Source organism: Lepisma saccharinum, chromosome 2, assembly GCF_977018435.1.
Source record: "Lepisma saccharinum chromosome 2, izLepSacc3.1, whole genome shotgun sequence".
Lineage (NCBI taxonomy): Eukaryota > Metazoa > Arthropoda > Insecta > Zygentoma > Lepismatidae > Lepisma > Lepisma saccharinum.
In genome coordinates, this window is record NC_139230.1 from 135,425,290 (window position 1) to 135,569,468 (window position 144,179).

Below are 144,179 nucleotides of genomic sequence, written 5' to 3' on the forward strand. Positions count from 1 at the left end.
AACTACTGTGTATCTCCACTGAGTATCGAACCCAGGATCCCTTGATTACAAGACAACGACGCTTCCACTGCACCATCGGGGAAACCTTTAAAAAAATTGTTTTAATAAAGATGTATTAATGGAAGCAGTGAAGAAGCCACTAATTTTATTTTATAGCCTTTTAGAACATATTTTAACCTGTAGACCACCGAGCAAGTTTTCGAAAGTACCCTCTCTCTGGCCGCCGCCTTTGAACATTTATTTAAGAAAAACGTAATATCTCTGAGACTATTCGAGCAATCTACTTCGGGTAACTTTTGCTTTTCAGCTAGAACATCAGGGCATGCAACCGTGCAGGAATAAAAACGCCAAATCCAATAAGAGGGGTTAAGTGGGCCGCGGTCCCCAACTTTCAATGAAAAAAATCATAAAAATGGGGAGTTTGTTTCACATATTCGATAATGTAATTCACCCATGAAATGGAACATCAAATGACTTTCATTCGGTTGAGAAAGGACCATTCTTTGAAAATAAGGCTAAAGTGTACCTCTCCTTCCCAAAATAGCGGGGAAAGAGGGGCAAATTCCCATTTGTATGATTTTTTTATTGAAAGTTGGGAGCCGCGGCCCACCTAACCCTTTTTATTGGCTTTGGCGTTTTGATTCCTGCACGATTGCATACCCTGGGGTTTAGCTGTAAAACAAAAGTTACCCGAAGTAGATTGGTCAAATAGTCTACGAGTTATAACATTTTTTTTCGGTTTCACCGTAGCCTTTTGGCGCGAATTTTAAATTCATACACTTATTTGACACAAAATGTTATAATTCGTAGACTATTTGACCAATCTACTTCGGGTAACTTTTGTTTTGCAGCTAGAACAACAGGTCATGCAACCGTGCGGAAATCAAAACACGAAAGCCAATAAGAGTGGTTTGGTGGGCCGCGGCCCCCAACTTTCAATGAAAAAATCATAACATTGGGGAGTTTTTTCAAATATTCTATAATGTAATGCACCCAGGAACATGAATCGGGAAGATGGGGCAAACTCCCCATTTTTTATGATTTTTTTTCATTGAAAGTTGGAGGCCGCGGCCCATTCAACCCCTCTTATTGCCTTTGGCGTTTTGATTCCTGCACGGTTACATGACCTGATGTTTTAGCTGAAACACAAATTGGTCAAATAGTCTACGAGTTATAACATTTTTTGTCAAATAAGTGTACAAATTTAAAATTTGCGCCAGCTTTCATACGTAACTTTGGAGTCGGGTGGGGGGGAGGTCCTGGGTGGGGGGGTTTTCTTCCACATAACATTTCAAAGTTTTATTTGAACATCTGTCGGCGTTTAAAACCTCACATACAAGTATGAAGGTGCTAAAAGCACATGAACTTTTTAATTAGCACGATGGGTCACCAGTGACCCATCGACCGACTACGCCTATATTTTCTATGGGTCACATGTGACCCATTGGCCGAGTAAAGGTTAAGCTTCAATTTGATGAAAATTGGCATGATAACTGGTTTGCCTTTTAGTAATAATGCAATTTTAGTAACGTCAGAAGTTGACCCAAGAAAACAACATTACTTAGAATACAAGATTTTTTTCTGACAGTCAGTGCAAAGGAATCTAGATGAGAACTTTTTAAATGCAATATACATCTATCTATGAAATTTTGAAGAATTAAAATCAATGTGATATATCTATTTGACTCTGACATATAACGTAAGGCTGCCACCGTGGCTTCTGCAATGAGCGGTCCATGCAAAATTCTGAAACTTTGGCCTCCTGATTCTCAGTAGCTATGAGGTCTACAAAAGAAAATTTTTGCACGTGTTCATACTTTGATAGGCCTAGTATTAGCAAATACACCAAGTTTATTTAAAATCTGAATCGGTGGGTGTCATAGCCTGGGTGATTTGACGTGGAATTAGTCCTTTGTAAGTTAGAGCTGGTTTTAACTAGGGATGGACGATATCGGAAATTTGATATCGCGATATATGTTGTCAAGAAAATATCCTCACAGACGATACGATACTTTTTTCCATATGGTGATATCGGCGATATTTTGTCTCCACGAGATATATCCCCAAATATCGTGACGATATATCGTCTAGTTGAAATCGCCTGGACCATATTTTTCAAAATATCGCCCAACACTAGTCTTAACCAACATTTTCCAGGGTTATGGATTGGTGCCGGCTGTCTGATTGAATTGCCACCCTTTTCAACCTACGTTACCACACTTGGATTCTTTCTTTGGAGCTTCACCAAAGACAAGATAAAGGTAACGTCAATCATGAGCACTCGAACATGCATTGGCGAAGCCATTCAACAGGTAGCACGTCTGACTTCTTGCAGTGTACATGATAGAAGTAGATTTTCGTCTAGATCTCATCAATGCAACCAATGGAATGCACATGAGATCTACTGGTCATGCTACATAAAGCGTCCATAGCTGGTATGTATTAATTTCTTGTTTCTATATTTCAGTGTTTACCAGAGAGTGAGTCAGATGTCCCTTAACACCCTCTATAAAATATAAAGTAGTTATACTAGGTAGGATTGGTCATGATAGAAACAGGATAGGCCCAAGGAGAACCATAATTGTGTGTCAAGATAATGTCGGGATATTCCGAAGATTAACATCTGGTGTGGCATAATGATTGACAGAGAGGCGAGACCATACTTCTTTGAAGAAGGGACCGTTACGGGAATGGCATATCTAAAAATCCCCCCCCCACACACACACATCTACTGATCTTTGTAAGTTAGAGCTGGTATAAATCTACATTTTCCAGGACCTTGGATCGGTGGCGATTGAATTACCACCTTGTTACTAAAAAAATCAATGGGAAGTAGGTGATGTGATTTATTAATATCTGACAGGCTAGAATTTCACGAGAAATGCAGTGGTTAAGATTTTCTTCAACGTATCATTAACCAGTGAAATGTTAAATGCATATTTTCCACTTATTGCATATTTCCCACTTGTTACAATTGCGCAATATGTTTTCAGTGTTCCTTTATGAACTTGTAAACGTATCTTTCACTCACGCAGAACATTTTGCAATCTAACAGCTGGGACAATATCGCAAGTAACAACTATGTATTCTCTCAGATGATCAGTATCACGGATTTTTAGTGCAAATACTATTACTGTCAAATGTTCCAAAGTCCAAAGATATTAGATGTGAGGAACAGTTCAACAGGTCCGTGGCTGTAAATCCATCTACTAGGAATTTTAGCTTGAAGAAACTGTATTACAACATTTCCATAGTGTGGTGGCGCTCCGTCCTGTTGAAAAAACTCTGGAAAGAGAGATGTATACCCAATTCCGTAATATGGATGAAAAAGCAAACTGTTCACTTAACAAATCCAAGTAGCCCTCAGCATTAATGACAAATGGACCAATCAATGGCGTTCCCCACACCGCACCCACTTACCAGCACTAACCATTCCGCTGCCATATGTGTAGTGTGGAGTATCAGGTCACAAGTATCACATATTGTGCTTATTAACTTCACCATGAACACTGAATTGTGACGATGTAAATATTTTTGCAAATGAAGCGTCGCATTACAGTGTGTTTCAAAGAGAATAACCCTATTTTATAACTGTATATCTGTTCAACCACGCACAGCCAGTAAATGAAACTTGCACTACTTGAACCGCAGTAGCTTATAGGAAATTGTGTTGAAGAAGACACGCTTAGAAGATTCTGGAACGAATTCATCTGTCATCTTGATGTTATCCTTGCAGCAGGTGGAGAGCACATAAGGCATTTATAATACGGTGACTGAAACTCGAGAACTTTCTTTGTAATTTGTTGAGTACAAGTAACACATTTTCATTATTAAATATAATTATTTAAAGTTGGGTTATTGTTTCTTAAACACACATGTTCGAGACATTGACAATATTCAACTCTTCCGGGATGTCGTTCATTAAAATCATGCGCAATAGCAAGTGAATCTCTCTCCCTAGACGTTGATTGATTGATTGACTTGGTGTTTAAGTCCACTTTATTCACAGTAAGGCTAATCGGAACTGGACCTACAGTACCTCCACCGTCTCCCTAGATATGATTGACTTATTTAGTTTATCTCTCTCTCTAGACGTGAGTATGATATCGACGCGTTACTAACGACAGGCCCGTACCCAGGAATATTTTGAGGAGGAGGGGGAGGGGTCAGATTCGATGTGGAACAAAGATAAGATCCGAAATTCTGTTGTAATGATTGAGTTAGGTTATTTTACGTCGAATTTCTGCCACTTTTAGCTAATCACGACGATGAGGCTAAGTGATGATGTGATGAAACTGACGAAGGAGTATAGTTGGAAATAGTCGGCTAAACCCGACATTGAAAAAAAAGAGTTTTGTCCGTGTCTTTTTTGGTTGGGCTCTTATCGGCTTTTCCCCGAAAGTGCTTCAAATCAATAAAAATACATTACTTTGATGCATTTTTCTTGTTCCACATCTTTCATTTATCTCTCTACTGTAAAAAAACACTTGATGATATACGTGACGTGAATGAAATATAATGTGCATCAACAGAACTTTAAGACTTGTTCAATTTTAATAACCTATTTCACAAATAAATTGTGGATTACTTTTACCTTTGTACTGAGTAATGAATATTATATTTTCCCTTTGTCGATTATTTCTGTCAAAAACAGGAAGATCTTTATGATTATTGCGATATAGTTAACGAACTACTATAAAAAAAATGTGTACTTTTGTTCCAGCATTCAAGGTTTTGGAAATGTAGAACGAAAATCTGTAGACAAGTTGCCAAAATGAAAATTTACTATAAAAAGAATAACGATTCGTACATTTGCACAGCCAGTCATTGTTATTTCATGTAACCTATTTGCTTTATTTACATTTATGCTCCGTGGGGAAGTAGGACAGCGAGATATTATCTCAATCTGTTCTAAATGTCACAAGTACAAGGCGAAAATATAATTATCAACTTATATGCCCCGATCTGATCCATCTATGTTGACTTTCTTAGATCTTTCACGTCCTTTCTCCTTTACTTCCTCCGGCGCTTCTTCAGTTTTCTTGAAATTCTTAGCTACCTTCAATTTCTTACGCTTTGATTTTTCATTTTATTCTGCAAAACCTTATCTAAGTCTTGTTCTATTTTTCATCCTCTTACTGATCATAATCATTTCCTGAAATGTTCTGTCTGAAGTTCCACATTCTTTCAAATTGGAGCACAGATCATCATTTTTCTCACTCGGTTCTTTATCAATACTTTCGTCTTCCTTATTTATCAGCTCATTTCATTGCGTCCTAATCCGTAATTTATCCTGAACTTTATGCAATATTGTTTCTAATACACTCACTTGTTTATGTTGATCTTCACTGGACTTTCTAAAGCCTCCTTTTGGAATCTTAAACTCGTATTTGGTTCATCATGTCTAGCCTGAGCATAATGTTTCTGGTCTTGAAAACTACATGCACTTACTAACAACAAAAATTTGCTTTCTAACTTCTCAATTTCATCTTTCAACTGGTCACCAAATGCTTGCATAGTTCGTTGACTTTCCTCCATCAGTTCCATTCCATCCCGTTCCTTAATATGATACAAGATATCAAATCTATCATTCTGCTTTTGTCTATATTCCTCTCTAAATTTAATCTGTTCTTGCCTACTCTGCTTCATAAACAAAATGAGTGTTCTAATGTCAATATTCTCTATATTTGTCAGTTAATTTTGGGACACTGTGTACTTTCATCTATGTTTCTTTCCTTGATCTTTCGCTTTTCAGACAGTTTGCCACTTTTTTTTCAAGAAAAAATCCTCAATATACAGTTGAAATTTCTTAAATTCTTCCTTTCTCACTCATTCCTGCACAAGTGTAAAATGGTACCACTTTTGACAGCTACATTCTATCGCACCATCATAACACAGTTCATTTCGGTAACATTTTAGTATTTCATTCCTGTTAACGTCCAAACCATAGTGTCGAATCTCTCCGTCTTGAGACGCAAATATAAGCGACGTTCCAACAATGTTTGTACCACTGACCTACTTATCTTTAACTCGCTAATCCCTTAATCCCTTACAGCTGCAACCAAAAGCTTGCTCACCCGATCAAAAATACAGGTTTTTCTTTGCCCCTTTCTTACGTAGAACACAAACATCTTGCACACTTATAATATCTGTTCTCACCTTAGTATTAGCAAAATTTCTTAAGATTAATAGTTTATCTAAACAAATAACCACAAGACTTCCCAGATTCCAGCACCATGTGAACGTAAAAAGATAAAATTTGATGATTGCTATCCCTGGTTTATGGGACCATGTAAACAAAACAGGAGATTTATTTATTTATGTTTCTTATTGAATTGAATTGAATTGACTTTATTGCTAGGCGAGGTTCAGCTGTTGCTGGTATATCACATAACCAGTCAGCTGTATATGGATGGACTTTTAATTTATAATGTTGTGCTCAGTAGACAAACAGTGAAACTTAGTATTGTTAATAAAATAATAAGACCCTGACATCAAAGTTATAAGCGCACTCGCAATACGCCAATTTCAGGTTCACATTTCTTGATATACAGGGTGGCTCAAAAAGTCACTTAACACCCCTGGTACAAGGCCACTGCAGCGCGCAACATGAAAATGGTGATGACCAATCGTTATCAGGCCAAGGGGGAAGCACATTGACGCCACCCGCGCGGTCGGCGGCCATCTTGATGTCCGTCATCTTGAATTCAACTTCAGAATTTTAAATAGGAAGGGGGTGATATGATATATCAAATCAGGCTAGAATTTCACGAGAAGTGCGATGATGAAGGTTTTTTTTACATATCTTTAACCAGTAAAAAGTTATGACTGAATTCTTGTACCAATTTGCTCCTTTTCGGGGTGTTTGAAAAATGCCTTAAAATTTGTTTAGCGCATCGGTAATGAATCGAGATCAAAGCGATGTCTAGGGAGAGAAGTTCGCATGCCATTGCACACGATCTTAGTCGGATACATCCACGAAGAGCTGCGCATTATGAATTGTTGTCGCAAACATTTTACAGTGTGACGCTTCCATTGAATTAATAGTCCTTCACAGTGACAAGGCTAATGTTTATGTTTATAAGGAAGTTCATAAACTGAATATGCGACCCTTGTCATCTGATAACTAACTTTGGACAGAAACTGCTTCACAACGTTCCCATAGTGTTTTGGTGTTCCTCCCTATTGAAAAAAAAACTCTGTAAAAAGTACCTTCTTCCATAAGCAAGGATGTAAAAGCTTGTTTATTTAACAAATCCAAGTAGCCCTCAGCATTTAAGGTTCCGTTGATGGAAAATTGACTAACCAAACGTGTTCCACACGGCACGTCACACCATTAACTTAAAAGCACTAACCATTCAGCTTTGATCTGTCGAAAATAACATTTTGTAACAATTCACTGTACCTTACACAATTTGTAGTAATCGATTGTGCCTACAACACTTGGCATGAAACTACATAGCCTTGCAATATCTTTAATATACAGGGTGTCGCAAAACTCTTTCAACAACGCTTGGGAGCTGGTAGATATCATAAAAACAAGTAACTTTTCCCTATAAAATTTACCTCGAAAGCGCTTAGTTTCTGTGCTATAAGCGCTTAAAGTCTATCCTGTACGTATGCAACCCAATACAGCAAACGCTTGCTCTGACATAACTAGCAGGGGCGCGTGTCAGGGTTGCCAATAGCGTTCCTCGTTAAGAGAGACGACTTAAAAACAACAACTTGGGAGTCTTGCCTGAGCAAAATCGAAAACATTAATGATACTTGCGATGTTGTAAGAAGTATTCACAGTATTTATAAACTGACCAAAACAAATAATGGGCAGACTGAAATTCAAGATTACTCATTCTAAAATATCTCCATAATTGATTGATTGATTTGGTTTATTTTAATTCAATTTTCTGCCACCTTTGGCTAATCGCGAAGATGAGGATGATATGAAATAACAAATGACATCAATGTCTAGACCAGGATTTAAACCCGAGACACCTGGCGCCGTAGCGAGCTGTGATAACCACATCACCACGGAGTGTTTCGTACATCATGCAATATCAACAATTGCAAGGGACACGTGATATAGGGGAAATCCACGAAATAACAAATGTAAGCATGATGTGTTTGCTGCCTCGTTTCGAACACGCAGACTGAAATGTAGAAATTTTCAGCGAAAAATGCAGGCTCGACCAGGACTCGAACCCGGGTTATTACAATTTATTTGAAAATTATTCCTATCTGTAATAGCGTTATTGTTAATCGTATTTGTCTCATAAGGAAATAATTGCGAGGCTCTTTTAATTTAATGATTGATTGATTCATTGCTTGATTGATTTGCTTTATTCTACTTAGCTGTTTGGGCCACTTTTGGCTAATATACGAAGATGGTGATGATGATATGATTAAATTGATGAATATACACTCACAAACATACATGCCCAAGCCGGGATTCAAACCCAAGACCCCTAGCTTATTTTAGAAAACAGTGGCAACCTATAAATTTTACCGACAACTGATATGCATGTAAGAAAAATTATGTGTTTCAAAAATTGGTATCAAGAAAATTACAAGGATTATTTGCAATACTAGGAACATGCAAATTAAAAACTTTCTCCCCCCCCCTCTCTCTCTCTCTCTCTCTCTCTCTCTTTCTCTCTCTCTTTCTCTCTATTTCTCTCTTTCTCTCCACTCAAACTGGTTAATCTTGAATGCTCTATTAAAGAAGTTGTAGAAAGAAATTAATATTTCACTGAAAGGAATTACATTGAGTTCGGTGCATACTTACTGCCTGTACTAGTTTCTTCTGCACTTCACGATATCGTTTGATATTGGTACATCAAGAGAAATCCTCGTAATTTACACTCTTTTCATGTGTGCGAATTAGTTTTCTCATTTTGTGTCTTTGCTTGGGATTCTTATCATGGAACGTGAAAAAAAAATAATCAAAAGGAAACCATTGAGTACATGTCATAAATTGTACATAGTTATCATTCATTGTAGCAACTTGACATCAACATTGAAATGTAAGAGTAATATTTTCGGAAGGCACCAAAATGTCAACTTTTAGTTCACCCTGGAAACAACGTTTTGTAGCAAACGAGCGAGATTCTGACATCTATATGAATTTCCGGAATAATTCGTGTGAATTTATATTAGTCTCATTGTACGTAATTTTCCTACACTTTCGGGCAAATAGTAAATACGAGGACATAAGATTCAGTGACATTTTTGTCCAGGTCGAAACTCGTGTCCGGAACATTCGGTAGAGAGGGATCATGTGTTGATCACTAAACGTACTCAGTCACCGAAATGGCTCAAGAATATTCATCTGCCGGTGATTTTTGTTTCTTTTCAGCCTGCTTTTTATAACGAACTCGATTTGCAATAGCGCTAGTTCACTTTATTTCTAATAAATAAATTGTAATTACATTACAGTCTGCGTGTTCGAAACGAGGCAGCAAACACATCATGCTTACATTTGTTCGTTCGTGGATTTCCCCTATATCACGTGTCCCTTGCAATTATTGATATTGCATGATATACGAAACACTCCGTGGTGATGTGGTTATCACAGCTCGCTACGGCGCCAGGTGTCTCGGGTTTAAATCCTGGTCTAGACATTGATGTCATTTGTTATTTCATCATATCATCATCTTCGCGATTAGCCAAAGGTCGCAGAAAAGGGAATTAAAATAAACCAAATCAATCAATCAATTATGGAGATATTTTAGAATGAGTAATCTTGAATTTCAGTCTGCCCATTATTTGTTTTGGTCAGTTTATAAATACTGTGAATACTTCTTACAACATCGCAAGTATCATTAATGTTTTCGATTTTGCTCAGGCAAGACTCCCAAGTTGTTGTTTTTAAGTCGTCTCTCTTAACGAGGAACGCTATTGGCAACCCTGACACGCGCCCCTGCTAGTTATGTCAGAGCAAGCGTTTGCTGTATTGGGTTGCATACGTACAGGATAGACTTTAAGCGCTTATAGCACAGAAACTAAGCGCTTTCGAGGTAAACTTTATAGGGAAAAGTTACTTGTTTTTATTATATCTACCAGCTATCAAGCGTTGTTGAAAGAGTTTTGCGACACCCTGTATATTAATAATTGTACCACACTGGCGCTAACTTCCTTGGCGTGACTGTAAATTCACTTAACACTAAATACACAAAAGCACTAAACACACTGAAGCACTAAACACTTTAAGGAAGTTTGAAGGGAGGGGGGGCGAGGGATAAATCTTGATGATGCCTAAAATCCAGCGTAACATCTTCAATCTTCCTTCAGTTCTTTATATCCATAGAGATATTTTAAATATTCTGGCAGGAATTATATAATGACTAAAAGTTTTACTGATCGCGGGAAGAGAATTTTCATTTTACGAACGGACACGTAGTAATGCAGAGTGTTTCAAAAGTCGCGAAACCCAAATTTGAAAATTTATATCACGAACGAAAACCGTTAAGAGATGTTTACACAGGGTTTTATACACTATAAAGCCTCATCCATTAAGATATTCCTCAATGCTAAAAAGTATAAGTTTACTCTATACAGAACATTATATAAATTAAAAACTGGCGGAAGGCATCGTTAATTTTTTTCCAGAAATGCACTTTTGAGTAAAAATAAATTATAAGAAATTATCATGCAAGGGACACGTGCACGTAGATGTCCGATGACTGATGTTATGTCATGTCATTTGCGACCAATATTGATCATGTGCAGCATTTGATGGATTTATGACTGCGATTATTTGGGTAAAATGAAAAAGTGTCATTTTAGAGACATATCTAAAACAACACTAGCAGGTCGACATTTTCTCAACAGACGCAGGCAACATGTTTTCTATATTGGCCATATATTTAGGTGAAAAATCATAAATCATGATTACCCTGAATTTTTCTTCCCCACTCTCCGCCGTTACTGTGACAAGTTATTTAATTGATTCAGTAAGGGGTATTCATTTGAGCAGTGCGTGTGCATGGTTGACGAGTAAGTTACTACTCATTCTTACATGCATGTGCACCGGCTTATGCAGGGAGAGGCTGATGGGGCTACAGCCCTCTCCAAAATTTTGAAAAATCAATAGTTTCAAATAAAAGCAGTAAAGAATTCGGGTGAACCAGAGAGATAAATTGTAACCTCCCCCTGATTGCAATTTTTGAGAGTGGGAAGTTCTAAAAATACGACATCATATTGTGCATGCCGCCCTCCATAGAAAGAAGCTATGTACTACCCACCTGTACAATTCCAGTCATAAATCCTGTATACGCCAGTGAACATGTGCAGGAGGTTTACAAGAAAAATACCGTGCTTGTGCTATTCTGCACAAATCAACTGTTTTACGACTAGTGAGTCGATTTCGAGAAACCGGAAGCGTAGGTGACAAAACACGAATCAATAGTTTCGTCTGCAATACATAACATTCTGTAAAAAATTGTTCTTTTATTCATGTTTGTTTTCACTTACTTCGTACAAAATCTTTCTCGTGCCCCTCTACTTTTTTTCCGGATAATGAACGTTCATGTAGCGTATGATTTTCTTGTGTAATGTTAATCAAGGGGACCCGGCTTCGATACCTGGTGGAGGCACCCGCACATAGTGGTTCGGATTCTACTTTAAACTGTAGGTCCAGTTCCGATTAGTCTTACTGTGTATAAAGTGGACTTAAATCACCAAATTAATCAATCAATCTTGTATAATGTATAACGGTCAAATATTGAGTGACAAGTAATTAATCTAATTGCCCGTTAGTAGGAATTAATTGCAATTGGTATTATTAATATCCGTCGCGAATACAGGTGTCTAGCGAACTGCCTTAGCCAACACTAGATTGCTCAACCACCGTTTTTCGCCTGAATTCGGATTTACATGCATTCTTATGGGAATAACAAGAAAAATGCAACTTCTAAACCAATGGACCGAATTGGATGAGATTTTAACCAGCGGAAGAACACATCATGAAAGTACTGATTCCAAGATTTGAGCCTAATCAGAACAGAACTACGGGAGTTATGAATTATTAAAGATTCATCGCTGAATTGAAAGGGAGAAGCTACCCTACTGAGATGCCTTTGCTTTTCGTGACTGACTACAATGGAGGAAGAGTTAGCCTAATCTCTGCGCGAGGGGCTGCTACCAAAGGTTAAGGACCGGAGTGAGCATTGACCAGGATAGGAGGACAACGGTCAAAGCACCAGAAACAATAAACAAGCACCTGATCATAGAGGGTAGCGCGTCACTACGTTCAAATCTGGAATAAAAGGGATGATTTGAAACAGTTTTACACAGTTTTGCCTACAATCGCCACCGGAGTGTGAGCTACGCGCGACCGAGCTGCGAGTTGCAAGCAGACTCGAGGTCTGGATTTGTTTTTCCTCGAGTGAGTGTTTCAGAGCCATGGAGTAGAGCAGAATAGAACCAGGGGGTCGTTACTCCCCCTTGCCGTCAACGCATCCGTGCACATACGTGTGGTTATGTGAGAATAACGCCAGACACGTCCACCCGTGTCAATCGTCCGAAACAACGTCCAAAGTAGTGAAAGTTAATAACATTTGATATCCATGTGAAACCGCGAATGGCTCATCGCGTATGTTCGTCTCATCGCCCAAGTCACGTATCTGTACTTACGAGTGACCGCGAAGAACTGACCTATTATGGCGCAAGTTGTCGTATGGAGTCGACAGTGAACGAGTGAAGCCAGGATCCGATGAGGCCAGATGGAGCTGCCGACTGATCCACTTTCGCCAACCAGGATAACCGCGAGGTGCAACGATGGAGTGTGGGGAGGCCTTTCAAAACTGTAGGACCACTTTCACCCAACCCAGGTCAGAGGGAATGCAGCGAAGGTAAGATCCAACCATGTGCGTGTGTGAGAGAGATGACGACAATCTACCGCGAATCTGCGTAAATCAAATCATTGCTTAACTTAAATCAGTGCTATGGCATCCCTAGACATCTGTTTTCCGGAGGAGTAATCAAATGTTAAAGATGAGAGTTTATGTTAGCCGCAAACGATAGTTCATGAAATATATTTATACCTTCAGAAAAGATAGAAGGGGTTCGCACAAGGAACAATTATTCACTTTATGCTTAAAATCCTAAACGATAAATTGTAAAAGGCAAGGTAGCCAGACATAACAAGAGTATGGTCAAAGTAGTAATTAATCTAACCTTTGTAATTGTCATATTGTCGCCATATGCCATGGAATGAGAGTATGAATGTGAGATCGAGTGAAAGAGGGCAAGATGTACTGTGTTTTTATCTGTGCTTTAATATATGTGTATATTCAGAAACACCGTAGTATTATGTAACGTCATTTCAGGTATTTAAAATCAAATCCTCCTAGGTTTATTCTCGGTAACACCGACTGTTAGGCACTTATCCTGACCGTATTATAATTCATGTGATGTTTAATTCGCCCAGCAGGTGAGGCGAGAGATTCTTCGTTGTTGCGTTGCTAAGCTCAGCTCAGTTGAGTTAGTTGAGTTAATTAGTTATTTATTAAATTAGCAGCCCGTGACAAAATATGGCGCCCGAACATTCGACGAGTAGGCAAAAAAGTAGGCAAGTAAAAATGTTGCCCGAACATTCGACGAGTAGGCGAATAAATATGTAGGCATATAAAAGTTGCCCGAACAAACGACGAGTAGGCAAATAAAATAAGTAGGCAAGTAAAAAAGTACGCCGAATAATCGACGAGTATGTGAATAGACAAGTAGGGGTGTAAAGAGTAGGCCCGAATAATCGACGAATAGGCAAATAGAAGAGTAGGCAAATAGGAAGCAAATAGGAATTAGGCTCGTAGAACGATGTTACAGGCAGGCTAGTAAGGAACCTGGAGGTCACGAGTATTCTAATTAGTTGCTTATCTACTCAATGTGAATTTTTATGAAGTTTGATTGTAATGGTTAACAATCAGTTATGTCTATTACCAAAGGGAATTTAATACTTGTTGTTAAAGAGAGTTTTCAGCCTACGAATGTCTACGACAGGGTACCAGAATTTAACGCTAAGGGGGAACTAAGATTTTTTTTTGGTAAATTAAATAATTGCAACCTGTAACTGAAAATCCTGATAAGAATCTATAAAGACGTTTTCATTTAAAGTAATAATGTGTAAGTTGTACGGTGATTTTAATTAACTGAATATACAATCGATGTGTAGCTAGAACCATTTTGTGTGTTTTATGGTGTAATAGTGAAATACTTTGTCGCGACTATAGCATTTTTCCATAGCAGAATTATTAGAGGATCTTTTTATTTTATTAACAATGGGCGTTATTAACTTCGGACGATAAAGGACAAAAGGACACGCGTTATGACACACGGAAGCAGGTGAGGGGTGCGATCCCCGGGATCTGAAACCAGAAACCAGGAAAATAATTTTGATATCTTTTTCCTTCGGCGATAGCCAGCCACGAGAAGAAGAAGAAGAAGAAGATTGGCATGCAAAGGACCACTCGTCTCCGCCAGAGATTAACGAACAATACCATGGACCGCCCAGGGGCTGAGAATTCTACAGATGCAGGCGTTTCGACAGCCGGCAACGTTGATAAGGATCTAGGGAAAGATCAGTCGGTAACAGGGTTGCCAGTTCCAGAGAAGATGGACGTGCAGGCCATGTTCTCTCAGCTAATCAGCTATATCCAAGCCAGAGATGAAGAAAGAGAACAGAAGAGGAAGAGAGAAGAAGAAGAAAGGCGGAAGATAGAGGCTGCCGAAAGGAGAGAGCAGGAAGAAAGGAAGGAAGAACGCCGAAAACAGAAGGAAGAAATGGAAGAAAGAAGAAGAAAAGAGTGGGAAGAAAGATGGGACCGCCGTTTCCAAGTACTGCTATCCGAAAATGACCGAATGAAGGAGAAAGTACTTCAGTCGGAGAAGGAATGCGAAAGGAGACATGAAGAGACAAACATTAATGTAGTCACAATGGAGAAAGATCTGCGTGTAGAGTTACGTCAGGTTCAAGAAACTATTGGAACGCTGGACGCAAGAACGACCGAGAATCAGACGGGCATAACCAGCCGATTAGAACGACTGGAAGCGGAGACACGTGAATTGAAGGATTTCCGAATCACGCAACGGAGAAGAAAGGAGGACGAAGAGATTCGCCGATTGGAGGCAACGTCCAGGGATGCGAACCCAACTCCTTTGCTCGTCGCAGCAGACGTGACCAACCAGCTGACCTGTCAATCAGCACCAACTTCCTTGGATCGCCAAGCAGCGCGTGATGTCATCGGCCGGAGCGGGAGCTCGCCGAGCTTGAACGCTTTCGCCCAGCAGGAGACACGCAGTGTGTCCAACCCGGAGTCGAATACTCGCGGAATCTTCTCAAAAGTCGGCATGGATAATTTTCAAACGTACGACCCCGATCACGACGAGGCTTTACCGTCAATGTTCATACGGGACTTCAAGGAAGATTGTTTGTTGTACGGAGTCGATAGCCCAGACTACTTGAGGCTAATGCGAAAATTACTCAAAGGGAGTGCAAGGATCTGGCTAGAGCAGCGGAATCCACTATTTAATAGCTTTGAAGAGTTTGAACAAGCATTTCTGCAACAATTTCAAGGTCGCCAGCTAGTAGAACGCAAAATCACTTTGCTTAGAAATCGCAGGTTTGATGAGAGCCAGAAAATCACCTATAAACAATTCTTTTGGCAGCGAGTGAGTGATTTCCACGCCCTGAAGCCCGGAATTGAGCCAGTTGAAATGTTAGCCGCAATACGTGCGATGTTTCCGCATTATGTGCAACGTCAGCTAACCGGAGATGCACTTTCCAACCTGGACACGATGTCGATGATTCTTTGCGATTTGGACGCGCTGGAGCAAGAGAAACGAGCATCCTGGGAAAACAAGAATCAGAGAAGAAAGTTTGGAGATTTTGATGAAGGAAGGCAAGGGGGATTCCCGAAAGTAAACTTGGCCACGAACAATAGTCGGAGACAGAACTCTGGGAGGAACCATAGAGAACCTTATCCCCAGCGAGGCCAGTACAGCAATCACCGCCCACAACAACAACACTTCAGAGACGATAGGGATGGAGAAAACGCGAGATGGCAACACTGCAGGGGTCAAAACAACCCGAGTCAAGTTGAGAGGAATCGTGCTGTGAATGCGGTTAGAACAGTCGTGTCCCCACAGACTACTGCTAATTTACCCGACTGGAATAGACCGTCTACTAGCCGTAACTTGGACTCACTCTCCCCGGATTACCAACCCGGACGAAGTAGACTGAGGCAAGAACAGCGATGTCTGGAGCAGACAACCGATATTCAAGGCCCAACGGAAGACTAGAAGACTCCTTTGTCAGTCCGGCTCATGTCAAAGGAGACACTGAAGAAAATATTGCACTAGAGCCACCCCGATTGTAAAGTAAACAATAGGAAAATTAGAGATTATTTTTTTTATATTAAAAGGCAAAAAATGTAGACCTTTCTTATAATTAATGCAAGAAGTATGCAAACATATGTGTGAGAGGGAACAAATTGCAAATCAAATATTTTCTTATATCTTATTTAGCTTATTATTCAGTATTCACATTAATATGTATAAAACTACAGGGTGTATCCAAAGTTAGTATGTATGTAGTAATACGTTGGGATTTCGATGTCAAAATGTACTTTATATTGTATTCTTGTATACTTTATCATATTTGTTTATATTTTCATAATTATAGTACAATTACAGAAATTATAACCTCATTCTAATGTGGAGTTAAAAGTTATACGATCCAGGGTTCGAGTCCCTATTCAGACGCCTGTGTGTGCGATCACTAATAAATATCATTAATATGTGGTATGAATTTTTTCCTGTCACTCGCAAGTTCGCTCTGAAAAAAATTCATAATTAAAAGGAGGGGAATGTTATAACGGTCAAATATTGAGTGACAAGTAATTAATCTAATTGCCCGTTAGTAGGAATTAATTGCAATTGGTATTATTAATATCCGTCGCGAATACAGGTGTCTAGCGAACTGCCTTAGCCAACACTAGATTGCTCAACCACCGTTTTTCGCCTGAATTCGGATTTACATGCATTCTTATGGGAATAACAAGAAAAATGCAACTTCTAAACCAATGGACCGAATTGGATGAGATTTTAACCAGCGGAAGAACACATCATGAAAGTACTGATTCCAAGATTTGAGCCTAATCAGAACAGAACTACGGGAGTTATGAATTATTAAAGATTCATCGCTGAATTGAAAGGGAGAAGCTACCCTACTGAGATGCCTTTGCTTTTCGTGACTGACTACAATGGAGGAAGAGTTAGCCTAATCTCTGCGCGAGGGGCTGCTACCAAAGGTTAAGGACCGGAGTGAGCATTGACCAGGATAGGAGGACAACGGTCAAAGCACCAGAAACAATAAACAAGCACCTGATCATAGAGGGTAGCGCGTCACTACGTTCAAATCTGGAATAAAAGGGATGATTTGAAACAGTTTTACACAGTTTTGCCTACAATCGCCACCGGAGTGTGAGCTACGCGCGACCGAGCTGCGAGTTGCAAGCAGACTCGAGGTCTGGATTTGTTTTTCCTCGAGTGAGTGTTTCAGAGCCATGGAGTAGAGCAGAATAGAACCAGGGGGTCGTTACTCCCCCTTGCCGTCAACGCATCCGTGCACATACGTGTGGTTATGTGAGAATAACGCCAGACACGTCCACCCGTGTCAATCGTCCGAAACAACGTCCAAAGTAGTGAAAGTTAATAACATTTGATATCCATGTGAAACCGCGAATGGCTCATCGCGTATGTTCGTCTCATCGCCCAAGTCACGTATCTGTACTTACGAGTGACCGCGAAGAACTGACCTATTATGGCGCAAGTTGTCGTATGGAGTCGACAGTGAACGAGTGAAGCCAGGATCCGATGAGGCCAGATGGAGCTGCCGACTGATCCACTTTCGCCAACCAGGATAACCGCGAGGTGCAACGATGGAGTGTGGGGAGGCCTTTCAAAACTGTAGGACCACTTTCACCCAACCCAGGTCAGAGGGAATGCAGCGAAGGTAAGATCCAACCATGTGCGTGTGTGAGAGAGATGACGACAATCTACCGCGAATCTGCGTAAATCAAATCATTGCTTAACTTAAATCAGTGCTATGGCATCCCTAGACATCTGTTTTCCGGCGGAGTAATCAAATGTTAAAGATGAGAGTTTATGTTAGCCGCAAACGATAGTTCATGAAATATATTTATACCTTCAGAAAAGATAGAAGGGGTTCGCACAAGGAACAATTATTCACTTTATGCTTAAAATCCTAAACGATAAATTGTAAAAGGCAAGGTAGCCAGACATAACAAGAGTATGGTCAAAGTAGTAATTAATCTAACCTTTGTAATTGTCATATTGTCGCCATATGCCATGGAATGAGAGTATGAATGTGAGATCGAGTGAAAGAGGGCAAGATGTACTGTGTTTTTATCTGTGCTTTAATATATGTGTATATTCAGAAACACCGTAGTATTATGTAACGTCATTTCAGGTATTTAAAATCAAATCCTCCTAGGTTTATTCTCGGTAACACCGACTGTTAGGCACTTATCCTGACCGTATTATAATTCATGTGATGTTTAATTCGCCCAGCAGGTGAGGCGAGAGATTCTTCGTTGTTGCGTTGCTAAGCTCAGCTCAGTTGAGTTAGTTGAGTTAATTAGTTATTTATTAAATTAGCAGCCCGTGACAAATGTTTCAAAAATATTTTCATAGACAAAGTTAAGACCCAGTGTAAGTGTCATGTCTCTCTCGTATTTTGGACGTCCTGTATCTACAGTTTATTATGATATGCATGGTGTTATATTCCCCGTTGGAAATGAAAAAAATAACTTCCTTTTTAAAAAAAACTTATAATAAAAAATATAATGAAAAATCATTTTCAGATAACAATTATTAAGAAACTGATAATTGAGGCTTTCCAAAGTGGTTGAATTTACTTTTTCCCTAACACGAAGTAAAACCGTATGTCTGTGAATGTAAACAGAGTCTCTAGATTTTGACGTCGATAGTACATAGGTTTCCGAAGCGTGCGTTCCCATTTTCCAGCGCTTCTACAATACTTAGGTTAGATCCGAGCTACGTGAGACCGCAAGTTCTTACCGATAATTCTGCTGCCGAATATATGACGTAATTCCACCATTAATGAATCAACTGGATGACCATTTTCTGAATGTTGTTGAAAATACAGTAAAAAACGTCCTGCATAGTTAAAGATTGGGTCAAGGACTACAATTTTATTCTCGTAGAAAATAATTTGATACTCATTAACTGCCACAAGACACAAAGCTTTTCACTTTTTGAGGCTGTTTGTTATCCGAAATTTGTTCTTTATTTTACTGAACCGTAATAGCTGTTATTGTATGAACATAAGTATCCATGCAAATAAAACCAGGCTTCGTCTTTAGAAAATGTTATTTTTGGATTGGTATATTCTGAATTGATCGTCTGCAAGATCCTGCTTCAAAAATTTAGTCTGAAAATATGGTTGTGGCTTCAACTACTGCATTACTGAAATGTACTAGGGATTTAGTTTTAGTAACTTTGTTGCTGGTCTAAAAAAATACTTTAAATACTCAGTTTCTTTTTGCTAACATAGTCTAATTTTCTTTGTAAGAACATAGAGTCTTAAATGTCTTTTTTCAGTTCTTTTGTAAACCCATTCCTTTGATATTTTTTCTTTACTACAGTTCCTTATTGTATTGGTCTTTCATTGGACCACCTTTTCGCACCACACCAACTTGGCATCACATTTAATCTGGAGGGTGGAGATAAGATCGTCTGCCGATATATGCCTGCACAAGTGCCGGAAAAGGGGAGAATGGAAACCTGTCTAGGCCGTGCAGTTGTGCGACACCCTTCACTCTCGCGAACCTCTCTGTATTTTAAGAATACGGTGAAGAGCAGAAACAATTGTGTCGATCCAGGTTCATAAGAGTTCTTATAGGTCTCTAAAAATATTGAAGAGCATTACTGAAGCGAACAATAAAAATAATACTATGTTCAATGTGGCCGCGGTGGCTCAGTCGGTAACGCGTCTGGTTCGATCCCCGGCCGGTTCAAATCTGGAAACTTTTCTAACGTTGGAAGCGGCCCCGGCGCCCACCCAGCGTCGAATAACATGGGTACCTGGGGGAAACCCTGGGGGGTAAAGGCGGTCAGGGGCGTGATGCTGATCACATCACCCCCACTCACGACCGGATCAAGAAAGTGTGGGGCGTTACCCCCACACCCCTATACGCCTTCATGGCGTGGTGCTAAGCACAGGGGAACACTTTACCTTTTACTTTTACCTTTATGTTCAAGAAAAAAATACGTATTAAATATACAAATTTGTTTCAAAATGTTAAAACAACTTTTTCATTGAACTGAGTGAAATCTTGGTGATAAATATACCAAACAAAGTAAGGTGTGAAATAAATCACATCATTCAACGTCACTCATGACATCAGTCACAAACCAAACAATCTAAATTAAATATTACAACATTCTAAAACAAATTATGCTTGAAACACAGCAAATTTCAATGTTATGTGTTAAAAATAAAATGGACAGATTCTAGATCTTTAATGACGTAAACTGACACTCGCACCGACACTAATCGATTACTCGATTATACCCATTTAAAGGATATATGTAGGTTATGGCACAAGAAACCACATGTCCATGTACCGATCACATATTCGCTGCAGATTGCGATCTTTTAGAAGGGTTTGGGGAGGGGAGGATGGTACGGTATTCTGAAAGTTATTGTAAATTACATTTCGATTAAACTATTAGTAAATATTCCCCTCTGTGTTCGTCAACGTGAACAACTACCTAGTGCACTGTTTTAAACCACACAAAAATCCATCTACTTTCAATTTGAACATGTAGAATCGTGAATATTCTCTAACATCATATTGTTTGCTTATTTTAATGTTGGTGACATCATGTTATGCGCACCCCAAGTCCTGAACGTATCACCAGTTCGGCATCTTTGACAGAACCCCAGAGGAAGCCGACCGGACTCGTATCTGGTTTCGAGTCACCTCCTGTTTTTCGGCAAAGCGCTGTTGTCACTTTTGCCTGCAGTGTTTAGACATCCTTTCATTCACTGTGACGTTTTACTCCCAAGGTCTTTATATTGTATAAATAAGTAGCACAATACGATAACACAACCTAGCAAAGATAGAGAACCGCAACCTCGCGTTTAGAAATCTCTAAAGAAACTGAATTAGCAACATCTCATTTAGTCCACGTGGACTTGATGAGAGCTGTCATTTCTTGGATGGACGCTATTGGTTGGAAAGGTTTCAGGGGAAGATTTATTGCACTGCACGTGGACCTGACATGTGGTTGTTAGGGGGAAAACTGATCTTTCGGAACTTTCTTTGAAGTAAAGTGAGGTTTCGTTGGGGACGAGCGCTATAACGTAGAGCAGTTGGTTAGGCACTGCTATCCAAGACTAGTAGAGTAGAAGGCTGGGACCATACCTGATCACGTGGTCCTTGACGTCAGGCGTGACGTCACGCACGGACAGATCGCTCTACGCTCCGGTTTCGCAGCCGAATCAAAGCAGTAATTATGAACAAAAAAAAAAGAGCCGTAATTATGCCCAGAAGCTAATTGGGAGTGAATACACAGACTTACTTAGGATCCGACATAACGTATGTCCTTACAGTTGGATTACACAGCCATTTACGCACACATTTTATCGGTAGTTTATAAGTCGTCACATTCCTCTGTGAAACATTAGTTTCATGTAAAATTGCTGTTAATACACCTAGTAATGCATTTTGTTAGGGCAGAAAGAAAAATTTATATGTTGAATGCTTAAAAGAATTTTGTTAAATAAAGAAAGGCAGAAAGCCAAAATTATGGATAAGTTGAATATGTAAAAGAAAACAATCTCGTTTATTGCTCTCTTTTAGGAGTGAGAGAGGAGCTGTTTTCACTTAACTTCTTCAAATTTGGTAACTTTGCTTCAACTATTGGTATTTATTTCTTAATTAATTTTCCTTATTCAGATTACAATTCTGAGTCTTATGAATCTTTGAACTACACAGGCAGGAATGTGAGGAAGTTTCGTGTGTATTATGTAACACACACTTTAAAAAACTTTTCACTGAACGAAAACTTGAGACATAGAACTGAAGAAAGTCGAGGGTCACTTTATATACTTATACGTATATATAATCAGTGGAATGTCGAACAGGGGTGCCCACAGGCGGGTATGTGAAAGCTGGTAGAGTCCACTTAACTTTGGGGGGGGGGGGGATTGTGATGAAAATTTGACTGAATAAATAATAGTACAATGGAGGACGGAAGTTGAACTACGTTGTCATTTAAGCATCACTCGTATATAAATAGCAAGTTGTGTATTTTGAAGTGTATGGTAGCCTGATGTTGTGTAATGAGACTACTGGTATTGCAATCCACTAACAAGTCTCGTTAGATGCGATGTGTTCAGTTATATATTGTCACCCGCTGTTTTTATTTTTTTCATCGGAGATCACGACACGTCGCAACACCTCACTGAAGGCATTGTGAACTGCAACACCTCACAACCCACCAGGGTGCGAAATCATTGAAAACTGGTGAGGGGGAGAAAGTTCGTAACCTACAACCCTCCTCCCCACAAACATATGTGTGAATTATACGATGTACATATTTGTAATGTTATTAAAAGCAAAAATAAATTACTCAATTAAAATAATTATTGTGATTATTAATTAGAAATTAATTTGTTACTTTCATACATATCAGATAGTGTAAAGCAGCTAACTAATTCCTTTACTAACCGGTTAAAGATGTTAATAAATTATGGCAGTTGAAGTGGTTTTATTATGTGTAAGTTTTTGTTTAATTTGTGCACTATGTTAATATAAATCAATTAGATTTCATAGTTATTATTGTTTTGCATTCTTGTTTTACTTTTACTGTGCGTATTGATGTAGATTTGTTAATGATCTCTTGAGACAGAAAGCATTCAACACACACAACTACACTAATTTGTGCGTGTTTTCAATATTATTCTTAGTAAAGTATATTTGAAATTTAAGGTAATTGCTTACCTTTTCATTGTTATAACAAAAAATCTTTCCCCCGGGAAATTTTTGGTGTTTTTTTTTTTTTTTGTGGGGGAAATCCCTCTCGTCCCCTCCAGGATTTCGCACCCTGAACCCAACAATCGAGAAATACAAGAAAAAAGGAGCGAAAAGAACAAAACAGATCAGCCTTTCCACGTTTCTTTCCGTATGGGGTAAACACTCAGCTGGGTTTTGTCCCCCCAATGACGTCACACCCGCGGCAGTCGCGAAAAGAGGCGTGTCTGACCCCAGCCTTTCCTTCTAGTAGTCTTGACTGCTATCCTTATCCTTTCATCAAGCGTGAAAGGTTGCGGGTTCAAATCCCACCCTCTCCTCTTCCTTATTGAAAATTGTTTCGCCCAATAAAAAATGTATTATTGTTTATAAATTTTAAGCATTATAGTCCTTACCACAGAAATTCAAAACATTTAATTGTAAACTTATTATACTACATTGTGCTTGCTACTAGTTAGTTCATTGACCTAAGTTCTTGGAAACCTCTTTAACGAGATGAAAATTGTTTAAAATGTGTGTGGAACGATGGAATCAGATTGACTCTCAGACAATTACGCTGCAGACGATAGCTGCTTTGCGTAAGGGGGGGGGGGGTGTACACATTTCTAAAGCAGTGGTCGCGTCGATTCGAAGATAAGATACAAATCTTCATCAGAAGAGTATATGACTGACCCCATTTTCTTTTGAATATTTATAATGGAATTTTCCCAAACGAAATACTTACACGAACGAGACGAGACACGACGGACCAACTGGAGGGGGGGTTACAATGCACTCCTGTACCTCACCCATATTTTTCATAAATTTGTAAGATGGTGTTGGTAAAACTATACTTAAACCTGTATATTAAGATATATTTTTTTAAAAAGAAATAGAGTGCCGATTAGCCTATCTGAGAATGAGGTAAATTTGGAATAAGTTTTCATAACTTCAGAGTGGAAACCGAAAGAAAAATAAGCACAAACAAGAACGAGAAGGATCTCACCACAAAGGATACAAGATGAGGCTGTGACAATTCTCGACTCATCGCATCGCGATACCATTCCTAGGTGAAATGAAATCTTTCCTAGACATTTAACAGGGTGCAATTTGCGATTTTATCAGAGGGGGGGACTATTTTTTACCTATGTATTAGGTATACTTATAATTGGACATAAATTGCTTAAAATCTAATTGTGATATCGAATGCAACACAAACACAACGCCATTTTATGTTAAACTCTAAAGTCATATTGTAAGAAAATCACATTAGTCAGATGAATGCACGAGATAAATGAGACTCACTGCAGGTTCTATTGGTAGATTTTGGATTGGATTTACAAGGTCTCTGGGAGTAAGATGGGAATATTTGATTGATTGATTTGGTTTATTTTACTTCGCATTTCTGCCACTTTTGGCTAATCGCGAAGATGAGGATGAGTGATGATGATATGATGAAATTGATGGACACTCAGAAATAACACCCATGGGCAGGCCAGGATTCGAACCTGGGACCTCAGGCGTCATAGCGCGCTATGCTAACCCCTCTTTTTTTTTTAAAAAAAAAAGAAGGAAATACCCCCTACACGGAGGTATCCCCCACCATTCACTCTTTTTCTCACTTTTACACTTTTCAATTCTTACATTTTTCTTTGCTTCTTATCAACTGGACGAACACAAATACCCATGCCTTACCCGGGACTCGAACCCAGAACCCCTGGCGTTGTAGCGCGCTCTGCTAACCACTTCGCCACGGAGGCCGACATCCCCCCGCCACGGAGTACGGCGAGGTGGGAATGTGTTTTGGAGTTTCTTTGTAGATGCGAAAATCTTTAACTGTGACGCGCACATGCTTCTGCTTACATTAAAGTTTACATTTTCACATAAACGAGAAATTGACATGTCGTCCTAAAACACACGCATGTATCTGCATTTAATACCACTACATACGAAAATAAACCTTGGCCGGCTCTTCACATTGTCCACCAAAAATTGCAAAGAAAGAATAAACTTTTGAGGGTATGGCTTTCCTTGCTACTTCTGAGAACTGAAGGATTTCGGTTTTGTAAATGAACCGAATGATATTACTTGCAGTACTTGAAGAGCGTCATTAGGTACAGCTAATTATATTACAAATAAATGATTTGTCATATTTTTCACAAAAATTTCAAAGTTAAACTTCTTACGAGTTGATTGAGAACCATCTGAACTCATTTTTTTCTTTTTTAATACAACACCCTATAGATGTCTGAGAAAATACCAAATACATGGCTTCTAAAAGGCATTGGATATGGTACACACCTGCCATAAATTGTTTAAAGATATTTTTATGCGTAGCTATGGGACTTTTAAAATTAAAAAGAACGGAACTGAAGTGAAACTCTATATAATGTAGTTTCTATATCCAGTGGGTGGGAGATGATTATTCCTGGTTGGGGTGTCTCAAGATCCCCCTCACTCCTGATTTTCTGTTCCGTGAAATCCAAATAAGCCCAGAATGAGGTCCAGAGCTTAGCCTTATATGTTTCAGAATTGTTATCTGATTTTAAAATCTGTTTTTTTTTAAACTTAAATTCTAACAAAAACAATGAAAAATATTTATGCATATTTTGCATTAAATAACAGGACATTCGTGTGTGCTGTTCTAAAAGAGAATATTTCTCATGGCTTCACATTATACCTAGGTATCAAGGACGTTTTAGTGGAGGTCCAGGGGTTCCGGACCCCTTCCCCCCAAAAGACTTACCAAGTAGTAAAAGTAATTTATCAAAATATAATTGTTTAGCATTTGTTATACTCAATTTTCATCAATGCCAATACCATGCTTAACAGCGTAACAATTAAAAAGAAATATCTCCCGGATTTCATTTGTGAATAACAAAGCAACTATAGATGTTACGCAAAACTTTATTGCACAGTTGGAAAGAACAAGGTTTACCATTTTATTGCACATTTGCAAAGAACAAAATGTTCCAATTATTTTTTACAAAATTGCCACAAGTCACCATTTTGGGTGACATAGTTGACTTTGTTTTAAAATGATATCGTCCAAATGCCGATCTGCACGGTGTACGCATTTCTGAAGTCTCGCCCTGAAGTTCTGCATTACCCTCCTAGTCATGTCTGGTCTGTATTGCCGCTCTTTCCTGTCTGATAACATCTTTCAGATCATTGGCTGTCCTTGGCCTTCCTTGGTAAACTTTAGCCTGCAGGTACTCCCGCAGAAAGAAGTCGCAGGGTGCGAGCTCGGGATAACGAGCTCGGGATAACGAGTTGGCCATGGAAGGTGACTTAAAAGTGAGATCAGACGCCCTGGAAACATTTCACGTAGCACGTTCATCGATACGCGTGCTGTGGCACCATCCTGTTGGAACCACACAGCCAATTTGTCACGTTCGTTCGATTGCGGCTGCAGGAAGTTGCGTAACATCCATACATAACGGTCAGACGTTACATTAACTGCGTGCAGTATTCCTCAAAAAAGTAGGGGCGTTCATGGAGTTGTCTCGGTCGATATGGGAAACAAAATGGTAATCATTGTTCTTTCCAACTGTGAAATAAAATTTTGCATAACATCTATCGTTGCTTTGTTATTCACGAATGAAATCCGGGAGTTATTTCTGCTGCACCCTGTATACTCGATGGTTTTATCCGCTGAACTTATTGGAAGGCAAGGAATTTGGCTCATACGGCTTTGAAGGCTTCCAAAGATTTATGCACACTACTAATGATAATATCCATAAAATATTAATCAGGAACTTTACTTTTCGTTAATTGGATCTAACTCCTTTTTTGTTATTCAATAAATATTCAATTATTTTTCTATCTGACATTAAATTCCTTGCCAGGGCAGTTGTTTTTGTGCAAATCTTGGCGATCTTAACTACACGTAAGCTAGATAATGAATACTTGCTGTTATATTTCTATTCTTTTACTATCTTTTACCTATTCATGTAATAATAACAATGCAATATTAATTAATGTACATATTTAATTAATTAATATATTAATTTAATTAAATATAATTATCCTAATTATTATTATTGCGACACTTGATTGGACATATATATATATATATATATATATATATATATATATATATATATATATATATATATATATATATATATATGGGAGGCTGAATTTTGTACCCTCCAAATGAAAAACGTTCCTGCGCCACTGTGCCCATAACTCAAGGCCGCCCCTAAAATCGTTCATCATAGTCTCCCCAAAATAGTTTTGATAAATATGTAATAATTGATGTCTATTTGAATGGAAAACCATGTTAAACTGTCCATATCTTTTAATTGGTCGATTAATTTATATGTAAAATTTTCCTGTGACAAGGAGTTAGAAATGCGGATTCGATATAACAGGTGTCCCAGAAGTCTTCCCTGATTACAAACTTTATTCATATCCGCTATATGCAAGGTAGAGATGTGAAAGTGGTGACAAAATGTTGGAAAACTAACAAAGTTTTTATGTTGCAGGTTTGAGTAACGTGGCTGTAGTGTAGCAGTGTCGGTGTCCAGAAAACCGGAAATGTTCACAAATCAGGAAAAAGCTCAGCATGTCCTCTGGTATCACGAGACCCGGTCACCAATAACAGTGCAGAGGAACTTTCAAATGTACAGAATTCTTTCGTCTAGAATATTTGCCATCAATAAGTTGGGATTTAAAAAATGGAATTTATCTTCATTCCCAAATCCTGTCAAGTTCAAGAAACATTGTATGGAAAGATGCCACCCGATGTCAAGAGCATTAATTCCGGATTCCTAGGCACTGACACTGCTACACTACAGCCACATTACTGAAACCCACCAAAATTTCCATGCCGATTTTAGAGTTAGTGTTACTGTTACCTAGAGTTGGATACTGTCCCCCTCCCTTCGATAATACACTTAAACACTTTATTTTGTTCATATAATGTATTAAATATGATGCATTTAAGGTGTAAAATATTTACATATATTTTGGATAATATATAAATGTTGAATTTTGTATTATTTGAAGGGAAAAATCCCTACAAAAAATTTCAATCGCGCAACTTGCGGCATAAACACCCCCACCCCCCTTAGGCACCCTTGCTGTAACTACTAAATTATTAAAAAGTGTTAAAATTCCCGTCAAGTTCATTTTACGTACAGAGATCAAACGGAACGGCAAGTACCTATTCAAGACCAGGTAAATAAAGAAAATTGTATTTTTAAATACAGTAGAGCGTCGATTATCCGAAGTAATTGGGGGACTTGGGTGTTCGGAAAACTGGTTTGTTCGGATAATCGAACTGTACATGTTTATTTGCCAAAAAGAAGTACTGTACAGTAAATTTATTCATAAAAACAGGCATCTCTTTAAGTATGTATTACAAAGTAACGTACAAAGGCAACTTTAGTAGGAATATATAGTATGTGGTACAGTTTATCAAACAAAAATATGTACATATTACATACGCATTTTGCATGAACAATACACACAGTACACAAAATTAACGTTTAAAAAAATCCTTTATTTTGGTCTGTCTAAGCAAGCCTACACGCTTACGAGCAGCTAAGTCACGTACTTTTTTCATTACAGATATCTGAAAGTGAGCGAGTACACAGTTCGGTTAAGCGGTCGTTCGGTTGACCGACGATCGGATAATCGACGCTCTACTGTATATGCCCAAAACTAGGGGGGGCAAGCTGTCAAAACTGGAAAGCAAGGACAGTTTACTTACGCTGGGTATATAAAGCTTAGCATTGTACGGGAGCAAAAGTGGCAAAAAGTGAAAGGGGCGGCTGCCTCTCGCCCCCTATTCGCCGACACTGTAGGTATACATCCGAAAATATCACATGTAGCTACATTAAACACTCACGTATCATGAAACTTCGTGAATCTCATTCAGGAATATTAAGATAATTTATATGTTTAAAATATGTGGGCGAACTCATTATAAACTATCCCCCCGCCGAAATTAAAGGAAGGCAAACTGATGATACGAAGTAGGGTAATGAATATATGCAAGACAAGTTACTTCATTATATTCTGAAATATACATATGATATTCCTAGAGGATATAGTCAACAAAGAAATGATAATCGTTAAATAATAATTATCGAAAATAATAGCTCTCACAAATTTCTTAACGACGCCACCGACTATTCGATTTCTCTCTCGCATATGAAATTTAAAAGACGAAGAAGAAAAACACCAGATCTTGCATAGATTCAGGTTTTCAGCACTGCCCCTGCATTGTCAGAACAACGCTCGCAGAAACTAACCTAGAAAGCCAGAAAAGTACTTTACTACTTATCAAAGAACAAAAATCGCCTGAGAGGTCTTGGCTGCCAAAGCTCTGAAACCCAACGAAGATTATATAGTCTAAATTTGTATGATGTGTCTGAACATTAACACTTCCTTAAATAGTTTCCTATTTAATGATTCTCTTAAAACAACCAAAATATATATCAGATATCCTGGAAAAACACTTGTGTTCTATGCGGTATGTACACACCCACACGTAAACAATTTTAAAGCAATACTTAAAAATGCAGAACCTACCTGAATTCAGTCTCCCCATCGTTGCGTTTTTCCTGGGCATGAAGTCGCATATCTCTTCCACAACTTTCAATTTTGGAAGACACCGACGACCACAGCAATTATCCTACGAAGAATTTGCTAATACATTTATGCACACATTCACACTCGAACTAGATAAAGATTAAATGCAATCTACTTTGAAACTATGACTTCACGCAAGTCAGACTGCAAAGGATTAGTTGCGCGCTCAAATCGTGCCGGGAACCTCATGCGCACTAAGCTGCATAGCAACTGCCGCAAAGGAAAGTTAACGTCCAGCTCCCTGCCTGAGACGGCCCCACCATAACAACCACCGCGGTCGAGAATTCTGTCACGTCATCGCGGAAGCACTTGTTTTCCTTCGGCAGTTCTTTTTACATGGAAGCCCATTGGAGACACGAATGTTTTCAATTAGTACACAGACATATGTGTATGCAATTGTTGTTGGAGTTTTTGTATACAACGTCATATTTAAAGGGAGGGCCCGCGGGGGGGGGGGGGGGTGATCAGGCTCCCCAGGAAAAGTTGCCAAGTACTAAAATTAAATAACCAAAGTACGTAATTGCAGTATGCAAGGTTTAAAGTGAACCAGAAAGCTCCGGAACTCAGTTCCTGCTGCGACATAATAACATGAAAGTTTCTTAATTATTTTTTTTGGTACACCTTGTAAAAAATAAATAAAGAGGAAAGAGAAAGTTCTTGAACTTAATTTGTCTCTTGTCGGTGGGTGGTCTGAAAATTTAGGTAAATAATACCTTTCGGTCAGTGCTATTTCTTTAAGTTTTTATTGAAAACCTAATTTCCTGAAATGACAGACGTGATACAGATGGGGGACAAAATAATACGAACACTTGTGAAAAAGTATGCCGCATTTCACACTGGCAGTACAGCAGCACCACCTGGCACTGAAGTCCGCCACCTAGTGGCTGTGAAGGGGAAGGTATTAGTTTGCCAACAGCAGTCATTGGTGGTGCATTCGTCTATCATACGCTCTCAAGAGACACTGCAATGTCAGACCTGACAGAGTTCCAAAGAGGCATGATTGTTGGAGCACGTTCAGCTGGAGCCACGGTGACTGAAACCTCAAAGCTTGTTGGGTGTGCAAGAAGCACAGTATCAGCCGTTATGACAGCGTACACAACACAAGGTAAGATGGCGTCTTCAAAGCACAACAGTGGACGAAAGACAAAGCTTGCTGCTCGGGATAGGAGGGTGTTGAAGCGCATAGTGGCCCGAAAGCACAAGCAATCGTCATCCGAGATAACATCTGAAATGAACAGGCATCTCCAGGACCCCATTTCAATCAAAACTGTCAAAAGGGAACTCCATGCTGCAAACATTCATGGCCGAGTGGCAATTCGTAAGCCATTGGTGACATCACATAATGCTGTCAAGTGACGCCAATGGTGCAGAGCTCACAGAAGTTGGTCCCCACAGCAGTGGCAACAAGTCATCTGGTCTGATGAATCAACATTCACGTTATTTCAGACCATGGGGCACGTTTATGTGTGGAGAACGCCTCGAGATGCATTTCATCCTGACTGCCTCTTGCCGACTGTGAAGCATGGAGGTGGGTCCATTATGGTATGGGGCGCGATATCTTGGCATGGTGTGGGACCACTTGTTTTTCTGCATGGGAAGATCAATGCCAGTCACTATCGCAGCATTCTGGGGGATCATCTCCATCCTTTTGTCCAGACTTTATTTCCTAGGGACCGACCGCTTTTTCAAGACGACAACGCTCCTATCCACACTGCTGGGTCTGACGAAACATGGTTTGAAGAACATGACGATGAAGTAGGACATCTTGAATGGCCACCACAGTCTCCTGACCTGAACATTATAGAACATTTGTGGGGATATTTGGAGTCCAAACTTCGTGCTCGAAGTCCGCCTCCAGTCACACTTTCGGAATTGGAGACTGCTCTGGAGGAAGAATGGCTCCATATTCCCTTAAACATTGTGCATGACCTCTATGCGTCCATCCCACGTCGCATACAAAGTGTACTTCAGTCACAGGGTGGTCCAACCCCCTATTAATAAAGATTTTCTCTACATTCACAGGTGTTCGTATTATTTTGTCCCCCATCTGTAGATCTTGTATAGGATTTTTACTTTGGATGCAATAATAATAATAATAATATAATCACTCCATTTTTCTCTTGAACGATCATTTATGAATGATGAATTGTTTTAATTTAATTAGCGTTTTTTCCACTATTGACAAATTGTGAAGACGGGGGAAAATGTTGGTAAGATATATATATATAGATGAGGGACAATCACAAATACATATTGACAGCACACAACTCAAGCCCCATAGAGGAATATACTGGCCATAGATGCAGACGCCCCTAAATAATGTAGTCCAGTGAGGTTGACATTTGGGTGTCTTGAGAAGGGGTCACTCCCCACACCATCATTTATGAACATACCACAATATTTAGAGTAGTTTTTATGATGAACATAACAAATAAAAATATTAACAAAGGAACCTAAAGAGTACCGAAACCTTTCTTCCCAGAAAAAAATCGCTAATGATGATATTAATAATAATAATATAATAACTAAAATGACGTTGTTTTAATACGCTTTTATTATTATTATTATTATTATTAGTAGTAGTAGTAGTAGTAGTAGTAGTAGTAATAATATTAGTAGAAGTAGTAGTAGTTCCCATGAGCCGGCCCCCGTGGCGGAGTGGTTAGTACATCGCGCTACGACGCCAGGGGTCCCGTGGGTGATTGTGAGAGTCGATTCATCAATTTCATCATATCATCATCACTCGTGCCCATCTTAGAAATTAGTCAAAAGTGACAGAAAAGCGAAGTAAAATAAAACAAATCAAATCAAAGTACGTAGTTCCCATGTCTATTCATTTCTGATTGGCATTGAATGAATTAGTTTTGTATTTACAGTGTCTGCGGAAATAGTGGATGGTGTGATGATGATAAAACGTTACATTTTGATCATATAGAACAAGGCCGGAAAAGTCGGACCTTAGATCACCCACATCGGGAATCGAACTCGGGTCTCGTAGCAGTCAGACGACCTACCGACTAATCACCGCGGCTAGCTTCCTCTATTCACATAATAATAATCCATAATTATTACAAGTATTACTTATTCTGTATATATTTCTTTCTACTTCGTTATTTTTTCGAATTTCTGCCCCTTGGCTAATCGCGACAATGAGTGATAATTGGATGAAATTGATGAAGAACGCCCAGGCCGGGATTCTGACCCGGGAACTTTGTTGGCGATATCAAAAGTCAACCACTTTATGCGCTCGGCCAAAAAGCCTTCTAGTCTTTTTCTTATAATATAGTATTATTAGCAGATATTGTAATATCAAGGCAAGTTTGGTATTATTATTACATGTGATACAATTGAACCCTTCCCAAAATGTATTTCTAGAAAAGTGCATACGTCCATGCCATGCACGAGAAATGAAGTGAATTACGTAATGAATCAAATATTTTGTTGTAACTATTGAAAAATATTGACACCTTGTCTTTGTTTTCAAACGACTATGTCAAAGCAGAGGGAAAGTTTGCTTCCGCGTTGACGTGACAAGTTTACGATCCCTGCCCCTCGCGGAAAAGGGGCTGTTATGTTCAGACCTCTTCAAGCGGGGTAGGGGAAACTCTTCACGGACCTTGGTTAACGTCACGTGAGATCATGTGATTCACGTGTCGCACAATTTCTGGTCCCAAATAATGTGAGGCTATCCTGTGAATTTGATCATCTTCAAAGTTTACTCTTGTTTGAAATTCCGAAGGCAAATCTGACATTTTATTTTGTTTGCACGTTTACGTACATTCATGATCCACCTTAGAGATTTCAGCGCGATACAAAAACATTGCGTATAAAAGCGACTACAAGGAAAAAACCTTGGGACGAAAAGTTCCCGCGCAGCTTTCCCTTCTTCCTTTCAACTCGGACCATAAGGAAGCATGGTTCACTCTTCCCCTCCCCTCCAGGCGTGAGTATGGTGCACAGGAGTCGCGGGTCTGCGCAGGTTTTTCTTGCTTGTGGTTCCACTCAGGATTCCTTCAGCATTTTGTGAGAAATCGAATCTAGCAGTGGCGAAGCGTGATATTAGTGGAAGGGTATGCTGAGACTTGGGAACGAAAAAGTTGGTGTGTTTTTAATGGTTACGATTTATGTTAGAAACAAGCAATGTTTTATGTACGTTAAAATATGAAAAGAAATCTAAAAGCTAAAACAGCCACAATATTGTCTCGGCTTATAAAATTACTAGACACATTAACACATTTAAATTATGTACGAAACGTTAGCAATTTAAATTGTTTGTGTTGCACCCCAAATAAACTTCTAAGCATAAAAATATTTAAATTAAAAATGTACAAAGTATTCTAAAATTGGTTGCTTTGATTTTATTTTTGATAGTTAACTTCGCCTTTCTGCAACGATGAGAATGATTGATGATATGATGAAATTGATGAAGGGACATTCACAAAGAATACTCATCCCCAGGTCGGATTCGAACCGGAGACCCCTGGCTTCGTAACTCGCTGTACTAGCCTTGTTAGAGGGAACCTAACTTCCTCCTAAGCGGAAGTTTCCTCGTGTCATGTTCTTATTCATCTTTCATCTCTTTCGTATTCTTCATTCGCTACTTTTTCTTTCAGGGCAGACGAACAAAAATTAAATGTCTTACCCTGATTCGACCCCGGACCCCTGACGTCGGAGAGCGCTGTGCTGACTATTTTTTTTCTCTAATAAATTACGTTTGAGACGGGGAATCGACATACACATATGATATTTAAATAGATGGCTGGTGTCTATGAAATGATCTCTACGGTGTGTAACATTAGCCATTTTTTCAAGTACGTTTTCCATTATGTTCAGAAATTTTAGCCGACAACTGGCCTTTCGTACACAGAGAAAAATGTTTGTTTGGATTAACCAAAAAAATGGTAGTGGTGAACAAATCGTTTGTTTAAATAGGCATCAACCAAACAATTGTTCACCATAACCAAAATATTTGGTCAAGTTCTATTGGTTTGTCATAAACAATTTTTTGGTTACTAAAACCAAATATTATTTTGGTAAATCTAACAAAATGTAGCCCATTTGTTTAGGAAAACCAAATAATTTAGTCAGAATTAGCAAACGATTTGTTAAATAATTTATTCATAATTACTTATGTTGTAATGCGGATTATTTTAGCTAGGGTGGATAGTTTGTAGAAACTAACTGATCTCAAAATACAGATTCAGAATAGAAAGTTCACGTGAACTAACCGATTTTGGAGGGCGTTTGTTTTTTCTGTGGCACACTTACCTTCTACTTATATAGTCCAGAATCAAAAGGTTGCTCATGGGAGATTCATTTTTATTCACTGCAGTACATTTTCTTCTTTAATTTGTAGCTTTGATGTTCACATATCTTTCGAAGAGTGTTAAAGCACAATTTTTCACTATGATTACACCCAAACATACCATTATTTGTTATATAAAAACTTATGTTTCTTGTACACATTTTGACAGAACCATCTAGCGGCCGATGTAGGAAACTCAGTATAAAGTAAGTATATTCTGAGGGTTTTTTTTTCAGAATATTAGGTTACACAGCAACATAAAGACTCGCTTCGAGTAATTATCTATATACATGAGTTTCAATTTTCGACAAAAGATGTTCATACTACACTCGACGAAACTGGACAATTGTTATTTCAAATTCGAAAGCACGCTCACGCACATATAATAAATTTAACCAAACGTTTTGTTTCTCTTTACATACATATGTATCATTTTGTTTACGAGTACCATATTTTGTCTGACCAAATTTTTTGGTATTCTTGAACAAAATTATTTAGTAATTACAAGCAACATTTGGTTATCGGAAACAAAAAGCATAACCAAACTTTTTTGGTAATTCCAAACAAACCAGTTTTTTCTGTGTAGATTTGTTTTTCTGTACCCTCTGCGTTGATTCAGTAAAGATTTTCTTTGGTTTGGTTTAGTTTGAGTTGCTGTTTTAAGTCCACTTTATGCACAGTAAGGCTAATCGGGACTGGACCTACAATTTAAAGTGGGATCCGAACCACTTGTGCCTCCACAGGATATCGAACCCTTTATATTGATGGTTCACTGGTAATGCTGTCACCTTGTTATCAAGGGTCCTGAATTCATGTCCGGTGGAGGTATAAACTTGGATTCCGTATAAACCCGATTAGTTTTGTACGGCATCTCTTCATTAACGGGACTTAAAACCACTCTTTAATTATTTACATCAGTATTCAGGAAACGTCACCCACCATTCACTTACTCTGTACGTATGTATGTGCGGAATTAATTTCCAATTTCAAGTCTTCCTTTAGTGCGCCCACAGCGCGCTATGACGCAACGAGTTCTTACTTCGATTCACGACCTGGGAATTGGGGTTCTTTGTGAGAGTCCCTTTTTCAGTTTCATCACTCATTCTTATCTTCCCGATTAGCCAGAAGTAGCCGAAAAGAGAAGTAAAATAAACCCAATCAAACAGTGAATCAAATTTTTGAAATGCCTTTAATCAGGTAGTTCTCATCATTTTTCAGTCCGGGACCCACCTTGAAGGATACTACACTTTAGAATTATTTGTGGGGATATGTACCCAGTTAATAATCGGATATTTTGCTAACACCGAGTAATTTCAGAAGCCCTCTTTTACTCTTGCTTAAACAAATTTCACATATTTCATTCTAGAAAAGTACCATACATATATAATTTAAAAGGCTTTAAAAAATGGAAGAGAGCGAGTAACAGAAATGTAGAGTTTAGACTGCGTACAACACGGGTTGATTTAAAAATACTGAAACAATATATCTTAGTAACTTAAATGTAATAGTTTTTTGAGACAGTAAATCAATTCTGGAGCCCGACTTCGCGACCCACCAAACATCTCATCGGGACCCAGCTGTGAGTCGCGCCCCATAGGTTGAGAAGCGATGCGATCCAATGCCTAGCATTTGAGCGTCGGACAGAAACAAGTTTTGGAAGAATGCTTCTGTACGCTGTCTCAGTGTATGGCACCTCGAAGTCTGGAGAAGGGTCAGCGAAGAGCAGGAATCAAGGAAGCAAAAGAAAACGTTTACTTCCACAAAATAAGCTTGCAATCAGGTACATATCCAGAAATTTCTTTCGGGGGGGGGGGGGCTGAACAACATATTTTTAAGGGGTATAGATAGAACCTCACAAGTGTATGTTTAGGGCTAGTGGTGGTCTTTTGGCAACTTTTGGTGCCAAACGGGGAGGGGGGGACAAGGAAAGTAGTTTACTTTCTCTTAGTAGACATTAAGAGGCCATAGTGGGGGGGCAAAAAAATGGGGAGCAACTGTCCCCTAAATCGAAGCCACCGTTGAACGCTGCCATTTTTATAACAATGTGTTTTTCAGTTTCTTCCCATCAGACATCAAAATATTTATGGCGTCTGAGTGTTTTTACGAAGCTGTTACACATGCACGGGATGGACAATTCACACAAACTGTGGGCTGCGAAATAGACGCAGATAGCTCTCGAATTTTTCTCTCTCATTCAAATTTGAATACCACTGCTGTGTCTTGTCCTCCCGTCTTTGCAGCTCTTATCAAAGCCGAAACCCACCAAATCGTTCACATTCTGGCATAAGCACTTGCAAGTGTTCAAAATTGTCTCTGTCACAGCTTCAGCAGTCATATATCGACACAAAACAAAGGAAGTCTTCTCGAACACAGCTGGATCGCCAAAAAAATAATGGACAGTGAAAACCCTTCCGCTCACAACATATCTACAGTTTCGTCTCCAAATATGATTCATTCATCTCCAGTGGCGTGCTCAAGGGACGTGGGTGGGGGTCATAACCCCCCTTTGGCCCAGTATTCCTAAAAAAAAAAAGGAACGTCAAAGGCAGAAAAATACTGCAAAATGAGGACTGACTACCGAAGAAAGTATGCGTCCCCCTCCCCCTTTCGAAAATTCTGGGTATGCCAGTAGAGCAATGGCACGATATGGCTGCGATCCTGGTTTGGTTCCTGGCAGAGCCTGAAATTTCAGCTAAAATGTCTACATGTGCAACATCTTCTCGACATTCATAAAATTTTCGGCTGTCCCTTTGTGGTAGTTAAGTGTTTGACTGTGTGTCGATCCCAGTTGGATTAAATAAAAGTTCTTTTTAACCCATGAAAGTCTCGAACTACATACACGAAATTTGGCCCAGGCACAAATAAATCATCACTCAAAACTTTGATTTACAGTTGATCTGTGCAGCTTATTTTTTTTTTTTTTTTAATAAACTGCTCCAATATCCGGTACTGCTGAAATATTTACTTTAGAGACCTTCGATCTCTTTGGTTCATGTCCCGAACTAGCACTACACTGAGGCTTTGAGAGTTCCAGAGTCGTCAATGTCTTTACCTTTGGACCCGAACTGGAGTTAGAAGTAGACTTAGGTACTTTACGGGAAATTGTCTCTCTAGTTTTCTTCATTTTCGAATTAGTAACCGATTCTGTTGTACTGATCAACCGGGAAATTGAAGCCGGGTATTTATATCTTCATTATATTCTAGAATGTTCTGCAGATAAAACTTTACGTAAATATTACCAGTAGTTCGACTCCACGTCCTATTCAAGAACGTTCCCTCCCGCGCTTTCCAAAGAATAAATAATACAACGAACCGTCCTACTCCTGGCACTAACTTTATTGTGCAGCTTCCAAATGATGACAAATCTTTACACAATGATCGTGCTCACTGCTACAACAACAACGAAATAGCAAGAAAAGTTTACGTGCAATATTATTAATAAAATGTTTATAGAGCATTCTCCGCCTTGACTCGATAATTACTCTCCTCAAATTATTGTCGCATTATTCAAGAAGCCAAAAAACTAATTTATCCAAATTGAAAGATTTCCTGCGTGGGGCTCAATCCCCTGATCCCCACCTTGGATACGTGATATTATCAATGGTTATGGAACATTCTCCATCTTGCCTCGATAATTATTTCTCTCCTTAAATTATCGTATCGTCGAATTATTCAAGAAACAAAACAAAATTAATTTATCTAGTATGAACTGAAAGATTTCCCTGGAGTGGGGGGGGGGGGCTCGACCCGCCTGATCCCCACCTTGGATAGGTGCTATTATCAATAACAGGGTTATAGAACATTCTCCCTCTTGCCTCTATAATTATTTCTCTCAAGAAGGCAAAAACAAATGTTTTTTCTAGTGTAAACTGAAATATTCCCCTGGGGTAGGGGGGGCCGACACATCTGATCCTCATCGTGGATACGTGCTATTATCAGTAACAGAGTTATGGAACATTCTCCATCTTGCCTCGATAATTATTTCTCTCCATCGTCACATTATTCAAGAAGCCAAAAAGCTAATTTTATCTAGTGTAAACTGAAAGATTTTCCGGGAGGGCTGACCCCCTGATCTCCACATTAGATACGTGCTATTATTGATAATAGGGTTATATAACATTCTCCCCCTTGCCTCGATAATTTTTTCTCTCCTTAAATAATCGTCACATCAGGGGGTTCGACCCCCCTTTGGATACGTGCTATTATAAATAACAGGGTTTTAGAACATTCTCTCTCTTGCCTATATATTTTTTCTCTCTTTAACTTGTCGTCGCATAATTCAAAAAGCAAAAAATCTAATTTATCTAGTATAAACTGAAACATTTCGTGGGGGGGCTCGACCCTCCTGATCCTCACCTTGGATACGTGCTTGTATCAATAACAGGGTTATAGAACAATCTATCTTGCCTGGATAATTATTTCTCTCCTTAAATTTAATTTTTGTCACATTATTTTTTCACACACACACCACACACACAAGAAACCAAAAAGCCTCATTTTATCTAGCGTAAACAGAAAACTTTCGGGGGCTCGAGCCCCCCTGACCCCCCGGATATGTGCCTGCTTGCAATAGTGTACTTTTACTTGCATTATCTTATTTTGAGTTTGCAGCTGCAGCAGCAGGCAAGTTGTCCTTCACTATGTTTATTACTATGCGATATAAAAAAAAAGGTAAAGTGTTCCCCTGTGCATAGCACCACGCCATGAAGGCGTATAGGGGGTGTGGGGGTAACGCCCCACACTTTCTTGATCCGGTCGTGAGTGGGGGTGATGTGATCAGCATCACGCCCCTGACCGCCTTTACCCCCCAGGGTTTCCCCCAGGTACCCATGTTATTCGACGCTGGGTAGGCGCCGGGGCCGCTTCCACCGTTAGAAAAGTTCCCGGATTTGAACCGGCCGGGGATCGAACCCGGGACCTTGAGCATGGTAGTCAGACGCGTTACCGACTAAGCCACCGCGGCCACTATGCAATATGCAATACAAAATTTGAGGATCGAAAGAAAAGCACGAAGCAGACCGAGGACAAAGAGCTGAATAGAAAATAGTACGGCGTACTTTGGTGACAACAGAAAGTGGAGAAGGTAGTATAATGCGTACACTCCCCAGGTCTACTACAACCTCTCACCTCCCAGGAAACAAGTTCAACCGAAGTACAACCAATAAAGGATAATTCAAACAAATATATTTTATCATCGTTTGGTTTTTATGGGTATGTTTTTGTCCCTAAAATACAGACCCTCCTGTCTCCCCACTTTTCCTGCGTATTATCTGATAGAATGGAAATATATGTGGACGGTTTCCTTAACTTCATATTTACGACGCACCCTGCAGTACGTGCTCAAGACACTCGATCCAAACAATCTTTGCGATTAACCGAAAGTAAGCGAATTAAATATATCTAATCAAACCGATCATTATAAGTAATTTTATTGGCATACGTACATTCACGCAAGTTCCAACCAGCCACGTTGATACCATAACAAAACTTCCCTTGCAACCACCCACGGTTAAGTGGTGAGGTTAACAGCCTGCAGAGCCAGAGGGAAGCGAGTTCAACGCTGGTTAGACAGAGACGATTCATTGTGTTTGTGCGAGTATTATGCCATTACTTCATCATTCTACGGTGAAGAGAAACGTAAAATAACCAAAATGAGACACAGAGATAGAATAAACTCTCTCCATTAAGCGCAAAATAGCTTATGCAATGTACATTTATCATGGGCGGATTAACTGGGAAATCGAATACTTTCACCTGTGCCGAAACGTCTCAATTTTTAAAAAATATATTGGGTGGACGAGTGAAATTGAGAAAGTATCAGCCCCGGTGCCTCTTTCCGAGCACAGGTCGGTGATCCTGTACTATGACGAGGGAACAGCATTCTTCTTCATAGTTCACTTGCTCGTAGAAAAGTTGATTGAGACTGCATTCCCAGAGGGACAGGACCACCATTTCTTGTTTATCAAATTTTCAACTGTGAATATTTGCTTAAAAATAAAATTAATTACATTGTTCTTTGTGGATGATTCCTACCAATGTTTCTGAATTACTTTTGTTCATAAAATGATAAAAGTTACGGGAATGGAAGGTTAATTCCCGTATTAGGCCTATCAGTAATGGACAATTCTTGCAGTAATAATAAAATATTACTAATTGTCAGAGCTTAACCGTGATCGATTCGTTCACGGTAAAATTCACGCAATGTGGAGACAGATGGGGACAAGTAATACAATTCGATAAGACGTGAATTTTGACGTGAACTAAGTTTCAGCACCGCTCGACGTGAAAGCTTCACGAGTTATTTTTAATGAACACTGTTTCAAAGTGTGCGAGCTATATTTCCGCATTTCTATTCATAATGTCACTGATTGGGAATGACCTTCAAGAGCGTAGATTTTCATGAATGACTAGTATGTCAGTGAATGTGTGAAGAAACACGTCTCGTCTGACTAAAAGCGCAAAGTTAGGGTAGAGACGCTTGGTAGCAGCATGCCAAATAATTTTTGGTGGTAGAAGGGGAGGGTTGCACGTAATTGTTCATTTATCCCATAAGAAACTTCAAGTCCGTGCTTCTTATGTATATGCATACAAAATATTGAGGACAGAGTGCTGAAAACAACTTCCCCTCTATTTCTTTATTGTTACTACATGTTTAATTACAAAGGTTTAATTTTCTAGAGTTATAATTGCGGCAGCCAGTTACCAAAGCAACACCCTTAATCCACGATCCTGGAATTATCATTTCTTTTATTTTATCGGATATCCCAACGTTAGCATTTTTCACATATCCCTGCACATTAACACTATGTTATTGATGCAAATCTATAAGTTGTACGGCAGAAACACAACATACTATTCACCTTGAAACCACGAAATCAAGTTCAGGTATTGTAACTGATATGGTTGAATGCTCTGCGCAGACTTCAAGGCGCCAATGCAACAGTCTCTTTTTATCTTCCCCGTTGTATCGTGTAAGTGTCGGGAATCACTCGCCCAATTACAAAGTATTTCAGTTCGGCTCTGTGGCTGAAATATTAGCATGACGCGCTACAAAACTTGGTGTCCTAGATTCGTATCCTGGATAGAACCTAGACATGAAGTTGTGTTTGTTCCAACAGTCTGTTTCATCGTTCATTCTAACCTTCATATTATATGCGAGACTTGCCAGAGGAATCCTCAATGTGAGAAAGGCACAGCCATTTGCTGCTGTTTTATACTGTCGCGGTAACTCGGTCGTTAGGGCGTCTGACTACCAGGCGAGGGAGAACCGGGATTTTTTCCACCTGTTCAAGCGGCCTTGGCACCCAGCGTCGTACAAAGTGGGTATCTGGAGTAGGGATGGCCACATCCGGATCCTAAAACTTTTCGGTTCCGGATCCGCGGATCCGGAATTTTCAGATCCGGTACTTTCGGATCCGGATCCGGTACTTTCAGATCCGGATCCGGTACTTTCAGATCCGGATCCAGAGTTTTCGGATCCGGATCCAGAGTTTTCGGATCCGGATCCAGAACTTTCGGATCCGGATCCCGAATTTTCGGATCCGGATCCGTTTTGCCATCCCACATGCGCTTCTTTGGAAAGTAAGAATGTGTGTATACCATATTGTTACAAGCTAATATAAATATATATATAATATACATACATACACACATATATATAGTGTGTGCGCGCGCGTGCGCGATTTGTAATTAATTAATACACTTACAAGGGAGGTCTAAGTCTCCCCCTCCGATTTCCATGAAACGTGGCAGGTGTATAGAGCCCCCCCTCAAATGTCAAGATGAGGAGAAATTGAAGTGGGGATCTGAACCCGAAACCACGTAAATATGGCATAGGAACAAACAGGGAGCATAGGGTCTCTCTATACACCTGTCAAATTTCATGGGAATTGGAGGAGACACAGGGGTCAGATTGTTACCACGTCAATTTGTCCTCATCTTGACATTTGAGGCGGGTTTTGCCCCCTAAAACAGTTTTTTAGCCGAAACAAAAAAAAACACGTATATCTTCCTTTGGGCCCCTCTATACACCTGCGAAGTTTCATGAAAATCGGAGGGAGACACAGGGGTCAGATCCTTACTTCAATTTGTCCTCATCTTGACATTTGAGGGGATTTTGCCCCCTAAAACCGTTTTTAGCTGAAACACAAAAAACACGTATTTATTCCTTTGGGCCCCTCTATATACCTGACACGTTTCATGGAAATCGGAGGGGAACACAGGGGTTAGATCCTCACTTCAATTTGTCCTCATCTTGACATTTGAGGGGAGTTTGCCCTGTAAAACCGTGTTTTACCTGAAACAAAAAAAAAACACGTATTTCTTCCTTTGGGCCCCACTTTACACCTGCCAAGTATCATGGAAATCGGAGGGGCACACAGGGGGTCACATCCTCACTTCAATTTGTCCTCATCTAGACATTTGAGGGGGTTTTGCCCCCTAAAACAGTTTTTTAGCTGAAACAAAGAGAAACACGTATTTCTTCTTTTGGGCCCGTTTATACACACACCTGCAAAGTATCATGGAAATAGAAGGGGGACACAGGGGTCAGATCCTCACTTCAATTTGTCCTCATCTTGACATTTGAGGGGGTTTTGCCCCCTAAAACAGTTGTTTAGCTGAAACAAAAAAAAACACGTATTTCTTCCTTTGGGCCCACTATACGCCTGCCAAGTTTCATGGAAATCGGAGGGGGACACTTAGATAACCTCGCTTGTTAGTCTTACAGTTTGTAATTATATAACACTGCATATATTATAATGTTCTATTTTAATTTGCAAAACTGTAACTGTAGAACAATTGTTTAATTTTTGTATAACATTTCTATCTTGTTATATGTGTTAAAGGTTTCATCCTGGAATGGAATGTCTCACATTTATGTGTGCTTTCATTTCCAATACATTCGAATGAATACATATTTGTTTCAATGGCATTTACAAAATCACCTCTGACATTTTGTGTTAAACAAGTAAGATTATTTTTGTGCACGAGTGTGTTAGACGATGCGTAGCAAAGTATTTTAGGAACAACATTTGAAAAAAAACTTGTAGGACTAAGTAATGAAAATTTTCTTTGTAATCGAAGATCATAATACCTTTTAAGTTGTGGTAATATTATAATGGGATTGAGATACGAAACTCTCGGATCCGAATCCGCATTTTCGGATCCGGATCTAGATCCGAAACTTTCGGACCCGAATCCAGATCCGAAACTTTCAGACCCGGATCCGGATCCGTTTGGCCATCCCTAGTCTGGAGGAAACTCTGGGGGCGGCCAGGGCTTCGGCTGTGATCAAGAAAGTGTGGGGCCCAACTCCACACCCGGTATATGCTCTCATAGTGTGGTACTAAGCACAGGGGAGAATTTTAATTTTTTTTCTACTGATTGATTTGATTTATTTTACTTCTCCCTTCTGTCTCTTTTACCCAATCGCGAAAATTAGGATGTAATTGATGCGCGGGCAATAACAAATACGCAATACAGACTGACTGTGAGTCTAGAAACCAAGGTCCCTTTTGTCTGCCTCTAGTCCAGGCAGATTGGGATTTATGAAATTTGGGCCCCTGGACTATCCCTTGTTTTAGACACTGTCGATATTATCATTGTTGTTATTATTATTATTATTATTATTATTATTAAATTATTATTATTAACCTTTTTGTTATCATGGTACTTCACTTCCACTAATTGCGTGCTTTGTATTAATAACACTTGTAAACTTTAAAATATAGACACGTCTGATTATAAATTATTCAGTAAATTTCAGTTTATTTTAAAATTGCCACTTTCAATATGCATTTCACCATACCACACTAATACTGCACACGCACTAAAGGAACAGAAACCAACACTACATTACGGTAGCCACACTGGACTCGAATTAACCAAGAAACAAGGATGTTGATTTGGACCGTTAGTTGCCCTCCACTTCACTTGACTTTTAATTATTGGCATTTAAAATGTTTACATTCGTTTTTACGAGGAACAATTGTTTATATAAATAAAATTGTACATATTGTTTATATGACGTGACCTTTGAAAATAGGATCATCATATAAGAACTTATTTAACCGCTAAAAACTCCTTCCTTCTACCTTCATTCATGAAATAAGCAGGTAAAAGTGATCTGGCATGTTCTAATTTGCTATTATCACAGCATTAAGAAAATGTAATAGTCGATGGTCTTTTTTACTTCTGCCCCTTCAGGGTCTCATTTTTGTGCGACCCTAGGTTATAGCATAAGACAGCTTAGTGGCAACCCCTCTTTCCTGAGTACAGGGTGTAATACGTGGAGAGGGGTTGGCATTTTGGTGCTTACAGGAAAATCATCCCTTACACCCCGCTTCTGTTATCGCTATAAAAAAACGAGGTACGCTTTTAGAAGGAACATGAGTTCAGCCAATACGCAGCCAGTGCTGTCGCGCTGCTGCCAAACCAACTGCTAGCGGAAAGGAAACGCAGAGATTTCGCCGTGTCCAATATTCAGCTTTTTATACAAAATGCATGCACGTGATATTTGAGAACAATTAAATATGTAGTGAAGAATTCTACGCAGTATTATATCATATCACTGCAGCATATAACAGAAACTCGTACCTGAAAGAAGTTTGAAGGTATTTATTATAGAGGAACTGCAAGGCCATCATCATCGCTCTCGTTTCTGTTTTCTGGCATGTTTCCCAGAAGATTTGAATAGGGGTTCACCGATTTCTGTGGTAGATACGTTACCCTGTTTTATAATACGCAACACAGTATGCACACACACCCCACACGCTTTAGCTGTAAGTTCCCGACTCGGAGAAAACACCGTTTCAGCACGCACTTCTTCCGACGCTTCCGACGCCAATTCCTTGAAGCAAGAATACACTAGATTTCTGTCTTGCGAACGTAAACTAATATTTTACTCTTGGTGCCTGTACTACTTGTAATAGGTTTCAAGATCGACATTATTAATTTGATTTGATTTACTTTATTTTATATAACTTTTCTGTGACTTTTGGCTAATTGCAAAGATGGGAATGAGTGATAATATGATGTAATTGATGGATGGACATTCACAAAATCCATGTTCAGGCCGGGATTTGAACCCGGGATCCCTGGCGTCGTAGCGTGATATGCTAACCACTCCACCATGGGGGCGGGCGCGAAATTATTAAGTAACACTCGCGGAACATACACTATTGCATAACTATCGAACATAAGGGCTGGACTTTACAGCGCGCTACGACGCCAGGGGTCCCGAGTTCGAATCCCGGCTCGGGCATAAGTGTTTGTAAGTGTCCCTTCATCAATTTCATCATATCATCATCCATCCTCAATTTTTCGATTAGCCAAAAATAGCAGAAAAGCGAAGGAAAAAAACAACAAAATTTAATCAATCAATAAGGGCCATATTGAATCGTCTCACAACTGTTCTTCGTGGCGTATGGGTACAATTATCTTACACCGCCCTTGTTACGAAAACGCTGAACTGAAAGTGACTTTGACTCACAATGTTCGTAAACGCCCACGACAATGAAGGGCCATTGTTCATATTCAGCCGAATTTGACACCCATAGATTCACCAAGACACAACTCAGCGGGGTTAACAAGCTTGCAAATAAAAAAAAAAAGACTGAACACTGAAGGAAAACGAAGGGTCATTGTGTGTGTGTAGAGACGCGCTGTTTCCCTTGTTTCTTCGAGAAACAATATCTCCGGCTGTAGGCGACGGAAATGCATGGGACTTGGACAGTCAGGTTCATAATGTCGTGTCCCATGCAATGATGAACCTTAAAGTGGCGAGTTTTATAAAGAACTTATTGCGCGCAAACCTAACTGTACAACGTTGCATTCCTGCTATTGGCTGGTCGCCAAGGACACGCTCTCTGTAACTGCGCCCGATATCGCTTCTAAATCCGTGCGTCGTTATAATAAGGAACCCTCTCCACTTGTGGGTTGTATTCACCAGCTTTCAGTGGCCTGCACATAAATGTAGTAAACGAATGTGAGCATAAGGGAGTTATGAGTTATTTTTACCACTCCTAGATCCTGCCATCTTTTCCTATATTTTACGTGTTTTGAAAGGAAAGTTGATCAAAAATAAGACTACGTCCCTCTAAAACTACTTCTAGATACGCCACTGTTACATAACTTCGCAGCTTGCACATCATAATACTGGTCTATCACCCAGTAACAGAATTCAACCCCGTTTAGCGTGAACACAATACAAGCTGATGTAGTGGTTAGTATAACAGCCTGTTTTGTTAATATTTTCCCGCTCAATTTATATATTAATTATCTCCGTAACAGTTACGATGAACTAACTCCGTGGCAAAAGGTTCCTTCAATAACAACGGTCCGTTAATAGACTTCCTCATTGGTTGACACGTGGTCAGTACATCGAATCGCATTGCGGCTGTTATCTGGTTTTCTTCGTAGCTCCCCAATTACCTTCAAGAAACCGAAATGTTCTGTGATTGCGCTAACTTGAGTTCTAAATATACTTTATGCAAAGATAGGCTAATCAGGATTGACCTACAGTTAAATATGGTATCCGAACCACTCTCCCGTGTATCGAACCCGGATCGACTTGATTACAGGCCGACGACGTGTATACTACTACTAAATCGGGGAGGCTCTATATGTTAGGCCCTTACCATTCGACTGTTTCGAAGCTCCGATCATGACATGACGGAAATAAAAATGATAAAGTAAACACAACCACAGTAATCTTTGCAGTAAAGAATCAATCACCAGTAAATACTTTGAACAGGCCAAATAAAAGTTTCTCAAAGATACTTTGTAAACTCGTCTTTGAGCTCTAAAAGATGGGCCAAACATTCACTTTGTAACATTTTACTGCCTATTCCGTCCTCAGTCAACTTCCGAGAACAGGTCTTGTAATGTGTTTGACATGGTTAACTGAATGGATTTGGGTGAAGAGAACAATGGACGTAATTCTTATTGCTTTCTTACAGAGAGGGGGAGGGACGAACGGACACGTTTTTAATGCTCTTAGCTTCTCACACAAGGCGTGCTTTTCCTGCATTTATTTGAAAGGCGAAAACGTATCAGCAGCGAAGGAAGCGAATAACTCGTATATTCGCCCAAGTTTGATTTGATTTCGAAATCCACCCAAGAAAAGTAGAGATGATGATTTTGATGTTACAGCTTGACCAAGATAAGAAAAATCCACTGGCGCTGTTGCATAATTTTCAACAGTAAGGGAGCAATCAGCTGTTTACCATGCAATCCTGCTCCTGCGTTGCCAAAATATTCAGCACGGTCATCATCTTTATTCAGTGCTGAGCATTTAAATCATCATGAACCTCACACATCGAAAGTAGAGATGTAATAATTATCGTTGTTAAACTTTTTGACAATGAAGCACTGAAGGAAACTGGCAATACTGCAGTACTCGGGTGAAAGGGAAAAAATAAATAACTGTCAGTGAAGGATCTACGTATTTTGGACATATCGCAAAACATTACTTAAGGCCCCTTCAATGTAAAATACACACGCGTGAAAGGAAATGTTAAACCTTTTTCTGCTATTCAGTTTCTTCAATGTATGCATGTTGGTTGTATGTTCGCGGCCTTGGAAAGATTTGATTTTGTTATTTAGCGTCGCTTTCCTACCATTTTTGGCTAATCGTGACGACGAGGATGAGTGATGACAGGATGAAATTACGACATTGATGCAAGCACACTCACAAAGAACACCCATGCCGTTACCACTGGCGTCGTAAACTATGTGCTAACCATTCCGTACGGAGGTCGGTATATCTATGGAGTTTTTTAATGGAAGAAGAGGAACGACTGAAGATTACTGCAGCAGGGAACACCCACTTGTGCAAGCGGCAGAAGCGCTTTGGAAATATCGAATTGGACCATCTGTACAGTCACTGACACTCTGGGTTGTACCTAGGTATTAACTCACCTGATTCGTCTAAGCTATTAGGCACAAAACATTAACAAACATAGGACAATTCTATTATTCGGAAAATTCTCGTAACTCCTTATCGCTCTTAAATTTTACAATGATTTTACACTTCTTTTTTACAATCCTGTAATATTGTATTTTACCCATTGTCGAAATTTTCAATACATATGTTAATAGTGCACTAGGAACGCTGACACTTTGTAATGAAGGAGTCCCGGATTGATGTCTGGTGGACGCACATACTGGGTAGGATCACATCCAGTCCCGATTAGTCTACCTGTTCACAAAGTGGACTCTTTATCTCTTTACTTGAATGCCCAGGAACAGTAACTTGTCGATTTTCTACAATTCACTAATTCTACACATGTTTATGTAGTTTAATTATTCGTATTAACGTCGTTAGAATTAAATGCAAATTTACTTTAAAGTTTTCTTTCAAATTGCTTTGAAATCAAAGCTTTATTCTTCAATAGCATTTGAACTTCGGTAGAAACAAACCTGGTAAGAACGCTGTGATCTGTTCCGTTTAATGGCGCCTCGAAGTCTGGACAAGAGACAGCGAAAATTAGGTATCAACAAGGGAAAAGAACAATTATGCCAATACAAAATTAGATTACAGCAGTATACATTTAATTGCATTTTGTTACTTCCAGTTTGCAAATGCAGCAGTAGGCAAGTTGTCATTCATTGTGCATATTGTGCACGTTGTTGTATGCAATAAAAATCGAGGATTGCAGGAAAAGCTCTAAGAAAACCGAGGACAATATCAGAATGTCAAGGAATACGGCACACAGTAGTGAAAAGTGAGGGGAGAAGGTTGTGTAATGTGACGTGTACACGTAGCGAAAACTGGCTGCTAAGGCCTAAGAGCCTTAAATCTTCCCCTCCTAACCTAACAACGTAGGCATTATTAGAATTGTAATTGTGACAATAATACATGCTATACTCTGTCCCAGCTAACTGTAGAGCAGGCAAACGAAATCAAGTCTCTGCGCAAGTAGTGATGCGAGACGGCTCCACCAACGAACACGTGAGAGGAACGGAATTGGGTGGGGGTGGGGGGGAAAGCTACTGCCTTCCCAGCAACGTGCACTGCTTTGTTCTGGCCACTCGATTTCTCTCGCTTCTCTGACGCTATGTACAGCCTTGCTTCACAGTTAGCTGGGACAGGGTATAATTTGTTAGGAGGGTTGAGTTTGGTGCTTTCAGCATATTATTATCTTCACTTGATCGAGAGCGGCTGGCAGCCTCTTGATATACGTATTACAGTTCCCGAGATACAGTTTTTTACTTTGTGTAATTTTTTAAGGTGTGTAGTCAACCTGTCTTCCACGTAGTAGAGCCTCGACTGCATTTTGCAGAAAAACTATTTTCTAGCGCTTGGATTCACAGTCAGTAGGCTATAATCCTCTGTGGGGTTTGTGTTATACTGCGAAAACATGTTTATGATTGTCCCTTCATCCATTTCTAACATTCATTTGCATCCTTGCGATTAGATAGAAATTGTTGAAATGTGACGTTAAATAAACTAAATGAACTAACAATAAGTATAAAAACAACTGCATAAAACATATACCATCGAAAGATGGTATTTTGAATTTAGTAATCCCCTCTCAATGCTTTGGATTGCCTCGAAAGTGAATATTCTATATGTTGCTAATATAACATATTTTCCCTAGGATAGTGAAATGGTCCACATTAATGAAGCGACAGAAGAATTCAACATATATTTACCTTAATTATAATCGTTTTTCTATGCCGTAGGTTAATCGTTAATGAGCATTAATGGTGGAAACAGAATGGACACAATGACACATCCATGCCGTGCCCAGGATTCTAAATTAGGGCTCTTCTGGCTTCGTGGCCACTCCTTCATAAAGGCCGGAAGGTAAACAAATGAACAAAATACAGTTCATTTGATTAGATTAATATTTTTAGCGTCGTTTTTCTTCATTTTTAGCTAATCGATAAGATGAGGATGGATAATGTAATGGTGGCATTAATGAAGGTCACCAATGAAGGAACATCCATGAGCACGTCGGAATTTTGAGCCTGGAACCACGTAGCGTCGTAACGCGCTGTGCTAAACCTTTCCGCCAGGAATATCAGCTGCAATAGAGTCGAATCTACTAAATATATTCGTTTTAGGGAGACATGGAACTACTTAGCTTTTTTATACTTCTCATTTATAATGCGTCACAAGAGAATGGTGTCGATCATGTCTCCTTCAGTACGGTCGAGATCGAGAATGTGTGAAGCCATATGCTTGAATGGTAGCTCGGTGAAATGCGCAGGGGAGAACTTTACCTTTTGAAGCACTCTCCCACATATATTTTGATTACATATCTTTGCTGTCCCTTCAAGTACATTTGATTCACTAACTTTGTGAATATTGTTTTAAAAAGGCCACACTAAGGGAAAAAATACGCTACCTCTCACTAAACCTGAATACTGTGTAACATTTTACTTCATTATATTATTAATTATAAAATGAAATCAAATACACGGCTATAAATTATAAGGTTTAGAAACGGGAAGAGTATTCATGTCGTTCATATTTTACTTTGCCATTTTAAAAGTAATGTTCACTACATTGGAATTAATATATTTAGCGGTGCCCGCAGAGGCGAGAGAGAAAACTTTGCTTCCCTTGTCAGTGTTGCCAAACACGACGGTTAAAAAAGAACTACGTTGGATTCTGATCAAGGATCAGAAGGATAAACACTTGTCTTGACTAAGAACCCTGTGTTCGAATCCCGTACGAGATTAGAAAGTGCCCAGCCGGAAGCGAGAATAGACACGTATCACTTGGAAACAAAAACTCAATAATGAATACAAACTTTCGAACCTTTCGAAGCGACATGACAAGGTGCACTTCTCCCTTCAAGTCTTTGTGTCTGGTGGCGTCTGCTGGTAGCGCAGTTGCAGTAAATGCTTGCTTACATTTTTAAGCTGCACGGTTTGCTTGCTGGTTACTTCGGTGTAAAACACCTCGTTTCTCGTCGCTTCGGGCTGAAAGCTCCCAATGGAACTTTCGTCTAAGTGAAATAAAAATTTTAATCCAGTGGCAATACCGTGGTAATGCTATACTGTATACATAGACACATCTTCTTTTAAGATGAAAAGACACGGTTGGCGCGAGTTCTTACTGGAAATTTTCTCCCCGCTGACATGTGGTAGTGGTATGGCCTTCTAGTGAAAGGGTTATGGCTTCCATCTCCGGCGGAGGCACAATGCACACCAGCTGGATCCCACATAAAACTATATTCCTAGTTCCAAAATAAACAAAGACAACTCTTCTGGTGGTTATTTTGTGATAACCCCTTATTTTTTACTTCAGCTGCCTCTACGGATTCGATCGAAGTTTTCGCCTGAATATCTGATACCTCTAAAAACTTCTAATCGCGTATCATTACAGGTCTCCGATGCCCTTGACTAATGTTTTTTTTCTTCCACCCCTTTCCAATTATTAATTATATGCAAGATAATCACAAGAAAAACACATTTGAATGCATTGCATAACTGTGAAGAAAGTGGTGAGATAATCAACTGTCTAATTCTGTAGCTTTTTTTACAACTGTAGAACTGTCATAACAAAATGTATCTTATTCACCTCGATATTGTAGTGATCGTTATGGTTACTGTTTATTAATTATAACAAATATAAAAAAGTTATTTTACACTATTTCACACCTTATTGTTGTTTGAAGATGACAGTTAGACTATATTAAAATTGTGAGAAAATGACACATAAAATTATCCATGTCTTTGCCTCCCCGATGGAGGCACATTGTAGTAAGGATCTAGCTTTATACTGTACGTTCAGTCCCGATTAGCTTATCTGTGCATAAAATAGACTTAAAAACTCATTATCTATGTCTTTCCCGGTATTTCAATATACACATAATTAATGAGGTTGAAAATGAAAAGATGTTGTATTTGTTTCGTTGCAGATTATTTTAATTCTACTCATGCCTGGATTTATATATGTGAAGTCCTGGTTGGGACATAGTGAGGCTCACTATCAGTTTCTCTTATAACTTTTATGCCAAGTTGCTAGAATGTTAGTTATATTTTTTTTAATATGTTTTGCAACATTGCATATCGTATTTTTTCATTGCGTGACCTTTTCAAAGTGTTTCCCCCAGTGGAGGCCCCTTTGCAGATGAAGGTCCAGAGCTACAGTCCCCTCCTTATACCGAACCTGATTGTACCCGTATAATTTTGCGCCTCGCATAAAATAGGCGCCTTCGTTACAATTTACTAAGCTTGTTGTTTGCTTCAATCACAATTCTTTATTAGATCGCAACTTTTGTTTCGGGATCGTTCATTCATTTTCGCTTTCGAATAAGAGTTAAGGAAATTGGTTCAGTGGTTCGCCATACTGATTAGCCAAGGTCGCAAAAGTTCCGACAAACACCCAGAAACATTAATGTGATGTTTCGTCTTGCGCACGTCTACGAGGTCGTTCTCCTTTGTCACAATGCCGAAGGGAGTCACCGTGAACAGTGAGTATTACAGTAACTTTCTGGAGAATCACCTTCGTCCAGCAATTCGACCATTATTTATGATGTTTGTACAGTGTGGTATTTAAGGGTCTGTAACACGTGTTTGGTAGATTATATGTTGCTAATTCGAAAATATGTATCGAGCGTTAAAAATTGTTATTTTTTTCCCCCTGCTAGGCAAGCTAGGTACCTGTTAGAGGGTTACGCCCTCTGTAAGGGAAGTGATATTTAGCGATTTTGTGTTTGAAAATACGATTGTTGATCTATGTGTATTTTGAATAATACTAGGTTGAGTGAAAAAATAAATAAAACTATGCATCGTACGTTAATTTTTAATTTTATATATTTGAGTCAGGAAAAATATCAAACCTGTCAGGTTTGAAGACAGGGTCGTATGGAATATTAGGCGAGTGTGGGGTATATATGTGGAAGAGGTACATCAACATTATATATCTCGAAGCGTTCTCTATCAGGATGATTTGGAGGTAAGGTATTAATATAAAGCGTGAGGAGCAGTGAAAACGGAGTATGGTAATAACGGGGTGGAGTGTCGTGAAGAGCATCATAATAGGTCGTATACTGCAGTAGTGGATGTTCCTGTGCGACCCGTGAGGTTATGTAGCGGATGCGAAGTGTTTCTAGATGGAACAGGATGTGTGGAAAAGTCATCCTGGCATACAATAATCTGGTGGGGCTGGGTAAGGATATCCTATAGGCAGTGCGAAGAGCATGTCTTTCTAGTATTTGAAGTTTTTCGTAGAAGGATGGTGCTGCAGATGTCCAGGCTGTGAAACCATAGGTAAGAATTGGACGGAGCATAGCTTTGTATGTCATGATAACCAGTTCAGCCTTCAAGCCCCAGGTTGTCTCACACACTCGTTTCATTAGGTTTACTCTTATTTTGGCTTTACTGGTTAAAATGTCAAGGTGAGCTTTCCAAGTGAGGTGTTGATCGAAAACAACACCGAGGTACGTCAATGTTTTGGAAGATCTTATTATGGAGTTTTGAACCTTGATAGCTAGCAAATCTGGATTTCTATGGACCCGTGAACGACAACCCTTTGGCATAAATACTATTGCTTTTGTCTTGCTACAATTTATTGGGAGTCTCCAAAGGCGGCACCATGAAACAAAGACATCTACTGTTCTTTGTAGGTGCTGATTCAATTGATGGATTGTTCGCCCTAACGCCAGAAAGGCTGTATCGTCAGCATATTGGAATGTATGAACATCAGGTGGGGGACAAGGTAAATCTGCCACATACAGTAAATATAACAACGGTGAGAGTACTGAACCTTGTGGGACTCCCGAGTGCAGAAATATTGGGTGTGATAAGCTAAGATAGATACATAGGATATTCGATTTGATATGAAGTTATAAATCAAACTAATATAACAGGAAGGTAACTGAAATTTGGTTAGTGTATAGATGAGGGCTGGATGTCACACCTTATCAAATGCCTTTTCTAGGTCGAATAACAATAAGCAGGATGGTTTTAAGGCATTGTATTGATTGGTAATCATAGTAGTAAGCCGAAGGAGTTGATTGCTTGATTGATTTAGTTTATTTTACTTCGCGTTTTGTGCCTCTTGGCTAATTTGCAAAGATGGGGATGAGTGATGAAATGATGAAATTGATGAATGGACATTCACAAACAACCAAGCCCGATTGGGATTCGAACCCGGGACCCTTGGCGTCGCAGCGCGATTTGCTAACCACTCGGCCACAGGGTCGGGCCCGAAGGAGTTGATCGTTAACACAAAAGTAAGGTATATATCTTGCTTGTTGGAGAGGAAGTAAGTTTTTTTGTAGTCAAGTGTGCATGGAATCACTTTACCAGAATCTTTTCGAGAATTTTACTGAACACAGAGGTAAGTTGTATTGGTCGATAGGAATTTATCGATTGTGGGGATTTGTTGGGTTTGAGAAACATCAAGGTTTTTGATGCTTTCCATGCTATAGGAAAAAAACACAGTGCGAAGGATGAATGTGTATATCCCTGCCAAGATGGTAAGGACAGCAATGGGACATTCTTTAATAAGTCGGTAAGAAAGAGAATCGAATCCAGGGGCAGTATTTTGTCTGTGTTGTAGCGTCAGTTGTACAGTATATCTCCGGAGCTGATGGGGTTAGTTAATATATTATCGTCTGTTAGAGTGTGAGTATTTGCAGGTTTTAAATCATCATCATTGAAATTAAAGGAATCCACCGGGTGACGGTGTATTGGTAGTTCTGTAGAAATCGGAGTTAATATGTCTTGCAGATTGCCAGCGAATGCGTCAGTCTTTCTTCATCAGTTTGCAGAGGTGTTTCTTGAAGAAATACAGGGTATGAGGTGGATGATTTTTGTCGAGTTAGACCTTTGAGTCGATACCAGAATTGGGTTGTATTTGAAGATCTATTCAGCTGGTTGCAAGCATGAGTCCAGTTTAACCTTTTGTAAGCAACGATGTAATTGTATACAGTTCGCTGTAATTGACCATGATGTCGCAGAGAATCAAAGTTACCGTTTCGAATATGTCTCTGTACAGCTGACGGGAACGAGTTATCATAGTTAAATATCGAGGAGGAAGATTTGGTTTGTAGGGAAGAACTTTAGATCGGGCCACGTGCAGAGAAGTTGCGGTTTGAATTTCTTGGGTAATCCAATCGACCACAGTAGTAAGGTCTTCATCTGTGGTAGGAATTATTAAATCCGATGTCGCTTCTTGGATATGATCTCTGTAGGCTGGCCAATTCGCTTTATCGTAATGGAGAACATATCGAGAGCGTGATGGACCAGTGGTTACATTGTTTCTGCAGCGAAGTGTAAGTTTTATTGGCAGTTGGTCACTACCTAGTGTACCAAGAAATTTAATAGTGCATTTCTGTGCGAGATTTACAGAAGTGATAACAATATCTGGGGTCGACTGAGAGATGGGTCTTGTATGCTCTGGAATATGATGTTTTATTCCAGTTGTTTGAGTGGTAATGAACTGAGAGAATTGCGTTCGTTCTAGGAGAGGTCGACTATGTATATTGATGTCGGCAATTATGACATAATTCCGAATTTTTTGTGATACATGCTGCATAATGTCGTAAGGAATTGGATGTTTTGGTCGCACGTAAATTGTGATCAAGGTTATAGTCATACTTTTTAGATACAATGTAGTTACATTATGTTCTGGTATATTCTTAAGTGGAATTTGGTGATGTCGAAAGGGGATTCTTGGGGAGAAACCTATTGCTGTATCTCCACTTGCCCTCAGTCCTGGTTGTGGATTATCACATCGATGTAGCGTATAATATGGTATACGACAGGGTGTCCATGGTGTGAGGAAGGTTTCATTCAAGAGAAACGCTGTTATCCCTTCCTCTACTAATAGTTGTTCAAATAGAATTTTATGGAATGGAAGTGAACGGATATTAAAAAATAAAACCTTCAAATCCATTATCAATGTATTATAAACAGCTTCAAACTGTAGTTTCATGTTGGTTCGAGTAAAAGTGCACATACGGACCAGAATAGGTAGCGGCATAGGTGATTTGTTGTAATATATGGGGTCTTATAAATGGGTGGATATTTTGAAGAGTCACCGTCACAAAGTTGAGCATTTTTCCTAGTGTAACTGGTGTGTTGAGAAGGTCTTCCGTGCTTGATTCTGGAATTCGAATTGGAACCGTCAGCTCTGGGTGATCTTCAGGTTTCGGCCTGGATTTGCAGCGGTAGCTGTACGTTGGGTGTTAGTCGTTACAAGAGTTGGGTTGGTGTTTTAAGTCCACTTTATGCACAATAAGCCTAATCGGGACTGGACCTACGGTTTAAAGTGGGATCCGAACCACTGTGCCATGTGCCTCCACCGGGTATCGAACCCGGGACCACTTGACTACAAGGCGACGACGCTACCACTGCGCCATCGGGGAGGCCCTGTTGGTCGTTACACGTAGCGCATTTTGGTGGTTGTTGTAAGTTTCTACATTCTTTGGTGCTATGGTCAGCTGCACAGTAGCCGCACTTGGGTTGTTTGTGACTTTGGTTGGTGTGGTGAGTATTATATTCTTGCCAATTTTCACAGCGGATTGGAAGTGGTGCTTGTGAGTTGGATGGTTCCACTCGATATTTTCCTTTATATATATAAGCTCCACTTTGAAGAAGATTATCTATGGTGTGTTGATCCGGTTTTAAAACCCGGATAATATATGTAGGACCATGGTCACTGTGGATTCGCAGGCAGCGAGCTATGGTGTGTCCTTCAAGTTTCAGTCCTTCAGTTACTTCTTCATCGGTAAGGGATGGATTGACTCCTCGAATGACTACCGACAACATTGGTAGCACCCGGTAGCACCCTCACACATGGATCCCTTACCCTGATGTACCCCGGTGGATTTGGATCTGCCATTATCGCATCCGTTTCAGAGAAAATAGTGTGTCCTGGGACTTTTGAATCACCCTGTATTTACCTTTTTCGTCAGCAGTAAAGGTAACGAACTGCATGTTGTCAGTTTCACAGTATTTGTACATACTGTGAATGTTTGTACAGAAGGAGAAATCCCATTGATAATGTAAGGAAATCTGACACTTCCCCGCTGAAAATTCTATCTATCTACTGTTTTCAGTAGATCAATAGCTGTGTTACGGTGTGTAAGGGGTGACCTTCCACGTAGTACACCCAAATGTCAACCTCACTTCCACGTCAGTACACCCTGGACTGAAGACTAACGAGGCTCTGGCGACTGGCCCCATGGCCAGTATAATTTTGTTTGTATTGTCCTGTTCTTTTGTCCTTATGTGTGCTGAGTGCCCCTTTACAGCCTCAGCTTTTAACAGAAGTCAGAACATTTTAAGATTTTTAGTTACGCAACGTTAGAGTTGTTATTTGTAATGGTAAGGGGCTGGCCCCCGTATAATGTGACGGGAACAAAATAGCCTAAGTGCTGACGCTCCCAAAATTTTAAATTCAAATTCAAAAATAGCTGTGTTGCACCTACCATTTTCAGTTGACGAATTGTACTGTTAATGTTTTCTACTGTTTTTCGTAGCCCAACTGTGTTTACTGTTTTCATAGCTGTATTGTATTGCTCATTCTTTCTATTGTTTTTGATATCCCAGCTGTGTCTACTGTTTTCTATTATTTCTCAGTAGATCAATGCGTGTTAAGAAACACCTACTGTTTTCAATAGCTGAACTGTACTGCTATAGTTGTCAGTAATATAATTGTTATTGTTTACAGCATATGAAAATGGTACTATTGTCAGTAAAGAAAAATGTAATGGAGAAATCAAATAAAACAACTAAAATAAATGTCTGGTAAAGCATGTAAAACTTGCTGCTTATGAATACTTTCGTCCAAACAAATAATCAAATATAGTGTATGTATCTTAAGTATGGGGATTCATTTCTACACACTTGTAGAAAACTGAGAAACATACAGTCTTAGTCATAAATTCGTAGCGTTCCAACATGAACGCGGGGATCTTAAATAGGGATGTAACTTGCCCCTCCCGATTATTACTATTGATGGTAGAGACAGCCTGAACGGGCCTGGTACAAATATCTGACTTAACATTAATATAGATTCATGATTAGGTTTTATACTGAACTGAGCAATGCGAATGGCAAATAAAGGGTGTAGGATAGCTTACCCTGATCGGTTTAGAAAATAGACCAATAGCTCCTGCTTCTCCGACGATTACCTGCAAAAGGACCCCTCATGCGCACCTATTTAAACCCTCGCTTGGCTTGTCGTCACCTCTAGCCAAAGGCCAGTGTTCTTACCATTTCCTGTAAAAGTAATTATGCTCCACATTCTAAGCAGGCTCTGGCAAGGTCTGCCAGGGTCAATATTTCTTAAACCGAGCGAATATGCTACAAATTGACATAAATTCCTATATTCATGCAGAAACAGTATAAAATTAAGTTAAACAAAAAAACCTGACCTTCAACTTATATTGGCTCATAGGACCCGAGCCCACCCAATAATTTGTTGTGTTATTATTATTATATCGCACTACGACGCCAGGGGTCCCGGGTTCAAATCCCGGCCTGGGTATGGAAGTTTGTGAGTGTCCATTCATCAATTTCATCACGTCATCAATCATCCCCATCTTTGTAAATTAGCCAAAAGTGGCGCAAAAAGCTAAGTAAAATAAAGCAAATCAATCAATATTATTATTATATTTGTAACACTATTAAGCCTTATTTTCATGTTTAATAAAACACTCGAAATGCTGACCAAGACAGAATTTATTGTAAAATAACACACTATAAAGTTAATACACTATAAAGGTAATGTTTAATTAGATTTTATTGTGAATCTTTTGTCTGAAGAAGACCTTTAGATGGTGGAAATGTAATGTTTATAGTGTGTTATTTTACAATATATTCTGCCTTGGTCAGCATTTTGAGCGTTTTAATTATATTTGTTATAATGATTCGTGATGGAGGGCTTATTGAAATCAGTATATAATATATTTTTAAGATAACTGGTAACAAATAATAAGTAACAATGGTTTGTTGGCGTGTATTAATATCATGATATGTGGAAGAGAGCATTTAAGAGAATTTTTTAAACTTATAACTTACGTATTGTAGATTAGGATCACACGCTGAAAATTTCTACGTAGTACATCTCCTGTGTGAGCCTTACTTACTTAATTCATGTTGTTCCCTGTGGAACATAGGGCATCAAGAAACATCTCCACCTGGTCCTACTGACGGTAATTCTCTTCACTGCATTCCAGCTCTTTCCTTCCTCCAAGGCCTCAGCGTGAACAGATCTTCGCCACGTCTGTCTAGGCCTCCCTCATTTCCTTCTTCCTTGCGGGATCCAGTCTAATGCCTCTCTCTCGACAGCCTCATTTTCCTTCCTCAACGTATACCCTATCCAATTCCATTTTCGCCGCTTTATTTGTATGGACACCTCGGTTTCTCCAGATGTTCTTGGTTTTGAATCACTTCTGGCCAAAAGATATTCAAACTTTTTCTCAGGCAGCGATTGATGAAGGTCTGTAGTTTAGAGGTAATCGTTTTTGTTACCTTCCATGTCTCAGACCCATATAACAATACAAACTTAACATTACTTCGAAAAAGGTACCATTTGCTTTTGTATATGTTGAGAAACATCTTGTGCAGCCCCTCCGTCTTTTGCCACCACACTACCCAGGTAAGTAAAGCTATCCACATTTTCAATAATCTCTTCACCAATATTAAACGGGTCTGTTTTTGTGGAGTTAATCCTCAAGGCCTTAGTCATCTTGGAGTTAATCACAAGTCCTACTTTTCTTGCACTTTCTATCATATCTGATAGTTTTGTTTGCATATCGGCATGTTCTTCAGACAAGAAGCACAATTCGTCTGCAAAATCAAGGTCTTCTAGTCTGTTATTCAATCCCCATTGGATACCACGTCTTTTCCCTCCTATTACATTTCGCATCACTGCATCGATCACAATGAGGAACATTGTAGGTCATAATATACAACCTTGCCTCACTCCACACTGCACATCTATTGGCTCAGATACACGGCCTTCATGTATAACTCTAGATGTATAATCACGATAAGTTTCTCGGATTAGATCATGAATTTTTGTGGGCACTCCATATCGTTTCTCTTCCTTCCACATTGCATTTCTGTTGACCGAGTCAAATGCTTTCTCGAAGTCAACGAAAACTGTATAGAGACGAGATTACCATTCTATACATTGCTCCAAAATTATCCGCAAGGTGTTAATTTGATCAATACAAGAGCGATTTGGTTGAAACCCTGCCTATTCTCTTCTGAGTCTCAAGTTAACATATCCCTTAATTCTGTTTAGGATAACTCTAGTGAATATCTTACTCGGAATGGAGAGAAGTGCTATTACCTCTCCAGTTGTCACACTTTGATGTATCCCCCTTTTTCGGTAGCTTCACCAACATGCCACTACTCCAGTCCTTAGGCATCACTCCCTCTATCCATATCTTCTCAAATATAGGCAAAATGTATAATTTATTTAGATGTTGAAGAAATATCTTCTGATGTAATTTCGGTGAGAATATCGCTTGAACCTATCAATTTCTTAAACACTGCATGACTTTTTTACTTCCAAACGAAGTTGATAATTCTTTGTAAATATAAAATCAGAATAGGATGTTATATTTTAAGTTAGGCATAATCCTAATAACTACTGTTTTGAGATCATTACTATAGCATAAAATATACGTAGCTTAATATAGATTATATCTGATATCATTAAATCAGTATTGCATAAAATGCTCTATTTTCATTCCAGTAAGTTAATTTCCAAACCCAGAAAACTCGTGCTATTCACATGTACAACATCGGAATTTTATTACAAGTCAGTAGTTTGTTTAAATGTTTTTTACTTTGCCCATGTTTGAAACGAGTACTTTCTGTCCTGTTTTCTGCAAAAGTTTTTCCATTTTTATTTTTGAAGCAGCTCGCAAATATTCATATGTATTAAGTAGGTCAGGGGAAGTTAGGTTTGATTCGAATAGATGTAATGTGAGATCCCTGAATGTTTGCAAGTTTCGGACACAGTTCTGTTATCTTCCTTTACAGAAACGTCAGAAAACCGGTTCTGTAAACTGTATGAAGCTCTTCTGTTTTCTTGTCCTTTTATAATTTAGGACGGTTCATAATGAGAGTGCATTTCGTCCAATACCTTGATGCTGTATATATTTGAAGTGTAAAAGTACACCCTAACAGTTATGAGACTAAAGTCTTACCGTCTATCGAACACAAGTCTGTATGTTTACTGAGAATTTACAAATGAGTACTGGTATAGATTAATGAAGATACTAGTTCCCATACTTGCAAGTACAAGGGCAATAATTTAATTGTGGATGACACAGAGCTTCATAGAAATCATAATTTGTCCTGATTATACTACGTATATTTGGTTCAATATCATATTGAATTTAAGTAGCCGTTTGTACTAAATAGTTTAATTTAAATACCAGTGAGTATGAAGCTTGACTAGTTTTTCTCTCAGACCTATGACTGATTGATTTTGCATGGATGTCTGATATTATCATTCCATACAGTTAAATGTTTTAAAAATGCTTTTTTTGCATCTTGGATGGTCCACTATGTAAGACTCTCGTGTATACAAATTTAACCTGATTAACGTTACCCCACAAGACTACTTCTGACATCGATATACTGACCTAAAAATATCACCAAACAGTTTGTCTCGTCCATACCTTTCATTTGATATATTACATGAACATACTTGGATGAGTTTGAAATTTGACCTTGTATGGTCAGAATATGACCTTGAAGTGACCTATAAGGTCGAAATTTTTGTTGGCATCTACTCTAGTTTTTTTTGTCAGACCCATGACTGATTGATTTAGCATAGATGCCTATTATTAACATTCCATGCAGGTAAAAGTTTTTTAAAGCTTTTTTGATTCTTGGCTGGTCTACTATAATAATTCAAATAAAAATATAGTTGGAACTGAATTTCCATTTCATAATGTATTTCTGTTATTTTACCTCCAACTTCTGCTCCTTGGGACAATGAGGATGAATAATGATTTGATAAAATGGATGATTGGAACAAAGATAATTATATAAATAAATACATACAATGAAACCAGGATTCGAACCTGGAGGAACCTCACATTAATATAGCGTTGCAATCATCACTCTACTATGAAAATATTTCTAAAAATTATTTTGCAAAATTCTGTTTTAGGCTCATCATATTTAACATTCATTATAAAGTTAGATCACTGAAGTGAGCTCATATCGTGAACCAAACAGCCCTTTAATAACAGGACGATATCGTTAAGCATTATAGTGCCGATTAGATACATTATTTTCAAATCCATTTACACAACATCTGTAAGTTCCATTACTAACTCAACTCGTCTAAGGTTGTAACAATGTAATATCAATATTTTTAAAACATGTATTGTAAGTTCATAGTCTCATATACGATGTTAACACGATTTTTATTTGTTCCTTTTGCAGATGAGCATTTGAGAATCTAATCGAAGCGTCTTCTACCAATAGTAAAGAGCAAGCACTCTTGAAATTTGTACAAAAGGGCAATAGGTTTGACCGACAATGGCAGTTGGTGTATAAGCTTCTGCGGAATATAAATCAACAAAGTGGACTGTTTGAACTTTACATGGAAGAGTACATACATTTTTGCTTGCTAGCGTAGACACTTGATTGAATGGTGATGATTTACTAGAAATCAAGAGTCCAAAATATGCTCAAGAAATGATAATATCTGATAGCAAGTGATCATCAATTGCAAATTGCATATTAGGGGAAACAGGAGGGAAAAAAGAACAATGCGAGGGGTGTGACTTACTTGTCTTGTCTGTCAAGCATTGGCACGCATTCATTGATATTTTTGCAAGTTGAAATTTTGAAGAGGTATTTTCCCAAAATCTTAGAACATTCATTGCTTCCTGAATGCGATGATGATTTCCAAAAAGCATATCTCTCAGACAGTGGCGGTAATTAGGCGGAGGGGAAGATGGTCCCCACTTTTGCCCCAATACTATACAAAACCTCATCTACCAAGAGAAATTAAAGTGTCCTTGTCCCCTCCCAGTTTTGGATCCCAATCGCCAACACTGTTCTCAGAGAACGCAATAATGTTTTGCAGGGTATGATAAAGAAAAGTAATAAATATGCATTGAAACAACAATGTAAATCTGAATTTTTATATCCAAGAAATCTAGTTTTAGTAGTCCCTGTAAACAATGATTTGTAAGCTAATGGTATTTATTATTGTATTGAATCTTCCCTTGAAATACGTTTTTTAAGTCTACTTTATACACAGAAAGGCTAATTGGGACTGTGTGTGTAGAGTGTATGTAGAGTCAGCGGCAGTGAAAATGGGACACCTATATCCTGAAATATCCACATCCCTGCAATGCGTTATGTGTGCTGCCTAACTCAACTGGATTGACAGAACTTGCCATAGAAAAATTTCCTATTAAAATTCACTCATTGCCGTAGAATTAGACAACACAAGACGCATTGCAGAGAAGGGAGACTTTCAGGATCTAGTTGTCCCATTTTTATTGAGGATCACTGTACACCCATCGTCTATCGAACCTGGGACTCCTGTATTACAAGGCGATTACGTTGCCACTTTGCCAAGGGGGAGGCTCAACTTTCCTCGCAATTTGTACCAATATGTTGCTGAACTCGATGATATATCAGCAGTGTTTGAATAGTTACTCTTTAAAATTAACTCCGAGTTAATCACTTGAGAAAGTAATTCTCTTATATAATTACTGTTATTACTGTTCTTTAGAAAGTACTTAACATAGTTATTGTTACAGTTACTTTACTCTAGATTTGTTTCATCTCGTAAGACGTTGTCGGAACATGAGTTGCAAGCGCGATGTCCTTTTCACCACCGATGACCACTAAATGCTTAGCATTAAGTTTCATGAAATTATAACTTATTTCTTACATTTCATGTACAAACATTGAATCAATAAAATTCACAGTAAACTTCTGTTACAAAGCAATGACGATTAACATTTCATTTTATTTTGTTGAGCAAACCAAATATTTTTTTAGAATTATTGTTGAACTATAAAATTACTGTGTGTCTATGAGGATTGTTGGAGATTATGTATGTAGTCTTATATGGAAAGTGTTCTAATACAAATAAACTTGGGATACATCCTGGCTCTTGACGAAAAAAATACAAAAATGTTCTCATGATCTCAAGATTTTAATAATCATCAATTGATTGATTTGCTTTATTTTACTTCGCTTTTGTGCCACTTTTGGCTAATTTACGAAGATGGGGATGAGTGATGATGTGATGAAATTTATGAATGAACACTGACAAACATCCATGCCCAGGCCTGCATTCGAACCTGGGACCCCTGGCGTCGCAGCGCGAGTGCTAACCATTCCGCCACGGGAGCTGGCTTTAATAATCGACAATTTACCCATTCTATGAGGAGAACATTTGGTTCAAGATATTATTTCTTTCCATGCAGTAAAGTAATTGTACAACTTACTACTTAGGTGGAAAAATAACTGAGTTACAATTACTAATTCCATAACGTAAGTAGTTTACAGTTACTGTTACTTGAAAATGTTACTGATACTTCCAAAGATTTAACTGTTATAAAAATAACAAATATGTCTTCTATTGTCTATCCAGGATTCATCTGACATTTTTCTTTCAAAATCACGATATTAAAACTCAGTAACAAATAAGGGTGCAGAATTCCATGTTTATTCACTTCAAAGATAAAGGATTGAGGATCGTTAGAGAGCGCTAATATTTATAAATATTTACAAAATGTTCACTGAAATTCAGCAAATTTATGAAGAAAATCTGGTAACGTCACGATAAAAGATATAAATGTGTTCAAGTACTGTCATATAAAGTAAATTCTACAGTCAACGCAGCATTCGCTTCAAACGTAATTGCAAAATGTTTTCAATTATTTCAAATACTCTCCTCACTTTATGCATTTTGTGTTTGAATTATCTACAGTTATCTTTGTATGCTCTCTTCTGCTTTCGAAATATTAAAAGAAATACATAATACAATACAAGGGATTTTATATTACTATTACGACTATTATTATCTTCCATTGCTGATAATTTATTTTTCAATAAGAACATTCAACTAAAATATCATGATAAATAATTACGTTGCTCCACATCCACTTAGATTTTTCAATAAAATCTGCTAACCAACGTGACGTCATATCCCATCAAGGAGTACCCTAATCGACCAAACTGTATGTATCTACCTTGATTACGCAGAGATCTGGCAACATGGCCCTCGGTGCTGCCATCTGTTATCGAAAAATTACCAGAATATTGCCTTTAGTACAGCCTTAACAATTTTGGATATGCTGGCCTCCTTGGCGGAGTGGTTAACCCAGCGCGCAACAATGCCCGGCATCCTGGGTTCGAATGCCGGCTTGGACATGAGTTTTCTTTGTGAGTTTCCCTTAATCAATTTCATCATATCATCACTCAGCCTTGTCTTCACAATTAGCCAAAAATGGTTAAAAACCGAAGTAAAATAAACCAAATCAATCAATCAATTTGGGATACTTTGATATATCATTAATATGTTTTAATCAAGCAGTGCCTTTTTATCTGAGAGTACGCAAAGCCTACTACCGGCACCATTTCTCATGGATAGGCTAAAAATTAATAAGAGTTTGTGTTAAATAACGAAACATAAATAATCAAGTACAAACGTAAAATTATCAATATGAATTTAACGTTAAATGTTATCATTTTTATCGTCAAATTTATCGAAAGTATCAGCACCTTTCTACCAAACAAAAATAAATTGGATTGTTGTTTTAAGTCCACTTTATGCACAGTAAGACTAACCGGGACTGGACCTACAGTTTAAAGTGGGATCCGAACCACTATGTGCCTCCACCGGGAATCGAACCCGGGATCCCTTGATCACAAGGCGACGACGCTACCACTGCGCCATCGGGGAGGCCAAACAAACAAACAAAAATAAAGAAACACTACTTGCAAGTACGATTAAACACACCAACTCGATCCATTTGTATTAAAAGTCACAGATAAAGGTGAAATATGAACTTACCTGAGAGGAAATGTTCACTCCACAGTCTGTAATGTTCGCTTTGTTCATTAATGATGGCACAATTTATTTTTGCCTATCTTCTGATCAACAATTATCGAGTTCCGTGACGTGAAGTGCACCTTCTGTTCTTTCTCAGAAAATTGGAGGATAAACGTGAGTTTCTGTTAAACAACTGAATACTGCACAGTACTATCGTAAAGAAGGGTCAAATATCCCGCCCGCACACTTGAATTCCGTATGCTTACAAGAACCGGCCTCAAACATGAGTAGTGTAATTGATGATACAACAAGCTCGATAAATGATGAGCCCCCCTCTGGCAGAATTGGCCACACTTAAAACAAGCTCAACATGCCCATATGAGCTTTTTGCTCAAGTGTGGAACCCTGTCTAATCCAAGGTTTTTGTAAAAATGCCCTCAGGAATTTCCTGTGAAATGATGAGCCTCCTCAGATTGATTTGTCTACACTTACAAAAGGCACTTCTGTGAGATTGTTGTCCATAAGCTTGTTAAAAATATGGCTCTCTTGATATTTTTTTTGGCTACATGTAAAACTAAGCCAAGATACACACACACATACACACACACACACACACACACAAAACACACTGCTGAACCCAACTGATATTTTTTATTAAGTATAGAGTTTTGATTTGAACCCCAAGAAATTTTATATAAATACCAAAGCCAAAAATATTCACACACATACACACACACACACACACACACACACACACTAAATATACAAAACACACTGCTGAACCCAACTGATATTTTTTTATTAAGCATAGAATTTTGATTTGAACCCCAAGAAATTTTATATAATAAACCAACAACAAAAATGCCAAATCAAAAATATTGTAATCAATGCAATAAAAATATATCCATCCCCAATTGGGTTAAGCACCAAATGAATTGTAATCCAGATAAAAGCAGAATTCTCACAAAAATATGCCCAAAATGCCATAAAGAATATAGCATAAAATATTTCACTTATGCTTGTTCTGCACAGTCATCAACATTTCCAAATAAAATTGAATGGAAATATTTGTGTGATTGCCCTGTATAATTTAGATTGCAAGGCCATATTTTGTAATTTTCTAGATCAGGAGCTAGACCCTATGCACCAGAAATAGGCCATAAAATGCCTCTCCACAAATTATGTGAGCATCATGGAGCACACAATACACTTTACAATTTTGAGAATCTCAATTTAAATTCAGGAACAAGAGATTTGGATTTGATGTATCTGGAAATATCAAAAATTATTTCTTTCTTCACAAACAAATCTCATCTAACAATTCCATAACAGTTCCATGCTCAGCTCTGTGTCTGTGTGAGGCAAGCACAGCTCTGTTAGAGATAGGGATATTATATAAATTTAAAAATTATTTTATTCTTCACAAACAAATCTCATCTAACAATTCCATAACAGTTCCATGCTCAGCTCTGTGTCTGTGTGAGGCAAGCACAGCTCTGTTAGAGATAGGGATATTGAGTATTGAAACATCTAGAAATTATTTCATTCTTCTCAAGCTCAGCTCTGTGTCTGTGTGGGGATTTGTACCTAATAACATCAAAACAACACAGCTCTGTTAGAGACAGAATATTCAATTCCATATCTATAACATCTCTGTGTAATTCCATAACAGTTCCATGCTCAGCTCTGTGTCTATGTAGAGCAAAACAGCACAGCTCTGTTAGAGATAGGTATATTATATAAATTTAAAAATTATTTCATTCTTCACAAACAAATCTCATCTAACAATTCCATACCAGTTCCATGCTCAGCTCTGTGTCTGTGTGAGGCAAGCACAGCTCTGTTAGAGATAGGGATATTATATAAATTTAAAAATTATTTCATTCTTCACAAACAAATCTCATCTAACAATTCCAAAACAGTTCCATGCTCAGCTCTGTGTCTGTGTGGGATTTGTACAGCAACATAGCTTTGTTAGAGATTCATTCAATTCTTCACCTCCATATTCATAACAGCTCTGTGTTTATAATAGATAGGAATATTGAGTGCATCTAACAATTCCTGCCCATAACAGTTCCATGTTGTAGAAATATCAGCAAGGCTCTGTGTCTGTGAGATTTGAAACCTTGTTCCCAATCAGTTCCAAGCTGTACAGCTCTGTGTCCGTGAGATTTGAAACCTGTTCCTGTACAGCTCTGTGAGAATTTTCATAGTGCCTAATAATATCAACACAGCTCAGTTAGGATCGCATCTAACAAATATCAAGGATTTGTACCTAATTACACTAGCACAGGGATAGGGATAATAAGTATAGACTATTGATATAGAAATTATTTTATTCTTCAATCTTATTCATAACAGTTCTATGCTCCTATGTGTCTGAGCAACATCAGTACAGCACAGCTCTGTTAATTAATATCTATTGAAACATGTGTCTGTGCGGGGATTTGTACCTAAGTATAGCTATTATTGAGTATAGATTATATCTAGATCCATTTTCTGTGTCTGTGCAGGGATTTGCACTTAATAACATCAGTACAGCATTGCTCTGTTAGAGTATAGATTTATATTATTATTGAAACATCTCTTCACAAACAATCTCATCTAACAATTCTATAACAGTTCTGCTCAGCTCTGTGTCTGTGCGGGGATAAACATCAGTACAGCACAGCTCTGTTGCTCATCTTTTCAACTCTGTGTCTGTGCAGGGATTTGTACCTAATAACATCAGTACAGCACAGCTCTATTAGAGTATAGATTTAATTATATTATTATTGAAACATCTAGAAATTATTCTTCAAACAAATATCATCTAACAATTCCATAACAATTCCATGCTCAGCTCTGTTGCTCATTTTTTCAGCTCTGTGTCTGTGCAGGGATTTGTACCTAATAACATCAGTACAGCACAGCTCTGTTAGAGTATAGATTTAATTATTGAAACATCTAGAAATTATTCTTCCTAACAATTCCTTAACAATTCCATGCTCAGCTCTGTGTCTGTGCGGGGATTTGTACCTAATAACTTCAGTACAGCACAGCTCTGTTAGAGATAGGGATATTGAGTATTGAAACATCTAGAAATTATTCTTCAAACAAATATCATCTAACAATTCCATAACAATTCCATGCTCAGCTCTGTGTCTGTGCGGTGATTTGTACCTAATAACATCAAAACAACACAGCTCTGTTAGAGATAGGTATATTATATAAATTTAAAAATTATTTCATTCTTCACAAACAAATCTCATCTAACTATTCCATGCTCAGCTCTGTGTCTGTGTGGGGATTTGTACCTAATAACATCAAAACAACACAGCTCTGTTAGAGATAGGTATATTATATAAATTTAAAAATTATTTCATTTTTCACAAACAAATCTCATCTAACAATTCCATGCTCAGCTCTGTGTCTGTGCGAGGATTTGTACCTAATAACATCAGTACAGCATAGCTCTGTTAGAGACATTTAATTCTTCACATTTATATCCATAACAGCTCTGTGTCTGTGTGAGGCAAGCACAGCTCTGTTAGAGATAGGGATATTGAGTATTGAAACATCTAGAAATTATTTCATTCTTCACAAACAAATCTCATCTAACAATTCCATGCTCAGCTCTGTGTCTGTGTGGGGATTTGTACCTAATAACATCAAAACAACACAGCTCTGTTAGAGATAGGTATATTATATAAATTTAAAAATTATTTCATTCTTCACAAACAAATCTCATCTAACAATTCCATGCTCAGCTCTGTGTCTGTGCGAGGATTTGTACCTAATAACATCAGTACAGCATAGCTCTGTTAGAGACATTTAATTCTTCACATTTATATCCATAACAGCTCTGTGTCTGTGTGAGGCAAGCACAGCTCTGTTAGAGATAGGGATATTAAGTATAAATTTAAAAATTATTTCATTCTTCACAAACAAATCTCATCTAACAATTCCATAACAGTTCCATGCTCAGCTCTGTGTCTGTGTGAGGCAAGCACAGCTCTGTTAAAGATCTTCACAAACAAATCTCATCTAACAATTCCATAACAGTTCCATGCTCAGCTCTGTGTCTGTGTGGGGATTTGTACCTAATAACATCAAAACAACACAGCTCTGTTAGAGACAGAATATTCAGTTCTTCACATCCATATCCATAACATCTCTGTGTAATTCCATAACAGTTCCATGCTCAGCTCTGTGTCTGTGTGGGGATTTGTACCTAATAACATCAAAACAACACAGCTCTGTTAGAGACAGAATATTCAATTCTTCACATCCATATCCATAACATCTCTGTGTAATTCCATAACAGTTCCATGCTCAGCTCTGTGTCTGTGTAAGGCAAGCACAGCTCTGTTAAAGATCTTCACAAACAAATCTCATCTAACAATTCCATAACAGTTCCATGCTCAGCTCTGTGTCTGTGTGGGGATTTGTACCTAATAACATCAAAACAACACAGCTCTGTTAGAGACAGAATATTCAATTCTTCACATCCATATCCATAACATCTCTGTGTAATTCCATAACAGTTCCATGCTCAGCTCTGTGTCTGTGTAAGGCAAGCACAACTCTGTTAAAGATCTTCACAAACAAATCTCATCTAACAATTCCATAACAGTTCCATGCTCAGCTCTGTGTCTGTGTGAGGCAAGCACAGCTCTGTTACATGATAGGAATATTAAGTATAGATTTAAATTTCATTCTTCACAAACAAATCTCATCTAACAATTCCATAACAGTTCCATGCTCAGCTCTGTGTCTGTGTGAGGCAAGCACAGCTCTGTTAAATATAGGAATATTATGTATAGATTTAAATTTCATTCTTCACAAACAAATCTCATCTTACAATTCCATAACAGTTCCATGCTCAGCTCTGTGTCTATGTGGGATTTGTACAGCAACATAGCTTTGTTAGAGACAGAGTAGATGGGTATAAATATTATTTTATTCAATTCTTCACCTCCATATCTATAACAGCTCTGTGAAATTTATTCTTCACATCTTCACATCTAACAATTCCCATAACAGTTTCATGCTCAGCATGAATAATTCAACATATGTTGAAACGTTTATATAGAAACAATAGGCATTGATTGCTACTTTTCAGACAAGTTTTAAATTAGAGAGAGTTTCTACATATGTTGAAACGTTTATATAGAAACAATAGGCATTGATTGCCACTTTTCAGACAAGTTTTAAATTCCATACAAATACAGAATTGAAACTGTCATGGCATAGGGATGAAATAACATCTAGACACTCAATAGATGTGAAGAATTAATTATACCCTAACTGTTAGTCCCTATCTCAGAGCTGTGGTCTGTACAAATCCCACACAGACACAGGAACTGTTATGAAGGAAAAAAAAATATTAATATCCCTATCTACACAGACACTGAACCTTGCTGAGCATGAAACTGTTATGGGAATTGTTAGATGTGAAGAATAAATTTCACAGAGCTGTTATAGATATGGAGGTGAAGAATTGAATAAAATAATATTTATACCCATCTACTCTGTCTCTAACAAAGCTATGTTGCTGTACAAATCCCACATAGACACAGAGCTGAGCATGGAACTGTTATGGAATTGTTAGATGAGATTTGTTTGTGAAGAATGAAATTTAAATCTATACATAATATTCCTATATTTAACAGAGCTGTGCTTGCCTCACACAGACACAGAGCTGAGCATGGATCTGTTATGGAATTGTTAGATGAGATTTGTTTGTGAAGAATGAAATTTAAATCTATACTTAATATTCCTATCATGTAACAGAGCTGTGTTTGCCTCTCACAAACACAGAGCTGAGCATGGAACTGTTATGGAATTGTTAGATGAGATTTGTTTGTGAAGATCTTTAACAGAGCTGTGCTTGCCTTACACAGACACAGAGCTGAGCATGGAACTGTTATCGAATTACACAGAGATGTTATGGATATGGATGTGAAGAATTGAATATTCTGTCTCTAACAGAGCTGTGTTGTTTTGATGTTATTAGGTACAAATCCCCACACAGACACAGAGCTGAGCATGGAACTGTTATGGAATTGTTAGATGAGATTTGTTTGTGAAGATCTTTAACAGAGCTGTGCTTGCCTTACACAGACACAGAGCTGAGCATGGAACTGTTATGGAATTACACAGAGATGTTATGGATATGGATGTGAAGAATTGAATATTCTGTCTCTAACAGAGCTGTGTTGTTTTGATGTTATTAGGTACAAATCCCCACACAGACACAGAGCTGAGCAGGGAACTGTTATGGAATTACACAGAGATGTTATGGATATGGATGTGAAGAACTGAATGTTCTGTCTCTAACAGAGCTGTGTAGTTTTGATGTTATTAGGTACAAATCCCCACACAGACACAGAGCTGAGCATGGAACTGTTATGGAATTGTTAGATGAGATTTGTTTGTGAAGATCTTTAACAGAGCTGTGCTTGCCTCACACAGACACAGAGCTGAGCATGGAACTGTTATGGAATTGTTAGATGAGATTTGTTTGTGAAGAATGAAATAATTTTTAAATTTATACTTAACATCCCTATCTCTAACAGAGCTGTGCTGTTTTGCTCTACATAGACACAGAGGTGAGCATGGAACTGTTATGGAATTGTGAAGAATTGAATATTCTGTCTCGAACAGAGCTGTGTTGTTTTGATGTTATTAGGTACAAATCCCCACACAGACACAGAGCTGAGCATGGAATTGTTAGATGAGATTTGTTTGTGAAGAATGAAATAATTTCTAGATGTTTCAATACTCAATATCCCTATCTCTAACAGAGCTGTGCTTGCCTCACACAGACACAGAGCTGTTATGGATATAAATGTGAAGAATTAAATGTCTCTAACAGAGCTATGCTGTACTGATGTTATTAGGTACAAATCCTCGCACAGACACAGAGCTGAGCATGGAATTGTTAGATGAGATTTGTTTGTGAAGAATGAAATAATTTTTAAATTTATATAATATACCTATCTCTAACAGAGCTGTGTTGTTTTGATGTTATTAGGTACAAATCCCCACACAGACACAGAGCTGAGCATGGAATTGTTAGATGAGATTTGTTTGTGAAGAATGAAATAATTTCTAGATGTTTCAATACTCAATATCCCTATCTCTAACAGAGCTGTGCTTGCCTCACACAGACACAGAGCTGTTATGGATATAAATGTGAAGAATTAAATGTCTCTAACAGAGCTATGCTGTACTGATGTTCTTAGGTACAAATCCTCGCACAGACACAGAGCTGAGCATGGAATTGTTAGATGAGATTTGTTTGTGAAAAATGAAATAATTTTTAAATTTATATAATATACCTATCTCTAACAGAGCTGTGTTGTTTTGATGTTATTAGGTACAAATCCCCACACAGACACAGAGCTGAGCATGGAATTGTTAGATGAGATTTGTTTGTGAAGAATGAAATAATTTTTAAATTTATATAATATACCTATCTCTAACAGAGCTGTGTTGTTTTGATGTTATTAGGTACAAATCCCCGCACAGACACAGAGCTGAGCATGGAATTGTTATGGAATTGTTAGATGATATTTGTTTGAAGAATAATTTCTAGATGTTTCAATACTCAATATCCCTATCTCTAACAGAGCTGTGCTGTACTGAAGTTATTAGGTACAAATCCCCGCACAGACACAGAGCTGAGCATGGAATTGTTAAGGAATTGTTAGGAAGAATAATTTCTAGATGTTTCAATAATTAAATCTATACTCTAACAGAGCTGTGCTGTACTGATGTTATTAGGTACAAATCCCTGCACAGACACAGAGCTGAAAAAATGAGCAACAGAGCTGAGCATGGAATTGTTATGGAATTGTTAGATGATATTTGTTTGAAGAATAATTTCTAGATGTTTCAATAATAATATAATTAAATCTATACTCTAATAGAGCTGTGCTGTACTGATGTTATTAGGTACAAATCCCTGCACAGACACAGAGTTGAAAAGATGAGCAACAGAGCTGTGCTGTACTGATGTTTATCCCCGCACAGACACAGAGCTGAGCAGAACTGTTATAGAATTGTTAGATGAGATTGTTTGTGAAGAGATGTTTCAATAATAATATAAATCTATACTCTAACAGAGCAATGCTGTACTGATGTTATTAAGTGCATATCCCTGCACAGACACAGAAAATGGATCTAGATATAATCTATACTCAATAATAGCTATACTTAGGTACAAATCCCCGCACAGACACATGTTTCAATAGATATTAATTAACAGAGCTGTGCTGTACTGATGTTGCTCAGACACATAGGAGCATAGAACTGTTATGAATAAGATTGAAGAATAAAATAATTTCTATATCAATAGTCTATACTTATTATCCCTATCCCTGTGCTAGTGTAATTAGGTACAAATCCTTGATATTTGTTAGATGCGATCCTAACTGAGCTGTGTTGATATTATTAGGCACTATGAAAATTCTCACAGAGCTGTACAGGAACAGGTTTCAAATCTCACGGACACAGAGCTGTACAGCTTGGAACTGATTGGGAACAAGGTTTCAAATCTCACAGACACAGAGCCTTGCTGATATTTCTACAACATGGAACTGTTATGGGCAGGAATTGTTAGATGCACTCAATATTCCTATCTATTATAAACACAGAGCTGTTATGAATATGGAGGTGAAGAATTGAATGAATCTCTAACAAAGCTATGTTGCTGTACAAATCCCACACAGACACAGAGCTGAGCATGGAACTGTTTTGGAATTGTTAGATGAGATTTGTTTGTGAAGAATGAAATAATTTTTAAATTTATATAATATCCCTATCTCTAACAGAGCTGTGCTTGCCTCACACAGACACAGAGCTGAGCATGGAACTGGTATGGAATTGTTAGATGAGATTTGTTTGTGAAGAATGAAATAATTTTTAAATTTATATAATATACCTATCTCTAACAGAGCTGTGCTGTTTTGCTCTACATAGACACAGAGCTGAGCATGGAACTGTTATGGAATTACACAGAGATGTTATAGATATGGAATTGAATATTCTGTCTCTAACAGAGCTGTGTTGTTTTGATGTTATTAGGTACAAATCCCCACACAGACACAGAGCTGAGCTTGAGAAGAATGAAATAATTTCTAGATGTTTCAATACTCAATATCCCTATCTCTAACAGAGCTGTGCTTGCCTCACACAGACACAGAGCTGAGCATGGAACTGTTATGGAATTGTTAGATGAGATTTGTTTGTGAAGAATAAAATAATTTTTAAATTTATATAATATCCCTATCTCTAACAGAGCTGTGCTTGCCTCACACAGACACAGAGCTGAGCATGGAACTGTTATGGAATTGTTAGATGAGATTTGTTTGTGAAGAAGAAATAATTTTTGATATTTCCAGATACATCAAATCCAAATCTCTTGTTCCTGAATTTAAATTGAGATTCTCAAAATTGTAAAGTGTATTGTGTGCTCCATGATGCTCACATAATTTGTGGAGAGGCATTTTATGGCCTATTTCTGGTGCATAGGGTCTAGCTCCTGATCTAGAAAATTACAAAATATGGCCTTGCAATCTAAATTATACAGGGCAATCACACAAATATTTCCATTCAATTTTATTTGGAAATGTTGATGACTGTGCAGAACAAGCATAAGTGAAATATTTTATGCTATATTCTTTATGGCATTTTGGGCATATTTTTGTGAGAATTCTGCTTTTATCTGGATTACAATTCATTTGGTGCTTAACCCAATTGGGGATGGATATATTTTTATTGCATTGATTACAATATTTTTGATTTGGCATTTTTGTTGTTGGTTTATTATATAAAATTTCTTGGGGTTCAAATCAAAATTCTATGCTTAATAAAAAAATATCAGTTGGGTTCAGCAGTGTGTTTTGTATATTTAGTGTGTGTGTGTGTGTGTGTGTGTATGTGTGTGAATATTTTTGGCTTTGGTATTTATATAAAATTTCTTGGGGTTCAAATCAAAACTCTATACTTAATAAAAAATATCAGTTGGGTTCAGCAGTGTGTTTTGTGTGTGTGTGTGTGTGTGTGTATGTGTGTGTGTATCTTGGCTTAGTTTTACATGTAGCCAAAAAAAATATCAAGAGAGCCATATTTTTAACAAGCTTATGGACAACAATCTCACAGAAGTGCCTTTTGTAAGTGTAGACAAATCAATCTGAGGGGGCTCATCATTTCACAGGAAATTCCTGAGGGCATTTTTACAAAAACCTTGGATTAGACAGGGTTCCACACTTGAGCAAAAAGCTCATATGAGCATGTTGAGCTTGTTTTAAGTGTGGCCAATTCTGCCAGAGGGGGGCTCATCATTTATCGAGCTGGTTGTATCATCAATTACACTACTGGTCGATCCCACAATGCAACAGTTTGTGACATAGGTGAAACACACCTATACGGGTTCATGAAAAATTCTTTAAAAATGATGTAAATGTGTGGATGCAGGAGGAAAACATTTCCAACACCTCTTGTAACAAGGTACATGCTCATTTTAATTGTAAATGTCAATGTAATTGTATGAGCTTATTTCATTACATAGCTAAGGGTTCCAGCTGCATTCAGTTTATTGGCAACATGTCCTAGTTGCCGCTCCATGGCCAATTCGGCCGTGAAAGGCACTGTATGAAGACTTAGATGATGTACCATAAACATAAAAATTGATTGATTGATTGAGTTGGTGTTTTAAGTCCACTTAATGCACAGTAAGGCTAATCGAGACTGGACCTATAGTTTAAAGTGGGATCCAAACCACTATGTGTCTCCACCAAGTATCGAACCCAAGGCCCCTTGATTACAAGTCGACGACGACGCTACCACTGCCCCATCGGTGAGGCACATACACATAAATAAGACACAGGCAAGTCTTCATGTATTTGTCTTATTACAATTAATGATCATTAATAGTGTGTAATTTTTTTTGCAAGAAAATTACCAGCAGAAAGTAACTAAAAGCTAGTAACTGCGAAATTGCAACTCAATTACTATTAAAAAGTAACTTTCTTTTCTTTTCTTAAAAATGTAACGCCAGTTTTGGTAATAGCAGAATCCTTTTTGTAGTAATTTGAACACAGGGAACTCGGATAGTAAAACTGTATTCAATCTTTTCTAGGGCTGAGCCGATACAGCTGCCAATGAATCAGTAACAGAAATTGTCAGTTGAATTTTATTTATGAATGGCAGCTGATACTTTTCCGGCATTTTGATCATCCATGGGGTCTGCAAAAATGCCACGGGGCACTTTCAGGGAGTCTTAATTATCCTGGAAGTTATGTAAATTCAAGGTTTCCATTGATTTCACACAAATATTATGTGAAAAACTGTATTTTATAACAGCTTATTTTATATTCTTATTATTTTAAAGCAAAACTCTGGTAAATTGAATCTTATAATTGGAGTGGAATACTCACTCGGTAATATTAATCAATATTATGAACATCTTTTTATTCATTACAATTTTCAAGTATCGATATCAGTATTGGTGAAAATTAGTAAGAGTATTGGTATTAGCTCAGCCTTAATATTTTCTAAAAGGAGAATTCATCCATCTAAACTTAAAGTTAGAAAGCACATGTAATGATAAAATTTATGGATTTTTAAAGTGGTTGAAGGGAAAGCTGGTGCCGAAATTGAAACAAACATATAAGTTCAGAGCAATGGTCTCCCCGATGGCACAGCAGTACAGTCGTCACCTTCTAATCAAGGGGTCCCAGGTTTGATACTCAATTGAGGCACATAGTTGTTCGGATCCCACTTTAAACTGTAGGTCCAATCCTGATTAGCCTTACTGTGCATAAAGTGGACTTAAAACACCAACCCAATCAATCAAATCAAGTTCAAAACAATGTTAATGTATACAAAGCCAATGTTATAGGATCTAGATTTAACTCAAATAAAGCATTTTATTTACACAATTTGCAATACATAAAATAATAATAGTAATAACCTGTGGAGCAATAGTCCAAGAGTGCCAGGACCTACCTACCGACTGTCGACCTCACTCCCACCTGCCAAGCTGGGAGATCATTAACCAGTTATGAAGTGACATGTGGTCAGCATGACTAACCCCCAGTTATTGTTGTGGGTTTCCATGACCCAGTTACGCTACTCATTCGTGGATCCCAAATTTCCTCACGGTGGTGGGCTTCCGGTCCCATACACAAGCTGAAATCTCAGGAGAAAAGTTGTTATGCTTCCTCCAGCAGATTCGAACCTGAACGCATCTCGTACCCAGAGCTCAAAGCATGACGCCTTGTACCGCATGACCACAGTGTGCGACATTTGTGATATATATTGCAACATTAAATGACTTTTTTTACACACCAACCTCATCAAGTGTGTTTTTTTAATTTTATAAGTGTTGTAGATCTCAAGCCCACTGTCTTGAATCACTCTGATCGATTTCCCTTAAATCCTGCATTACATCAGTTAAAATAGGTACATAGCTAGTAACTGTATGAATTCAAATTAAAACTCCGAATTGCCTGCAGTTCTCATGGTCTCCACATTTGTGTAACTGAACATAATTTTTTGTCCCCTGCCCTACATGTATTTCCAAGATACTGAAAAAAACAACTTATATATTTACTGATGCCCTAAAACGACTGGGATGTTCATGTTCTATGAAAATTTCAACAGACTGGGACTGTTACGTTTATGGTGGCTGTTTAAACCTACTTCTGTCCTTATGGAATTTTGTTCATCATTTGGTAGCAGCACAATGCAGTGAACTATTCAAACCAAATTTTCACTGAAGATTTGCAAAACACATCATATTTTGTAATATGACATTGAGTCTTGCCTTCCATTCTTTTTTGTCACTTATTTATTATATGTTTTCCCTTCACTGCATCAGGAACAGCATGATAAGTGGTCAGTGGGGGCAACCATCCACCTAAAAATTCTTCTTCCCACCCCACTGCCCACCTGAACAATTCAGGAAGTATTAATAAGTATTTAGAAAAATATGAATACCTCATTAAAAATATAATCTTGTCTTGACTCCATGCATTTTTTTCTGAAAATGGTTTGACACTATTGTATAGTATACTATCTATAGAAATCTCACAAATTATCACCTTATAATAAGTTTCCCTGTCTTTGGATTTACATTAGTTTACCGAGTAAGAAAGCGAAAATAGTAGCAAAATATGGAGACAGATAATACTGTTATTTATAATTAATATTATTCCTTTTTAACATAGCATTCTGGGTAATAAATTTCGCTCGTGTGGTAATTGTCAGTAATTGAAACTATTTCCATGAGATTTAAAACACTATGAACAAGAGAAACCCATTTGTTTGAAGGGAAGATATGAACAAGAGAAGAATTGCTAAAGGGCTACCATGATATTTCTTACATAAGTAGATTATGATTAAATAATACTTCCATTAACATGTTTTATAGTCACAACTAATTCTATTGAAATAAAGGAAATATATACTTATGCAGTATGTTTATTAAAGTGAAAATAAAATGTGTACAAAAGTATTTGGAAAATAAAAAATCTTACTGCAAAATGATTACAATATTTCTATAATCATTTTGAGACTAAAAAAAATAAAATGTTTCATGTAACAACAAATAAGAATTCATAATAAGTTTCACTGTAGCTGTAACCCAAATTATTATAACTGGAAATTATACAAGAAGTATGAAACCTTTACTTGAAGGTTACTAATCATAATGCCAGAAATTTTTCCTAAAACAATCAGATTTTCATAAACATCTTTACCTTAATGTTGTTAACTCTGGCATTTCTTTTGTTGGTTGTTTTGAGGGTGAAACCTCTGAGAAACATAACTTCATATTTTAATATGAGAGATTATTTTTTAAATAAAAGTTTCACATCTTTAAAAGTATAATAATATGTGTACACAGCTTATGAGCATGGAAAACACAATATGCATTTCTATGCATTACTTATAAAAATATTAGCATTACATTGTACAGATTAAAATACACATGTTCTGTGCTTTAAATCCTTGCAATCATAAACACTGATTCATTTTTAAAACAGTGTATGTTCATCGTTTAACTGAAGATGACATTATTATTAAGTAAATATGAAACAATCACAGAACATAAAGCTGCAATATAAACTGAACCAATTAAGAAACAAAGTTTCTGCACACGCCCTACATCATAATGCTTATAACTATTTTTTATGCAAGGTAAGTTTTGTTACTTTTCATTAACAACATATTGTGTAATCAAAATACCAGAAATTTTGCAGGAAATATCCAGACTTTCATTAACATAATATAATCTTTACCTTAATGTTGCTAACTCTTGCTTTTGTTTTACAGTGTACATCATATTTAGATATGCTGAATATTATTTTTAAAATAAAAGTTTCACATCTTTAAAAGCTTAATAATATGTGTACACAGCTTATGGGCATGGAAAACATGTTATACATTTCTGTCTTTAAAAAATAAAAATATTAGCATTGCATTGCACCGATTAAAATACACATGTGGATTGTTGCAAATTTTTACAATAAATAATACTGATCCATTTTTAAAACAGTCTATGTTCATGGTTGAATGGAACATGACCTTATTGTTATTAACTAAATAAAAAATAAAATAAAATAAACTCAACCAGATAAGAAACAATAAAAATCTCTGCACATATCCTATGTCATAATGCATGTAACTACCTTTTTCTCAGAAATAAACAAGCACAATATGATTATTGACCTCAATGACATATCTTCTAGTCAGTTATTTTTTGGTAAAATTGAAAAAAAAAATCATTTTCTCACAAACAAAACTTATTATGGATTTACAGTAAAAATTTTAATTAGTTATTCCAAGAGTAGCTCCCTCTTTCATTGTAAAAATTCTTGCTAGGTGTCTACAACATTTGTGCCTTATGAAGTACTATTAATATTATTTCAAGAAATTTAGCTTCATGTATATGCACAGTTAAAATTTCCGCCCTTTCTTGATGAGCTCAACATCAGTCAGTACACTTCTCTTCCGTCCATACTTTGAAGTCACAGTTGCTCTTGGTATATCAAAAGCCTCTCTATAGTCTGAGCACACATGATCTGTCAGTTGCTTTTCAGTGTTAACAATCTGCAAGCAGCGGTGGCAGTAAGGCTTCAAGTGACTTTTGATATGTGTTTGAAGTGATAGCATTGTTGCAAATCTCTCTTTGCAAAAACTACAAATGTGGATCGATTTTTTGTTAAAACATTTTAGCCTTTTTAATGGTAGAGTTATTTCTTCATTCAACTCTTCTGTAACTTCAGTTTGAACTTTGGATGAAGTTTTCTCATTTGATGCTTTTGGAGAAAGGTTTCTCAAAGTTGTGGAGGAAGCAACTGAAAATGCAGCAGCTGAATTTGCCTTCTGACATTGAATATGCACCTCACTGTGGTTCATTGTTTCGTTATTCACTCCTGGGTCAGCTACTCCAGTGTATTTCTCATCTTCTGTAGGTTCTTTATCATGAAGTGTTTGTTTTTCACAATACATCTCTTTCACAATTGTGTCAAGCCTTTTTTGCATGTCAATATTTTCATCGATATCCCTAAGTTTCTCCAAATTTGAACTTGTGCATGATTTTGACTCCTGAGTTGCTAAGGGTTTGCATGAATGTGACTGAACACTGTTAGTCTGTAGAGCGGAAGATATCTGTGTTGAAATTTCTGGATTACAAGTCTGAGTGCAATTTGTTGTTGTAGAAGATATTTTCTTTCTTGACTTTCTTTGATTAGACCCTGGAGTTCTTGGAGAAGATGGTGATTTTCTAATCCTTACTCTTTGTTTATTTGTACTTTTCTTGGATGCAGCAGTAGATGAAGGTTTAGGTTTACTTCCTTTGGTGCGATTTACAGCTCCTGCTTTTCGATTACATTTCTTATTCACCATGTGAGAATCACGGTTACAAAAAGAGTTACCCTGTTCACCAAATGCAACAGGAAGCTGCACTGGAATTATTGTCATTGCATCACTGTATCCAAACATTGATGTGTTCTGTGCTATTGGCAGCATAGAACTAAATGCATTTGGAAATAAAGGTATCTGCACTTCTGTTAGTTCTGTCATTTGAACCTGATACAATTGATGAGGTTCAGGATGAGAATGTGCACTCTTATAATTATAGTAGGTTGAACTTGAATATTGGTCTGTTGTTGAAAAGTGTTCACCAGTGAGAAAATTAAATCTTTCTGTATTTCTGTTCTGAAATATTACATTACAATGATTGACTCTACTAGGAGATGGGGTGTGTGAATGATTCAACCCAACACATGGTGATTCAGGATGATATTCATAAGTAATGGCTTTGTCTGATGTAGAGCATCGATAATACCTAGACTCAGTTACACTTGGTCTTAGCTCCAAGCCTCGATTTTGATTTTCAGGATAGTTCAAAATTCCATGAACATTGTTCGTTACAAAATTGCCAGTGGGTGTTGGAAATCTTGCTGATTCAGGCCGAGCACTTTCAGCTGGTTGAGAGTTTTCACTTGGTATACATAGTTCCCTTATTATGTCTTCAATGGATGAGAGATTCTCATCTGGGTCTGGTCTCTGGAGGATAGTGCTGGATGCTTGATTATCAGATGTTGAATTACTGTTTGTTTGATTCAAGTCACAGCTGAAAGAAAAATATCAATTAAAAATTGATGAAACCAACACACTCAATATATATTTCTTCAATATTTGAAACGAAATCAATTTTATATTTTAGAGGCATATGGAAAGACAATATAACTTTTGCCAGTAAAAAACATGAATTTGTTACTTAACAACAAAGCTGTAAGAGGACTGTATTGATACAGTACCATACACAGGATTTTACTTAAAGAGGAGTATGAATCTAGAGCTTCATAGAGCTGTTGGAAAGTGTGGTAAAATTTAAACTACCAATGAATGTACACTAGACTCTCGCTAATCCGGCCCTCAATAGTCCGCCCTCTCAGTAGTCCGGCCCACATCTGGCCTGTAGTCACTCAAGCAGAAATGATGAGCACAACAATAAATTATCGTGTTCAAAAATGTTGTTAGTTAAAAATGTTAAACAATGCTATACATACATACAGTATTTGAAATTGTGACTTTCTTACAGTAAAGTTCAGTACATACTATGGCTTCTAAAAGGAAACACGTAAAGTACAGCCTGTATAGTCCCTATGTGTTTAAACCAGGGACCTGTAACGTAACGCAATTCATTGGTATTTGTCACCGTTCCGCGTTATTTCCGTACCGGGTACCGCGTACCGGCCCAAGTGCTGTGGACCGTTCCAAGGAAAATACCAGAACCTCTTGGTAAGGCGAACAGTAACGCTTCTGCTATACCGTTCCGTTCGTACCCGAGAGTGCTTCGGGGACGACAGCTTTGGGTACACAGAGTGGAACGTTAAAATACCCGTACCAGAAAGTATGGAACTTGTTCCTTATCTGAATGCCGGTTCCGTTACGGTACGTACCTCTCCTTAGAATCATACCGGTACAAATTCATGATGGGTATATCTGAACTTTAGGGTACTTCCGGTTTTCCGCAATCATGTTGATTTGCCATGCTCTAATTCCCATAAGCTACCTTCAAGCCGAATTTCACTTCTCTATCTTAAGAAGAAACATTTTTCAATATGGAGTCCATCAACTTCCGGTTTTCCGCAATCATGTTGATTTGCCATGCTCTAATTCCCATAAGCTACCTTCAAGCCGAATTTCACTTCTCTATCTTAAGAAGTAACATTTTTCAATATGGCGTCCACCAACTTCCGGTTTTCCGGAATCACGTTGATTTGCCATGTTCTAATTCCCATAAGCTACTCTCAAGCCAAATTTCACTTCTCTATCTTAAGAAGTAACATTTTTCAATATGGCGTCTATCAACTTCCGGTTTTCCACAATCATGTTGATTTGCCATGCTCTAATTGCCATAAACTACCTTCAAGCCGAATTTCACTTCTCTATCTTAAGAAGTAACATTTTTCAATATGGCGTCCACCAACTTCCGGTTTTCCGGAATCACGTTGATTTGCCATGCTCTAATTGCCATAAGCTACCCTCAAGCCGAATTTCACTTCTCTATCTTAAGAAGTAACATTTTTCAATATGGCGTCCATCAACTTCCGGTTTTCCACAATCATGTTGATTTGCCATGCTCTAATTCCCATAAGCTACCTTCAAGCCGAATTTCACTTCTCTATCTTAAGAAGTAACATTTTTCAATATGGCGTCCACCAACTTCCGGTTTTCCGGAATCACGTTGATTTGCCATGCTCTAATTCCCATAAGCTACCTTCAAGCCGAATTTCACTTCTCTATCTTAAGAAGTAACATTTTTCAATATGGCGTCCACCAACTTCCGGTTTTCCGGAATCACGTTGATTTGCCATGCTCTAATTCACATAAGCTACCTTCAAGCCGAATTTCACTTCTCTATCTTAAGAAGTAACATTTTTCAATATGGCGTCCATCGACTTCCGGTTTTCCACAATCATGTTGATTTAGTCGTGCTCTAATTAGCATAATCTACCTTCAAACTCAATTTCACTTCTCTACTTATTTTAAAAGTAATGGGGCCTACTGCACATGCCTCCTAGTAACAGGTTGCCTGAATGACGAATATCGACCTTCTGCGCAGGTCGTTGTAATTAGTATAATATACATGAGCTTGTTGAAACTAATTGTTTCTATTGTTAATAGTTTGCCAGAGTGACGGTCTTCAAAATTTTTGCATAGCTTATGCCATTATTAACAAATTAATGAAAGATAAACTAGATAGCTTTTATACATATTTTTCGGATAAATAAAATCCAGAAAGATCACGAATTACTTTTTTCTAAAGTTATTATAATTAGTTTTAAACAAAGAAGTGTATATTTATCGGTATTCCATTTGCTGCTGTGGAATGTTGATTGACAGTAAACTGTTATGATACGTACTGTAAGTTCCTGTTACAAATGTTACCCGCTTCATCCATTTCTATCCACGTACCGGTATTTTAATAACAAGCGCTGGTCATTGTGCTTCAGTACCGGTTACCAACTTGTGGTTCCATTTCGTACCCGGTAGCCACCGTTCAGGTACAGTATGTACGGGTACGATCGTACCCGTTCCATCCGAGACCCGTTCCACTCAGTACCTGAAGCGAATGGGTCGTTGAGTAACGGTACGCCTAATTTACCCAGGTTGTAGGTAGGTCCAATCTGTCCGGTACTGTGTGGAACGCCAATGCCATTGTAACGCATATCGATAGTTCCGTTCGTAACTTGACAGCGTTACAAGTTGGGTTACGTTACAGGTCCCTGGTTTAAACTACATATTAATACATAATTTCCGACCCTCTCAATAATCCGGCACTTCCGCGAATCCGGCACCCATATGTGCAAGGAATGGCCGGATTAGAGAGAGAGTCTAGTGCATATGTATGTATGTATGTATGTATGTATGTATGTGTGTTGCAGATCTTGCAGATAGAAGTGAGGATTGTCCTGAAAATTTTCCAAAATTCCATCTTTCAAGAGTTAATGAAGCTATTAGAATTAAGTGATGTTCCTTGCATTAAAATGCATTAGATTTATTTGTAAATTTATTTAAAATATGTTATTTTGCAACCCACTTAACTTATCCATACGTAGAAATACATAAATTTGAAAAATATATATTTCCCTTATCTTTACATGCTTACTTGCACATTATAGATCCTAACACGTCACAGGCAACCAAATCAATATGTCTCTTGACATGTTCATAACAAAATAAAGCAAAGTGCTTGTGTGTCTAGAGAATATAAATTGATGTGCACAGGAGTTTGGAAGGAGTAAGTTATTGATTAAATTGAACCAGTGGAATAGCTCAGTTTTATGTGACCTCTCCGCCCACCATGCACACACAGCTATCAGGTTGGATATTTGAAATATTTGCCACTTTATCTGAATAAGAGCACAAAAGAACATAACTATTGCCCTAAATACCTGGTGTTGGCAGTTTTTGTTGTTGACTTATATGTAAGTGTAGTAGACTCTGGAAACTAAGTCAGGATATAAATCTCTGATAAATATCTGGAAGAGGAAATTGGAAATATTTTCTTTTACTTCAGTGCAGTGGTATAGACAGGGTTCTTTCTTGGAGGGCAGGCTTCATGCGGTCAAATATGTAGTGCATGATATTTTGTATTTTTCGCTCAATATTTTTAAATAATACTTTAGAAAATTGTTTAACGGATAGTAAACACTCCTCTTTGAACATTGAGGTGGAAGGGGCTTTAGTCCCAGAAGTCATACCCTTGGCTGCGCCAGTTCAAATTCAAAAGAAATGTCACTCACATTTGCCTACTAATACTAATGGTGACAAATCTATCAAGTAAACTTATTTTGCAGTTATGGAAGTTGAACTGGACTTCTAGATTGTTGGTGTTGACCAACAGTCAGTTGGAATCTACTATACAGAGAAATACTTGCATGACTCCAGTCTTCAGACACAGGTGATTGAGCAGCAATGGGAATTTATTCATTAAAAATGCATTGCACTCAATGAAAAGACAAGCAGAAGGACTTAACCCTCAAAAGATGGTTCTTTAACTCACTGCAGAAAGTGTTAGTGGGATGCAAGGGGGTTTCTATCCCTCCTTAGTTAAGAAAATTTTCATAAAGCATTCCCCTAGCTAGTATAATTTGCATAAGCATCCCCACCTACTGCAATGTATCCATGTTGATCCCCAAAGACAGTCTCTCTCATATCCCCAAACTCGATCAAACATACTCTCAGCTAAAAATGTACAATTCGAGGACTGTAGATCGTAATAAAATCATATCGGACTGGAAAAGAAGAACTGGTTTGACAGAAAGTTTTGATACAAAAGTAAAATTAACTTCACAAAATAACCCAAAATAATGGTGACACTTAACTCATGTACTGTGCGACAGAATATGGGATACTAGCCCCTGGAGCAAGGACACTACCAAAACAAGAAAAATGAACCAGCCACACTCCCAGCAAGGAAAGATGGAAGGAAAATGGATCGGCCTCCCCAACATCCTGACCTAACCAAAAAAAATTCAAAAAGTTCTTTCCAGACACAGTTTCAAGATAGCAGACCAGCCCCCTCCTTCCATAGCCTCCCATCTAACCCATTTCAAATGTTATTACACCGACCCCAATGCAAGAAGTGGCGTCTACATGGTCACCTGTGCATGTGGAGGCAAATATGTAGGGATGACAAAGTGCTGGATTGATGAAAGGCTCAAGGAGCATGATGCTGGCCACAGGCTTTGGAGGAGAAGAACAGTCCTTTCTTGCCACCTCATAGATGTAAACCATAGCAAAGGCTCTTCTAAAATAATCATGCAAGCAAAATCCACACTAGAAAGGTTTTCGAAAGAAACCTATGCAATAGTGGCCATGCCCACTGACTTGAACACCAATACCGGGGCCCTCAATAAAACCTGGCTTTCCACCATCAGGAGTATGCACACCCGCCCAACCTGCTCTTCTCCAACAACAAGCTCCCACCCAACCTGCTCCTCCCTTGCAAAAAGCACCCACCCAACCTGCTCCCCCCCACCTCCTGTGACAAGAAACCAAGCACAGACCCCAAACGTTCGTAAAAAAACCCGCCTACACATGTGAGCAAACACCGCCTTGTGAAAGCAGACGACAAGATCTGGAACCACCTTGTGCAGCACCAAAACCCCGAGGCACGGCAACAGAAGGAAGCTCAACACCCGCACGAGAATGAAAAAGTGAAAGTGCTGCATCAACTAGTGCCGCCACAAGCACAAGCGGAAGAAGAAGGATCCACACCAGCCGCAGCAAGACAGTTCACGCCTGACGAAGCCACCAGATGAGTGGTGAAATCGATCGCTGAAAAAAACTTTTGCGGAAAAATGAATAGTAAGTTTGTCAGAGTTAATTACCTATCTCCGTGTAACCGCCAAACTGATATCTTTAAATGCAATGACTTTGGCAGTACTAGAAATGCATTATTGGAGACCATGATTTATCACCAACTACTTTCATGTTAATTTGTTGATTGAGGCACATACCCAAAATATTACAATGATATGGGAATAAAGGACTGTTAAACTACTAAGCTTCCCTTATCTCTTGCAGAAGGCAGGACAGAATGGGGCAGCTGCCCTGCCCTTTGGTTATCTCATGTTCACATGTACTGTTACAGTGTAGGATTAAATGAAACCAGAAATAAGCATATGTTTGGTTATTACAGAGTCCGTAGACAAATTATATATTAATATATAAAACACAGGTCTACAAATAAATATTTATTTTTTAGTTGTCAAGGATTTTTGAACGAGTTTAGGGTATTTTGCTTGTGCTGAATCTAAAATGAACAATACTTTTGCCAAGTTGGCGCTAGTTCTTGAGATATTTGCTATTCTTCAAATTTTATGTGTATCTCAATACCAGCTGTAGCTCTTGGCATGCAATAAGTTTGCATTTTATTTTATTATAAAAACGTTTCTTTCTCTAGCCCATCTATTGAATAGAATATATTAATTAAATGTTAGTTTTTCTTCATTTGTTTAATTATTATGTTTGATTTCTATTGTTGTGGGGAATGAAACATGAGTTCTTCACAAAGAGGCTGCGTAAATGTTCTTGATGCATTATGCTACCTTTTTGGTGAATGTTCTCTGCAGAAACAAAGAAAAAACATAACTGACTTTGTAAAGCAAGCATAACTTGCATATATGCAGCTTGGAGACCAAGGTAGGTTTGGCCTCCTCATGAAGTTTTCAAAACCCATGTTGACTGTTTTCGTCAGTGGAAAAATGGAGAAAGAAAAAGTCTTAACTTTTGTGTGAAGGGAGTTGAAGAACCACAGTGATGACTGTTATTTCTGTGTTGTGAATGATAAGGGCTCCAATAATTACAGCAAACATGAATGGGAGTATCCTGATTTGGACTTGGCATGTAACACAGATGGCCATGGTAGTAGTGGAAGTGAATATGAAGGAAGCATTTCAACACCTCAAGAGTTCTCCTAAGAACTCAATTATCTCATACGAGACCTTAGTCTGTCAAGGCAAGCGTCTGAACTTTTAGAATTCAGGCTAAAAGAAAAGAACTGTCTAAAGCCAGAAGCTAAAATGACAATTTATCTCACAAGAGAAGCAGGTCTCCTTCCATTTTTCAGCCAAGATGAAGAACTTGTGTATTGCAATAATATATCTGGACTACTTCACTTGCGACTTCTGGAATATCGACCAAAAGATTAGCAGCTTTTTATAGACAGCTCCACCAGAAGCTTAAAATGTATTTTATTGCACAATGGGAATCACTATTCATCTATTCCAATTGGTCACTCAACAAAATTTGAAGAAGAATATATAAATATCAAAATGATCTTACAAAATGGTCTATTGTGCATGTTTAAAGATGATGAATGTCTTGCTTGGACAACAAAGTGGATACAAGTGGATCCTTGCTTCACGTTCTTGTGAGATTGTAGGGCAAAGCAAGTTCATTGTAAAAAGTGACATGTCCTGCAAATAAAAATATGACTGTAGGTGCAGCAAACATCATTAATGAGCACTTGGTTGACAGAAAAAAAAAATCATTCATTCTCACACCCCTGCATACAAAGCTGGAGCTGATAGTTATTATGCATGCACATGCACTACAGTACAGCAAAGCCAGCAGTGCTGGCCCACAGCATTATAATAACAAAATCACTTCTTAACTTTTAGCTGTTCATTTTTTCATCCCTCAACATTATTTACCTCAACAGAATTAATCTGTAAGCCTCCAAGGTTTGTCCTTTTCCAATATGGATATGATATGTTGACAAAATATCTGCCCTACGACACATCACCCTGGCCAGATTGTAGTCAGTGCCCCCCCCTCCTTTCCCCACACACATGCACACATGCATGCACGTTCCCACTCAGTCACTCACTCTCTCTATCACTCACTCACTCATTCTCTCTCTCTCTCTCTTTCTATCTATCTATCTGTCTGTTCTCTAAGAGTGTGCAATTACATTTTTTCATAAATGTTTTTAAATAATGCAAGTTTAGTATTACCTGCACCATTGTTCATTTGCATTCATAAGTCAATGTACCAATATGTGGTCTAGTGCAAATGGTTTGTCATTATAATTATTTCTTTACCTTCTGTGAGGTTACAAAGTTAAGTGCGTACTCTTAGAGGATTTCTCCCTACATACCTCTACATATTTTCATTCAATTTCCTAGTCATCTCTTTAATTGATTGATTGATTTGGTGTTTTAAGTCCACTTTATGCACAGGAAGGCTAATCGGGACTGGACCTACAGTTTAAAGTGGGATCCGAACCATTATGAGCCTCCACCAGGCATCGAACCCAGGACCCTTTGATTACAAGGCAACGACGCTACCACTGCGCTATCAGGGAGGCTTCATATCTTTAACCCAATGAATTATGGGAGATGCAGTATCCCCATCAGCCCCACCTTCTCTTTCAGTAAACCCTTGCTTCTAAACACACATTAAGGAAAAGATTAAAGTTCCTAAATTCACATTCAAAATAATCTCAAACAAGATATCTGAGCATACTTAATTTTTTCAATGTGTATTCCAGGTTAAAATTGAATAATTCATTTTTTGGAATGTTCAAAAAAATATAAGAAAAGAGGCACCAGCAGAGCATGTGGGAGAGAAATGAATTACACCAGTTATTTGTTTTTCTTTTTGCCACAGATATGGAAATTGCATTTTTTGTTCATTTTGTTACACACAATTAAAAATCAGAATTTGAAAATCCTTCAATACCCACCATTTTTTAAACAAAAACTTGAAAATAGCTTTAAAATAATGGAAAAATGCACATAATATTGGTTATTTAACTGGTGGGCAGGCACTTGTAATTCCTATATTTTCAAAGGTTTAATTTTGAGCACTCAACTATGATCTCGTAGTAGTCATAATTTCTGAACACGATAACTAGAACATACATACCAAATTGTATTTTACACAAAAATTACATTTTATAAATTCTCTTACATAACTACATGTAAGGTAAGGTAAAGTTCCCTGCACATATAGCACAGTGCCATGAAGGCACAATTAGGGGATGTGGGGGCAGGGTGCCACACATTCTTGAATTCAGTCATTTGCCTTCCTCACCCCCCATCCCCCAGTTACCCATTAATTTGAGGGTAGGTGAGCCCCAGCGCCACTTAATGTGGCGTAAAATTCCCGGAAAAAAGAATCCACATGGCAGTCAGATACCTTACTGACTAGACCACTACCGCTCATGTAACTACATATGTGTATTTAAAGTTATATAACCACATATACAACTTTTAATATTTGTTTGTAAGTACATAAAATGTTCATTACAAAAATGTCAAATTTGTGTTTTGTAAGATTTTATTATTTTTAAAAAATTGTTCTTTTGAATATTGTTTTATCCCATTTTATCACTATTCTTCATCGTCATGATTAGCCAAAACCAATGTAAAACAAAAAACAATTAATAAAAAATTCTTTGAAAGAAATTATTACTTCTTATAAAGCTACTAAGTCAAATAATTACTTATTTAAGAGAGAATGAAAACTGACAAAAATTATTATGAGTTTTGATTCGACTTACCAGCAGGCCCGTAGTCAGAATTGGTCTCCAGGGGGGGCTCACAGTTTATCAGGAGGGCTAATAAACCAAGTTCATTTTTCTAAAGTTTAACAGTAATAAATTAAGGTAAATTATGTGTGTCAGGGTCATTAAGTTAATGTAAATTATAAAATTTAGAGTAGTATTTGTATATCTTCTAAAACATCTCGTGAAGTGTTAATTGATGGGTCGTGATACCATCCCTTAATGCACCCTTATTTTTGATGACCCAATTATTTATATCATACAAGTAAAAATGAATAGGGGCATGCATATTTCGTTTTTGACGAAAACACGAAATGTGAAATAACACATTCTCATGTTAATTTTTAATGTTTCTGAAAGGTGTGAGGTGCATTTTACTACCCTGTTTTGTTACGAAATGATGCGAAATGAACTGCAAAATGTGAAATAGACTCTTATACACGAAATTTAGTTTATTTATCGACGCGACACTTTCTGAAGTTTGAATTATCCTGTGAGTTATACAATTCACGGAAAATTGATTAATTCTGCTGTAAATATTTGAGAAGCAAGAATGGACCCCTTTATACAGGAATAAAATTAATACTCTGGTAACTACATAAATGTGCTATTAGAAGGGTTATGTTTATTATTGTAATAAGTGCAGTTTTTAAATCAAATTTTGGATTGTGTTCACAATTTTAAAAGCAAATTTGATCTTTTGATCGGTTTTTTCACCGCCATAACACCGAAATTTTATATTATTTACCGCTTTCGAACCCGAAATTGATTCTGTTTTTGTAACGAAATTTTGCTTTCTTATTTACCAAAAATATGTGCCTCTAAAAATTAACAATATTCATTTCAATCACAGTTCTTACAGTATATTCCACCCCCAGCAGAAGCAATAAGACTTCCCATGATTCCCAACACTTGGGATCTATTGACATTTGGCGCAGATGTGGAAGGAATGTGGATGATGACATCGAAGTCACAGATGTCTGTCAAATGAGAGGCTGCAACAGGGGCTGGGAAGGTACAAATAAAGAAGCTCCCCTCTGGAAGAAATTTCTAAAGTCTAGAACTGGGATTCCCAAACTTTTTCGTTTCACGGCTTCTTTAGTATTTCAAAATTTTTCCGAGGCGCCCAAGTCAGAATGTCAGCCCATCTAGCATTTGCAACGCTCAGTTAGTGTGGTAGGGTTGCTTCAAATTCAGAAACATCTTATGTGTAAAAAGTACTAAATATTTAGAAAAATCATATCATTTCTGCGAAAATATTGGAACATTTCGCTGCTCCCCTGCAAGCTAGCCACACAGGGCCCAATTAAGATGAAATTGGGCCTGATGCTTGAAATCTTTGGTGAACAATAAAGACAATAACGTTATAGTTATGTCACAGCGCAAAGAATAATAGTAACTGTATAATAAGTAATGCTGTCTCTAGGCGACCAAAATTGGAGCTACAAATTTCATTCTAAGATTTATTTTCAGGTTAATATAGCAAAAGAAAACTGTTCAGCAGTAGTATGATTTGTGATATAACCAGGACGAGAAATTATGAACCCCCCTCAGGCAGATTTGGCTACACTTAAAACTATCTCAACATGAACATATGAGCTTTTTGCTCAAGTGTGGTACTCTGTCTAATCCAAGATTTTTGTAAAAATGCCCTCAGGAATTTCCTGTGAAATGATGAGCCCCCTGAGATTGATTTGACTACACTTGCAAAAGCCACATCTGTGAGATTGTTGTCCATAAGCTTCTTGATATTTTTTTTTTGCCCACACCTAAAACTAAGCCAAGATACACCCATCTACACCTACCCACACCCACACATATTTACTTCCGGTTTAAGTTCAATTGGATACCAGGTTCAATTTGTTTATCTAATATTAAAACAATGCATTGTGCAGAAATCTTCTAGAATTGCTCTGTGACTCTCTCATTTCTTACATCATAAACATATGATTTTTCACCTATAAGAATAACACTACATATAGTGTCATCAGGGAGTGTATCGTGGAATTCACAGATAATTTTAATGTTTGTCCTGTCATTAACCACAACTTGTTTCCTTTTTGAAGTGTTGATGACAAACATGGGTCTCTGTGCTTTGAATTCATCTGGTGTGTAATACATGTCAGTATTGCCAGTAGTGACCCTTTTGTATGCTGTAAATGCTTCATATAATTTAAGGAAATCATCCTTGGACATGTCTAAATTATAATTTTCTCTAGGGAATACCTCATTTCTGCCATTTTTAAGATATATGTTCTTGATGTTGCAGCTATCAAATTTACTTGAATTTTTTTCCTGATTATTGTGTCTTCCAGTCTGAAACAGTACCACCACAAAATCCGGCATGTCATATTGTATACTGGAGAATGAATTTGTAGCATCAAACTCATAATAAGTACCAGCGGCAGGCTTCTGTACACATTGATATGTATAAAATTGTAAAGGAATCTGTGGATTTTTTATTATATCTGCTTTGTATTTAAGAGCATAACTGGCCTCATATTCAACAACCGGGATTCTTAGCTCCATAGTCTGAATAATGCATTTGCCTTCATCAGGTAGGTTATTAGGCAAAGCTTCCCCTGTAGAGTTTAATGTGCTGTACCTCATCAAAGCATTATTATCATTGGCAGCTCTTCTAAATGTGATTCTTAAACCACCCTTCCACATAATATCTTTGTAATCTGAGAAGAATCCTGGCAACAGGCGCATAGGGAACAGCACTGTGTGGCTCTTAGATATAATTTTATCACCAGCCTCAAATCCACCTATTTTGTAGTAAGAAGCCTCGGTTTTGGATAATTTTAGTGTGGCCAAAGCTGTGGAGGTAATGCCAGGATAATCCACTCTGTTTATAACAACACCATGCTTTCTGATCTCAATTTCAGAGAACAGATGCGGCACAAAATTATCTACCAATCTTATATTTGAATTTGCCGGATAATTTGTTCCATCGAGCTTTACAACATCAAATTTGATGTATAGATCTGCTCTGTGGGGGTGTATAAAGCCATCCCCTACATCAAGATCAACCTCAATCTCTGTGTTGGGTTGATTTAAATTTGCAAATGTCCTCCTGTTTGGGGGGAATGATTGTAGCTCATAACTCTCAATATTTTCCATTTTTTTTTGTATGTATTTTTATTTAAATATTAATCTCTATGATAGCAGTTGTTGTGGCTCCAGCAAAATCAACTAATTCTTCTTTTTCATTAGTGACCATCAACTCAATGTTATCTATTCTATTATGGCACACAGGAAAATATAATGTTGGGGATGGAGTGTAGATGATGGGCTCCATAAATTCAGAATTAGGTTTAAATGTTGCAATGAGGCCAGTTTGTTTGTGAGTGCCTATGCCATTTGATTTGGTGATCATACCCTCGGCCACATTACAGTGAATATTCAGAGTCTCTATGGCTAAGAATTTAGGTATATTAATAGCAGTGTGTTTGATGGCCGGTTCAAGTTTTGTGTTGTTCTCAAAGCCTAACAGCTCTCCTATAGTACCCAGATCCACTGTTTCTGTAGCAGATACAATCTCTACTCTGTGAGTGACAGAATTTTGAGTTAATACTATACCTCTGGGTAATTGAGCATTTAGAGTGGACAGATTATATTACCCTGGGGTGATGACAATTTTTTGATCCCCTACTGCAATTTTGTTGTTGTGGTGTGTAATATTAGGGATCAAGTACATGCCATAAAATGCTCTGAGAGCTATTGTTTTGGGATACACTATATCATCATGTAATTTGAGTTTCAATATTGAATTTTGGCTGGTGAGATGGAATACCCCCATGATGTTTCAGATACCACAGGGCCTTTTGAAAATTTTCAATTGATGGTTTATTTATTTGAGACATATATCTAAGAACAGATAAACACAAATGTCCACAATTAACATCTTTGAAGTTCTGAACACGGGCATTATTGTAATAAAGATTAGTTGATTTTAGATCTTTTACTAAATTTTCAGGTGGAACACCTCCAAATGAATCAAACACAAATGCCTCATTTTTTAAATATTTAAGATAACAGATCCAGTGAGTGCCCTGATTTTTGTACTTATCCAAATTAACAATGCCACACTCTTTGTTGAGTGGTTGCTCTGTAAAGAATCAGACATGTACACACCTCTAAAATTTTTGATGCCCAGTGGCTTGATTAAAGCTTCAATATCTTGGTTTGTAAGCAGCTCTTGTTTTTTTTAAACTTATTCATGGCTCTCTTAACACCTTTGCCTTGTTTCTCCATGGCCAGGTTATGGCGCTTCAATTCATCTAATTCTGCCCTATTTTTCTTGGCATCTATTACTGTTTTTGCTATGGCAGCTGATCCCCCAGCCAAGCTCCCAACAGCCCCAAGTGCTGCTAAGATGGCCGGGATAGTAAATATGAATCCACCTACATGTGATTTTTTTTCTAGATTGTTGTAATTTTTTTAATTGGGGGTACTAAGTAACAATTTCATACCATGGCCCTTTGCAAGACAAGAGCTTTTTTTCTTGCGCTGCTTTTTGGTTAAAAGACTATCAATAGTTTTAAGAGATTTAAGACCTGCATAAGGTATTTGATACATAACACCCTTGGCCTTCAATCTAGGTTTATTATATATATATATTCACAGCCCCCACCCCAGTTTTTGTTTGGTGTTCATAGCTATGGTGGTCCCCAATGCTGCTATTCTCTCACTTAAAGAAGCATCTTTGCTTACAAATCTACCAAATGCAGCCTCTTCTAATTTTTTGTCTGCAACATGTCTCTTGTCAATATCAGAATGTGTGTTGTATGCTATGTCATGGTCTCTACAAGCAACATCTAGGGGATTAACACCAGGGTCCCCTCTGTTTAATCTATGGTCCAATTTTGTGCCTGGACCACAATACTGATAGCCTGGAATGTGTAGTTCAAATGGCAGCTTCTTTATAATGTCATTAACCAACCAAATTATATGAAGCATTTACAGCATACAAAAGGGTCACTACTGGCAATACTGACATGTATTACACACCAGATGAATTCAAAGCACAGAGACCCATGTTTGTCATCAACACTTCAAAAAGGAAACAAGTTGTGGTTAATGACAGGACAAACATTAAAATTATCTGTGAATTCCACGATACACTCCCTGATGACACTATATGTAGTGTTATTCTTATAGGGGAAAAATCATATATTTATGATGTAAGAAATGAGAGAGTCACAGAGCAATTCTAGAAGAATTATATTGTTTTAGTACTAGATATGCAAGTTGAGCCTGGTGCCCAATTGAACTTAATCCGGAAGTAAATATGTGTGTGTGTGTGGGGGGGGGGGGTTTATGAGCATCTTGGCTTAGTTTTAAGTGTATCCAAAAAAAATATCAAGAGGGGCATATTTTTAACAAGCTTATGGACAACAATCTGGCTGATGCAACTTTTGTAAGTATGGGCAAATCAATCTGAGGGGGCTCATCATTTGTACACTGTAGTTTCGGGAAATTCCCGAGGGCATTTTTACAAAAATCTTGGATTAGACAGGGTGCTACACTTGAGCAAAAAGCTCATATGGGCATGTTGAGCTTGTTTTAAGTGTAGCCAAATCTGCTTGAGGGGGGTTCATCATTTGTTGAGTTTATAATAGGTACTTTCCTACTACTTTCAGCTTTCGGAAAATTCTCATCTGTTTTCATCTGGACCTATTTCAGGAATGGGCCTAATGCTGCAGCATCAATAGCACCCACATTAATCCGGCCCTGGCCACAGATCCCCAAGGCAGTGCAGCACACATTTTGAAACCACTGGTCTAGAGAATCTTCTAAATACTTGCTCCTACTTAGACTTCGGCTCATAAACAAGATTGAACGAATATAATAGCTGCTGTTCATGTTCTGTGAATTTATGTTTCATCTAGTTGTGAGCCAAATAATATCTGCTGTCTACATTTTCACTCTTCACTGCAAACAAATTAGTATACAAAATAGTTTTATCTAATGTCAAGGGGGCTGGTAGCAGTGTTGGGGGGTTGCACCCCTTCCAGGGGGGGCTAATCCCCCCCCTAGTCCCTGACTGGCTATGGACCTGCTTACAAGGGCTGCCCTTACCGCCAAGGCCAATGGCACATCCCCCCCAAATCATATCGTAATCCCCACAAAGTATTTAATTACTACAACGTGTCTACCGAAAGTAACTTTTTTCTTAGCTTTACTGAACACTATACTTGATCTGCACCTCCTCGCTAATCAAGGGTGCCCATCACTCAAGACCACACCTAAAATCATTCATCATAATCCCCCCAAAATAGTTTGGATGAATACATAATAACTAGACCTCGGATATTAGGTTTTTTACCTATTGTTTCCTTTGAAGATAAATAAGAAATAACAAGTTATATCGGCATTTCATAAAGAACGAAACAACTGACTAAGTTTAATAGTGCCTAAAATAACCTATTTTGCTTGTTAGAACCTATTTTAGGTTTATGTGCCTAAATTAAACCTATTTTTAGGTTTTTTGTATATTTCTTGTAGGTTTTACAGGATTTTTATATCTCACAGAAGTATTTACTAGGTTTGGTGGCAAAATAATTCAATGACTGGCGTGTTTGAAACATGTTTTCTGTCGATATCCCTCCCTCCAAGTATATGGTGTTTATCAAAGCTTTAAACAAAACAAAAATATCTGACGTCACTGTTACCTGCAGACAGTGGCTGTGAAAGGGGTCAGTTCCCCCCTACTTTTTACCTCTGCACTATAGACTCTTAATGCTAAGCCTTGCCTACTAAGAAAAAGTAAACTGTACTCCCCCCCCCTCCTCCCCATTCTCAGTTTTGGCACCCAATCATCTCTACTGCTTACACAGTCCCAACTGCAAACTTCCGATCTGTGTGGCCTTGCTCACTTTCGTGTCAGTTTGGTCCCTTTTAGCATTCACGCCTTGCGAAGTAATATTTCAGCATCCAAATTAGCACTACTGACTATGTTTCTGTTGAAAGATAATTTTCAGCACATGAAATGATCCTCACAGACATAGGTGCAGTTTGAGTGTGGATAACACAAAAAGATTCATGGTGGTCACTATAGGACCATGATAAAATTCAAGTATAATTCCTGCTTTTCAAGGTGAACTTTCCAAAAATTCAAGGATACAAGCAGATGTTTTCTCTATTCCAAACTTACATATTGCCGACTCTCACCCTCCCTTCCATACACAAAAATATTGACAATATAAAGAATTTGTATGATTCCAATGTAACAAAAAATTTACCTAATCAACTTCAATATATATTATTTTGTAATAATCTTCCGTTTGTCAGATAGATTGTTCTGTAAAGGACACTAACAAAGTAAATGGATTGAGAAAATTTTGTTTTATTTTCTGTGTACATTTCTTTTTCATCCTCAAAAAAATGAATGAAATAAAAGGTAAACTGAGAGAATCTTGCCTCAGGGCATTTATAAACATGTATCAATTTAATGGGATATGGATTAATGAAAGTTGCAATTTTTCACGTCTATGGAGAAAAAAATGGAATGGAGAAAACATCCGCTTGTACACTTCGCAACATCTTATTTGACCGCCCTGAAAAATTTCAAAGTCCGGAATTCGTAAATTTGGCAGCATAGCGCTTCAGAGCCAACTAAGAGTAGCCAACTTTGCAACATTTCTTCTTCATGAATGAAAACGCTCGTGATTTTTTTTTCATTCTTTCACATTCCATAAAGTAAAGATACTCTAAAGCAGTAATAAAATATATGAGTAGACAAGAGAAATGTTAAGTAGAAATACGAATGCTGAAAATATTTCAAGATTGTTCGTTCTGAATTTGAAAATAGGAAAATGTATGTGCATTGTGAAACACTGAACAGGTTCTCATCCTCCTGGAAAGAATTGCGGTCACATTTGAATGCAAGAAGGCAAATTTACGATGATTTTATGCGAAATGTTTAGTAAAGATACCTTGCACAACACCAAACGATTCTGCAAAGTGTGTCTTTTCCTTGGTTCTTGGCGAAAAATGGTTCGAAACTCCGGCACAATGTTGCTTCAACTGAGATTAGCGTGTTTTACTGATCTTTCTGTTACCAATCTCCTGGAGTAGTTGGTTAAATGACAGCACTTTCTTTTTTTTTTCTGTTTTCGTCAAGATCGAAACATCGTAGGTTCAAATCCCACCCTTTCCTTATTATTTTTTCCTTTCTATTTACCGGGTACGAAGTGTTCTAATAACGTAATATAATATTATATGATATTACTGTAAATATTTATGCGATGCATGCTCAGTGGCGGCGATTGGGTTTCAAAACTGATGGGGCAAGGTGGGGGAGGGGGAGGGCAAGGACAGTTTCTTTCCCTTTGTAGATAATGTTTAACATAGTGCTGGGTCATCTGCCCCTCCACACTCCATAATCGTCGCCTCTGTGCATGCCTCAAGTAATGCTTCTACTAATGTTTTTAATCTTTCAGTGATTGGCAGGATTTTAGGAAATACTTTTCCTTTCATTCAGCTGTTATAAGTTAACACATATTAAGAACTTACATGTTAACTTTCTGCATCCAGAAATGCAGGACATAAACCGCATAAATATCAACGGAAATATCCAAGAAACATAGATAAGCATTCTCGTCCAAAGCCGTTTACTTCCTGAAAAAGATTTCGCAAAGAAGTAGGTTTGAACCCATGACCTTCCATTCCATAAGCAAACGAACCCCCTACACCACATGGTTCACGTTATTTTATGCACTCGGTTCGGATTCCACTTTAAACTGTAGGTCCAATCCCGATTAGCCTTACTATGCTTAATAATCCGTTGCGCAACAGCCCATGAAGGGCCTAGGCATACCTACCAACTGCCGATCTACCTCCCACGCTTTCCTTCGTCACCTCTAAGCGTGGAGATCTTCAACCAGTATTGGAATAGTCGGGGGGTCAGCCCGACGTATCGCCAGCCGTTATAGTAGGTCTTCTCGACCGGATTACGCTCACTCACTCGGAGCTCCCCAATTTCCTCACGATGGTGGGTTGCCACCGGCCCTATACGTAGGCCGAATAAATTCCGACCAGAGCCGGATTCGAACCTACGCCGTCCCGCAACGAACGATCTCAAGACAAGTTATACTATGCATAAAGTTGACTTAAAACACCAAATCAACCAATTCATCTCCTTTCAGAGTGGGCCTTCTATGATACTATAGTCGGCCAGCATCTGAAAATACAGTTCTGCTTCGCGTATACCAGAGTGTAATTGCATTTAATATTGAGACTAATTTTACTTTGAAACTACAGATTAAAGCGATAATAGTGTCCAGAAAAAGAACCTCAAAGTAGATCTTCACACAAAGTATTTTAATCCATTGCCAAACATTTCAGTTAAGAATAATATTATGATTTTCCATTGACCGTATTTTCGATTCATGGTGAATTTGCTAAAAGGACCATGTCAAGACATCTGAATATGTACGTTTTACTAGTAAATGCATTTAAAATGCACGAAACAACAGGGGAGGAGAAAAATAAACCTCAGAAATAAGTAAAAATGCAACAAAAACTGTTAAAATACTGACAAATAAACTAAAAGCCAAAAAGGCCGAAAAATGCAAAAAAAAAAAATGTAAAATAGAAAATGTTTTCCGGCTCTAACTGAAGGGAAACGGACATGATATCAGGTTTAGCATTGTTTTTAAGGGTCAGAAAAAAAGTTGATTTTTCATCAACTTCCGGACCCTAATTAGTAATTAAACCATAACCCCACAGCTTTACAGCACCTTGGCGGGCCTTGGCTTACCTACCGACTGCTGGTCTCCCTCCCACACTGTTCCGCCGTCACCTGTTATAGCGTGGAGGTCTCAGACCAGTGTTGGGGTGACGGGTGATCAGCCCGACGAACCCCCAGCCGTTGTTGTAGGTCTTCTCGACCGGGTTACGCTCACTCACTCGGAGCTCCCCAATTTCCTTACGACGGTGGGTTGCCACCGGCCCTATACGTAGGCCAAATAAATTCCGACCAGAGCCGGATTCGAACCTTCGCCTGAACCCGCTCGACTACGGAGGAGGACTAATTAGTAATTATGACCATTGAAAAAGTTGGAGGTTGCTTACTTAAAATTCTCTTGCTGAGGGATCGTATCGTCCCATATCTCCACTTCATAATACAGAAAAAACATCAAGTTCATATTTCGAAAATGACTTGGAGTTTTCTACCACGAAAATATGTTTTTCATAGTTTGAAGTTCGTTAGTATTATCTTTCAAGATTTCCATTGTTTTAATTTCACACATATTATATATTTCATACGTTCCTCTCTCTTTTCATACAGTCTTTGGAAAAAAGCTGAAGTTTCTTGTCAAACGGAGTCTGGTTTAAAGGACTCCTTTTCGCTCTCCTGTTCCTACTTTAAACAAACAACAAAATACTTCGTAACTAAACGATTGCTTGTTCAAAACACGGAATTTTTACACAATTTACAAAATATGATAAAACGCCAATAGACATGTTCGTCATTTTCCCTTTCAGCGTTTTATCTGAATTCGTTTCCTCATGAAAATTGCCATGAGGATATGACATTATGTGTGCATTGGTTTCTTCAAACTGGTAGCAAATTTTAACATGAGCTACCTGGAGAAGAGGTAGCGTACTTGATTCTTACGAAGGAGGTCGTAGGATCGATTCTCCACCTAGGCAGGATCTTTTTCAGGATTATATCGTTGGGTGTAAAGTTTATCCACCGTGCTAAGAAGTTAACATTGGTCTCTGTATTTCACGAGAGGAAAGGAAATAGTAAGAGAAAGTTATTTCGATGATAGGAGGAAGTCACATGCCACGTGGAATGCGCAGAATCAAGTTACGTAGAGCTAAGTCTGTGATGGTGGTATCGAATATTGCAAAGTTAGTGGGAAAGTTTGTTATATCTGATACTCGTACTTTCTGTTCAAAGAAGACAAACATTTTAGATACAAAGCAGTGAGGAAGTAACCATCATTATGATGTTTTGAATTTTTTGTTTGTCACTCACTATATAACTAACGTTACTTATTAGTAGTTTCTTATCAAATCGGCCTCCGTCGCAATAACCATTTACTTATGTTAATTGGCGATTTACTATTATTTTTAGACGCATGGTAAGATGGTGGTGAGGGGATTGACAACAGTCATTACGAAGGAACGGACATAAAATTAACAATCTTAGCAATTTGAACTCATTAAACGCTCTCCTTCGTTACAGTACTGCACTACATCACTGCTTAACATAACTGTATATCTTTTTTTAGTATATCGAAATCAAATAATCAATATTTTAGGTGTCAGTGAAGAACAAACAATACATTTTGCATCCTGAATACATATATGTGATTTGTGAATTAACATAACTAAAAACAAAAGTTTTAACTTTAAATCCTGGAAATCTCCAACTTCTAAGGGGAAATATGCGCAGAAGGGACGACCCTCAAGTGTGCATCGGATTCATTTTTTAAATATTCTAATATCAACGGTATCTGTTCAGCAAACAAAAGAAAGAAAAAAAGAAAGAGGAGAGGGTGGGATTTGAACCCGCGAGCTTTCACGCTTGATGAAAATTAAAGATAGTAGCACCTAACCAACTGCTCTACATTAACTTAATGACGTTATACCCTTAAAAACATCTTGACGTTTATGAAGACTCCCACCTTCCTGTGTTTCAAGCACATTTTCTCGACAAGTCGTGTAAAATATATGTTTTTGAGAACTGTTCGATATTATGCAAGGTATTGTAAATAAAATGTCACATAAACTCCTCACAAATTTGCTTCTTTCTGCACAAACTTGATGGCAATTTCCTCCAGGTGGAGAAAAACTCTATTCAGTGTTTCGAACCCCCAAAATTTCAAGTCGAGCAAGCAGAATGGTAAATATCATACAAGGTTCTTTTTCCAATTTATTATATCTGTTTGATTGCGTATTATAATAGCGGTTTATAGTTTCTAAGTTCATGGAAAGTGTTAAATTGAAAACCTATCACCGCAGCGTTTATCGTCTAGTGGAAGGACCTACTCAAAGTTGGCTACTCTCACCTGGAGCTGAAGTGCAATGTTGCTAAGTTTACGATTTCGGGACTTAGAATTATTTTGGGGCGGTCAAATAAGATGTTGCGAAGTGTACCTTATTTCACGTCTTGCCAAAATTCATGAATAATTTCCGGAGCCAATAATTCACGCATAATTTCCGGCACAAAACGCGAAGTAAAATAAACTAAATCAATCAATCAATCAACGTACAGGACATTGTACTTGACGTACAGGGAGATGGTCTGCTGGCTGCTTCCAGGAAATGTGCACGGTGTTCCAGAACATGGCCGTATTTAGAGGGGGGGTTTCTAGGGTTCAAACCCCCCCGAAACTTCTGACATGTTGGATTAATGGATGTTCAGAAACCAAAATCTGTAACAAATTTTCAATTTTTTTTCGAAGCATCACAAAAATACAAGGAGACACTGTTGAAACGATCGAGCTAGAATTTTCATACATTTGGAATTCTGAAAGTTGAGTGAAACAGGATTTATTCTCGGAATCGCAGCCCACCGGCGACCCCTCCATTATCACTTCTGCTGTCATCTTTCCAGTGTTGTTCCTGAGTCACAAGGAATAAGATTCCCTTATGATTGTCCCAAAATTCCATTTCCAGCTTTAAAAATTCCCCGTCCGATAAAGTCGAAAATAAACCCCCCTTGATAGGAGTTGAAACCTAGTACCTCCAGTTCCGTAGCGCATTACGTTCGCGATTGAGGTTACAATCCATGCACCAGGCTAAGTTTTTAAAGAGAATAACTGGTTCCACACTTTTCAAAATTCCAAAAATTTAATTTTAAAGTCAAACAACAAAAACTTTATGACTAAAATTTCCATCTAACTTTTAAAGTTTTTTCTTGAAGGTATCTAAAGTTTAATGACGAATTAAAATAATTGTGCATTTCAGTACACACTGTATGAAACGTAAAAGAAACAAAAATAAACTTATGCTGGATATTCACTCATCTGCTGGATTGAGTAAGCTCCCTCAAGGATATAACAATAATATAATAATTATTATTATTAGTATTATTATTATGGAATAAAATTGTTTTATTATTATGAAATTTTAATTATTATTGTACAATTATTATTATTATTTCTATTATTCAAATTTCTGGCAACGCCCTGGGAACAATTATGAATGAACCCCCCCCGAAAATTTTTCCTGTCTACGGCCGTGTTCCAGAAGGTATCATAGGAATGTGTTCATGAGATTACAGTATGGCAGAGGTGATTCTGAGTTGGCTTGGAGGCATTGTCCAAAGTGTAGGTTTGATCGTTCCGTGACATCGGGAACATTCTTCGAGAATATGAAGTTGCCTTGGCACGACATATTCTCATTGATGTTTCTTTGGTGTTGCGGGAGTAGTGTTCATTTGGGATGTGATATTTGTGGTTTGCGAAAGAAGAACGTTATTCAGTTTTACCGGTATCTGCGAGATATTTGTTCCTGGAAGATACTTCAGTCAGACAACAGCTTAGGTGGTGTGGGCTCTGTTGTACAGATGGATGAGAGTGTGTTTTGCAGGAGGAAGTACAACAGAAGAAGGGTAGTTCCAGAATGGTAGGTTTTCGGCATGTACGATTGCAACACAGAAAGGGGCTTGCTTCTGCTTGTTGACGATCGTACATCCGAAACCCTCGTTCCGTTGATCGAGAAGCATGTTCTTCCAGGAACGGAAATCTGGTCGGATGAATGGGCGTCTTACAAATGTATTTCACATCTTGGTGGTGTTTCGCCTTACACTCACAAGACTGTGAAACGTAAGGCGCACTTCGTTGATCCGGTAACAGGAGTTCTCACTAACAGGATTGAGGGATATTGGTCTGTTGCGAAAAGGCATATGAGGAAAAGGAATGTTATGTGGTCCCACTTTTTGGAGGAATATCTGGATGAGTTCATGTGGATTGACAGGTATGGAAAACAGCGACGAGACGCGATGAGGAATATCATTCAACATATTGTTGAATGGTATCCTCAGCATGTGTAAATACGTTATCTTGTGGAACATCGTGCACATTTCTTTTCGACAACTGCAGGCCGTTTTCTGAATGACTTGTGGGCTGGGATAATTTGCGACTTCTTATTTTTATGATGGATCAAATGGGTAGGGTAGTATTCTGTGCAAAAGGACAACAAACACAACTTATTACATACGACTGACTTCACTTTCTGACTTTCACTTACAACTTCGACCTCCAATGACTGTCCTTGGGGAAAAGAGGTAAGTTACCTTCTTAGCTTTACTTTTAGCCTTAAATTTTTGTTTCTTCATGTGTCAATGCGGAAAACAGTGAGAAATAGTGTTGGGGGCAGGTGAATCTGGCCAATTTCGAACATGCCTTTAAAAAGGCACTCTATAGATAAAGGCGAGGCTGCGGTAGTGGTACGGGGTGGTAAGTGAATTACCCCAGGGGTGGAGCCCAAAATCGGTGGGAAATTTGGACTCAACAATTTCAAAATCTCAACTGTACAGTCGGCTGTACAGTCGTAAATACTTATTTCCGTGCTCCATTTTTTTTATTCACAATTAGGATCAAATAATCTACATGAAGAAAATTTGTTTTTTGAAAATTCGAGGCTGTAGAATAGGGTACCCGACCCGAAATCCCTTGACAACCTATCAAGTACTTCCTATCTCCACCTTTAAATTTAATACTCAATCCTACCACCAAAATTTCCATGCCAATTTTAGACTTACTGTTGATATTGAAGAGTGGATATTGCCTCTTCCAAAAAATTAATTCTCAGTCTCCACACCAGAATCTCCACTATAGTCTAAGACAATAGGAATCTCAATAGTCTAAGACAATAGGAATATACAAGAATTGGATACCCTCTCAATTTAATGCTCAATCCCCATTTAACTAAAATACCCACCATAATCTAGGACCTAGAGTTGGATACTGTCACCCCCAAAGTTTAATTCAGAATCCCTACCAAGAACCCAAGTGTCAATTAAGGCCTAATATGTAAGAGTTGGATATTTCTCCCCCCTCCTTTGATAATACCCTTAAACACTGTCTTTTCTTCATCTAAAGGATTAAATTTGGTGCATTTAAGGTGTAAAATGTTTACATATATTTTGCAAAAATATATAAATGTTGAATTTTATATTATTTGAAGGGGAAAATCCCCCCCAAAAATCTGGATGGCGCAACCTGTGCCATAATCCTCCTCTGTGGGCATCCCTACAACTTACAACCTAAGTGCAGGATTGACAGCTAAAAGTACTTTGGTGTAATGCCACAACGATGAGGATAAATGGCGAGTATATGAAGGGACACTCACAAATAACAACCAAGACTGGACTCGTACCTAGGACTGTTGAATCATGAGCCTAGTACTCGAAGGTCTATTCTTTGATGTATTTTAATTGTATTTTGAATTAATATCTTGTTTTCTAATTTCTTACTTTCTATTCAGTCTTTTCATCATGAATAACACAAATCATGTCTTATTCAATATTCAAACCCAGGACTTTTAGTTTTAACAATGGAAACTCCTAAGCAGCAGTTTCCCTTATTATTCTCTTTCTCATCTTCTCATATCAATTTGACTTAGTGTGTTTGTTTGTCTGAGCTAATATGTTTGTTGCCGGTGACTTCATATGTAAATTCAACATTCCAGAGATAAGAATGAACTATTTCTTTGTCACAAAGACATTCTGGGGAAAATTTATTCTCGTATATTGAAAGTGAATGGCACAATCTTAGTGAGTATAGATGAATCCATGCAAAGTCACAAAGACTTATGGGTTGTAAGGATCCTAATGACCTTCAATGGAGTTGTTACAACTCAAAAGTGTTCATGACTGTACCATGTTATTAAATACTTTACAACTGATGGAACTTGTTTTGAGTATGGTTTCCACATTATAGTACCTAAATATCATCTACAGTATTTGCAGACATGAGTGATTTCTATTTCCTCTTGATGTCTACAATAAAGCAATCACTTCCTGAAGAGGTGTTAAACAATAAATTTCCAATGAGCTTTAGCCAAAGAAATAAACTGTGCGCAACCCACGAGAGAAGGTCGTTATATCTGTCACAGTCTACATTTAAGATTGAGGATGTCTATATGAGCCATCATGGCACTATGCTACATACCTGGTATATTGAAGCTCATCGATCAAGGAGAGAATCTGCTGAAAACTTTCAGGTGAAACGCTCCGAGTAATTTCACTTGCTATGTCTGCATCATGCCCTTGATGGACATCAGGTGGTGTTAATGCTGGAAAATCGACCTGTTCAACACAATATAAATCTGGAGAGAAATGTGTATCATCTACTTCAAGCTGTGACGAACTTCGTTCTTCTTGAACCTGATTAGAGTTCTCTCTTGTTTCTTGCTGGACTTTCTGTACATATGCATGGTCCTGCATCAAATGCACCTGCAGTTCTGCAATAGTTGCAAAGGAGTGGCCACATCTTTGGCAAGTCTCCTGAAAAAAAAACAACCTAAATGTACTGTTGTTGTAATATAGTATTAATAGTATACATATGCAATAGCCAATGGAGCCAATCCTCCCCCCCCAGAAGCGAATGACACATCCCCCCAAGCCAATGAAGCACCCCCCCCAAGTTCATATCATAATCCCCATAAAGTATTTAATTAGGACTTCTTTTTAGTTCTAATGAACACTTCACTTGATACTCCTTGTCTTGAGTTATTCCCTTCTTTATCTAACATGTCACTATTACATCAAATACTGTGTAGTGCAAAGTGGAGACTCGATGATCTGTTTTGCATCTAGTATGAGCAAGGTTTATCATTAATCAGGGGATAAGAGATGAATTGCCACATCAAACTACATGGTATGTACATGGTATGTAGTATATAACTCTTAATTCTTAACTTAACTCTTAACATATTGAACTTCATAAAATGCATTATCATTTTTAAACTGCTTAAATTTAAAGGAAATAATGATGTGGGAGTTCTGTTAAGAGAAAATATGCTGAATGTTTGAAAATACAATAAGTAATAATAATTATATGAATTTTAGTAAAGACATGTATTGACTTTTTACTATTTATTTCTTGTGCTCATTCATTAAAAGATGTATATGAACAAAATGTAGAATTGTTTTCCTAGTAAGAACAAAAAACTTAATATTTTGTTGAAAGAAACCAATTAATTGTATATATTGAACCACAGCTTACTCTTAAGTTCTCAGATTATCGCATGAATGGTAAGCCATATTACTCTTTTTGCTTTGTTTTTTTGATTACTCATTGAAAAAGAATATCAGAAGTAGAACATTTGTGCTGCTTTCAAATTAATGTTTATTTACAAGACAGCATTGATACTAAAACAAACTTGGGTATGAAGATCTTAAATGAAGCTTTTGTCTCTGAATACTGGACCTTGCGAATTTATCTATTATTCCATCATTTGGAATTTGTGCAAGAATGTCACTCTCACTACACGAAACAAGCAAACTTGACAATAATGAATCCCACAAACTGGAATGCAACCTACTTTTAATAAACGCGGCCCCCCTGGCGGAGTGGTTAGCACATCACGGCCTGGACATGGTTGTTTGTAAGTGTCCATTCATCAATTTCATCATATCATCACTTATCTCCATCTTCGCAAATTAGCCAAAAGTGGCATAAAAGCAAAGTAAAATAAACCAAATTAATCAATCAATCGAACATCACCCCAAGACCGTGAAGGTATTACCTCCCCAAAATCCTTCATCATAATTCCCCCCAAATAGTTTGGATGAATAAGTAATAATTGATGTTTATTTGAATATAATACCATGTTAAACTTTATATATATTTTTAAAATTTCAGTTTTTGAAATAAAGGAAAGCTAGCACATTGATTGGTTAAGTGTAATAAGTTAAATTATATAAATATGCATTTAAACAGTGTTTCTGAATGGAGAATAAGATTTACGAGATTTATAAAACCCACAATTTGAGTTTTTAACATAAATTGTTACACAGCTTAAGATAGAAAATTCAACCTGGGCAAACCAATAAGATGCTGCAACCATGTGACCGATTCAGTTATTTTTTCTCTAGATATTACAGAACCTCAGCTAGAAATTCCTAAGCTGATGTCGAGAATTTATTAGCGTTCCTCCTTCAAAGAACTGCTTGGGGTAAATATAATTATTTTTGAAATCCATAGCAATAATTACATGGATACTATCTTCAGTGCACATGTCACTTGTTAAAGTAAAATTGTTCTGCGAAAAGATGTTAGAAATGCGAAGGAATTTGATGTTATGTACTTTTATTTTTCTGTTCTATCAGGTAACGTGTAAGGTGTTACTGTATGAAGTACACTTAATACAATTATTACAGCATACAGGGAATGAATACTACAATAATACTGCTAATAGTTGTACAGTCACGGACACTGCCGGCTTGTAATGAATACATTGACTTTCAATGGAATCGTTACAAGCCGGCAGTGTCCGTGACTGTACATCATCCTGCTTTAAATTAAGCAGAATACCAACACTGGAAGCATTATATTTTAAGAACTGATGTTATATTATGCAGCTACAGTATGAAACTTTAGCAAAATGCAAAACACGTGTTTCCACAACATAAAATTGCGAGCGAAGAGAGCAAGAAAATTTCTACATCCATTTCCTTGCAATCTTTCAAGAATATTAATTTAATGGGATGCCAATATTTTCTTATGACCCCGCGATATTAATATTTTCCAGCTTCTCTGTTTGCATGTTCGTCCCATAAACGTGTGGATACCATATCGGTAAACATAATCCCCTAAATATAATATTCGAACTCTCCCCCACTACAGAAATCCATTGACAATCTAAGATATAACACTTTATCAAGAGCTTCATATCTCCCCCCTTAAATTTAATACTCAATCCTTCCACCAAAATTTCCGTGCCAATTTTAGACATACTGTTTATGTTGAAGAGTGGATGTTGCCTCCTACGAAACAAATAATTCTCAGTCACCGGAATTTTTGCAACACTCTAGACAATAATAATATACAAGAATTGGATACCCCTCAATCCACCCTAACTAGAATACCCTGTATTATCTAAGGTATTTATGTTTTTTTACTTTGCTGCTTGTGCCACTTTTGGCTAATTTGCGAAGATGGGGATAAGTGATGATATGATGAAGAGACATCACAAATGCCAATGCCCAAGCCAGGATTCAAACCCAGGACCCCTGGCATCGCAGCGCAATGTGCTAACTACTCTGCCACGGGGCCGGCCTATTATCTAAGACTTAACGCTGATATTTAAGAGTTGGATATTGTCCCTCCCAATGTTTAATTCTCAATCCCCCCCAGAATCCAAGTGTCGATATTTAAGAGTTGGATATTTCCTTCCACCCCCCCTCCCAATAATAGGTATTACCCTTTAAAATTCCCTTGGAAGTTTACAAATTGCTGTTTATATAGCAGCAATGGTAACTTGTGTTCAATGCTATATTGTTCACATCAAATTTCCATCATAACCCCCCCCCCCAAATTGGGTGAACGCAACAGGCATCCAGAAAACCACCTATGAGCACCCCTGCCCTTAAGTACTTTTTCTTCTTCATCTAATGGATTAAATATAGTTCATTTAAGGTGTAAAATATTTAGATATATTTTAGAAAAATATATAAATTTTGAATTATATGTTATTTGAAAGGGAAAAATCCCCCCAAAAATCTCGATGGCACAGTCTGCACCATAGTCCCCTCCCCCCCCCCCCTGTAGGCACCCCTGGCAATAGCCTATACAATGAAATAATGAATCAATATTTCAAGCCAAATAACTAGAAAAAAATTATACTGAAATAATATTTTACATGGTTTAAATGGGTAGCACATAGCCAACTGACACATTTGATATGCTCATAGATGATGAAAGAAAGGAAGAAGAACAAGGAAAACTGTATGTAATTGTACATTGAAGTATGCAATTTTATTACTAACAACATACAAGTTCATTTTTTGAATATTACATCAGACAAGTGGCCTCCTTCGGCATCAGTGCATTGTTATGGTACACACGTCTCCGTAGTTGCTCATCAATAGCTGTTACTTCCTCAACAATGGCTTCTTTCAGATGTTGAAGAGTCGTGATATGCCTTCTGAACACACGGTCTTTCAAGAATCCCCAGAGGAAAAGTCAGGAACGGTAAGATCGGGTGACCGAGCTGGCCATGCAATCTCTCCCCTCCGAGAGATAACACTTCAGAACAACCATCGAATGAGTTCCATACTGATTCTTGCGGTGTGGGCTGTTGCTCCATCCTGCTGGAAATAATGTGATTTGGGATCAATACCTAGGCGTCGTAACTCGGGTTCCACAAAGCGTTCCAACATTGCCACATAACGTTCCGAATTCACTGCTTCTCCATTGTCATTTTCAAAGAAATGCGGCCCAACAATACCGAACACACCAACTCCACACCAAACTTTCACTTTGGGAGAGTGCAATGGCATTTCATGCAGTTCTTTCAGGTATACTGGCATAGGCGCCGACTCCATGGGGCTTGGGGGGGCTCGAGCCCCCCAATGTTAGCGGTTGTGGGGGCAGAGCCCCCAAATAATTTTGCTTAAGAGGATCTAATGTATTATTTTGCTTCTCTTGTAAAGTTTACTCTGAATTGTGACACATGAACTTAACTTTAAATGCACATTTGAAATGTTATAGACCATCAACTTTGGGGGGCTGAGACTGCTAAACCATCAACTTTTGGGGGGGGGGCTATGACGAGAGACAGCAAAACATGTGACTTATTACTATATACTAAGTATATAATTATGAGTATTGTTAACATTTTTACTAAAATGAGTTTCAAAAGAAGATGTGCATGAACTAGGAGAGTGGATGGGACGTTCGGGCTACAAATGGCTCTCACATGACATTCAGAATAGATCATTGATATATGTATTAGGGAGATCTGTTTTGTGCTCCGTGGTAGCAGATATTAAAAGTCGGGAATATTTTGCTATTATGGTTGACGAAACTTGTGACATATCCATCCGTGAACAATTGACATTTTGCATTCAAACTGTAAATGAAAATATTAATATTTTTGAGGAATTCATGGGGTTTTACGAGATACCAAACACTGAGGCCAAAACTTAAAAAGGAGAGGGAGTGAGTCATTCATTAATTTATTTCAGTGATCAGAGCCCCCCAAATAATTTTGACTAGTCGGCGCTCCTGTATACTGGTGACCAGTAGCTCATGTTCTGTTTGTTTACATTGCCCGAAAGGTGAAAAAAAAATGTCCTTTGTCAGTCATTAGCAAATTATTGATGGTGTCAGAGTTCTCCCTTAGCAAATTAATCATGGTAATGCAGCATGTAACTCTTGTGCTTCCTTGTCTGTGTCGTAAAGTTTTTGAACAACCTGCAGTTTGTATGGGTGAAACGCACTGTTGTTGGAGCTCCATGTTTCACATCCAATACACTGCCAGTTTCTTCAAATTTCTTCACCCAAGCCAATATGGTATTCCAAGAAGGTAAGTTACCATGTCGGCTAACAAAGAAATTGTTTTCTGAACAATCGCTGCACTTTAACCACTGACTTCGTTTTGTAATAACTACAAACACAGAAAATGCGATGTTCAACGCTCCAAAGGTCCATTATGACTGTTGCTGTGTTCTTATGAAATGGCGTCCTATCCTCTTCTCATCCCTCCCCCCCCCCTCCCCCAATCCACTTCAAACTATCGCGCATGCATAATATGTGTCAGTCGGTTCCGTGCCACCCTGTATTATTTAATAAGGTACTTTCACCAAAAGTGGCCATAGTTAAGCTTTGACAATTTTTTATAATTTTGTGGTGAGAGATACGTTCCTAGTAATTTGTATGTGAAACATTGGAAGCATTGATAACATGCAAAACATGGAACCGTTTTACAAAATGTAATAATAACTACGTCATAATTTTTGTAAAAAATTTCTGTACCTTGGGCACAGGGGTACCAGAGGTGGCCCGTCCACTATTAAATATATGTTTGCTAGTCATGTAGATGGGTTTCGAAAACAAGAAACACTGTGTTAAACAATAGGATATGTATTATTAGAAAGAAAATACACCTGTTGCTAATGGTTATACAACATATGAAATGATTGTAATGTTTGGAAAAAATTATGAAGTTTAGTCCGAGTCCTGACAGAAGCTGCACACGAATGCGGGTATTTTGTCTTGAACAGTGAGTCGTTCACACTCCTCATGTACGTATCGGTGGCATTGTGTACATAATTGCATGTCAAGCATCCTGTCGGTCTTGCAAAAATGGCAAAGCCACGTTTCCCTGGAATTCGAAGATTTCTGAGTACCACTGCTGCTAGACCCGGCAGCGTCGTAGTGATGCAAGGTTGTCTTCGGGGTTTTCGCTGTCTGTTTTTGACTTGAGATATGATGCTCTTCTTTGCTTTAGTTGATGTTTTTATGTTCTCTTTCCAGTGAAAAATAGATGCAACCACTTTTTGTGCACGGTAGTTTAGAGGTTTTCTTCTTGGGGACAGAAGAGCATTTTTACCTGGGGTCTTTGGTGACCTCAGAAGTTTTGATATCATTACAGTTGTTCTGATTGTGGGATTCTTCATTATCAGTGTCAGATAGAGTGCTGCTAGCATCTTCGTCTCGAGAAGAAGAGGTCCTCTTTAAAGGTGTCTTCTGTTGATTGCGAGTCTTAGAATCCTGGAATGATGCTTCATTGATGGATGTTGAAGTGCCGATACTATTTCCAGGTGTTGGTTCCACATTCTTAGTGTTTGATGCATGCCGTGACTGGTGACTCAAATCACTGGGTGCATATGCCTCATCGGGAATTCTGTTTAGGTTAAAGGGATAACTACCCGTTGCTTCAAATCCTGCACACACATTCTTTGGTGTCATGGCCCTGTTCCACGCTGCCATGAATATTTTTCCGAATTGACTTGGTCTGATAGTTCTGTGTACATTCGAGTCGTCGCTGGTGGAGTGGTGGGTCCAAAACAAGAGGACTTCATCGTCCCAGTAGTATTTGAAAGGCCTGAACACAGACTTATCGAGCGGCTGTAGTTGTGTTGCTTGGAAGGCAGTATAGAGTTATTTCATGGAATTTGGCTTCAATAAGAATGTTTGCATCCAAATGGGACGAAGCACCATCAAAAACAAGAAGGGCAGGTCCTGGTGTCTTGTACTTGGCAAAATGGGCAAGCCATTTCACAAACGTCTGTGCGGTCATTGATCCTTTAGGGGTCATGAAAGCTGCCGTTAAGAGCTTGTTGCATATTGCGTAAGATCGGCGTTGGTCCCACGTCCATATGTCTACCAGTTACTGAAATACACCCACTGGAGTATTTTTGCCCATTGTTGGCTACATTGTTGCCATTGCTACGTTCCTCTGCTCATCTATGGCACAAACAATTAGGGGCTCCGACCACTAGCTCGTTCAGTAATCCCACTGTGACTTGTCTTCATTTTGGGTTCCTAAGGTGGCCCACCACGCCATTGTGGGCCACCTTCGGGTCAGTTGCATGACATGACATTATTGCATAACAGTGACTATAAATACTATGGTGCGTTTAACTGAATATTATCGTCTAAAAGATATGTTCATACACTGACAAACAATGTGCAATGTGTGTACTATGCCTTGCATTTAATGTGTTTAAATTTCAATTTTCTACTCACCTCCATCTTATACCAGCCACAAAAAACGTGTCACTCAAATCAATAACGTCTGCAAAATGGCTCCTGTGCAAGCTAACAGCTTAGTTTTTGGTAGTGTGCATCAGAGTGGGACTGCATTCAATAAACTGCTACCATCTTCAGACTAAATGTTGTACAAACGCAGATATTGTGGGGTGGGCCACCTTTGGCAAAATTACCTTATAACATCAATTTCCAATAGCTATTGATAGCAATTTTGGCAATCTTGTAAATGGATTTAATTGGAACACATAGGCTTCCATGCAATTTTTTATTCAAGGTTTGACATAATCAGTCTGGTATTTGGAAATCTTCCAGGAGGGATCCAATACTTACTAGATATAGGCAGGATCCTTATATGTAGGCCTATATTCCTCCCCAAGAGCCAAAAATTGGTAACCAGAAGGGGGCTCCCTGACATATATATTCAATTTACATAAACAATGATAAATGGGGGAAAACAAACCAAGAAAGCATTACCTAATCATACGTTTTGTACCTTCACCATAAAACATAAGTTTTATTGTTATTGATTTGTTGTTTTAAGTCCACTTTATGCACTGTAAGGCAAATTGGGGCTGGAACTACAATTTAAAGTGCGATCCGAACCACTGTGCCAAGTGCCTCCACTGGGTATCGAACCTGGGACCCCTTGATTACAAGGCGACGATGCAACCACTGCACCATCGGGGAGGCCACATAAGTTTTATGTTACAATTTGTTCCAAAATGGGTGTCTACATTTATCTTCAGTGCATTACTGACAATGTCATAACCACCACATTCATTAAGTGGAGGATATAAGATGAGTGGATGGGGGGCTCGCCGATGGCATAGTGGAAACATCATCCCTTTGTAATCAATGGATCCTGGGTTTGATACCTGGTGGAGGCACATTGTGTTTCAGATCCCACTTTAAACTGTAAGTCCAGTCCAAATTAGCCTATCTGTGCATTAAGTGGACTTTAAACAAAAGCTCAAGCTCAATGAGAGTAAGAGCAACTAGGACTTCCTTTTTAGTAGGCAGTCTCGAATTTTGGTCATCTTGGACCACACATCTAACATGGGGTGGGGACATTGTGGGCACATCTCCTAAGAGTGGCTACAAACAAGCAGAAATGAAACTCCCTGACTTTTCCAGGTTTTCCAGGACAAAATTTACATTTTTCCCTGACAATTTCAAACTAAACTAAATCGATGTTTTTGCAAATACAAATAATAAACTCACACTGATCCACGTATGGTTTTGTTAAGTACCAATATTATCTTCTATGAAATTGACTTAATTTCTCTATTCCTTATGGTTTGAATTCAACTGCAAAATAGTGAATTTGGAAAATTTTTACAATTCACAAGCTAGGGAAGGATTACGGAATTTTGTCATACGCAGTAAGTTTAAAATAAAATACTTGATTATTTTTGAAGCTACGACTAAATGAGATAAGAGTGAAGAGTGATTGATTAAGAAATACATTTTGTAATTTTTCAGTCTCCTTATATATTCTCGGTATTATATGTTGATATTTCCACTGAAGTTTGGAACCCTCTGCTTGCTAGAACCATGAGTGCGGACTCACTTTTCAATGCATAAAGCTACTTCTCTCTTCTCTGTAAAGCAAACAACTTAACTCTTGCATATAAGTGAAAAAATTGAATCGAACAAAATAAATTGTCCTATTTCCTTACATTATCAATGGGATTTCTGTTTCAGTACAGTATATCCAAATGAAGTATTGTGAAACTGACAACATGCAGTTATACCATTAATGCTGATGAAAAGGGTGTTTAGGTATTAGAAATTTAACGCAAGGAATTTATAGAATTGCATTGTATAGGTACCTGATTTAGCTAACCACACATTAAAACAGGAACACACTAATAATAAAAGCTTTTGAAAGTTCATATATGAGGGGCATCCTAAAAAAAGCTCCAATGGAGCCTATACGCAGCACTAGTGGTCGGAGAGTGCCACACAGACATGCAGGTAGGAAGAAGTGGCATGTAGATTTAATCTGGTACAGTTGCAATGCAGCCGTTTTAGGACAGTTCTAGGTTAAAGATTGCAGCTCTCATACAGTCTCCCACCGACTGTGATGTAGCCTACGTGTAGTAATCAGATTTTTGCACACTCAGAATTTAGCACAGAGCCACCAGCAATCGTGTGAGGTGTGCAGTCCGGACGTCGTGAGTAATAGTATGGTCAGACGATGGTGCAGACAATTCATGGAAGGCCAATCGAATGTGCACAACACCATACAGCTGAGTACACATGGGCCCTTTGCATCACTTCAGGTGAGAGATCTTGGACCACTCCCTGTACATACCTGGCCTTGAATGTACAGACTTTTATCTGCTTAAATGAAGCGGTTTCTGTCAGGGCAAGGATTTGACAGCTACACTGCGGTAGAGATAGTTCCAGTCTTTGCTGTCAGACACACATAACATGGGCATACAAAATTTAGTGCCATGCTACGACAAATGCCAGAACAACTGTGGTGATTATGCCGAAAATTAGGTTAGGACTCAACGTTACTAATGCAATAAATTACAACTGATATTCTTGTTTTATTTATGCCTAATCGGTAGGGACCTTGATATTTTGTTATTTTTAAAAAAAAAATTGGTGTATTTTCTTATTTTATATTTGTTACTATACGGTGTTATTTTCCCCAAAATTCACATTTTCATTTTAGCGCATTTTCTGGTAAATATCTGAAATTATACCTTCATGGTGTTTTTAAACTACGGTTTCAAATTGTAAGTCACATAGCTTACCCCTCATCGTGAGAGTTTGATATCTGGAAAGTTATTTTGGGAAGGTTATTTTCCATACCCCTTTTTTAATTTTAAGGCAAGGATTTTAGATAATGGAATTTTACCCGTATATACTGCAGGGTGCATAATGACCATAAGCATCGACGCACACAAAAATTTTAAATCAATCAATCTCACATGAAATATACCGATATACACTGGTGTCCAAAATTAAGGTGACAAAGGGAAAAAATGGGAAAAGTCGCAAATACGTGCATGAAAATGGACAACACTTTCGGGAAATATGCAACACGTCGCAACACTTCTATTGAAACACTCCAGGGAAGGATAGTGCGTGACGTCATTGCACAATTGTGGAAAGGGAACTGCTGTGCTGCAGGTGAGCAATTTGCAGACGGCAGAAACCTCGTCAGTAGACAGCTGTAGGTGGACGAACGAGCATGATGGCTCATCACCAACGTCTGGACGATGCAATGTGATGGCGAGCAATTGGTCGAATGGAAACAGGGCAGTCACAGGCCGACGTGGCAGGGTGGTTGAATGTGTCACGCCAAGTGGTCTCCAGAATGTGGAACAAGTTCCAGAAGGCAGGAACCATAACAAGATAACCAGGGCAAGGGAGGCCACGACGGACAACACCAGCCGATGACCGTTATTTGACAATTACGGCCCGTCGCTATAGAAACAGGACTGCAACTCAGCTCTTCAAGGACCTGTATGCTGCGACTGGAGCCTCAATGTCACGTCAAACTGTGTACAGACGACTCAATGCGGCAGGACTCTTTGCAAGACGACCAGTGGTGTGCATCCCCCTCACCCCCTATCACCGACACGAGCGATACATGTGGTGTCACGAACACGGACAATGGACCCAAGAACAGTGGTCATCTGTGCTTTTCACAGATGAATCGCGCTTCAGTCTCCACAGTGACTCGCGGCGAATGTGTGTATGGCGAGAGCCTGGGACGCGTTTTCATCGATCTTGCATCCACGAGGTTGACCAATACCGCGGTGGTGGCATCATGGTCTGGGGAGGGATAATGAGTGGTGAACGTACGCCCCTGTATGTGCTAAACCGAGGCAAACTCACTGCCCAGAGGTACAGGGATGACATTCTGGAACCAATAGTGCGACTTTTCCGAGGGGCTGTTGGCCCAGAATTCTTGTTCATGGACGATAATGCCCGTCCACATCGTGCTCAACTTGTGGATGAGTACCTGGAAGGTGAGGATATTCGACGGATTCCATGGCCTGCACGTTCACCCAACCTAAATCCGATCGAACATGTGTGGGATGCATTGGGGAGGCGGCTTGCAGCATGTCCTATCCCTCCACAAACCCTCAACGAGCTTCGATGTGGTCTCTTGGAAGAATGGGATGCCTTGCCCCCGGAACTTATTGACACCCTCACGAACAGCATGGGAAACCGTTGTGCGGCATGTATTGCTGTTCGTAGTGACCATACTCCTTATTAAGGGGCAGTGCCTGGTCACCAGAATGCCCAGAATGGAATTAAATCGTTGTATTCCTTTGTATGAGTTTTGTACCCAATCCAGTAATACAGGTTTTTTCCTTGAATGCTCTTTCTTTTCTGTTCATTTGGTGCATCCTCTCTCTTCTTTATTGTTTTCTGTCTCCTCTATCACCCACAACCCCGTTCTATACATCATTTTGTTGTTCTCTTGCATTTTTCATTTGTCACCTTAATTTTGGACACGAGTGTATTATGGCACCAAAAATTGGTATTATCTTTTTTTGACTTGTTAGTGTTACGTTTCCCAAAATTCGCGTTTTTGTTTTAGAACATTTATCTGCCAAATATACCGAAACGTAATACTTCATTGTGCTTTTAAACTATTATTTTAAAGTGTAGGTCACATGGTCTTATGTATTTTTGAGACAGTTTGATATGTTGGAACAGATTTTTGAGGAAGTAAAAGTAAAGTGCTCCCCTGCACTTTTCCATGAAGGTGTATAGCGGTGTGGAGTTAGGGCCCCAAACTTTCTTCATCACGTCTGAAGGTAGGGGTGATGTGATCAGCACCACGCTCCTGGCTACCTTTATCCCTCAAGGTTTCCACAAGGTACCAGCTTCATATGATGCTGGATGGGCGCCGGAGAAGTTTGAATAGGTGGAAAACATCCCGGTTCTCCACCGCAGGGGATCGACCCCGGGTCTCTCGCATAGTAGTCAGACGCCCTAAAGACTGAGCTCCATTATTACAAATGCCGATGGTGCGCACTTAGCTTGGTAATTCAAAACATATCTCGTGCGACAAATACGAAGATGTGGCTCCTGTGTGACGGTAGATACCAGGGTGGCTACAAACAAGCAGAAATAAAATTCCCTGACTTTTCCATGTTTTCCAGAACAAAATTTACATTTTTCCCTGACAATTACAAACTAAACTAAATCGATGTTTTTGCAAATGGGAATAATAAACTCATACAGATCCAGGTATGGATTTGTTAAGGACCAATACTTGTATTATCTTCTATGAATTGACTTAATTTCTCTATTCTCTATTCAAACAGCAAAATAGTGAATTCGGAAAATTATTACAATTCAAAAGCTAGGGAAGGATTATGGAATTTTATCATACGCAGTATGTTTAAAATAAAATACTTGATTTTTTTTAAAGTTACGACTAAATGAGATAAGAGTGAAGAGTGAATGATTAAGAAATACAATTTGTAATTTACCAGTCTCCTAATACATTCTCGGTATTATATGTTGATATTTTCACTGAGGTTTGGAACCCTCTGCTTTCAAGAACCATGAGTGCGGACTCATTTTTCAATGCATAAAGCTACTTCTCTCTTCTCTGTAAAGCAAACAACTTAACTCTTACATATATGTGAAACAATTGAATTGAACAAAATAAAGTGTCATATTTCCTTACATTATCAATGAGATTTCTGCTTCAGTACAGTATATCCAAGTGAAGTACTGTGAAACTGACAACATGCAGTTATACCATTATTGCTGACGAAAAGGATATGTAGGTATTAGAAATTTAACGCAAGGCATTTATAGAATTGCATTGTATAGGTACCTGATTTAGCTAACCACACATTAAAACAGGAACACTCTAATAATAAAAGCTTCTGAAAGTTCATATACGAGGGGCATCCTGAAAAAAGCTTCAATGGTGCCTATATGCAGCACTAGTGGTCTGAGAGCGACACACACACATGCAGGCAGGAAGAAGTGGCATGTAACTGTAATCTGGTACAGTTGCAATGCAGCCGTTTTAGGACAGTTCTAGGTTAAAGATTGCAGCTCTCATACAGTCTCCCACCGACTGCGATGTAGCCTACATTGCACGCTCAGAATTTGGCACAGAGCCACCAGCAATCGTGTGAAATGTGCAGACCGGACGTCGTGAGTGATAGTAGGGTCAGACGATGGTGCAGACAATTCACGGAAGGCCAATCGAATGTGCACAACCCCATACAGCTGAGTACACAGGGGTCCTTTGCATCACTTCAGGTGAGAGATCTTGAACCACTCGCTGTACAGTCCTGGCCTTGAATGTACCGACTTTCATCTCTTTGCTTAACTGAAGAGGTTTCTGGCAGGGCAAGGATTTGACAGCTACACTGCGTTAGAGATAGTTCCAGTCTTTGCTGTCGGACACATGTGCCATGGTCATACAAAATTTAGTGCCATGCTACGACAAATGCCAGAACAACTGTGGTGATTATGCCGAAAATTAGGTTAGGACTCACTGTTACTAATGTAATAAATTACAACTGATATTCTTGTTTTATTTATGCCTAATAGGTAGGGACCTTGTATTTTGTTATTTTTTTTTAAATTGGTGTATTTTCTTATTTTTTATTTTTTACTATACGGTGTTATTTTTCCCAAAATCCACATTTTCATTTTAGCGCATTTTCTGGCAAATATCTGAAATTATACCTTCATGGTGTTTTTAAACTACTGTTTCAAATTGTAAGTCACATGGGTTACACCTCTTCGTGAGAGTTTGATATCTTGAATTTTTTTTTTTGGGAAAGTTATTTTCCATACCCCTTTTTTAATTTTAAGGTAAGAATTTTAGATAATGGAATTTTCCCCGTATATTCTGAAGGGTGCATAATGACCATAAGTGGCGATGCACCCAAAAAATTAAAATCAATCAATCTCATGTGACAGATACAGATATATTCAGGCACCAAAAATTGGCATTAACTTTTTTTGACTTGTTAGTGTTATGTTTCCCAAAATTCACGTTTTTGTTTTAGAACATTTATCTGCCAAATATACCAAAACGTAATACTCCATTGTGCTTCTAAACTACTATTTTAAATTGTGGGTCACATGGTCTACGTATTTTCGTGACAGTTTGATATGTTGGAACATTTGATTTGATTTGATTTGGTGTTTTAAGTCCACTTTATGCACAGTAAGGCTAATCGGGACTGGACCTACAGTTTAAAGTGGGATCCGAACCACTATGTGCCTCCAACGGGTATCGAACCCAAGACCCCTTGATTACAAGGCAACGACGCTACCACTGCGCCATCGGGGAGGCCCGATATGTTGGAACAGATTTTTGAGGAAGTAAAAGTAAAGTGCTCCCTGCACTTTTCCATGAAGCTGTATAGGGGTGATGTGATCAGTACCACGCTCCTGGCTACCTTTATTTATTAAAATTTCCTCAAGGTACCAGTTTCATATGATGCTAGGTGGGCGCCGGAGCAGTTTGAATAGGTGGAAAACATCCCAGTTCTCCCCCGCAGGGGATCGACCCCGGGTCTCTCGCATAGTAGTCAGACGCCCTAATGACTGAGTTCCATTATTACTTGCTCGACAAATGCCAATGGTGCGCACTTAGCTTGGTAATTCAAAACATATCTCGTGCGACAAATACGAAGATGTGGCTCCCATGTGACGGTAGATACGCACTCGATTTCCTATTAGAACCCTGCCACTTTGCTCTGTGATGCAAATGGTTTTGATAGAAGTTGAAAAAATCGTGGGAAATACATGATTTCATGTGGCTGTCGGAATTATTCCATGTACGTATAACTCTATAGTTTGCTCTTGAGTAAAATGTTGGGAAACTTGCATGTTCTATGTACACAAACATGGCCTAGAAAAGACAAGAATGTTGGATTTCATGGAATTTTTCGTTGTTTTAGGACATTTCTTTAAAAAAAAATCGCTAAAAACGCCAACAATTCGCATTTTATGCCAAATTACAATATTCCGAACAGGCGAGAAATGTGTCCAGACATCACTGCACATTCCTAAACATAACTTCGTAGCAATTACAATTTTTCACGGTTTTGGCGTTTGCGAAAAATCAATGTCCCTACTAATTGGAAATTACTTTCTGGCCACCCGTCGTATAAATCAGTAGATGGAAAGTGCAAATTTAGCAGGGCTCGCAGAGAAAAGTCAATTCTTGAAGAAAGTGATTTGCTTTTATGATTTGAGTAAATATGATATTAACATATTTACGTATTTATTATTAGTATTTTATTTCATAATATAGGACATTAACCTTACTCAGTGAGAGATTAATGACCATCTCTCAAGAGTTTAAACAGACAGGACAGAGAGTGGCGTTAATTTCATTGCAATACTAGTGTTGCAGTAAATTTGAGGTTGGGAGCATGCACTTGCCAATTTTTATAACGTTCACCAATGCAGGTTTATGTTTCACTTTTTCGTGATAGTATTCAATATATATCTCATTTGGTTGGATTCTTCTTGATATCTAAGAATAGTGGAATGTCATTGTAAAGGTATGTTAACTTGTGCGAAACCAGTAATACCAGTCTAAAGCTCTTCTTGTTTATGCATTCGATTTTTGTTGGATGTTGCAGTCCATGCAATTTCTGTCGCATGTTGTAGTGAGGTACTTTGTCGGGTGGCGATATTCGACAAAAATCGTATGTATCAATGGAACCTATTTGTTTCCGTGTTCCTTTAGTTTCCCCAACAAAATGCCTTTCTACGACGTCGGACAACTATCGGACGGCACCACCCACTCTTATCCCCTCCATCTGTTGACAAGTCCCCTTACTACTCCCATACGGACAAGAAAAAAAATGATAATTCAATGCATTTTCCACGTAATACAGATTAGAGGCTTTACCTTTACTCCCCGATGATACCATATGGTATCATGGTGCTGATTACGAAATGAATGTGCTTTTTGGGCCTTCATACTCTTATGTTTGGGTGGAAACTCTGGCACAGGTCTGGAGCAAGCCTGGGAAATTCACATTCATGACCAACCTCCCCCCTCTCCGCAACATATGCATGCCACATTTCCGAACAGAGTTTCACATTTTGGCTCATTATTCAACTTGTATGGCACCCAGGAACATGAAATGATTCAATCTGTTTGGAAACGTCCATTTTTTGAAAGGAATACTAAGGTTTGCGCATTCTCCCCAAAATAACGTGAGAAGAAGGGGCAAACTCCAGATTTTTTATTTTTTCATTGAAATTCAGTGGTCGCGCCCCAAAACTCTCCTTCCTCAGTTCGGCATTCTGAATTGTACACGGTTGCATGCTCTGATGTTCTAGCTGCAAAACAAAACTTATCCAAAGTAGATTGCTCCCATAGTGCCAGAGGTATAACAATTTTCCTACAAAAATGCAAATTACCTATCTTTCGTAAAAAAAAAAATAAAAAAAAAAAAAAAATTATAAAAATCACATTTTGGCTTATTATTCAACTTGTATGGCACCCAAGAACATGAAACATATTACGTTCTCTTGAGAAATGTCCATTCTTTGAAAAGAATACTAAAGTTTGCACCTTCATCCCAAATAGTAGGAGAAGATGGGGCAAATTCCAGATTTTTATGGTTTCTTCATTGAAATTCGGGGGTCACGCCCCCCAAACCCAGCTTCCTCGGTTCGGCGTTCTGAATTGTACACGGTTCCATGCTCTGATGTTTTAGCTGCAAAACAAAACTTATCCGAAGTAGATTGCTCCCATAGTGCACGAGTTATAACAATTTTCTGAGCAATATGCAAATTACCTATTTTTCATAAAAAACAGAGTTTCACATTTTGGCTTATTATTCAACTTGTATGGCACCCAAGAACATGAAACATGTTTCATTCTCTTCGGAAACGTCCATTCTTTGAAGAGAATACTAAGGTTTGCGCATTCTCCCCAAAATATCAGGAGAAGAGGGAGCAAACTCCAGATTTTTTCATTGAAATTCGGGGTCGCGCCCCCCAAGCCCCTCTTCCTCGGTTCTGCGTTCTGAATTGTACACGGTTGCATGCTCTGATGTTCTAGCTGCAAAACAAAACTTATCCGAAGTAGATTGTTCCCATAGTGCCAGAGTTATAACAATTTTCCTCCAAAGAGTGTTCAAATTTAAAATTCCCGCCGAGAAGCCCGAGCGAGAGAAATTTCTCTGTCTCCCTCTCTCTCTCCTCCTGCCATCACTGGTTTCTGGCGCCAATGTTGTATTGCGCATAAAAGTGACCTAAAAGTTGAGGCCGAAACTTACGAACGAGATTTCCTGTTCCCGTGCAGAGTTCCATAACAAAATCTTTAAATAAATAAATTTAAAAAAATATAAAAAGTCAATGAAGACGAAATTCCCTGACATTTCCCTGACTTTTTTTGACACCTCAAATTCCCTGACTTTTCCCGGTTTTCCAGGTTTTCCAGGTCTGTCGCCACCCTGGATACGCACTCGATCTCCTGTTAGTACCCTGCCACTTTGCTCTGTGATGCAAATGGTTTTGATAGAAGTTGAAAAAATCGTGGGAAATAAATGACTTAATGTGGCTGTCAGAATTATTCCACGTACGTATAACTCTATAGTTTACTCTTGAGTAAAATGTTGGAAAACTTGCATGTTCTATGTACACAAACATGGCCTAGAAAAGACAAGAATGTTGGATTTCATGGAATTTTTCGTTGTTTTAGGACATTTCTTTAAAACAAATCGCTAAAAACGCCAACAATTCACATCTTATGCCAAATTCGCATTATTTAGATTTTTCGAACGGGTGAAAAATATGTCCAGACATCACTGCACATTCCTAAACATAACTTCGAAGGAATTACCATTTTTCACTGTTTTCTAGTTTGCGAAAAATCAATGTCCCTACTAATTGAAAATTACTTTCTGACCACCCCTCGTATAAATCTGTAGATGGAAAGTGAAAATTTAGCAGGGCTGGCAGAGAAAAGTCAATTCTTGAAGAAAGTGATTTGCTTTTATGATTGAATGATTCGAGTAAATATGATATTAAAATATTTACGTATTTATTGTTAGTATTTTATTTCATAATATTGGACATTAACCTTACTCAGTGAGGGATTAATGACCATCTCTCATGAGTTTAAACAGACAGGACAGAGATTGGCGTTCATTTCATTGTAATACTAGTGTTGCAGTAAATTTGAGGTTGGAACCATGCATTTGCCAATTTTTATAACGTTCACCAATGCAGAATTATGTTTCACTTTTCGTGATAGCATTCAATATATATCCCATTTGGTTGGATTCTTCTTGATATTTAAGAATAGTGCAATGTCATTGTAAACGTATGTTAACTTGTGCGAAACCAGTAATACGTCAGGATGATGAAAGAAAACCTTCGTAAGCAGAAAAGTAACAAAATTCCAGCAGCATATTTGCAGTCGTCTAAAGCTCTTCTTGTTTATGCATTCGATTTTTGTTGGATGTTGCAGTCCATGCAATTTCTGTCGCATGTTGTAGTGAGATACTTTGTCGGGTGGCGATATTCGACAAAAATCGTATGTATCAATGGAACCTATTTGTTTCCGTGTTCCTTCAGTTTGCCCAACAAAATGACTTACTACCATATCCGACAACTATTGGACGGCGCCACCTGCTCTTATCCCCTCCATCTGTTGACAAGTCCGCTTACTACTCCCATACGGACTAGAAAAAAAATGATAATTCAATGCATTTTCCACGTAATATTTAGAGGCTTAACCTTTACTCCCCCAATACCATATGGTATCATCAGAGTAATGTCTTACTCACTCGTTATACCATATGGTATCATGGTGCTGATTACGAAATGAATGTGCTTTTTGGACCTTCATACTCTTATGTTTGGGTGGAAACTCTGACATAGGTCTGGACCAAGCCTGGGAAATTCATATTGATGACCAACCTCCCCCCCTCTCCGCAACATATCCATGCCACATTTCCGAACAGAGTTTTAAATTTTGGCTCATTATTCAACTTGTATGGCACCCAGGAACATGACACATGTCTCAATCTCTTTGGAAACGTAGGGGTCCCGGTGGAGGCACAAGTGGTTCGGATCCCACTTTAAACTGTAGGTCCAGTCCCGATTAGCCTTACTGTGCATAAAGTGGACTTAAAACACCAACTCAAACCCAACTCTTTGGAAACGTCCATTCTTTCAAGAGAATACTAAGGTTTGCACCTTCTCCCCAAAATAGCGGGAGAAGAGGGGGCAAACTACAGATTTTTATGTTGTTTTCTTTTATTGAAATTCGGTGGTCGCGCCCCCAAACACCCCTTCCTTGGTTCGGCGGTCTGAATTATACACGATTGCATGCTATGATGTTTTAGCTGCAAAACAAAACTTATCCGAAGTGGATTGATCCCATAGTGCATAGTGCCCGAATTATAACAATTTTCCTCCAAAAATGCAAATTACCTATTTTTCGTAAAAAAAAAAAAAACAACAAAATATCACATTTTGACTTATTATTCAACTTGTATGGCACCCAAGCACATGAAACATGTTACGTTCTCTTGAGAAATGTCCATTCTTTGAAGAGAACACTAACGTTCGCGCCTTCTTCTCAAATAGCGGGAGTAGAGGGGCAAACTCCAGATTTTTATGTTTTTTCATTGAAATTCGGGGGCCGCGCCCCCAAACCCCCCTTCCTCGGTTCCGCGTTCTGAATTGTACACGGTTGCATGCTCTGATGTTCTATCTGAAAAATAAAACTTATCCGAAGTATATTGCTCCCATAGTGCCCGAGTTATAACAATTTTCAGAGCAATATGCAAATTACCTATTTTTCGTAAAAAACAGAGTTTCACATTTTGGCTTATTATTCAACTTGTATTGCACCCAAAAATATGAAACATGTTTCATTCCCTTTGTAAACGTCCATTCTTTTAAGAGAATACAAGGTTTACACCTTCTCCCCAAAATAGCGGGAGAAGAGGGGGGAAAACTACAGATTTTTATGCTTTTTTATTGAAATTCGGGGGTCGCGCTCCCCCAAGCCCCTCTTCCTCGGTCCGGCGTTCTGAATTGTGCACGGTTACATGCTCTGATGTTATAGCTGAAAAACAAAAATTATCCGAAGTAGATTACTCCCATAGTGCCCGAGTTATAAGAATTTTCCTCCAAAGAGTGTTCGAATTTAAAATTACCGGCGAGAAGCACAGACGAGAGAAATCTCTCTCTCTCTCTCCTCCTGCCATCACTGGTTTCTGGCGCCGTGCATGTGTTGAGCATAAAATGGGCCTAAAAGTTGAGGCCGAAACTTACGAATGAGATTTCCTGTTCCGGTGCAGAATTCCATAACGATATCTTTAAATAAATTTAAAAAAAAGTCAATGAAGAAGAAATTCCCTGACATTTCCCTGACTTTTTTTGACAACTCAAATTCCCTGACTTTTCCCGGTTTTCCAGGTCTGTCGCCACCCTGTTGATTGATTGATTGATTTGGTGTTTTAAGTCCACTGTGTCATCGGGGAGGCCCTCTAAGATATAACATTGGATATATAGAAATATGTCAAAATATGGGAACCGCTACTATACTACCAGAGACAATTGATATTACAGAGATTTTTTACTGAACAAACCAGAGCAAACATTATCATATTTATAAGATATTGATTAAGTATTGATGATACGTTATAGGACACAATTTCCGAAAAAAAAATTGAACTTGTGTAAGAAATAATGACTGTGTGGAAGATAATGATGGAAGGTGTTCTGAAATAAGCAAACATAAAACGAGTTTTCTGTAATAATAAAAAAAATCATTGATGGATATGCTGAACACCAAACTTTCAATCATGATGCTATGCTGCGAGGTTGCATACATACATGATAACAGTTGCACTTTTTTTTATGTTTTGTAACATAGAAACAAGGCCTCAATGAGAAAAACATCAGAGAAAGGTGCTCGTCTTAATGTGCTTAAAAGTTTTCAGTGTTGTACGGTGAAACTATGCACATATGAATATAGGCTCAGATATTTTCAAAATTATCTTTAAGAAATTTGTACCAGACAACTCCATTTGCTTTATGTTAAAGTAATTACTCTAAAATGTGGTAGTGGCTGGCCAGATAGAGTCGAATGTAGTGGACTTCATTGGCAAAATATTTCATGGAGATTAGTATCAGACTGGAACATGTATAAAGTATTCACATAATACATTTTAATTCAATAATAATAATAATAATAGTAATAATTAAATTAAATTAATTATTTTATGTTATAAATTAAATATAATCGTGAAGCAATCCTTTCACAGAAATAACCCATGTATGATGTTTACATTTTCAACTTTTAAGCCAAATGATTTACTTTGATTTTGTGTATTCGTTTACGTAGGTAATATATTAATACATACCATCTGAACCTGTGCATCTGCCAACTCCTTACAGTCATCCTCGTTGGAGTGGAACATTGAAAAAAATGCTTCAGCCATGGTCTCACAGGTGGGTGACAGCAACGTTCACATGAGGTACACCTGGAAATATATTGGAGATGCAATGAATAATGAACAGCTCTTTGAATATTATAATATATGATACCAAATAAAAATAATTGAAGCATCATTAATAATTCGACAGAGTGTGATGGTTGTTTTAAGTCCACTTTATGCACAGAAAGGCTAATCGGGACTGGACCTACAGTTTAAAGCGGGATCCGAACCACTATGTGCCTCCACTGGGTATCGAACCCGGGAACCCTTGATTACAAGGTGAGGACGCTACCACTGCGCCATCGGGGAGGCCCCAGAGCACGATGGTTAATATGAAATAAGAGAATAATATTTTTAACAATTTTTGCTATATAAGTCTTTGTTTGTGTTCCCTTTTAACGACTTTACATTACATTTTGCCATCTGTAGGATAAGCGAAGAGACCTGAATGGGCCATGTATGAGAGTGCATGAAGAAATATCATATTTATATCTGGCATACCAGTACATTGTTGATAATTTCGTATCATGTTTCTTTTTTGCGTCGTTTGGTTATTAATCGCCGCTTTTCTGAATATTTAGGCAGTGTTTGGAAGTAGTAAACTTCGTTTAAACTATTTTTTTTCTGTTTTCAGTAGAAAAAAACAGTAGAAAATATTAGCAGTACAGTTCAGCTACCGAAAACAGTCGGTGTTTCAAAACACCTATTGATCTACTGAAAATAGTAGACAGAATTTTCAGTTGGGCTCGGGCTTTGATAGATATTTTGTAGGCGGAACTATCATGCCAAGTACGAATTTCAACTAGCCTGCAAGGTAGTTTGTCTAATTTGTTCATCCTTGTTCTAAGCAGGTTGCCTTTGTTGTTGTGATGAGGTGGAAATTCTCTACCTCTCAAATTTTTAGCACGACGAGGGACGGGTATGAAATTCTGTCTTATCTAGGAAGAAGTGAGTTTTCTCATTTAATTTCTGTACTAATTAAAGAGCACCTGACGATCCTTGGTCTTCAAAGAACTTAGAATTGTACTCTGAATTAATATTTTGATACATATATAATTTAATTCTTCTTTGTTGGAGTGTTGGAATGTAAATGGTATGTTTCTTTAAGACTCGTGATTTTTTTCGTATTTTTTCCCTATATTTCCAAAATAATGGAAATTTTCGAATAGTTGTTCGAACTCTGTAAACGTTTATGTACTTGTTGGGAGGGTTTCGTATCATAAATGAGCAGAATTTTCAAAAAAATCTCTTTTTTATGCCAAAAACTCCAAAACTAATTAAAGCAAGGGGGGGGGGAGTACAACTCAATAGTCTCGAAAAATTTCCAAATTATTCATAAATTCAGAACATATTCTTTTTTAAATATGTAGATCTTTGTGTTTCACTTACCACACGTTCAGGGAGTAAATTTTGTTTGTAGTCATTGTTGCGGTAGTCTGTTAAGAAAAAAAAAATTAAGGCGGGACAAAATGTGATTCAAGAAGGAAACAATCGATAATAGAAACGAGATATGTCAATTTATACAAAGATATCGCCGTTTAAATTACGGGCATATTGGATATTTTGAACAGCAAGTCCTTTGCGTACTCAAATGAAACCAGGAATCAAACAATGGGCAACATATATGACATTAGATGTAAGCAAGGGTTTTAATGTTTGGTGTTCTTGTTCAATTTTTACGCGCGTGCCTCGCTCTCTCTCACAAAAAACAAGTGTTTTATTTTTGTTACTTAGCGTCGCTTTTCTTCCACTTTTAGCTAAGGGCGACGATGAGGATGAGTAATGATGTGATGAAATTGATGAAGGGACCTTCACAAAGAACACCCATGCCCAGACTGACATTGAAACCCGGAACCCTGGCAACTAAGGAGGTAGGCACAAAACATAATGTGAAGAAAGAAGAGAGGTATCTTCGTTCCCCCTCCTTTTCATCCTTGAACAAAAATGGGGGGGGGGGGTGAAGAATTTACAATGCGAGTGCAAGTCTGTGGTCGCTAGTCGCCGCTCATCAATGTTCCCAGAAGAGAAATTTTCCAGGAACAGGGAATTTTGTAGTCAAAAAGGTACGGGAAAGGAAAAAGGAAAAGTTTAGAAAATGTGCAAGAATGTAGGATATCGGTATAGCTGAACTCTTTTTCTTTATGTATATTAAACTTTATAAGATTGTCCGCTTCAATTTCAGCATTACAATTTTTTTTATATTTTAATATGGGGATATCGTTAAAATATGTTACTAAACAACACAGCGAATTTGACGGCCGGGATGGGAATTTTCTCATCGTAAGGGAAGTTTTAGTTATCCAGGATGAACACTTCCCCTTGGTTGTTGCTGACGGCTTTCAACAACGAGTGACCGGTAGTGATGGGATAGGGAAAACTCAGCCGAACCCTCTCGCCATACTAAACTAAACTAATTGAAAGTGCGGCTGGTAGTTGCTCAAGTCATGCAACCACCACCTCTGCAGCCATTGGTATTCTGGGAATGCAACCATTGTTTTTCTAAAACAGATCGCAACTGATCAGATTTCTCACATTACTAGATTGTTCGTAATCCATCTTGCAGAGGCGCAACCACGAATGTTTTACTGGGGGAGGGGAGCAAGTACCATTATAAACGTTCCAATAATAATAATATCAACATTATTATTATTATTATTATTATTATTATTATTCAGAAATTATGTATTAGGTTAACCCTATAGCGCTACAGCTCAATATTCGGCCAAGGCTTACCTACCGACTGCTGGCCTCCCTCCCACGTGGGCCACCAAGGGGGTGTGGAGATCTGCTATGTATTAGATTGCTCTGTATCAAAATGAAGAAAAGTTACATACCACTAAATTATATGGAGTGGTTGGAGATACTTAATTTAACAACCTTGAGCTCAAGAAGGAAATATACAATTAATTTATTGATATAAAACATTTTGTCAAATAGGATTGATAGTGAATACTTTATAAATAGAATAGTGTATAACGTTCCAAAATACAAAACAAGAAAAAAAATCATTATTATCAGTAAATTTGAAAAATGGTGGTGAATTTACCAGTGGCGTAGCATGGACATTTCGGGTGGGAACGCCAAGTCCGAAGGAAGGGTCGGCCCTTTCTTGCTTAATAACTTACTTATGGTATTAGTCGCCACAGGTATTGTTTATTTGCCTGAAGTCAGCTGGGTTTTCAATAAAACATCATCCATGCATGTTTTAGCTAGACAATTAGATGCCTCACTATGCCACAAATGTTTTGAACTCTGGTGTTTTATACCTTTCTGCATGTCGCAAGTCATTAGAAAACCTACCTGAATCACAAGCGCCTTTGAACAACAGCAGACGTCATTGTTGTGGTTGATCCAACTACTCATTGATTTGGTTTATTTTACTTCGCTTTTCTACCACTTTTGGTTAATCACGAATATGAATATGAGTGATGATATTGATGAAGGGACACTGACAAAGAACACCCGTGCTCACGCTGGGATTTGAACCAGAGACTTCTGTCGTCTTGGCGCACTGTGCAAAGCAGAGTGGATGATCCAAATATCGTACACTCTACTGACGTAACAGTGCCGATTAGTAATTCAGACCACTGTTTATTTCATCTTGAGAATGCTGATAAACATTTTAAAATAATTTTGTCCAGAGACCATTCGATGTTAAGAGTTTTCAAATGAATGCTAAACATTTCCATTGACACAATATTAAGCAGTTAGATAATTACGAAAAAATACAATAAAAAAAATTAATAGTTTTGCGGGTTAAGTGGTAGAGCAGCAACACGCTGAATTTCTACCACGAGGACTTCACCAACTTACTTCACAAAAACTGTGTTGATCTTTTAGTTTCTAATGCACATCGCTGTTCGTGCGATAAATTATACAATGCAGTGACCATTAAGAAGCAGTATATTTGAGATTGGTAAAGTTACGTCAGTCAATATTGCGTATTGTAGCATCACATAGCACGAGTTGCATGAGAGCGAAGAACCGTGTAGGAATGCTACCGCTGTCGTCTGCTTCAGAAGGCAGGAAGGGTCACATGAACCAATCACGGTAGACCTCTCGTACGCCAGCGTAAGAGAGCCCATTTACGCGCGTGCTGTAGAAATGGAAGCTTTCCCTCCATAAAGGTAGCAAGGAATATAGGAGTCCTGTTCGGCGTCCGGCCGGGAAAGGCATTGAAAAGAGATGCTAGAACGAGTGTTAAGAGTGGAGCGTTGCAAGCGGATCGCAAAAAATAGCTATTATAATGCCATGAAGGTCAAACATATTTGAAATTAGTCACGTTTTACTTTATAATCACAGCATTTTAGTATTTTTGAAATTTTAAATCTGGGAACGCCGGGCGTACGGGCGTACTATAACGCTACGCCACTGGAATTTACATGTACATGAATTTTCAAAAACATTAATCGATGATTTTAACTTTGACTTTCCTTAAAATATTTTCTTTAGGTATAAGATGAGGTTTACTGTAAAAACCATTATGAGATAATCCTTGATATTACTCTTTGTGACATAGTGCTGTATAAGGTTTTATTTTTAACTGTTCTCAGTACTTTAAATAAATAAACTATTATTATTAGTAGTAGTAGTCATTATAGTAGTAGTAGTAGTAGTAGTAGAAGTAATAGTAGTGTTATCAAATGCATTATTATCCTTGTAAATTACGCAAAAAATGGGTAGAAGTCGATGCTAAAGCATTTTTGTTGCAACAAACTATTTGATTTTTTTTTAAAACGCATCATTTCACATTAATAATGGAACACAAGCACACAAACTGTATTTTTTAAAGACATAAAATGCATGATATATGTATTCCGAATGTAATTCTTTTCTGTTACATGTAACATGTATAATTTTCATGTACAACATGTGATTTACACATGTGCAATATTGAGAGACGTTAAATAAGAAAATATATTTTCTTTATACATGTGCAACATGCTAACTAAAGTGTGTACGTATTCAAAGTTTCTTTAATACATACATATACAACATGATATATTATATTATTTAAATACATTACATAATCAATTCATCAACCTCATAATAAATGAACAGCAAAAATCATAAAGATTGTCTCTCAAATATGTACGCTCCTTTTCCTCCAAACAATTGTTCATTCATTTCAGACACAACCAATTAAGAGAAGTCTTAGTTCTCTCTCTGGTAATTTACAATGCAATACAGAAAACAATTAAATTGCGAGCGAAGCGAGCAAGATACATTTTAGATCCAATTTTTTTCACACTGAAAACAATATTGATTTTATAGGGAGCAAATAATTTCACCAGGAGCCGTGGAATTCTCTCTTTCATTTAGATTGTTCGGCGCCCAGGGCAGACTACTGCCATTCCCTAGCTATGGTTCTGAACTTGATGAGACTTAAAAAAGTAGAAATTGCGAACTAAGCGATCAAGAACATTTTACGAAATGTATTTTTATTGGCATAAAACTTGAAACCAAGGGGGTAATTGCCCCTCTGTGCTCCCAATCAGGTGCCCTTGGCCGTCATTGCCCCCCCTGCCCCCTGTGGGTTTCGTCACTGCCATCTTGAGAAGGGGGACTTACGGAGGATTAGCAGGGATAAACGTGAAAGGCAGAAAGTTAAAAGCTTACACAGAAATCAGAACGATGGAATGTACGAGCATTGTCAAAATTTGTGTCCTTTAAGAAACGAAAGAAAGTTGTTTTTTTTTGTTTTAAACATGAAGGACGATGTTCCTAGGCTGTATAAACAATCTTCAGAGAATTATGATTTTGTGTTGAAATCTGTGAGAAAATTAAAGTTTAAAATGTAATATAATTAAAGTAGTTCTTATATTACTAATTTACAAAAGAAAATTAGTTTTTTTTAAAAAAATTAAAATTAGTTTTAAAAAAACTGGTTTTCTAGGCGAAGTAAATTACTGGTAAATTACGTGAAATTTACGTAAAAAAGGTAACGAGTAAATTACCTTGCCAACCCTGATTGTAGCTCAGTCAAACCTAAATTAGCTGGATCAGCCCGTCTCCATCGCCTTGAGAGACAATAGTCGATCTTAGGTTTCTTCCCAGTAGTCGAAAAACAATAAATCTGAACATTAAAATATTGTGAAATTGACTAACCAAAAATTTCCGATTTAACGTGATAACTCCTTTCGATTGGCCCGTCCGTCTATAAACATTAACAATCTTGAAAGTAGTACTCCCTGGAAACTGAATTCTTGCAGGCTAACGAGCCTCTGTTACCTGGAACCACAGCTAAAATAATCCTCTGTTATCGCGTCACATGAGTTTGATCCTTACACGTAGTGAGTACACTGAGTACCCCTTCAAGACCTAAACGTATATCAGAGGTGGATTTTCGACCTGGGATACAGGGACAGTTCTCGCTTGTTACGATCCCATTCACTTTCAAAGGGATAGTTACATCCCAGAAGTGTCCATGGTTGTATGTCCACACGGCTGGCCTTGCGATACCCTATCCCGAAAAACTTCCTCCTTGTATTCTTCCTTCTCGTTGAACAAGAGTTAGGACATCTCCACACGAAGTAATCAAGACACTTTCTCGAACACTGTATTGTGCTCCGTTTCTGATAAGTATAGAACGGATTCTTAGGTGCTAAAAAAGAGGGATTTAGGACTTTTAGGCGCTTAGAATAAATTAACAGGTATAATTATTAATTAATTATAATTTTATCAAATAACTAGTTTTAGATGCAATATTATACAAAAGTCACTATTTTCAGTGCAACGAATTCTATTATTTGATTATATACGTAGCACCGTGCCATGAAGGCACATTTAGGGAATGTGGGGCGACGGCCCCACATTTTTGATATCGGACACTTTGGAGATGATGTGATCAGCACCACACTCCGGCCGCCTTTACCACCATTGATTCGATCTGGGTGAGCCCCATAGCCGCATTATGCGGGGACAAGGTCGGAAAAATCCGACCTCATCAGCCATATATTTGAGCTAAGTGTACAATGAAAAAAGTTCGTTTACGGCCGGTAAACGTAGTAACATGGAGAATAAGCCACTGTCTAGTTGCTATATGATTTCAGCTAAAAAACTACATTTGCTGGGGTTGATGAGGTCAGAAATTTGTCGACTTTTCTACACTATTCCTAAATCATACACTGTATGCATATTATTTATTAAAAAAAAACTTAAATGCTGGAGTGATGCCCTGACATTGGTGAGACTACGAAAATATAGCCTAGTCAGATTAGCATAATTGCAACTCGAAAACTTAACATCATCTGTTATCATACTGACAGTGTTTGTGATTTTATCAACACTCCCCTCCGAAAGCACGAAATATATTTTTGAAAGTGTTGCTGCGAAATTTTGAACCTACAAATTCTCTAAAATGAGCGAGTTTAGTTCTTTACGTTCCGAAAATGTTTTGAAGCAAAAAATGTACAACATGCCAAACGATAGCTTAAGTGATATCCAAAATTGCTAAGTGTCTCTTTACTTAATATCCAAAAATATAGTTTAGATAGAGATTTAAAAGTATCCTCAGAATCTACGTCAAAATATTAAAAGTCTGTATTTTATCCACCATCTTGAAACCCGTCGTCTGATTTCGCCCACAATACCATTACTGTCTATTGAGTCTTGTAGCAGCAATAGTGTCGAAAAACAAACTCAACAACGCTTGAGTGCCTCGTAGATATCATAAAAACAAGTAACGTTTCGTCACAAACTTTACCTCGAAAGCACTTAGTTGCTGCGCTATAAGCGCTTAAAATCTAACCTGTATGTATGCAACCCAACACAGCAAACAATCGCTCTGACATAACTTCCAGGCACGCGTGCAGGGTTGCCAATGGCGATCCTCGTTAAGAGAAACGACTTGAAAACATCAACTTGGGAGTCTTCCCTGAGCAAAATACAAAATAATAATGGTACTTGCGATGTTGTAACACGTATTTGCAGTATTTACAAACAGACCAAGACAAAGAATTTCCTATAAATGCGGACTGAAATTCAAGAGTTTTCATTCTAAAATGCCTTCATCGTGTTTCGAGTGTCATATAATGTCAATAATCGCACGCTAATTGATTGATTGATTTGGTTTATTTTACTTCGCTTTTCTGCCGCTTTTGGCTTATCGCGAAGATGAGGATGAGTGATGATACGATCAAATTGTATGATATGATGAACGATGTTATAAAATATGATGAAATGACGAATGGACACTCACAGAGAACACCCATGCCCAGGCCAGTATTTCAACCCGGAGCTGGAATAATCGCAAGGGACACGTGCGATAGGTGTTCATTAAATCGACGAACGAACAAATCTTAACAAACACAGTGTGTTCGCCGACTCATTTTGAACACGCAGACTGTAATGTTATAACAATTTACTTATTTTGAAATTTTATCTAGATATGTTACCGCTATTTCTAATTGAGTCCGTCACATAATACGGGAGCAAGTCCGTTACTGAAACGAAAATTATGTTAAGGGTTCTTGCAATAAAATGTAAAACGCCCTTTAAACATTAATTAATTCAAAATTAAGAACTAAAACCAAATTATCCATACTTATGTCAAGCGATGAGCTGTATAGGGCGCTCGGAATGCGTAATGACAAAACACAAGACAACACGAAACCATGCAATTCACGAGCCACCCCAGTGACTTATTACGGTGAGTGATCGACACACGATCTCACCACCGAAGGTTCCGGATTCGAGCTCCTGCCTGGACAAAGGTACCACTGGATGGATCACTTGTCGTCGTCGTTGTGATTTCCCTGAGAAGGCAGAAAGGTTAAGTAAAATGAGAAAAATAGAAGTACACAAGGATTATGCTGGAAACGGACCCATGTGTCAGAACCTCGCTCGTCTTCTGCAACAGAGTTGGTGGGTTAATTTGGGATTTTAAATCCACTTTATGCACAGTAAGGCTAAACGGGACTTGACCTACAGTTTAAAGTGGGTGCCACTATGTGCCTCCACCAGGTATTGAACCCGTGCTCCCTTGATTACAAGGCGACAACGGTACCACAGCGCCATCGGGAAGGCCCACTTCTGCAACAGAGTCAATTGAAGGTAGAAATTGTGTTGCCTTCCGAAAATGTCACCCTTACACTCCAATGTATCATGAAAAATATGGACAATTTATGACACGTTCTCAATGGTTTTCTTTTGCTTAACAATCTTTCTCTTTTCATGATTAAAATCAACTACAAAAACACAAAATAACGAAACTAATTCCCACGTAAATACAGTATGAATTACGAGTATCTCTGTTTATGAACCAAGGTCATTCGATATCGTCAAGTGTTGAATAAACTCGCACAGGCACCGAACTCGTTTCGATCAAAATTACGTTCTTGATATAACTTCATTAATAGAGTATTTGATATGACCCAGTTTGTCTAGATAGATAGATAGAGAGTGAGAGATGAAAGAGTTTGTTGTAACACAGTTTTTAATACGCATCTTCCTAGTATTGCTATTTGCTAACAATCTGTGCAAATTTCTTGAAACCCACTTTTGTAACACCAAATAATTTTCCTCACATGCATATCAGTTGACACTGGACTAGTCAATGAAGTTTTTAGGCAGTACGTGTTTAGTGAATCCTTGTTGCCACTGTTTTCTTGAATATTTATTGTTTGTTGGTTACTTTCTTACCTTGGCCTCATAACGCTTTCACTGTGTTTCTTACGCGGGCTTTGTAAACACAAACCCTGAGGTTTCGTCGTACCATACGATTTACTCGCGTTTCGCTGAATGTCAGCATAATAGTTTAGTTGCATGTGAATAAAATATTTCTTTCAACACAATGACAAATATCTGAAATTATACCTTCATGGTGTTTTTAAACTACTGTTGCAAATTGTAAGTCACATGGCCTACGCCTCTTCAGGAGAGTTTGATATCTTGAAAGTTATTTTGGGAAAGTTATTTTCCATACCCCTTTTTTAATTTTAAGGTAAGGGTTTTAGATAATGGAATTTTCCCCGTATATACTGAAGAGTGCATAATATAATGACCATCAGTGGCGACGCACCCAAAAAATTTAATTCAATCAATCTCACGTGACAAATATTATGGCACTAAAAATTGGCATTATCTTTTTTTGACTTGTTAGTGTTACGTTTCCAAAATTCGCGTTTTTGTTTTAGAACATTTTTCTGCCAAATATACCAAAACTTAATACTCCATTGTGCTTTTAAACTATTATTTAAAATTGTAGGTCACATGGTTTACGTATTTTCGTGACAGTTTGATATTTTGGAAAGATTTTTGACTTTGCCATAGGGGTGTGGAGTTAGGGCCCCACACGTTCTTGATCACGGCTGAAGGTGGGGGTGATGTGATCAGAACCACGCTCCTGGCTACCTTTAACACTCAAAGTTTCCTCAAGGTACCAGCTTCATATGACGCTGGGGGGGGGGGGGCGGAGCAGTTTGAATAAGTGAAAAAGATCCCGGTTCTCCCCCGCAGGGGATCGACTCCGGGTCTCTCGCATGGTAGTCAGACGCCCTAGCGACTAAGTTTGACAAATGACGATGGTGCGCACTTAGCTTGGTAATTCAAAACACATCTCGCGCGATAAATACTAAAGATGTGGCTTCCATGTGACGCTAGATAGGCACTCGATCTTTTGTTTAACCTGCCACTTTGCTCTGTGATGCAAATGGTTTTGAAAGAAGTTGAAAAAATCGTGGGAAATACGTACATGATTTAATGTGGCTGTCGGAATTATTCCATGTATAACAAGCATTATAGTTTACTCTTGAATAAAATGTTGGAGAACGTGCACGTTCAATGTACACAAACATGGCCTAGAAAAGACAAGAATGTTGGATATCACGGAATTTTTCGTTGCTTTAGAACATTTTTTGAAAAAAAAATCGCTAAAAAAGCCAACAATTCGCATTTTATGCCAAATTCACGTTATTTCGATATTTCGAATGGGCGAAAAATGTGTCCAGACATCACTGTACATTCATAAACACAACTTCACAGCAATTACAATTTTTCACGGTTTTCGCGTTTCTGAAAAATTAATGTCCCTACTAATTGGAAATTACTTTCTGGCCACCCCTCGTTAAATCAGTAGATGGAAAGTAAAAATTTAGCAGGGCTGGCAGAGAAAAGTCAATTCTTGAAGAAAGTGATTTGCTTTTATGATTGAATGATTCGAGTAAATATGATATTAAAATATTTACGTATTTATTGTTAGTATTTTATTTCATAATATTGGACATTAACTTGACTCAGTGAGAGATTAATGACCATCTCTCACGAGTTTAAACAGACAGGACAGAGAGGCGTTAATTTCATTCCAATACTAGTGTTGCAGTAAATTTGAGGTTGGGTGCGTGCACTTGCCAAATTTTTATAACGTTCACCAATGCAGATTTATGTTTCACTTTTTCGTGATAGTATTCAATATATATCCCGTTTTGTTGGATTCTTCATGATATCTAAGAATAGTGCAATGTCATTATAAACGTATGTTAACTTGTGCGAAACCAGTAATACGTCAGGATGATGAAAGAAAACCTTCGTAAGCACTGCTACATTAAATAAGGTGAATTGAGCCAGAAGAGTAATACAATTCCAGCAGCATATTTGCAGTCTAAAGCTCTTCTTGTTTATGCATGCGATTTTTGTTGGATGTTGCAGTCCGAAGACATTCAACAAAAATCATTTCCATACGAGTGCCATGCATGAAATTTCTGTCGCACGTTGTAGTGAGATACTTTGTCGGGTGGTGATATTCGACAAAAATCGTATGTATCAATGGAGCCTATTTGTTTCCATGTTCCTTCAGTTTGTCCAACAAAATGCCTTACTACGACGTCCGACAACTATCAGACGGCACCACCCGCTCCCATCCCCTCAATCTGTTGACAGTTCTGTCCCCTTACAACTCCTATACGGACAAGGAAAAAAATGATAATTCAATGTATTTTCCACGTAACATTTAGATGCTTAACACATTTTTCTGCCCCTCTGTAAATTCTCTCTCTCTCTCTCTCTCTCTCTCTCTCTCTCTCTCTCTCTCTCTCTCTCTCTCTCTCTCTCTCCTCCTGCCAACACTGGTTTCTGGCGCCGTGGTTGTGTTGTGCATAAAAGGGGCCTAAAAGTTGAGCCCGAAACTTATAGCAACAAGATTTCCTGTTCCCGTGTAGAGTTCCATAACTATATATATATAAAAAAAATTAATAAAAAATGCAATCAAGACAAAATTCCCTGATATTTCCCTGACTTTTTTGACACCTCCCTGACATTTCCCGATTTTCCAGGTCTGTCGGCACTCTGATGTTGTATTTAAGTTTGCCTTTGGTCATTGCTGAAAAAGTATTATTAATAAACTCTGGTTTCTCTACAGTTTACTGCGCTTCGTTGACATGCATTGATCTTCTCGTCTGTTTGTTTCTCCATGTAAAAAAAAAACATAGAAAGAAATGTGACTCTGAGGCAGTAATATTAGAACTCTTCGGTAACTGAAGAAAGCTAATACCATGGATAAATGGAATGGGTAAATAAATAACCTCACTGAGAAGGTTGGATTGGATTGATTTGGTGTTTTAAGTCCACTTTATGCACAGTAAGGCTAATCGGGACTGGACCTACAGTTTAAAGTGGGATACGAACCACTATGTGCCTCCACCGGGTATCGAACCCGGGACCCCTTGATTACAAGGCGAGGACGCTACCACTGCGCCATCGGGGAGGCCTCTCACTGAGAAGGTGTAAAGAGTTACAGATTTTTTTTAAAAAATCAGAAATAGCAGTCGTGCATACAAAAATTACAGCCTTTGCTGAGCATTTTTAAAAATAATACTGACCATTTTTCTTACAAATACTGAGAAATTACAGACTATTTTGAAGAACTGACTTTTACTGATTTTACTGACAATTTTCCTTCACTGTTATTATTATTATAATTATTATTGATAAGCCATGCTGGTCTAGTAGGAAGGGCGCCTTACTACCACACGGGAGACCCGGGTTCGATCCTCGGGGTGGGTGATCTAAGGTAGGAATTATCCCGGCCTTGTCCCCTCATAAAGCGGCTCTGGGGCTCACCTAGCCTCAAATCAATGGGTACCTGGAGACAACCCTGGGTGATAAAGGCTGCCAGAGAGTGGTGCTGATCACATCACCTCCAAAATTACCTAGATCGAAAATATGTAGGGCTCTAGCCACACATCTCCTAAATGTGCCTTCACGGCACGGTGCTATATGCACGTTGAACTTTACCCATTATTATTATTATTATTATTATTATTATATTTGTTATCGTGGTTCGTGGATTGCTTATTGAAATCATCAAGTAACAGATTTATTAAAAAATAAGAGCGGATGCATTGTTGGTGTGCACTTTATTCGTCTCTCCTACCGCTAGTCACACAGGCTGTGTTCGTTTTCCAGAAGCCAGATGCCAGCCAGACTGTCGGCCCAGTTGATCTACCACGTTCGTCAGTAATGGACACAGCGAGTCCGGCCTCACTCAGTGATGCCAACCCTAGCATAATGGTGCTAAACCTAGTACAATT